At 39.3% G+C, this 138,183-nt stretch overlaps 7 protein-coding genes across 12 annotated transcripts; 3 read left to right on the plus strand and 4 right to left on the minus strand.

Moving 5' to 3' along the window:
* Positions 1–4,402: 4,402 nt before the first annotated feature.
* LOC137098626 (fizzy-related protein homolog) lies at positions 4,403–12,428 on the minus strand. Of its 2 annotated transcripts, none has more exons than XM_067475065.1 (14): positions 12,253–12,428; positions 11,223–11,296; positions 10,681–10,809; positions 10,439–10,502; positions 8,980–9,110; positions 8,806–8,891; positions 8,518–8,701; positions 8,259–8,324; positions 7,852–7,954; positions 7,535–7,719; positions 7,181–7,414; positions 6,695–6,799; positions 6,281–6,373; positions 4,403–6,178 (listed from the first exon to the last, which is right to left on the minus strand). In XM_067475065.1, exons 2-14 carry the CDS (start codon positions 11,289–11,291, stop codon positions 6,137–6,139), a joined length of 1,491 nt encoding a protein of 496 aa, XP_067331166.1. In that variant the 5' UTR covers positions 11,292–11,296; positions 12,253–12,428; the 3' UTR covers positions 4,403–6,136. The 2 variants fall into 2 exon arrangements, with proteins under 2 accessions (XP_067331166.1, XP_067331167.1); XM_067475066.1 differs by lacking the exon at positions 12,253–12,428 and adding an exon at positions 12,035–12,175.
* Positions 12,429–12,716: 288 nt separating this feature from the next.
* Positions 12,717–17,359, minus strand: plekhj1 (pleckstrin homology domain containing, family J member 1). Its single transcript, XM_067475267.1, has 6 exons — positions 16,995–17,359; positions 16,755–16,822; positions 16,540–16,606; positions 16,201–16,291; positions 14,330–14,393; positions 12,717–13,751 (listed from the first exon to the last, which is right to left on the minus strand). The coding sequence occupies exons 1-6, from the start codon at positions 17,086–17,088 to the stop codon at positions 13,659–13,661; spliced, it is 477 nt and encodes a 158-aa protein (XP_067331368.1). The 5' UTR covers positions 17,089–17,359; the 3' UTR covers positions 12,717–13,658.
* Positions 17,360–19,333: 1,974 nt separating this feature from the next.
* sf3a2 (splicing factor 3a, subunit 2) lies at positions 19,334–25,533 on the plus strand. The gene is made up of 9 exons (XM_067475211.1): positions 19,334–19,455; positions 20,098–20,382; positions 20,469–20,515; positions 20,886–20,995; positions 21,100–21,149; positions 21,473–21,613; positions 21,964–22,032; positions 22,120–22,387; positions 24,972–25,533. Exons 2-9 carry the CDS (start codon positions 20,185–20,187, stop codon positions 24,983–24,985), a joined length of 897 nt encoding a protein of 298 aa, XP_067331312.1. The 5' UTR covers positions 19,334–19,455; positions 20,098–20,184; the 3' UTR covers positions 24,986–25,533.
* LOC137098699 (junctional sarcoplasmic reticulum protein 1) lies at positions 22,725–26,082 on the minus strand. 3 transcript variants are annotated; one of them, XM_067475213.1, is made up of 7 exons: positions 25,859–26,082; positions 25,202–25,302; positions 24,449–24,477; positions 24,286–24,361; positions 23,707–23,841; positions 23,534–23,628; positions 22,725–23,430 (listed from the first exon to the last, which is right to left on the minus strand). In XM_067475213.1, the coding sequence occupies exons 1-7, from the start codon at positions 25,864–25,866 to the stop codon at positions 23,122–23,124; spliced, it is 753 nt and encodes a 250-aa protein (XP_067331314.1). In that variant the 5' UTR covers positions 25,867–26,082; the 3' UTR covers positions 22,725–23,121. The 3 variants fall into 3 exon arrangements, with proteins under 3 accessions (XP_067331314.1, XP_067331313.1, XP_067331315.1); XM_067475212.1 differs by lacking the exon at positions 25,859–26,082 and adding an exon at positions 25,524–25,603; XM_067475214.1 differs by lacking the exons at positions 23,707–23,841; positions 25,859–26,082 and adding an exon at positions 25,524–25,612.
* Positions 26,083–58,317: 32,235 nt separating this feature from the next.
* On the plus strand, positions 58,318–98,552 carry LOC137098368 (leucine-rich repeat and immunoglobulin-like domain-containing nogo receptor-interacting protein 3). Of its 2 annotated transcripts, XM_067474564.1 has the most exons (5): positions 58,318–58,913; positions 75,159–75,229; positions 88,731–89,340; positions 90,180–90,923; positions 91,056–98,552. In XM_067474564.1, the coding sequence occupies exons 3-5, from the start codon at positions 88,786–88,788 to the stop codon at positions 91,623–91,625; spliced, it is 1,869 nt and encodes a 622-aa protein (XP_067330665.1). In that variant the 5' UTR covers positions 58,318–58,913; positions 75,159–75,229; positions 88,731–88,785; the 3' UTR covers positions 91,626–98,552. The 2 variants fall into 2 exon arrangements, with proteins under 2 accessions (XP_067330665.1, XP_067330664.1); XM_067474563.1 differs by lacking the exon at positions 75,159–75,229 and having other exon boundaries at positions 58,319–58,913.
* A 3,197-nt stretch (positions 98,553–101,749) lies between these two features.
* Positions 101,750–116,236, minus strand: onecut3b (one cut homeobox 3b). Its single transcript, XM_067474565.1, has 2 exons — positions 115,156–116,236; positions 101,750–106,691 (listed from the first exon to the last, which is right to left on the minus strand). The coding sequence occupies exons 1-2, from the start codon at positions 116,234–116,236 to the stop codon at positions 106,360–106,362; spliced, it is 1,413 nt and encodes a 470-aa protein (XP_067330666.1). The 3' UTR covers positions 101,750–106,359.
* Positions 116,237–129,584: 13,348 nt separating this feature from the next.
* On the plus strand, positions 129,585–135,298 carry map2k2b (mitogen-activated protein kinase kinase 2b). Of its 2 annotated transcripts, none has more exons than XM_067528718.1 (11): positions 129,585–130,541; positions 130,648–130,858; positions 130,996–131,142; positions 131,376–131,453; positions 131,581–131,632; positions 131,921–132,045; positions 132,346–132,559; positions 132,671–132,723; positions 133,177–133,238; positions 133,652–133,697; positions 133,923–135,298. In XM_067528718.1, exons 1-11 carry the CDS (start codon positions 130,453–130,455, stop codon positions 134,031–134,033), a joined length of 1,188 nt encoding a protein of 395 aa, XP_067384819.1. In that variant the 5' UTR covers positions 129,585–130,452; the 3' UTR covers positions 134,034–135,298. The 2 variants fall into 2 exon arrangements, with proteins under 2 accessions (XP_067384819.1, XP_067384821.1); XM_067528720.1 differs by having other exon boundaries at positions 132,346–132,544.
* Positions 135,299–138,183: the final 2,885 nt, after the last annotated feature.

Raw genomic sequence — 138,183 nt, forward strand, 5'->3', positions numbered from 1 at the left:
TAAGAAATTGACTGTAGAATTTACAGTAATAACCTGGCAGAAAATTTGCCAATAAAGTCTTGCAATGTTTTCATTTAATTACTGTAAAAAGAATTACAGTATACAACTTGATACATTTTAGAGGGTTTTGCTGTATTTAAAATTACAGCAATGTGTTGTTTTTTGACACAAAGACAATTTTAATCTAAAATTAAGATTAATTAAAATGACAGAATTTACCTGGCCAGTAAAAACCTGTTAATAGTTTACAAAACAATATGTTGTTGAAAAATGTTTTTACAGGTAAATTTTGCTTTTTACTTTAGCAGCTTTTACAATACATATTCAGAAGTTTTTTAAATGACACCCTAATGCAAACTAGTCCAAACATCAACATCGCATTAGTTTCTCTTCACCTGTTAAATAAAACAGGAGTCATAAATGGAACAAAAAACTTTTATTAAAAGTCAATAGTTTTACATTGATTTGAGAAGCTAAGATGAAAGAGTCATCATCTTTGTTACAGTATATGATATGCTCAAAGCCATTCAAATCCACTTGCCTAAAAGAGAAAAGAGAGAGAAAAGAGACAAAAAGATTGACTTTTGTTTTCTTCGTTTTGCAATTTCCTACTTCCTGTGCTGTCCCACTTTGCCATCTTGGAGCCACTGGTGGCATTGGTTCCAATGAAATATCTGAAAATCACACGTTACAAATAAAGAGCGGTAATGACAAAACTGCACAAAGCTATTCTACATGAGAGAAAAATCAATATTGTTATACAAGACAAACTAATAATTTGCCCTTACAAAATGAAAATTGTCAAGGCTAAAGCAGGAAGTAGCGCATTGACGAATATAACAGAAATGTGGGGTTCTTAACAGTTAAAAGGATCATTTGAAATTCTTTTCACAAGATTATAGGAGTTACTAACCAATAGTGATGTAGTTTTATCAACCTAAACACTGGTTGGATATTTCTCAACCAGCCCCAGCTTGGAAGGAAAACACCAGCATCAAACATCTGCACCAACATGCCATTTTTAGTACTCATTGCTAAAAATATTGTTGTCATGGTTGAAATGTTGTTCAGCAGTTGACCTAGTTTGCTGCTGCTGATGTCCATATGATGGGAATTCTCTAACAAAATGACTTCTTTAAAACTGGTCTAAGTCTCCTTAATATGCTGATGAACACCCCCACCCATATACAGTGCATACGGAAAGTATTCACAACACTTAACTTTTTTCCGCAATTTGTTATGTTACAGCCACATTCAAACACACTACAAACAATATCCCATAATGAAATGTGAAAGAAGTTTGTTTAAACTTTGCAAATTTTTAAAAAAATAAATCACATGTACATGAGTACTCATCGCATTTGCTTAATACTTTGTTGAAGCATCTTTAGCCCTAATTACAGCCTCAGGTCTTTTTGAGTATGATGTTACAAACTTGCCACACCTATTTTGGGCAGTTTCTCCCAGTTTTCTTTATCTCTCAAGCTCCATCTGGATGGATGAGAAGTGTCAGTGTACAGCCATTTTCTGATCTCTGCAGAGATGTACAATCAGCTTCAAGTCTGGACTCTGGCTGAGCCACATAAGGACATTCACAGAGTTGTCCTGTAGCCAGTCCTTTGGTATCTTGGCTGTGTACTTATGGTCGTCATCCTGTTGAAAGATGAACAGTCGCCCCAGTCTGAGGTCTACAGCGCTCTTGAACAGGTTTTCATCAAGGATGTCTCTGACCATTGCTGCATTCATTTGTCCCTCAATCCTCACTAGTCTCCCAGTTCCTGCCGCTGAAAAACATCCCCACAGCATGATGCTGCCACCACCATGCTTTACTGTAGGGACGGTATTGACCAGGTGGGGAGTGGTGCCTGGTTTCCTCCAGACATGACACTTGGCATTCAGACCAGAGACTTCAATCTTTGTTTCATCAGACCAGAGAATTTAGTTTCTCGTGTTCTGAGAGTGCTTCAGGTGGGCTGTGATGTACCTTTTACTGAGGAGTGGTTTCTGTCTGGCCACTCTACCAAACAGGCCTGATTAGTGGAGTGCTACAAAGAAGGTTGTTATTCTGGAAACTTCTTTTCTCTCCACAGAGAAATACTGGAACTCTTTCAGAGTGACCATCGGGTTCTTGGTCACCTCCCTGACTAAGGCCCTTCTCTCTTGATTGCTCAGTTTGGTCGACTGGTCCAATCTAGAAAGATTCCTGGTGAGAGATTCCAAACTTCTTCCACTTACAGATGATGGAGGCCACTGTGCTCATTGGGACCTTCAATGCTGCAGAAATGTTTCTGTAACCTTCCCCAGATCTGTGCCTCAATACAATCCTGTCTCAGAGGACTACAGACAACTACTTGGACTTCATGGCTTGGTTTGTGCTCTGACATGCACTGTTAACTGTGGGACCTTATATAGACAGGTGTATGCTTTTCCAAATCTTGTCCAATCAAGGTGTAGAAACATCTCAAGGATGATCAGTGGAAACAGGATGCACCAGAGCTCAATTTTGAGTGTCATGGTAAAGGCTGTGAATATTTTAGTATGTGTGATTTTGTTTTTAATTATTTTAATAAATTTGCCAAGATTTAAAAACAAACTTCTTTCCCATTGTCATTATGGGGTATTGTTTGTAAAATTTTAAGGGAAAATAGAGAATTTGATCCATTTTGGAATAAGACTGTAACTTCCAGATGCACTGTATAAATGTTAGTGCAAACCTTATACAAATGTTAAAACAAGTCATGGCCATTGTAAAACATGGAAGTAGCTCTGCAGTGGGATGAACGGAGCATTTTGGGTGAATAGCTGCTGACGAACCCTTTTCCCTCTAAAACTCACAGTAAAGCTATTTTGACTCCATAAATGAGCAGCGTTTAAATACATTTTCAAAATAACTGTCACTTATTTTGTAGCTGGTTCCAATTTAGATATGGATTCAGTTTTTTTTTTAATGAGACAATTTGACCTGAACTTCGTTATCTATCACGGAGTTGGTTTGTAGTCCCCGGTCCATGGAGCACAGCCCAGACAGAGAGCGGTGGAGGCTGTGGTGGACTCGGATCACTGGCTGGAGTCTGCACGTCAGGCTGTAGCTGTAGCAGCCTGGAGGCCTGTAGTGCTCCCATGGCCCAGGCTGTTACCTGCTTCTCTCTGTCTAATAAATCCAAATGTCCCTCTCCTCGGTTACTTTTGTCAACTAAACGCTCACTGACTGTATCACACCAAGCTGGTTTCAGACGTTAGCTAACACCCAAATACACCAAAGATATGCTAATGTTGCTCGCATGCTAATCCCCTAATTAGCATAACCCACCAAAAACTGCACGGAAGTAGTATATTACAAACGTACACATGTAGTTAGATTTTGAAAATTGCAATAAGACCTAAATTAGGTAGCATTACTTTGAAATGCAAAGGTAACTATTCTTTCCCAATGAGGTCTTTGCCGTTTTTGACAAACCTGCAGTGCTGCTGGGGTCATAACACAGCTCATTTAACACAATGGGAAATTACAGTCACTCTTACAAACAAGACAAACTTGTTGTCATCAAAGAAATGACGGTTGCTCCTCTGGTTTTGTCATCAAATCCTCTTGTTCCTCGTTCAAATTCAACCGCCTAAATCAAGTTTGTCGTAATGCGCATCATCTACAGTCAAGAGACAACCTGCCTGTAATAGTACAATGTGTTATTGTGGAAAAATAATCCTTTTAGCTGCAGCAATTTTTTTGTTTTTACCCATGATCATTGCAAAATACAATTAAACTTTGTAAAATGACAAAACAAGGAGTTACTGTAAAATATTACTGTAGAAATTACACCTCTGAGCAGCAAGAAAGCAGGAAGTCATGATGTTTACTCAAATATTAACAGCTTTTAGCCGGCGTCTTCAGGGGCCACATGTGATGGGGTGGGATTCAAACACGTGGCCATCTACATCCAAACCCAACAAGCCCCTGCAGCGCTGGAAAATGCAATTTTCCCTGTGGAAGTTTGTTTTATCAAGCTAAATAAGCTGTAAAATGTGAGTGTAACACAAGATACACTTGTGATCAATGTTAGTGGCTAATATTGTTCTTTTTAGAGGATGGTCCTTGAGAAGTACATGGGGCGTCCTGCTGCAAGTCATCTCCGATTGGATGGATGCACTGAAGTCAGTATATTGGTCAAATTTCTGCATTTATTGCACCATTCATTTTACACAAAAACCTGTGAAGGTAGGATTGCTGGGCTAAGTATGTGTGCTCTTTGTACTTGTGTTATTTTTGCACTCTTTTGTATTTATCATTTTTAGACTAGCAACTGCAGTTTTGAGTCATTTTGTACAAGTAGTTAATGCTCAACTGCAAAGTTGGGGAAGTGGTGATATAGTCTGAATCAGATCCGAGCCATTTGTCACACCTTGGTGCTTTACCATTTTATTTTATTGAACTCCAATTTTTCCGTTCAGAATAAAAAAACAAAAAGACACTGTGTACTGGGCTGATTCTCCTTCACCAGGTCACAATTATACAAATTAAGCCAAAGTATCAACAGATTGTCTAACATTTAGATTTTCTGACAATAGGAAAAATACACACCAACCACTAGAAAGTAACACTGTTATGTCCCCTTTTATTTAACAGCCGCTGATTTTCTGGATGCCAACTTTCTATTTACTGGACAATAAAAGAGCAATGGCATTAGGTATGACATATGTTCATTTACTTGTTGCTTATCAGTCAGTACAGAAACACTTGTTTTTTTAACATTCTTGTGTAATTCAACAGCAAAGTTCAGATTTTGAAACTTCCACACAGCTGAGCAGTAACTGCCCATCAGCATCCTGAAGACAATAATAAACAAACATGCCTCTGTACAAGAACGTCTCACAGCACAAATAAATAGCATTCATATAAATGTGGCACGCTAGCTGACTCGAGCACTCAAATGGGAAGAAAATAAAAAAAACACAATTAGGGAAAATGTAGATTATTTGAAATGTTTTCAGAAAAATTTACAAAAGCACAGAAAGGCTCTGAAGTAGCAAAAGACAAGTGCCCCAAGCTTGAATATATTAGCAGGCATAGCAGAAAGCAAGAAGCTCTGCAGAGAAGCCTTGCACTGGTCTGGTTTAATCCCAAATGTTTTTACTGTACACTCTAGTTGCCATTATAAACTGCACTGATTAGTATTTTTGTTTTAATTTTTGTTGCATGACTGTGGGCAAAGTGAGGAAACATGAGTGAAAAGCTTCCACACAAGCCACATTTAATTCTTCTTTTTATTTGAACTACTTATGTAAAAAATAAAATAAGAATTAAAAAAAAAAAAAGAAGAAGAAAATCATTCTAATTCCTAGATAGTTATTTTGGTTAAAGATCAAGCTTTATGCTATTTCAGATTTTTTTTCCTTATGATGAAAATGTTTTTCCAACAGTGCTTAATATCATTAGACTAAAACGAACTTCAACTTTTTTAAAAAAGGAGATCGACCCATGTGCCCAATCCTCGTTAACTATTAACAGTTTTTGAAATTGCCCAAGCTTGTATAATCTATTATGGGTGTACATGAGACATTATTGCTCCTCAGTTTAATCCAAATAGAGAAGCTTGGCTTTTTTTTTTTTCTCTCCACAGATCAGACCAAAAACCACGCTTACATAAAAGGAAACCTACCCCCGTTTGAACCAAATAAACTAGTAAGAACATATGTTAAAATATGTAGAAAACAAGACAAAAGCAAAAACAACAAAACACTAAAACTAAAATAAAATAAATAGACAGTCAAAAGGACAAACTCAATATTTGGCTGATATGCACATCAGTGTGTGTAAACAAAGTATAATCACATGGGGAAAAAACATCGCAGTACTCCTTAGATCCCCTCAGATCTCTGGTCTGTTGGAGGCAGTGGCTTCATCATTTAGGAGGAAGTGGAATACTGTTCATACTGGATGCATGTCCTGTCCTCGACACTCAAGCTGTGCAGGTCTCCACCTGCAGCTACAATTTGGCTAAATAAACTAAGGGCAATTGGGGTTTGGCCCTCTGTAGACTACTGAGGTGAAGCCTTAAATAAGGGGCAGATCACAGGTTGAGATATGGAAAAATAAATTCCTTTCCTGTCTTTATTACCTTGTAGTACAGAGGTGTGCTTGCTACCGGATCCTGGTGAAGAGGTTTAGCACAGACACTGATTCCTAAAAGAAGAAGAGTAAAATAAGATGAAGAAAAGATGGAGACCAGAGGGAGTACAATTTGATCTTAAACCTAAATGCACTGGAGAAAGAGAGAATAAATACCTTAGTGGACCTCATCTTGCTAAAGACATTCCAGAACCGAAGTGTTTCGTCGCCAGCCCCCGTCACAATAGCCTCTCCATCAGGGGACATAGCCTGCACATACACTCATCATTATACACTACATATATAGTATTGGTATATAATCAGGGTTAGTTTAGGGCTACGCAAGTGTACAATTCTGTTCATATCATTTCCTTGTTCTCCACAAAAACATAACAAGTTGAGATGTTAACATTAGAATGAAAACACACTCCTAATACTACTTGTTATGGTGATCATGTGTATTTGGGGGTTTCTAATTTGTCTTTTGTTCTCCTGTGATGCTTTCAACAACTCATTTTTCACTTCAGTTGTAATATGCCGTTTGGCAGACAGATACATACAGCATGTACAAACAGTAAACTCTGTACTCACCAGGTAGAGTACTCTGTAGGAATGTCCTGTAAGTTTGGCCACTTGAGTTAGAGAGGGATACTTCCACACCAGGATCTGGTTCTGGGAATAACCGTGTGTGCTGACCTACAGGAAAATAAATTAACCTTATTCATACATTTACCATAGGGAATGTGCTTATTTAAGTTGAGTTCTTTCTCTATTCACTACAGAAGCATGTCTAGCACAGGTCAGGTAAAAAACAGATAGCAGGGGTAATAAAAATGAATGAATATATAAAAATAAATAAAGCTGACATTTCACATAAATTCAAAATATCTAAGAGTTACATCATTTTATTGACAGTTATACCAGGTACAACACTGGCATCTTTACTGTGAGAAAAGGACACCTAAAATACTGCATGCAGGGTGTAAGAAAGAAAATTTTTATCTTGTCATTCCATTAGCGGTAAGGAGTAATTCCCCCAAAACACAGTCTAGATTAAAAGGAAATCAGATAACTTACCAGTTCATTAGTGTGCTTGGACCAGGCCAGGTTGCAGACCTGAGAGCCTGTGTCAGTGCACTGCAGAGGTTGGCCGGTCAGAGTGTTCCAGAAACGGATGCAGCGATCAGCGGTGCCGCCTCCTGATGCCAACAGGCCATGTTGGTGGGGGGACCAGGCAATCGCCTTTACCGCAGCCAAGTGCTCTGTATACTGCTGCACTGGAAGGACGCTGGAGTGATTCCACACAAGCAACTACAGACCACAGTTTAAAACAATGGGAGAAGGAAGAGAAAAATATATATTTCAGATATATTTTGAAAAGTTTCCAAGTTTCCAATACAGAGACACAGGTGAGAATATCTGTCTGCATACCTTGTTATCATTTCCACCTGAAGCTAGCAGCTGGTGGTCTGTGCTCCACTTCAGCCCGCAGACTTCTTGCCTGTGTCCTTGGAGACGGCGTTCCGACTGGAGAGGCGGGGCTCTAATGTCCCGCTGCAGAATCATGCGATCACGACTCCCAGAAGACAGCTGGTCTGCATTCCATGCCAATGCACCTGGCAGCAAAGAATAAAAGGCAGGATGAAGAGAAGATAATTTTCTGTTGCTAAACAACTGTGCAAAAACAAATGAAGGTAGTGATATTTCAACTACTGCCACTGTCGCTTCGTCCTTCTCTTGAGCCTTACCCACTCTGGCTGTGTGTCCTTCTAATACAGAAAGTTTCTTCCCTGCTGCTGCATCCCAGATCTGTACATAGCCTTTATGAGTGCCCACTGCTACCAGGTTACCCTAAAAGTAGACAGATTGTGAGCATTAGGCTGATGTATGAAGAGTCAGTAATTACCTCAAACAACATTTCTACCAAATAAGAGTTTTTAAAGGTTGACACAGACCATGCACTCCAAAGCTCTATTTGAATCTTTACTAAATGTCAAGTGCCTGCTGAATCTCTGTCAGTTATTTCATGCATTATCAGTAGAAATGTGAAGAGGGTTTTGGTATGCAGGCTCTCATTGAACATTACTTAAGATACTGGATGTTTTTTTGTTAATGGAGGTTTATACAGATCATAAGGTGATATAAAACAACTCACCCTCTCTGACCAGCCAACTGAGGTTACTGAATCTCCTTCAACAGAAAGGTCACAAAGACGTGTCACCTGAAGAAGTGACAAGATAAAACACAGATTATCATTAGAGTTAGAGTTCAATTACGTCCTCAGGCTCTTTGGTTTACATGCATGTTGCAGTGTGGGTGTAACCTTAAACTGACACATACAAAGTGAACAGAAAAATTTGTATAGAGAGAAATGTTTTTACTCTTAGATATGTGAGCTAATAAATTACACACACCTGGCTGGTGCAGGCACTCCACAGGTAGACACAAGTTCCCAGCCCAACACTGAGAACATTCAGAGAAGACCAGTCCACTAGGTTGAGGTAGAAGTCGTCCTGAAGCTCAGGTGCATCCAGAACTTTAAATGGAATTTTTGATATTTTGCGTGTGGGTTTTCTTGGCGATCGCAATAGTTTCTGGCTGCAATGCACAGTAAAATTTAGTTAGCACTATTACACTAATACTTTATACATTTCTTCTATTAAAAATTTATCATTTAAGGAAAAGAGACAAAAATGCATTACCTGTTGCTACTGACAGGTGATAGGGAATACGGAGAGACCACGTTTCCATCCTCTTCTGGCAGAGCTCTCTTAGTGCTTACAGAATACTAGGAAATAAACACATTATGACAAATGCAAGAAAAATAACCTGCAAAACAATGCACTGGAAGTTACAACTATGTTGACCGTATTTACACTAAAAAGGCTCCTCTTTGCCGGAGTAGAGGGCTGCAGGCGTCGGTCTTCTGACTGAGGGTCCTGAACTTTCTCGATGCCCGCTCCTAGCAACTCGTTCTTTAGTAAAGCAGAATAAGCCAGACCATCCGCTAAAGGCAGTGGAAAAGACATGAGGGAAAATCAAACCAGGCTTCTAAAGATTAAATTCAAACACCATGCTCCCTCTGTGATTTTAGCTTCCCTCTAACAGCTCTGAAGATCAGGGAGAATTTTTCACTAGGCTTTGTTTAGTCCTTATCTCCAGGTTCCACTAGCCTGCCCAGGCTTAGTAAACAAGCGAAGGTCAAATGATATAGTTTGACTGGAGCTCGCATCAGAAGCCATTTTCAGACATGAATTGAGACCCTGAACTTATCTAGACATGACCTAAAGTAGCTGCATGTGAGAACACAAATGTCCAGACCAGTTGGACTGGAGATTATACAGACTTTCTTCTGCCAGCACTCTAGTGTAAAGACTCTGTACTGAGCTATTGATCTCATGTGGTAATAGAGCAGGTAACTGGCTGAAGAATTCACAATTTTTGTTACTGTCAAGAAATTCCCTAAAAATATTAAAACAAACAATGAATTATGTTTACTCACTGTAGGTCTATAAATTCAAAACTTGACTTTAGTGTCTGTCCCAGGGTTTACTCCACCATAAAAGGTGCTTTGCAGAGGGAGCCTATGGACCTGCTATATCACCTAAAGGTACTTAGGTGATATAGCAGAATGAATGTAAAAACAAATCCTGAAATTTTTATGCTGTGGCCAAATAAATAAATAAATAAAAAACAACTCCTCAGGATGGTGAATGGGATGAATTTCTCTCTAATTGTGAGAAGTAGTATTATCATTAACCTTAATGTGCAGGTTTTACTTTAAACATCATTATCTAGCATCTGCCTCTGTCAAACTTTGCAGTGTGCTGCATCTTATAGGCAATTGGGATCGGGGATAAAGGAAAAACTGATTTTTCTAGATGTCGCCTAGAGAACACAGATTTCTCTAACTTGTAAATGCATAACCAGGTTTCTAATCAGCTTTCTCCAACAGAGCTTGTTCATGTCAAAAAGATGTGAACAGGCCACAGAGTGAAAAGCTATTTAAAAGAAGATATTGTTACACTGAGCTATGTTGTCTTGTTTTTATGATATGTCAACTAAACACTAACTAACACAAAGTAGCTGATAGAAGTCTATACAGTTACTATACAGTTAAAGCCTGTGACATATTTCCAAAATAAGACAGATGTCAAGGACAAATCTGATTACGTGCACCTAAACGTATTTCCTGATTAGCAGGGTAACCTGGCATTTACATACATTTGAGTGCATGTAAATGCAGTCAAAAATGTATCAAAAGTCACTGTTTATACTGATACTATTTGTTTGCCTAAACTCAATTTTCTTCGTAACAAAACGTAGATTGACTACCTTTGTTGCTGTCTGTTGTGCCATCTTTTGTTTTCCTGTTTTGATTGTGTGACTTTTCAATTTCCTGTGGGCAGAAAAATAAAATTCTCACTCTGTGATCTTGTTTTAGAAGCAACTACATAAAAAGTAAAGATAAAATTCAAAGAACTTTTTCCTTATAAACTATTATCACTACTTTCATCTTGTGAACATTGTTATCTTATTAGAAAGGAAAAGTGCTGGGTGCATTGCAGCAGACTCACGTTGATGCGGTGGAAGTTGACACTCCAGTTGGCTCCAGCCCGGGAGGGAATGAAGCGATCACCATGCTTACTAGGGGAGGACAGGGGGGAGCTGGTGGGTGTTAGAGCTTTCACCACTCCTACAGCTTTCTACATGGGGAGATGAGAGGAGAAAACATTTTTTGACTGGACGCCAAACAAAAACAGGCTTTGTGAAACGTGAAAACTTGATACAACAGGAAGATAATTTAGGTGGCAGATGGTGCATTTGTTTGACGTGTTAATAATATTCACAAAACACAGTCATTTGGCCAGTAAGGTCTTGTTTTCATTCAACACTACTGACACAGTCAAAAGAAAGAAAAAGCATTTATTCTTCCAAAACAGAGTGTAACACCTTCTCTGACCATATTAGGTTGTTTTTAGTTAAAATGCTGTTAAGGGTTATCATCATACTATAGTCATGATAATGACCTAAACATACCACTCATACAAGGAAATGGGTTATATAAGGACGTGCACATAACTGACAAAACATTCAAGCATTTGTATTATACACTTACTATAGGGCTTGCATTTTCATTTTGGTAGTTGATCTGCCTGAGCAACCTGCATTCATAGTTCTGATCCATGATACCTGAAAACCAATAAGCACAATCATAAAATCATACTGCAGCTGTATAAAAAAAAAAAACAAGTCAGCAAGAGACTGCCTCTTCAAAATTACTCGCCAACTTCTTGTAATTTTGTTGACCTACTAGTAAACTGTCTGAAAATTAATAAGGCAAACATAAAATCAAAATAAGCCGTGAGAGCACTTTGTAGGACTACACATTGCTGTTTTTATTGTCAATTATGCAGAGTTGTTTGTCCTAAAACGCCTACTACAGTCCGTGCCTTTGATGATCTCTTTACTGCGTATTACTGTTTATTTTGCGTCATTTAAAATGCTGCTTTCATGACGACGTAAAACAGAACAAAAGCTTATTTTGAGCCCATTAATAGTTCATATTTTTTAAAAGACAAAATAAAGAGTGATCCATTTGACCAAACTAAAAATAATTTTAAAAACGTAGGAAAATAAGCACCAGAGTCTTTAGTTATATGACAACATTGAACGCTTATTGGAGTTTAACGTTACATTATTTGTAATTAGCTTAACAAAGTAACAATTATTCCGTACTCAACTTTATCTTAAAAACAGCATACACTAACGTTAGCTGATGTGGAAAAAATATGATAGTAGTTAAAGGAAAAGAACAGCTATAGTCACACAACCAGGTACGGGTAGGCTCAGTCTACTGCTAACAGCACTAGCTAATTGATATTTGTGTAAACTACAGATTTTGACACCATTTGAACAGCAGGGACTTACTTGTTTGTACAACGCAATGCAAATGCTGTATTGCCTATCGCTAATGTGTAATCTTAACATTAAAATGACACATTGAACGATTTAATCGACAATGATACAGCTCTATGCTACTACTAGCTCCGCTGGGCTGGCATACTTAATAAAAGATACGCTAGCTCCTCCGGCTAATGGGTTAGCAACATTGTTGGCTCGCAAGCTGCACTTTTATTAACACCTACCGTGCCCCGATAAGATCTTCCTGTTACGCTCGAGTGAGGTCCTAACAACACAAATTCTAGTTGAAATAATCTGTTTAGTGGGGTTTACTCTTGATAAGAGAGCATACAAAATACAAATGTTTTCTTTTGCCGATCGTTCAGTTTATGTTCGCAAAGCACCACGGGAAGGATGTGACGTCGCTGTTTTTGAATCGCACATTTTGCGTTGCTAAGGAAACATGCCTCACACAGACACATTGGCCAGCGGCCCACGGTTACCACAGGCCTGGGAAATCACACTAAACATGAGAGATGTGAGGAAGAACGATGTGAGGTGAACAGTATTCATACGCGTAATAAGTTTACACATCTATGTTAATAATCTCTTGATTGTTGGAGATGAATAGTGCACTATAAAACATCATGTAAGGCTACCATTTTGAGGTTAGATGTTATGGCTAACAGACGACAATCTGCATGTGCAGTATCTTTAAATTTGTTTTATTAGTTACAAAATGACAGTGACAAATATAATAATCTAACATGAAGTAAAAACAGATTGTGTTTAAAAAAAATGAAGACATTCATATCCTCTTTGTGAGTTAAATCCTGACTGCTGAAATAAATATTTTTATCCTCTAATTTGGGGGATACAGCATTGCCATATAGTTAAAATATGGTTAAGAGCAAAATAAATTTGACTTCACACTTAGTTGCAGCTATGTTGTAGTTACACTTGAAAAAATGGTGTAGTTTCCCAAATTGGTCCGTCAACCTTTAAGAATAATTCAAAGTGCAACAGAAAATGTACAGTAGATTCAAGTAAAGAACTAAAAAACAAAACAAACAAACAATCAACTCCCAGTTAATATGTGCAAAAGTATAGTTTATAAAACTAAATATTCTAAATGTTTTAAAAGCCTAATACATTTTAGAGAAGCAAAAAATCCTTTCATGTAAGCAAAAATGGAGTATAATGTGTGGCTCAATAGAGCAGTATATCTAATAAGAAGAGGAGCCTTCCAACATTGATTCACATCAAATGTCCTACAGTCATATTCATTTTAGTCCTGATAGTCACAGCCTCAGCTCTACAGTATATGCACAATCAAATACTCCCAAATGTACAGCATGTCGAGTAGAAAGGAACAGTATCTAAAGTGTTTTAGAGACACTTGATTACCCACACAAATTATACATAAAATGACATCTAAAATCCCCTTAACATCCCCTTTCCTCACACTATACAGGTTACCTGTAAAGACTGACGATGAAATGAGAAAGAGTAATTACTTTCCATGGTCTCACATTTATAAAGCTTTATAATTTGCATAAGCAATGGGCCAGAATATATACATTGAACATTGAAAATGTTAATATCTTGAGTGTGAAGGGTAAAGCCATGGCTTTTAAATCAGTGCCGAGTGCTACAGGGAGGATGTATCTCTAGGCATAAGTTGCAGTCCGTTGCTGACCTGGAAGCGAGTTTCCTCAGATATACCATACTGCTCCAAGGGGTCCTACAAAAAAAAACAAAAAAAAAAAAACAAGATAATGAGTATTCTGGTTGAGAGAAAAAAAGTTTAGTGTTTACAGAATCTAAATTGGAGTAAACTTTATATTAAATTGATTAGTTCACTTAAGTCATGAACTCATAATTCATAACATATAATATAAAAATTTATTTCAGCATTTATCTCAATGAATGCAGCACTGTGTTGCTGGCAGCAAACAATATTTCTTAAAATACTTTTTGTAACAATGCCTCACAAAGTTTGACCACAGTCATTCATCAATGAAAAATGTTACACTGAGGTCTGCGGATCATTCTGACTGACCAGAAACACCACAAATAAAATTAATTGTTTTCATTTTAATTACATTGCTATAACTCTCAGCATGACAACCTTACTAAACAAAGCTATAGTTACTCAGTACTGCCTCTGCTATCTACCTGTCTATTTCTCCTAAAATTGAAGGGTCAAGCATGGCACTAATGCTGCATGTGTAATTCACACTATAACCGTCTAATGGTATGACAGTGCTGGGGAGAAACAGCATCTGTGTGACATTTAGTGCACTGACATGCGGCTCTCACCTTTCCAGTGAGCCTGTGGATTTCAGTTCGATAGAATATCAGGTTCTTTCTCATGAACTCGTAACTGTAAGAAATAAAATAAATTGATGCAGGGGAACAGTTTTTAAAATAATACAGTAAGAAATAGGGCTGCAAGTAGGTTTGTAGTTCTTTTTTTTTTTTGGATGGACCATTCTTGCATTTTTTATATTTTTTCCTCTGCATACATAATTTACTCCTTATAATTAAAAAAAAAATAACATAATAAAAGCCCTAAAATGTATTGTGTAACAGGTAGCTACAAAACTAAGAGTGTTTATTTTATAATGACTAGCTACAACCCCAATTTCAAAAAAAGTTTCAGATATGTAAAATGTAAATAAAAACAGAATGCAATGATTTGTAAATCTCATCAACCCATATTTATTCACAATAGAACACAAACACCATATCAGATATTGAAACTAAGACATTTTACAATTTCAAAAAAAATATGAGCTCATTTTGAATTTGATGGCAGCAACACTTCAAAAACAAGTTGGAACAGGGTGATGTTTACCATTTCGTAGCATCCCCTCTTCGTTTAGCAACTTTCTGTAAATGTCTGGGAAGTGAGGAGATCAGTTGCTGGAGTTTAATAGAGCAATGTTGTCCCAATTCTTGTCTGATGCAGGATTCCAGCTGCTCAACAGTCCCGGGCCTTGGTTGCCAGATTTTTTCCTTTTATGAAATGTTTTCTATTGGTGAAATGTCTGGACTGCAGGCAGTCCAGTTCAGCACCTGGACCCTTCTGCTGTGAACCCATGCTGCTGTGATAGATGCATTATGTGGTTTAACATTGTCTATGCAAGGTCTTCCCTGAAAGAGCCGTTGTCTGGATGGGAGCATATTTTGCTCTAAAACCTCCATGTACTTTTCAGCATTGATGGAACCTTTCCAGATGTGTAAGCTACCCAAACCATAGGCACTAATGCACCCACATACCATCAGAGATACAGGCGTTTTAACTCTCCGCTGATAACAAGCTGGATGGTCCCACTCTTCTTTAGTCCATAGGACACGACGTCTGGTTTCCAAAAAGAATTTAAAATTTTGTTTCATCTGACCACAGAAGTTTTCGATTTTGCCTCAGACCATTTTAAATGACCTTTGGCCCAGAGAACACGGTAGAGTTTCTGGATTGTGTCCACATATGGCTTGTTTGATAGATACAGCTTTAACTTACATTTGTGGATTGAACGGTGAACCTTGTCTACATACAGTGATTTCTGGATTTCTGGAAGCCCACGCAGGGATATCAAGAAGAGATTTGTGCCCGTTTTTAAATTCGGTGCCACCTGATGGTCCGAAGATCACATGCATCCAGTTTTGACCTTCGGCCTTGCGCACAGAGATTCCTCCTGATTCTGAATCTTTTGATGATATTATATACTGTAGATAGTGGGATCTTCAAAATCTTGGCAATTTTACCCTAAGGAACAGTATTTTTGTTTTTGATTTGCAGCAATTACTTTTCCAGCCTTTTGTTACCACTCTTGGAACCATTTTCAGATGTGTTGCTGCCATGAAATTCAAAATGAGCTAATATTTTCCATGAAATGGTACAGTGTCTCATTCCCAACATCAGATACGTTGTTTGCGTTCTATTGTGAATAACATTTGGGCTAATGAGATTTGTTTTTACTTACTTTTTCACATCTTCCCAACTGTTTTGGAATTGGGGTTGTAAATTAATAAAAGAACAAAAGATTGGTAATTTTAGAAAAAAAATGAGATTCATAACCACTAGTCAGAATCAATTAAATTTCTCTCAAGGTAAAAGGTGAGTGTAACAAGGAGATCTGGATGTGTGTCTTATTAAGTAAGGAAAGTAAGGAAAGAGTAAGTCCTACCTGGCCTTCATAATGGAGTCTATCCATTCCCGACACTGCTCCTCAGAATCACACTCAAAAAAATACTTTCTCTCTGCTTCATCCAGAAATACTACAATCAGTAAAAATTTTAAAAAGTTAATTTGAAACTTACTGGAAGTTAAATTGACATACAGTGTAAATGCACAAACAAAACAAATTCACATGTAATAGAGTTTGATACATTTTACTGTATTAATTATGCAGTTTACAGTTTGAATAATGCCAACATCACAAACATGACTTCTCGGACTTTGACAACTTAAGTATGTAAGTGTGAATGTAAAATGAGGGCGTAAGCCTGAGGATGCTGTAGCTCACCAATGGAGAAGCTTTGACAGTCCTCTCTATCCACTCGGCACTGCTCCAACAACAAAGCTCCAATTGGCTGACAAAATAAATTCAGATTTTATTTGACAACATTTTGACTATTAACAGCGAAATAATTCGCTTTACCACGAGGTACATGTAAGACAATAATTACACGTGACAATAAACAGCCTACAATATGGACATGTGTTTAAATATTGACTGACCTCCTCCTCATCAGTCCGGAAATAAAATAGGAAGTTAACAATGAGTTTCACCAGCCTCTTCTTTACAACTAAAACAAAAAGGGAACTGAGATGCAATTTTTAACTTTACAACATACACATATACGCTGACAAGTTACAAGAACATGTTCTGTCTTCTGGTTGCTGAACATTAGCACGATTTCCATAAAACGGAAGTGGGTCTATCAAGTGCTGATCGGTATAGAATATAAGGCGAGTTACCATCTCCTTTTTTTGGTCCTCGCATCCACATTTCAGCTGCCATCTCTGAGGGCTGGCGGCTAAGAAAAACCAGCTCCTTCTCGTTGAAACGCATCGCGGTCACAGGCGGAGGTAGAACGGCTGCAGACTGACGGACACAGGGACACTGTCGTTAAGGCGGAGAAATTTCCCGGACCGAAAACATAACAACAGAGTCACCTAACAGCTACAAAGATAATGCAATTGCGTCGGCTATGTTTCAGATTTAAACTGCGGCTTCGTTTGCTAATTTTCTCCAGTTGTAACAGAGTATCGTACTTCTCCTTCAAGCTACGCTAAACACACTTCACAGACACTCCCCTGTGGTGGCTGCAGTAATTCTTCTTCTGTTCCTTTTTGGCGGTTTTCAAGGAACGTAGAACGCGTTAGCGCCACCTTCAGATCGTCAGTCAAGACAACATGCCTACTACATTAAATTCATTTTACTGCCCTCCTTAAATTAACATTAAATACATTTTGAATTAAAAATTTAAATTACTAATTGAAGTAATTTTGGACTTTAACCTCCTAATGGTATATTGACCAATTCTGAAATACATGTTCTTGTTTCTCACATGCCACAATAATCACATCTACCACTGTTTCTTGATCCATATCTTGATCTTAAAATTACATCTTCCTCTAGATTTAACCTACAATTACTTTTCCAGCTCACCTTCCCATGAATTCCATACAAGTTGAAGTTGAAGCTTGTGCATTATTTGATCCATAGTCCGACTTACTATTATCTCCATAAATATATTGTACCTGTCTGCTTCCTACCCTTAGGTTTAGCTATAATGTGCTGGTATCCACACAAGTAAGACTAATATTAGATTATTTGGTATCAAAACTATATCCTATACTATTTCGTGTCTCGTTTCTTAGTGACTATGCTTTAAATTTACTAAAGCTGCACAAGAACCACAACATATCTCATTATTGGTGTAGATTCGATAAGAACGATTTATAGACCTGTTGGCACATAATGTTAGCACATGATAGTCTTCCTTTTTCTTTGAGCAAATAGATACTGCAGTGGCATATTGGTATAATATAGTCCAATCTTTGCTGTATATCCAATCTTTGACCCAATCATATTGGGTCATACCTAAGGTATTGAGCAGTTGTTGGAGTACAAAACCTGTTTTGTGATTCTTAACATTTAAAACATTTCATATTGGAAATCTCAATTATCCATCCAGAGGCCCCATCCAGGGGCCATCCCTGCTGGCAAGAGGGCAAGAGCCGGGGTCCACCCTTGACAGGTAGCCAGACTATCTCAGGGCCAACACAGAGAGATGTACACAGACAGACAACAATTCACACTCACCATTCACACTCACATTCATACGTACAAGCAATTTAACCACTGCCCAAGCTCAATCATAAAACTACGAATATGGTTTGACAGCTCAACAATTATTGATGTGTGCATTTTTGTATAATCAAATTAGGAAAACTGATTTTAACAAAACAATTTTATGTGGAATAATTGAGTCAGTATTTGAGTAATAGATGAATTGGTTGCATGCTAAAACTTGAAGATGTACAGAAATAAGTTACCCATTTAAATATTTAGTGCATTTTAACAAAACAAACAATATACATCAATCGCCTGTTTAAATAAAATATTCTATACTTCAAGTACAGATATTGTTGGTGTTGGTGGTGACACACAGCTGGAAAAGGTGGACTTGATTTGAACCACTGTATTCCAATACGGTATTATTAATTTATTAGTTGAGTATACTTTTAATAAGAATCCAAATCTGAAAAAACTAACTAATGCTGTCAAATAAATGTATTGAGTAGACTAAACAGTACATTATTTTTCACAGATTTTTAGTGAAATAGAAGGAAAGGTTTTCGTGCTTGCATGGGTTTCCTCCCACAGTCCAAAGACATGCATGTTAGGTTAATTGGTGACTCTAAAATTGCCCGTAGGTGTGAGTGTGAATGGTTGTCTGTCTGTGTATGTGTTGGCCCTGAGATAGTCTGGCAACCTCTCCAGGGTGTACCCCTCATCTCACCCTATGACAGCTGGATAGGCTCCAGCCTCCTGCGACCCTGAACAGAATGAGCAATTACAGATAATGGATGGATGGACGGCATCTCAGTAGGGTTACTTGAATTAATCTACTTACTTACCACCCTTAAAGCGGAGACCTACAGTATCCCACATATTTTTATAATGCAGAGTAACATCTGCGAATTGCTCTGTAGATGTAATTCAAAGGAACAGAAAAGGCTACTTTTCACAAAATTCTGCGAATAACGAGAAAGATGAGAAAAACGTATGGTTGCCAATATCCTTAAACAAGGCCCAAACCATCTCCAGTCCAACAGGTGGCGCTAATGAATCAGGGGCTGTGTGAAAACCAAGGAAGAAGCCACTTGCGCACGCTAGTTCCGTTGGTGTGATCTTTACGTTGTGGAGTTGGTGAGTATTTTGATGAAAACGTTTTTGTAATGTTATGTAGATTTAGTAATCTTTAGTTATTGTTTTGGAATGCACTTAATCGGTCTTTTATTACAGCTTTGGAGCCCACAGCGTTTAAGTTTTTGAGTGAGCCATTCATTACTAGCTGGAAACGCATAAGCATTATCTTAGCACTAGCATAATTACAGTTGTAGCTAGCGTTACGTTAGGCTGACTTTCTTTAGTAACATTGGTCTTGTTGACCTGTAGTAGCATGGCAAATATATCTGCTAATAATAAATAGCATAATTTAAAAATATATAGATAAAGATGCCATGTTACATTTTCAACTTAACCTTCTATTACTTAAACCGGTTAACTGCTCGTTAGCATTAAGAATAAGCTTTCGTTGTCTCCTCATAATATAAGACCGTAACGTTAACGATATATTTCTCATGCGTTCAAGCCAGACTGTTATTTCAATAATACAATACAACATTAACACAACTAATGCACACTTAGGCTAGGGTTTTTCTACATATAAGTGGTAGTGAAATTGTACACATGCTACACCACTGTCCAGGAATAACTAATATATTTGTAATAGCAGTGAATGTCATTGTTTATTTTCATCCTTGCAATGGTGTTTGTGCGTTTTTCCAGATAATCAAAAAGGATCTATTTTGAGTACATCTCCAGGTTGGACTGGTCTTGGAGTGTCTGTGTGTTTGAGTCTTTTACCTTGCAAAGATGGATTTCCAGCATCGAGCTGGAGGGAAAACGGGGAGCGGTGGGGTGGCCTCTGCCTCTGAGAGCAATCGTGACCGGCGGGAGCGGTTACGTCAGCTGGCTCTGGAGACCATTGACATCAACAAAGATCCCTATTTTATGAAGAATCATTTAGGGTCATACGAATGCAAGCTTTGTCTAACACTTCATAACAATGAGGTGAGGAGAAACTAGATACAACTCGATATGTTTTTAAAATCTTGTTGAAGTGGAAAAGTGACAAGCTGCTCTCTTCCGGTTTGCAGGGCAGCTATTTAGCTCACACACAAGGAAAGAAGCATCAGACCAACTTGTAAGTCTACATTTTGTCTTTAAACAAATATGTCAAAAACAGAGATGCAGAAGCAGTTTCTTTATCTCAGATTTTGGTTTTAGTGAAAGTGATGTTTTAAAATGTTCATCACAAAACTGCATGCAGAGGTCAAAGGTACTGCTCTGTAAAAATGTGCATTGGTTCAGCTAAGAAGCAGCTTAATAAGAAAACTAGATCCAAAGTTACACATTACCTTCATCAGAAATCAGCTTCATTGAGTTATTTTAATGTTTCTCTGTTATATTGTTTGATTTGTGACTCACTTATATCAGCTTACAGAATCCACAACTGGAAAACCCAAAAGACACGATGTGCCCAGTTGGTTGACAAACTGCTTTGTTTATTTCAGAGCCCGGAGAGCAGCCAAAGAGGCAAAAGAAGCTCCTGCTCAGCCAGCTCCAGCAAAAGTAAAGGTTGAAGTCAAGAAGTTTGTCAAAATTGGTCGACCAGGATACAAAGGTAGGCTGCGTGACTGTGCAGTCTTGATGTGCTTTATGCTGGTTTATTTCTCTGCAAAAGAAACGTATTATAATATATTGTCCATGTCTTCCTTTTCTTTATAGTAACCAAACAGAGGGACCCAGAAACAGGACAGCAATCTTTACTTTTCCAGGTTAGTGTGCTTGCTTGGAATCCCTATGTAAAATCTGTTCATTTAAAAGTGTTTGTTGTTTTGGAATATTTGTCAAACCAAGCGAATTTAAACATTAAAGCTCAGCATTAAACAGTTTTTTTATTTTGTTGATTTAGTGTATATTTGACAGGAGAGAATTTAAATGGCAGCTAAAACAGCTTTTAAACAGATATTAATACTAACCTCTCTATTAACAGTCTTGCAATATCCTCTAATAATAATGAGTTCAATTTTGTCTGCTGTGCAATTAGGTACAAAAACAAATTTATAAACTACACATTTTTCACTTCTCTGTGCTTCAGATTGACTACCCAGAGATTGCTGAGGGAATTGGACCCAGGCATCGTTTCATGTCTGCTTATGAACAGCGCATTGAGCCTCCTGATCGGCGCTGGCAGTACTTGCTTTTGGCTGCAGAGCCATACGAGACTATTGCCTTCAAGGTGAGTGAATACTGCGCTTGTGTTTCTTACATTAAGGATTCCCCACCCTGGTCCTCTGATAACATGTCCTTGCTTGTTTTCCAACCTACTCAATGTTGATTACTTGGATCACTTGTGTTCAGTCACTCAGAAATTAAAAAATAGTAGTGGGTATTGTTTTTCTCCCACCAAATGAGATGGTATCTTCCAGGTTCTGATTGAACACCCTTCATCCAGGTAACGAGCAGCAGGTAATGCAGAGATTGCTAGAAAACTTGCAGGGCAGTGTTCCCTGCAGACCTGGGTTGGGAATTTCTGCCTTATATGATATTTATCTTTACGCTTTTACATCAACATTTTTGCTCTTTTAGGTCCCCAGTAGAGAAATTGATAAAGCAGAGAATCGTTTCTGGACCCACTGGAACAAAGAAACAAAACAGGTAATCACAAGTTCATTGCCTTTCAAAACCCCAAAGCCAAAAAAGAATAAGTGATGTTAATCATCTTTCCTATTGTTTTTCTCCCAGTTTTTTCTGCAGTTTCACTTCAAAATGGAGAAAGCTCTCCCCCAGTCCAGTGGCCCAGCACCTCCTGCAGGTGTTAAGCGACCCCCTCCTCTTATGAGTGGAGTTGGTCCTCATCACTCAAATGAGACTATGCCCCCTCCTCCACCAGGAGGGATGCCTGTTCCCCCTCTCCCTCCTGGTGCACCAGGTGCCCCCCAGATGCCCCCTCAGATGCCTATGCCCCCCGTGCCAATGAGGCCACCCCCTCCAGAGGGTCTTACAATGTCTGGTAATTGATCCCATGGTGGTGGATATTGAATGATTTATTTCTTTGTTTGCAGTCACACTGAGCGGCTAGTTTCAGTGTCTACCTTAAGATAATGTAGGTGCGTTCAGTTTTAAAATTTCTTTCAGATTATGATGACATTTAGTAGATTTTGTACATTGTTTTGATTTCATGCAGAACAGTCTGTTTTTTGCAGCAGGGTGAAAAGGAACCCACTGTTTTATATAAATGCTTAATTCAGGAAATATAGCTAAGATAGAAAATGGCTCATCTTTTATGACTCTGTTTTTGTAATTAAATACTCTGGAGAAAAACTTTTCCAATCCAAAATCTGTGTTTTTATTAAAGCATCATACACACACACACACACACACACTATTGAAGTATCCTGCGATTGTGTGAGTGGGTCATAGCAGATACAGCATTTTGTAAATTGTAGATCAACAGTGCATTAATTCCTAAAATATGTTCTCAGGTGAAGCAAGGACAGGTAAAACAAAGGTCAAACATTGGTCAAAATTTGATTAGGATAGTTTCAAATGAGATAAATTTAATTAAAGCTCTATTGTACAAAGCAAAAAAGGTTTAACGCGCGTTTTGCAGTTTAATAAGATAAACTAATATCTGTTAGCATGTTTTGAAGTTGAATATCTACTATTCTGCATTGCTAGGTAAAAACAAAAAACAGATTGGTTTTGGAGTCTTATTTTTCTCCATCTTTTCTTGGGTAGCTCCTTCTAATTCTCATCTTCATTATCTCCTTCAATCTCATCATTTGGTGTTTCTTTGAGTTCCTCATTTCTCTCTCTCTCTCTTTTGTCTTTGGCCTTTTTATCTTTTACCTTCTTGGCTCTCCTATCCTTTAATTTCCCACGTGTTTGCTTCATGAGGTTTTTTTCTGGCAGTGGTTTGTTTCTCAAACCTCTTGATGCACGCGCTTTTTTTGTTGACCACTCTCTGTCTCTGTCATTTTCTTCCTCCATTTCATCATCCTCATCATCAAAATTTGGCAACCAAAACATGACATCCCATAAAGAAGTTTCAGGCTAGAGGGTGAAACACATGAAAGAGGCATATTAATAATAATTGACTGTAAATGTTCATTGGTTGATTGTGAAATAGGTTAATCATAAACCAATGCTTATTTACTTCTGGTTGTTGCAATCTGTGTCTTAATGTGCCTGGTTGTCTCACTCTTAGTCCAACTTCCTCCTCTTCTGCATTCCTATGGCCACGCAAGGTTGCTGTTTTTCAAGAGAGACAACTCGGTTACAGTATGCAGGCAGTTTTCCAACTCTGGTGCTAGTTGCATGTTTACTTGCCATGAAGCCTTTGAAAGCCTGAGGTGAGTGCTAGGATGGTAATAGCCACAAACAGACAGCGGTTAAGCGTTACATTCTTCCATGGTGTTTCAGTCTGGGTCTGGGTTTGGATTGGCAGGTGTGTGTGTAAAGATGCTGAAGGAAGATGAGATATAAGCAGAGCAGGTTCATGATTATCAGGTCATGTAAAAGTCTGGGAAATGCACAGCTGTCTTGCTAAGTGGTTAGAAGACCTCTGTGTGTATAATATAAAACTAACTTAGCTCATCTTAGCAAAAATACTGAGCGTATGGGAAACACTTGGCCATCAGGATTTCAGGACTAAAACACACTAACAACCATGATAGATCTCTTTTGTTTAATCCATACTTGAACCAAAGCATGAAGCACCAATTCATAATTTTGTGTAAAGTGTAATGTGCTTCACTAGGTAGGGCTATAACTCAGATGGTCTTTCTGCTTTGGTAAGCTAATCTGTTGCTGGCTCCTTCTGGCAATGAAAGCAAATATGTATATCTCCAAAAATGTCAAGCTGTCAAACACTTATCAGGGCTGACGATAAAGATACGAAAAACTTACGTGCACTGGGAAGGTTTGGTTGTTTGGGTGAAGTCTTGGTTTCTCCTCCAGGCAGCTGGGGAACTGAGGCCACTTCCTATTGAAGAACAACATGTATCTTGTAAGGGGAAGATAAAGATGTAAACAGTATAACATTAATCATGTTGGTTGTTTTCCAACTAACCTCTCTGATTTTCCTTGTAGCATACATTTCTGAAACAGACAGATTGAGATTTACTGTAAACAACAACTAAACCCCCAAACAACCAAATCTGGAATGGATTTATCCACATTGCTGTTATGCATATTTAGTCATTATTGTTGCCTGACATATGTTTCATTTGAACAAGATTTAAACAAAACAATGAGTTTGGTCTGTGAAGCTGTGCTCAGAGCTACCAAATGTGACCTTATTAACATACACACACAATGTTAGAGTTAATTTGCAGCATTCACCAACCTGGTTTAGCATGCAAACACCATTTTATAGCCACTGATCAGCTGAGGTTGTTTTATTGTGCAGGTTTTGGTCATAAAGTAAAATGTTAACCTCATAATATCCCCAAAGTTATTGCAACTCCCCCCACTGAGTACATTATTGTTTGTACCAGATGATGTAATCCATCTAATAGTTAGATGGATTACCATCTAACTATTTATAAATCTACATTTTCTAATAGAAATGTTTTTATTTGTTTGTGTTTCAGGGAGTAAGGCTTAATTGTCCCACAATGCCTCATGAAATTATCTTTACCACCACCATCCAGCACAGCTGAGGTGCATTATCGCTGTACTTCCTTTGACCAGGAGTCATATTTCTGTGACTCCCTGTGTTCCTGCTCCCTAGTGTTTACAGAGTTTTATAATATGCATTATGCACATTGGATAGAGGCTTTTAGGCACAAATATTACAGATTGTGTGTGCGTGCTTTGCCACCTGGTCTGCAGATCTGTCGAACATGATTCTGTGGAGGAGGATCTGCTCCTGATGGCCCTAACTCCTCCTCGAATGTCTCATAGCTTTTGTCCATCCCTTGCCTGAGACAGAGAGGGGAAGTTGGACAGTGGAAGTTCAAAGTAGCTCAACGCTGTTTATTTTGAAAGGATTTAGCAGATTATGATATACACATAATACAAAAATAATTGCAAATGAACTGGTGTTTACATTTTTGATTTGTTCAGATATGCTTTTTTGCAGTGTCACTACTGTTGTTTTGATTAGTATTTTTCACGTTGTACTATAGAAATAAAGTTATTACCATTGTCTCATCAGTGTTCCATTTTGGCTAAAGAAAATGACAAGTAAAAGGTCAGCGTCTCCAATTTATGAATAAAACTGAAGCTGTTTCTTGACCTTCACATTTACAGATGAATGCTACGAGGCCCTTATCTTACATGACATTTCTGAACGGACACTGAGCTAATGTCCTAGCAGGCCTATAAATAGATGAAGTAATGCCACGGGAGAGACAGATAGATACATGCTGCATAAATTCACAAAAAGAAAAAAGCATGTTACCATTACATCCATGGGTAGTCTCTTTCTTGACCTAAGCTTAACCTTTGGTCCCGATGAAAATAAAGACCTACTTGCCTGAACATTTTGGTTCCCTTGGGCAGCGTTGGGAATCCTTTGTCACAAGTCCGTTGTTCCTCTGCAGTGATGGCAGCAGAGTCATGTTCTGTAGTGTCTGACAGTCAAGCACAGGTGCTGAAGAATAAAAAAAACAAAAAGCATTGAGTGTTAACTGAGGCAGGGTTGACGTTATTTGGTTGTGATGTTATACAGTTGTCACATCCCAGTTGAGCACTGACAAGGGAAGAAAAAGACTACAGGATATGACACATTTTAGTAAAATGTTAGTCATGTTGGAGAAATCTTCCTAAGGTTCAATCTCATTTGGTAACAAATGCGCTAAAAAAAGGCATCACAGATTTAAAGTAATAAAAGCAACACCTATATAAAAACAAACAACAAATAAATAGTAAAATAATAACAAACAGACAAAACTTATATTAGGCGATGATTTTATTTGAGATGCTTTAAATACTTTTGAAAATCTATTTGGAGATAGTTTAAACATGTTTTACTCACCAGCAGAGGGCGCCATTGTATTTGGGAGACTGCTCAGCCCTACAGATGAAGTCTGTGGTTGGTCATGCACACAGATTAAGAGGCTGACACATTTTCTTTTCATGAAGTGATCAACAGCTGTACCCTTCATATCAAACACTTCAGCTTGTACGACTGTACATTAAATGGTCCAATTTTAAATGAGTTCAGCTTTATGCATCTGCCTATTTTGTGTTTCAATTAAATTAGAGGAAAACATGTCAGCATATTATGTGTGTGTTAACTGTGAAGCTTTGAGTCAAACTAACCATTTTATATGATATGTAGCCCACTAATGAGGCACTGTGTGAACAGATGTAAAGATGATTGCTTTATATCAGGGTGAGGTGGTTGCAGGCCACCTCTGTGTAGGCGCAGAGAGGAAGTGTTGGTAAACAGACTTGTGGCAATGCCGATGATTCATACCTTTGCTGGAACTCTGCCCAATTCCAGCTGAATCATGCATTGCTATACCCATCAGTAATCCCTTTGAATCTGACATAAGCTCTGTAACTTTAACCAGGGGTAGAGTGTCAAAAAAAAGTCAGAGTCTCAGATGGTACTCTGAGCTTTCATATATTAGGGAACATTAAAACTCACATGCTCTTTTCAACAGACATTTTTAGATTTATCAGATTCTGATGCAGTATCTGGTTTCTATTGTAAATCAGACGTATGACTTACAGATCACAATACATATCAACACACAAGACTTTACCATCATCGTATAATTGCTTTTAGCTGTCATATGGCTCTATGGATGCTAATGACAGCTGTTGCACTGTTTTGCTCAAGGAATATCTCAAAAACCATTAGATAGATTGCTATCCAACATGGCTCAGATATTTATGTTTCCCTGTGGATGATTTGTAACAACTGCTGATTTTTCAATTAGTGTGCTTCTCAGGTGAAAAGCTCAAATTGCTATTTGGAAGCTAGGTATAGCAATTGTTAGCATGCTTATTCACTATAAGATGGTGAACAACCTCCCACAGATGATTGGCTAAAGAAGTGTACATGATAAATGAAAATGAATTATCATAGATACAAAAAACATTACAACCCTCCATCCATCCATTATCTTACAGAATTGTGGCGGTGCATGAGCTCAGCTGTCATTTTCACGGTTTATGGACTTGTCTGGGCCCAAATGCAGAGGCAGAAGTCCAGAGCAGAATTTGGGTCACGCAGGTTAGACAGTCAGGTAGTTACAGGCAGGTAGATGTTAAGAAGCAGGTCAGTAAGAGTGCAACTCGGTTTATTAACTAAAATCACAGCTGTTCGCAAAACTCTAAACAAAGAAACCAATATGAGTGCTTCTTGACCACGGTGCGATTGGGCAACAAGTAATGCTATATTCTAACTGCAGCCAACACAACAGAGAAGTCAAGTAAATGTACAATGTAGGTTTTAACAGAGTGAATGAGTGAAGAGTGAAGCATAGCTAGAAAACTCCTCAAAATAAAGTCACGACAGGTACTAACCTGTTCTCTACAGCACTAAACAATAGTAAGAGTGTCATATACAGTCATATACAGCTTCCCTTCCAAAAAGAGGTGAGTGCTATAACTCACCTGTACTGGAAAGTAGGTAAGTATTTACAATTGCAGGTGACATGGGGACTGCTGGGCTCCTTTAAAAAATAAAATTACAATATTTCATCTTTACCTATTAGATAATAAGGTTACATTTTTCAGATTTTATTAAAACACTTTAGAATTAATTATTTTCTATGTCATTACCAAGAATAATTTATCAGACAATCCAGAACAATATACACTGTTTTGTGCAGCTACGTGTGGTTGTGCTGTGGACTGTAATACGTTGTCCTGTAAACTAAACACACACAGAACATTACCGTGGCATCGTGTACTTTTAGTGTTATTCTCACTTATAATGAGCTCATCTGCAGACTTAATTAACCAAACGCACACTCTCATCCCACTAACTTGTCAGTTCTTATTAGTTCCAAGGATACAGCCTAGTTATGCATCATTTGTGATAAAAGACCTTTCAATTAACACTAAATAAAAGACATTTCAGTTGGATAAATAAATTCATTCAAATAAACTGAGACTGCAGATTGACAGATTTGTACCTAAATGCTAATAGGTAATCAAGCTCCCTCTTATTTCCAGCACATGAGGTAAAAAAATAACATAAAATAAAAATAAGTCAAAGTTTGCGCTCAAGTCTTAAAGAATGTTTCAAGGGCAAGAGAAGCCCCCTGTGGCCAGAACGTGCCCAATAAAGTGAGCAAACAGCACCCGCGGACATTAACATTCTAAATTCAAGCAGTGGATGAGGTTTTCTGTCCCCTTTTGTCCTTACATAATGGGGACTGTGCTCAGAGGACAGACTGGCCGCCAGGACCCAGTGGGAGCTGCTCTATGCCCTACCTCATAGAGGAGTATGGTAGACTACATTAACTGTAGTCTGTCTAGGACATAGTGGTTTGAATTACCTACCATATCGCTGTTAAAACGTAGATTTGATGATGTTTCCAGAGCTGTAGATTCAAGATTAGGGATTAAATTAGCTGTAAAACCTAGTCTGCCGAAGTCTCCAAACTCCAAAATGTCTTTTTAGGTCTTATTACAGTGTCAAAATCTTCTCCCCGTAACGTCAGCATCATCAAAAGTAGAGATACGTTTCACACGTACATCCAACTCAATGCCATGAAAGCTTTTGAGAAGAAAAGGTGCACTATTTTAATCCCTGGTGAATCGTTCATTGTATCTGGCATCACCTCTTACAAAGACAATGAGTTTTCCATCCCACCTTGAATATGGCTGCGTGGAGCAATCATTAACATGTGTTTTAATAGGAACAACTTAGGATAAGGATACATTATGGGCAGTTGTGTGCAAAAGCTTGCATGCCCAATATTTTAAATTGGCAAAAAGAGTAAAACAAAGATTTAGTTAATCAACATATTTATTGCACATTCAGCTATTACAAAAGTTATCTCATCATCAGAAGTAACAAAAATAAAGTTATCGTAAAATAATGAAATCTAAATCAAAAGTTTGCATCCCCCCTGATAAATTAATTGAAAATATTGTTATTGTCTTTTAATTTCTGATAAAGGAACAATTTGCTAGCTAAATATGCATTAAGTAATTTGGTGATGAAATAAAATCTTTGGTTTGCTCTTTTTTAAGAGACAAGTTTAAGTTTAAACAATCTCGGAAGCATTTGGCTGGTGAATAACTAGACCCCTGTTAAGATGGAGATGAGTAGAAAATGATTTATCTCCTCTGGATTTTTCTGCATTTTGGAAATATTGTGTCTGTCATGGTGCAGCAAAACTGCTCCATTCAGCTCTTTCTGGAGCCCTGTGCTTGATTAAATCAACCCTACAGAGCAGCATCAGCACTTTAGATTCAAATTATTCACATATGGAAGATGGGTGTTGGTTGTTGAATGTTTAAATGAAGAATATAAATTGTAGTTTATTTACATGATAGTGTTGGTGGAAAAAATGGGAAAAGCAACTCTTACAAATGTTTTGTACTCTCGGACCAAGCAGTACAACTGTCCTTAGAGACATAGATTAAATTGTTTATTTGCATTTTAAATTATTTTAGTATTTGTTATTCCCCAATAAATGTGTTTCTATACTGTGTGTCATATAATGTAAATGGCTTTATAAAAGAGTAATATTGTGCACAAAGCAAGCAGCTGCAATCCTGCGAGCAAGTCAGGGAGACTGAACCAGCCAAGACCTGCTTCACAGGACAAGAGATCCAGCCTTCAGCACAGAGATCTGCCTGAGCGTTAAACATCCTCCTTCTTCAATGTGCTGACAGTGTAAAATCTGTGTTTAAAGAGGAATTATACTAGATCCACAAGGATTCAGTCATACATCTCAGCGCTGCTCGCCTTTCACTTTGAATCTCATAGTAAAGCCCTCATGTTCTCTTGAAGCCACTGTGGGACTTGTGTGATTCTTTGCCGGTCTGTATCTCTTCAGGCAGCTTGTGTAGCCTTTGAACTTCTGGAGACCACAACAGTGAAAAAGTGAATGTGAGTCCTGCTGGGTTCATAAGGGAGGGCACTCTGCTGTGATCCAGACCGTGCCCTTAGGCTGATAAATGTTCAAATGTCCAAACAGTGTGATAATCTGTCCCTCATTTTCCCTTTGCAAGAGGAGGGCGCAGAAGTATAACATCCAGACAGATTCATCTGAGGAAGGAGATGGAGTATAATGTTGACCCCTGGGGGAGTCTGGGATGTGCTGGTGGATGACTCTGGCAGGAGGAATGCTGTGATTTTAGGCAAAGATTAGGATTTTCATGCAGGCTGCATTTCCTCCCACTGATGTTTTTGCAGCAAGTATCTTTAAAGCCTCATTTTATCACAATGTGATGAGTGCACAGGATATCGAATTAAGGTGAGACAACTGAGAAGCAAAGGAGACAGAGGAGTAATTGTGAGAGATGTTCAATAGCTTCTATTATTGTCTGCACTTCCCTGTGGTTTTTCATTTTCCCTCATAACTTTTCCTTCTAATTTTCACCTTTTAAAATAGATTTAACACTTGTTCTCCTGTTTATTTTAGGAGGCATGACTGATTTTTTTTCCAGAAACAAACTGATTCACTTTTACAGTCAAACACCTGAGACTTGCTTGGTCCTAATACATGCTCACACTCCCTCTCTCCCTCTCTGTCTCTCACTGTCTGTAACCCACTGTATTGACCGAGTAATTTGCCCTGAAATTGTACTGCAGTCTCCCGGGTGCTATGTGTATTAATTACCATCTATTCATCTGAGGCTATTCAGCCTTTCATCGTTCTCCAGAGTAGTGGTTCCAGGCCAATGCTTCACAGCTTCTGACACAGCCCTAATGCTGCGGCAGAAGCGCCTGTGGCAGACGAGTAATGTGAGACCTCCGCACAGAGTAGTGTGTGATTTATTACTGCTGCTCGGTGTTAACCACGGTGTTGACACATGCATGAGTATGGACATGCAAGAGTTTGAGCTTTGATCACATGATGAGTCCATTAAAAATGCTTTTTGTTGTTCTTCTTTATACATGTTAGTGATAAACATGCAGTTGTGTAATATAATGTCTGAAACACATTAAGAATATATTAAATTGTTTAAGATAAAGTCTGAAAGTGAGACAGAATGCTGGTGAGGAATGAGAAAAGAGTAGTGAAGAGGTCTGGGATTTTAAAGTGGTTGGTGTTAATTATGTTATCAGTAAGACTTTTGATGTTAGTGCTGATAAATATTTGCAGGCCTCTGTCAGTTATGTGCACACAAGGAGCTAGAAAACAGAGACACACGTTGTTGTGTGGACAGCCAGTTCTGTCTCTGAGGATGCAAACTCAGTTTAATTTAATGCACTTGCTTTCCAAATAATGTTGCCTTTAATCCTTCATTGGTTTCTCACTGTTATACAGCATTACAGCGGATAAGAAGAATGACTGCATGACAGCATCCTAAACCCTCCTCTTGCTCATCAATGATCCTTCTTCTCATCTTAATCAAAGAGCCTAAGACGCACACACACGCACACACACGCACACATACACGCACACGCATGCACGCACGCACATGCACGCAAGCACACACGCACACACACATACTTAGTTTCTTTCTTTTTTGTGTTCATCCTGTGCTATCAGGAAAATAATCCTCTGGGTCAAGACGTGGTAATTTAGTGGAGGGCAGGATGTGACTTATTATCCTGCACAAGTGGAAAACTTGTTACTCAGACATTTTACTAAAGTAGCAGTAAAATACTGTAAAAAATTGAATAATGCAAATGTAGGTTGTTGAAATTTAGTTGAACTTGAACAAATCCAATAAATGCAACGCACACTTTTTAAAGGAAATCTGTCTTTTCATATGTGTAAGGACTTCTAGAACTTGAAAAAACAAAATAGTCTAACCACAAGTTTTGTTTAGTGGCTGTTCTAGAGCTTTTAGTCACATACAACAGCAAATGAAGTTTTCGCAGTTGTACTTGCTCAGAATGGAAAATGGAGCATTTACAATTCAATGAAAACTGCAAATTCTCAAAGCTCCAAACATTTATTTATACATCATTCTTTGTCTACAGAGGTTTAGCTGAGCAATGGGCTCTTTTTATGTGGCATTTATTTACAAACTTCTTAAAAGTTAATGTTAAAAATTTAGTAGATAACCAAAGGCTTTAGAGACACATATTATCCTCTTGTTATTCTCCTGCAGCTCACTAGTGATCACAGTTATAATGTGCTTTTACAAACTTGCTGCCTGATTTTAAAACTAACATCTACATTTTCTGATATTTTACCTTTCATGCCCCTCGATGCCGCTCTCCCTCCGCCATGTTTGTGTGCTTGCAGCCTTTCAGCCGGCCCCTAGTTGTCAACTGATTGTAGATAATTACAGCTATTTGACTGCAGCTTTCACAGCCAGTCTTTTCTGGAGGCACTTACAGAGAGAACCTGCCAAGCAGAGGTCCTTAACTGCCTCTGCAGACAGCTACAGACACAATGGCACAATGCGTTTGATAGAATATTAATCATATGTCTGAAAGAAGCTGGTGCTATGCACACAGAAAGCTGTTCTATATGGATAAATGTCAATATCTAGACGGTGAAGGTTTATACTGATCTGAGCAACTACAACTCAAGGAAAAGTAGCAAAAATGCATTATTTTCACACCCTTAAACCTTTAGTGCAGCAACTCAGCACTGCAGCAAATTATAAAACATTTAGTCATGTGGCAAATGCTTTCATCCATAGCAACTTACAAGTCAAACTCATTCCCATTTTTCAACAGCCAACCATTTTTCAAGCAGAAGACACACAAACTGTTTGAAATATGTAAAAACAATAACAACACTTAGTATTAATAGCTTGTTATTGTGAGAAGTAAGAAAGTACTGTGGACATAATTTACTGGCAGCCTCAGCTGGAAATGAGATTCATCTTAGTCTAGTTTTTAGAGACCAGCCTGCTGTCGCACATACTATGAGCCTAATCTTGGTTTGAAGGAATGTAATTGTTCTGGAGCTGTCATACATTAGCTACATGCCTCTCAGCTCAATGCAATATCCAGAACAGTAGGAATGAGTCAGATTCTTTATGATGACAGCTTTGCCCGTCTTTTTCTGGCTCCCTCACTTTCTCTCACTGCCTGCCTGACATTTTCGTCTCTACCCCTTCTTTTTTGTCCCTTGTCTTCTGTGTCCTCCCGCCCTCCTTTGTTTGTCTGCTGCTTGCATAAGCGCTGCTGTATGCAGTTACAGCAGAGACTTGAGGACTCGTCACAGCCCTCACTCAAGAGGATCCCCCCCTCATGTGTGCCTTCTTGTTTCATAGCGAGCAATGACAGCTGCGCACTTGACTACAAGCAAAAGTGGATGATAGCAAGAGAGATCAAAGCAGAATAAAATAACAAACATGCACTTTCTTGCTCCATCCTTCTCCATCTTCCACATATCCCTCGTGTCTCTGACTCACATATGTGAGGTATATAACTTTCAAAGAGGGACAAAAGTTCAAAGCAATAACTTATTTTTAATGAATGATCTATTAGATTCAGACTGTCAGAAATGGTCCCAATGATGAGAGGGTAGGTAGATGCTGGAAGAAAAAGAGGGAGGAGGACATGTCTGCAACAGGATTCCCAAGTTTTCTGCAAATTTAAAAGTAAAACTTAAAAGAAAAGAAAAGTGGAAGTAAAGTATTACGTACATTAGTGTTGAATTGTAACAAAAAAGAAAACACATTTGCTTGAGTTTTGCTAAGCTTCGCCAGCAATCAAACAACATTAATGCAGGATTATTGTGAACATCTTGCCAATAGCTTCTAAGTGCTGAGTTGTCAGCATAAGCTGGTAATAGTGGTTTTGTGCTTGAACTGTGAGTTTTCTCTCATGACTCTCCTGCATTACAAACAAATTCCCAGTGGTTAACGGATATAATCATGGACAAATCAATTCCAAACACACAAAGCACACACTGTAAACTTTATCTTAAAAAATTTTTGATGCACGGCTCAGTTGGTAGAATGGCCGCCTACTGACCATGGGGTTGGAGGTTCGCGCCGCGCTCCTCCCGGCCACATGTTGAAGTGTCTCAGGGGAAGACACTGAAACCCCAACATCCCCAGCTGTACAGAAGCTGGTCCCAAGCCCGGCAGAAAGTGGGGAGGGTTGCATCAGGCCTTGGGATAAAAACTGTGCAAAATCAACATGTGGACAAATGCTCCGCTGTGGCGAGAGCATAAGCCAAAAGGACAAAAAAAAAAATATCCAACTTTATCCAGCCTTAGACAAAACAAACGTGTTAAACAACAACCAGATTGTTTCTGTGGTGATCTCAGTTGACCTTTACTGTATTAGACATTTTTATGACAGACTTTGATAATGTAGCATGCACCACCATCAGTTTGCATACCTTATAGAATATAGTGCTAAATACTATACATCTGGTAACTGTCATTGCCTTGAAGCTGTGCGTGTGCTGCTTTGCCTGTTGTTACAGATTGTTCCCACAAACATTTAAAACTTTTACTGGGCATGCTTTGATAAATTTGGCCACACGTTTCTTATGTTAACTTTCCATGTCATTTTTTTATACCGGATTAAATACTAGTCCCCACATACTCTAGTCATGTTGGTAAATGGTGGCATATATAGGTCGCTTTACAATGTAGCTTCTCATCCACCCATTCACACACATTCTCACACAGTGATGTTGGCACCTGCCATGCAAGGTGCTTACATGGAGGACTGCTTTACCAACTGAGCTACAGCCATGTACCGTGTTAGGACGTCATGTTATGTTGTTTCCAGAACAAGAAGTATTGGTCATTGTCTTATGTTCCAAGTCTAAACCAGTTACAAAGGCCCACCCTGTAGGTCTGACTTATTTAAATAAACTTTCTTCTGTTCATAAAACTGTTTGATATGGTTGTGCCCTTGGATTCTAAGTCTAAAGTTTGTCTGAGTTTTTTATATACGGTGGAATATGAACATGTTGAACAGCTTCCTGTCTTTACATGTGTCTACTGTTTGCTGCTGAGCAGGCAGTGCATGGGGTTTTTGGAACATTTTGTTCGAAACCACTGCACGCTCTGCTAGAAAATGAAGACATGAGCTCAGAGAGAATGACGTTCATTAGCTAAAAATTCAAATTAGAGCTGCAGTAGGTTCATATGAGCAAACCCTCTCACAGTTCTCACATGCATGTTCAGTGAATGAGATATTACTCATTTCTCAGTCTATTTTTGCAGTGGAGAGATCCCATCCTGATCCCATCGATCCTGACTCCAATATAACTTGTGTTGGAGTAGAATTCTTTTTCATGGACACTAGTATATTATATTGGTGATCTGGTAGATCAATGGGTAGAGCATCAGGTTGGAATACTGATGTCTGCAGGACCATAGCCTAGCCTTTACACCAGGTACTTCCTTGGGTGAGACACCCAGTGCTAGCTCTCCGGCTACCCCCTGTGACTGCCCCAATTCTGAGACAGTCAGGAGAAAAGCAAGAGATAGAAGACCTGAAAGAAAAGATTTCACTAAGTATGCAAAGCTTCCTCCTGGTCATCTTTATGCACATACTGACAAATGGACAAGCTTTACTCTTGTTTATCTCAACATTGCAGGCACTCAGACAAACCCCTTTGAGTTCCCATGCAGGCTCACATATGTGATTGTTAATGCCCACTGTGTGTTTGCTGGCACCTGATGACAGATATCTCACTGCCGGTTAGCTGAGTATATGTGCACATGGTAGATGCATTGATGAGATCTCTCTCTGTAACACGGGAACCTGCAGTACTTCTTGAACATTTAGGCAACAATGAACCTTTCAGTCACATTTTATCCCCTGTTGAGTTGAATAAATGCATTTGCATGTGTGAATGGTTACAAAAATGAGAAGGGTTTGTTGCTGCCTCCTTTGATTCATTTCACTTGGGTTATTTGCATGATTGTGACCCTGTAATGTCATTGCACATCAAGGTCTTAATTTTAGTTATATATGTATTTAGCATTAACAGTAACCCAGGGAACCAGCTATCCAACCCATTTCAATGTGAAACAGCAGGGAAAAATGACAATACAAGATCAATGCAGGGTTAGATGTGTACTGTGCAGGAACATCTGCCAGATTGTATTTAGTTTTTTCTGTTTGTAAATCTACACCCATTGATCAGAGGGTGATCAATGTATGCCTTGTAATAATAGCCCAAGACTGTTTCCATTTCAGCTCCCACACCAGTTGCCAAAATAAATAGGATTACCATTTATTTTCTCAATGCAGTAAGAGTGTGATAATTAATGCAAACCTGAGCCTCATTTATCAATGTTTTCTGTATGCATAAATAACATGACGTTTGAACAACTGCTTGTTAATTTGTTAATATACCACAAGATAATGGGTACCCGCTGTAAATGTAAACGAAACTATTCCACCTTTCTGCAGGTCTGATGCTTTATAAAATATTTTTTCCCCCATTGCTTGAACTGAGGTAATAATTCACTGTGTTTTGTCTTTATAACATTGAGGCCTGAATCAGCTGTGGCTTGCTGCGCTGACATGGCCCTGGTCTCAGGTGTTAGGTGGCCATGCCAGGCAAAAAGCAGCCCAGCCTGCATCAGGAATCATCATCTATCCCCCTTCACTCACATTCTCCGCTGGGAGATAAAGCTCTCATCACTCACCCCTCTCCATGAGCTCTAGTGATTGGCTTATTATCAGATGTCCTGCACAGAGGAAGAATGGGCCATGCATCACTGCACACATTGCTGCTTTCACACATACACCCTTGTGAGCCACCACACATACACACACACACATACACACACTTACAAAGAGGAATCTGAAGAGATAACATCTTTTTGTCTTTGCTAGCTGTAATAGGCTGGTGGTACCTTATCCACATTTTAATATGAATAGACACTGGTGCACACACATTGCAGAAGAAGATATGAGCATCTCAGACTGCCCATTCTTTTACTATGAAAACCTGCCTGTTGTCATAGCTACGGAAGTTACCTTGATGGTAAATATCATGTTCATAGGAGACTTAACCAAGTTTAAATGTAAAAGTCAGTTTATAAGTCAGTGTTAGTGCTAAATAGCCGTGAAAACAGGCTGTTGGCTCTGAAGTAGCTTTGTCAAGTTTGGGAATAATAACTCCTAATATGCTTTATGGGAACTGTAGGATGTTTTTGGAACTTGACACGTTTGGTACTAAGAGTCATTGTATGTCAACAAATGCTGCTTTTGCTGCTGCTTTTAGCGATTTTTCTATTAATCTATCAAGACCCCAGGTGTTGCGGAAGTGCAATAACAAATCCCTGGAGTCGCACATTTATAGCTTCAATCTCTGCATACATACCATCATGGAACTCAAACAATACATAGCATAGTTATATAATACATGGCTGCATCAGGGTATTTAAAGTACAGAAAATAAAATGCTGTATTACATCACATCAATGATTTCATAGTGAAGTGAGATGCACGCTGTGCCAGCTGTGACTACTGGTTGCTGTTTATGGGAAGGTATGTTGGTCATAGGCTTGTTGACTGTAGGTCTTGGCCATGTATCATTAGTCTTCTATTTCAAAATCTTTAATTGAAACCATTACCAAAGTGAAAGCGACAATGAGATAGTTTGGAAGGGCCTGTGCAGTAAATAGGCTGTGTGTAATAAACTGCAGTTTGCTGGGATAATTTATACATGTTTCCATCCTGATTTCGCTTCAGCTATAGAGCGAGGGCAGAGATAAACAAGAACAGGAGGAAACAGTGTGGTGGCACAGGCACCATGTTGGTGAAGTCAAGTGACCAGTGTCCTACCTCATATAGAAAAAAATAGTAGAAGGTCTTTTGTTTTGCCTATAGCACAGGATATATTTTTCAGTCTGAGGTGACCAGAGGTAACCACCAAAAGCTTCAGCAGTCTCCCAGCTTCTTTCCCTTTTATCCTCTTTACACAATCCTTTGATTTTTTTGGCCTCTTTGCCAATCGAGTCTCCAATGCACTCTAATTCTGCAACCAATTTCATACTATATTTCTGTCAAAGCCTCCGTTTTCCCTTCACTTCTACCCACTCCTTGTCAATCCTTCTCTACTTCATGCGTTGCATATTCTCATTTAGACCTCCCTCTTCCTGGCCAGTTTAATCTTTCCCTCTGATGCTCCATTCCCCACATCCCTTTTTCTTCTTTTCCAGGATATTTCACTCTTTCTCTACTCTATCCCTCTGTGCCCTTCTCTCTGCCCTCCTCCATATTTGCTCTAAGCCCTTCTCCTTCAAGCCCAGTGTCCCAAGTTTTGAACAGCACGGAGCTGCTCTGCTTTTCTGAGAGCTCAAGGGTGTGTGACGCATGGTATCTTCAATATTTGTGAACTTCACAGACTGTCAGGGGAGTTGTAAGTGGTACCAGTGGTGATTAATGTGCCGTCTTTCCTCCTCTCATGCAGATCAGACATCCTGGGAGGTGAAAGGCAGTACAAGGACAGGAAGTGGGGCAGCAGAAAAGAGGAAGTCAGCTGATGGAAGAAACGTGCTTCTACTTATTTTACAGGAAAAATTTGTTGATATATATTGGATAGAGCACAACCCATTTCCATTCAGTACATGTTTTGTGTAGCAGAAAGGGTTCACTGTATGTTATTAACATTAATGCATGGCAGCAGTGGAGGTGGGTGGCAGAATTAAATAAAGAAAACTCATTTTTTAAGCAATTTCTGCTGGACTGCCTATAAACAAAATTCTTGGAGTTAAAAATCAGTGGTTTAAAGCATTTGTAGCCAACAGATATGTGCTTGATGGCAAAAAACGTGACACTTGCAATATAGGTGGAAATACGTACATAGTATGTTTATTCAAATTCATGATTGATGTCTGTATTTGACAACAATGTAGCATATGTTTTAATGTCTTCTGGCCTTAAATATTATTTTGGAACCTCAGTGCAAGAAGACTAAAAATACATTAAAATATTGAGACAGCCATGAGATCTCACCTCTGACTTTGGCCTTCTCTGATTAGTTATGGAGTGTTCACATAAAGAGTTACAAAAGCCTGTGGCCAGTGACGGCTGCTTATTTATTGTCAGTGGAAACCAGCTATGCCTCCTTGCGAAAAGCTTAACTTTACGCAAATATGCTCTGATCCTGTTTAGCTACAGTTGGACAGGAGCCAATTAGGAGAGTTTTGATTCCTGTGGAAACCAAAGAGAGTCAGTTTACTACCCAACATAAACAAATGTTAATCACATGGAGAAAAAGCTGACTGTGCTCTCCTGACTAAGATGTGTCTTTAACATGTTATGTAAAGTAACCTGAACAGAGAAAATGTAACTTTATAAAAAACTTTCCGATGAGGCAGAGCATGTGGATAAATGTGCTTAGTACAACATTGTATCTAGATTTGTTAATGCCCAAAAAGAGCTAACAAAGAAAGGATGATGAAAAAAGCTTTTATCCCAGCATCCCAACACCATCGCCTCTTTACATTTAGACTGACTACAATGCCCTACTGTATCCATTCCATATTGACAGTATATCTAACAAACCAGTCAAACCTTCTGTTAATAACTTGTTAGCAGCATGCTACCTGAGCCATCAAACCTAGCCAACCTCCTTCTGCTACCTTTTGTAAGCACCCATTATCCAACCTGATGGTCACTGAAACAAAACAGTCAACCTTCTTCTATAACCTCATAGCAGCAATTTAATGCCATCCCACGAGCAAGTAGGCCTAGATCCATCATACATTTTGTTCAAGTGAATTATCCTGTGCTTCTCCACAGCTTTTAACTGGAGCTAATAGCACTATTGGTCGCGTTGTCCATTATTTCGGACTACTAAGCCCAACTCACAAAACAGATAAATGACTTACTAACCCTATGTTCCTATGGCTAAACTCACCTAGGAAAACATTAGACTTCTAGCCGCGGCCCTCCCTCAGCTGCCCCTTCTGTACAGTATATCTAACCATTTTTTTTCCTCATAGGCAATTTATCTACCATTGACCTGGGGATATAGAGATTCCACTAAATATAATATCAGCTTTGAAATTGGAGCAGGTTTCCCACATGTTCTCCCAACTGCCAGTGTCTCCCTGCCCCTGTCCTGTATCTTGCCTTTTAAAAGTTACTTGCTTTCTTCCTTTTTTGCCCTCACAAGCAAACAAAAGCTTCTCTTATATCTTTTTTCATCCATTGACGTTTCTGTCTAGGTACTTAGTCAGGATTGTTTTGCATTTAGATAAGATAACATAAGATAAAACTTTATTGATCTCACAGGGGTGAAATTAACTCGTTAAGTTAAGCTCCAGAGGGAAGTTGTACAGTGCAAAAAGCAGGTGTTCACATATTTACAAAAGTTGAATAGTGAAATATATTGTGTGTATGCAAAAGCATTTACAAATAAAACAAAGAAACAAAAACCCAAAACAAAAAGAGAATTTACAGTAAGCAAGGATGACCAGATATGCAGCTGAACTGTTGAGTTGTATAGCATACAACAGTGGGATTGAAAGATCTCCTTCCTACACTGAGGATGTATCAGTCTGCCACTGAATGAGCTGCACACAGCCTCCACTGTCAGATGCATTGGGTGAGAGGTATTTTCCATAATGGATGTCAGCTTGGCTAACATCCTCCTCTCACCCACCTCCTCCACAGAGTCCAGCAGGCAGCCCAGGACACAGCTGACCCTCCTTACCAGCTTGTTGAGTCCCTTCCTGTCCCGGTCAGTGCTGTGCACACCCCAGCAGACAACAGCGTAGTGGATAGCTGAAGCTACCACAGAGTCATAGAATGTCCTTAGCAGAGGCCTGCAAACTCCAACTTCAGTATTCTTGTTCTGAGACCAGTCCAGTTTATGGTTGAGGTGTACACCTAGGTACATAAAACTGTCCACTATCTCAATGTCCAAGTTCTGGATGGTCTGCTGGTCTTGTATGTAAAGTCCGAAGTGTAAAGGGTGAAGAGGAACGGTGAGAGCATCGTACCCCTGAGGGACCCCAGTGCTGCAGACTAACACCTCAAACACACAGTTACACAGCCTGACATACTGTGTTCTGTTGGTGAGGTAATCAATTATCCATGCCGCCAGTTGGCTGTCCACTCCCACCCGCCCCAGTTTCCCTTGTAGCAGTGCTGCTGAATTGTGTTGAAAGTGCTTGAGTCAAAGAACAAGTCAAAGAACAAGACTCTTACAGCAGATTCAGCAGTCTCTAGGTAAGTCGGGCCTGGTGCAGCAGTCATCCACCCCAATTTTTGGCCTGTAAGGAAACTGCAGCGGGTCCATCACTGTGCTTACCACAGATGAGCCTCTCCAAGGTCTGTAGCTTTCCTGATTTTCCTAATGTTAGGGAGAGGGGGCTGGAAGCGGCAGGTTACAGGGTGGTGAAGGTGGAAGGCGGATGGTGGTGGAGTCCACTAGATTGGAGATGTGTGAAGAGGGGGTAGGGAGGGTGGCAGGGGGAGCGGGGTTGGAATCAAATCTGTTGAAAAACAGATTTAATTCATTGGCCAAGCTCTGGTCTCTTTAATCTGTCCCTCCGACTCCACTCTATCCATGACCAGAGATGGTCTTCAGGCCTCACCAAATGTCCCGTGTTCTATTCCAACCTCTCCTCCAGCTTCTTCCTGTAGATGTCCTTGGCCTCCCTGATCTTATACTTGAGTTCATGTTGAATTCTCCTCTTTTCCCTCTTCTTTGTGTTCAATAGGGCTCTAAGCTCAGGGGTCTCCCAGGGTTTGTTATTGGAGAAACACCGTACCCTCCATGTTGGCACAGTGTTGTCCACACAGAAGTTAATATAGTCCGTGATGCAGTGGGTCAAGTGGTTTATGTCATCACCATGAGACCTGCACAGTCTGTGGTCTGGAAACAGTCTCTAAGTCTCTGACTGGCCTCATCAGTCCACACTTTCACAGAATTATTCAGTGCAGGCTCTCTTCTCACCCTTTGACTTTGTCTGTAGGTCTAGTGTCCTTAAGACAGGGTTGAATTATATCCCCAAAAGCATATGTTTAACAAGAACACATTGCATGTGCACAAACTAAGTTTCATTCTTTATAAACTTTGCCGTCTCATCCATCGGTCATACTGTTACTCACATACTGTGTTTGTACATCTAGCAGCCTCTTCTAGCCTCTTAATTTCTTTTTTTACAATTTTTTTCTGTCAGCTGCTGTTGTTGCTTTGCTCCAAATAGGCTGTAAAGACCAAAGACACCATGTCCACTCTGTACCTGCCCTACAGTGTCCCTGTGTCTAAGTGCTGCCTGAGACTGCAAAACTATCTCCTTCAGACTTCCCTTTCTCCCTGCTGAGACTCTTGGTGCTATGCTCTGCTGTGCTATATCCCTGGATTCTTACAACATCTCCAATCTAGTACATTTAAAGTCCTCTATTAGACTGGTCACTGGGAGCTCCAAAATCTATACAAGGCAGCAGTGTGGGGCTCCCCAGTCACTTTGTAATGCAGGTGCAAACATTCTCTCTAGCTTCTCTGCCTGAGGATAGCTACATCATACACTGTCAGGAACCATAGCAATTGTGGCAGAAGACCAAGCTGCAGTCACCACAGTTTGAGTTTGCCTGGAAGGCTTGACACCTATGCTGTTAATACCTTCAGCTGCCTGCTGTCTCAGGCCCTGGATATGTTCTTTATCACTAAAAGCTGCGTCATATTGTACCTTACAAACATATTTGGATGTCCTAAAAAATAGTCTCGCACTAGCCCTTTGACTATGTACTTTAAAATATTCTAATGCCTCCCACAGTAGGTGATATGTTTCAGAGCCGATAGCATTTGATAATCTAAAAATACTGAGCACATTCTTTTTTTCACAGTTTGAAGCTGGATCATGCTCTTGTGCTCCAAGCATCCATCAAAATATGATATTCTGTATTTCTGCATTGAGGTGTCAATGACTTACTTCTTTTGAGGTAGCTTGGCAACCTTTGTGCCACCACACTGAAAAAAAATTCTTTCTGCATTCAGAAGGCAAATAGGTCTAAACTACCCTATATAACCAAATCTTACTTCTTACAAATAAACATCACTCCGGCTCTTCTCCCTTACATAGGTATAAGCTGCCTCCTCAATAATACTTTGATAAACTGCAACATGACTGGAGCATTTTTACAATCCTATAGGGCACATTATTAGGCACAGGGACTGACCTTGTGTGCCTTACTACTAGCTCCACCTCTCTTAATGGTGGCGCTTTGATTTTTATTGGGTCAGTGGGGATACACCTACTGGCAAACCTAACTTGTGGCCCCTGCGTGTACAGTATCTGCATGCATCTCTTTTAAGATTACATCTATACAAGGTTTGGTTTCTAAAATGTTCTTTTCATGCCTAAACAACACGCGTCTACACAAGGTGGTATTAAAAAAAAAAGGCAGCAGAAATGAAAACTAGTATTTCTCCTCTTACTGGACATTCCAGCATCAGAAAACAAGCAAAGAATAGATGGTATGATATTTGTAGTTCTTCTAATTGCTCCACATTAGAAAAACACTGGTTAAGGTTAGGGCTACATTTTTGATTGGATGAGAACTCTCAAGCATTCAAGTCAGATATGCTACACACCATCTCACCACCCTGACCTCCATGATCTTACACATAAGGCAAACTACTGTTTGCACTAAAATGCCCTATTGTACGGTGTGGAATCAATATGGGTGTCCAACAAACATTAGACTAATGCTTTTATCCAAAGCCAATATGAGTCCTACACAAGAACACTTCAACAAGATACGAGTGGAGGAGCCATGGGTCACCCCTCTATTAAAGCAACTGAACCATTAATCCAGCAATTAACAGAAAACCCACCCTCGTACTTGAGCTATACCTGAGCCCTAATCAGCAACTAGCTTAAGCAACAACTTAATTATTCTAGTTGTCACAACATCAATGTTTGTTTATATCAGCCAAAATCACCTACTAAACATTAATCTGATAATCAGATAATAAAGCAGGACATGTGTTTATCAAATCACATATATTTAATGATGGACACACTCAAAGTTTTCTAAATTTGTTGTTAAATTTAATGCCAAATCTGTATGGTCCCCAGCTAGTTCAGCCAACAGAGGTGTGCAGTACAAAGGAACATTTTGGTACACATTTTTGGTGACTGTGGAAGGTAGAGCGGTTGTCCACAAATCTCGCAGTTGTTGGTTTGATCCCCGGCTCCTCTTGTCACATGTCGAAGTGTCCTTGAGCAGGGCACTAATTGTGAATGCGAATGGGTGAATAAGTAGCAGTGTAAAGCGCTTTGAGTGCCAATAGGTAGAAAAAAGCTATTTAAGTGCATACCATTTACAATTTAGACTAAAAAATACTGAGGTCTGAATATGACTTTTTTCGAAATTTAAGCTTAGGGGTTGATATCTTTGCTCAGTTCTGCATTCCTGGACAAAGGCATTAGAAGTGGTTATGATGTGGGGTCATAAGACTGTTGAAGAAATAATTGCAGTTCTCCCACCATGGCTTGACTCCAGGTCACATTCTGCCTGCTAGGACAATAGAACAGGTGGATGGAGGGAGATATAGACATTTAAAAAATTAATTACAATTCTCCCTTTCCACCCCTTCTCTTTTTATGCATATATAACCACTCTCTGCTCATGCCCACAGGGGTGACAGCCCCAAAACTGGGAGGAGTGCAGAAAATGACAGGTTACACTGAGAGGTCTGTAAAGAAACATTGACAGACACCAGAGTGATGAAGGTGAAAGATTAATAACTGCCTAGACCTTCCCTAACAAGCTACTAGATGTAGTTATATCCACGCCTTTATTCATCCAGGGAAGGCTTACTGAACTGGAGTATGACATCTGCTTAATCTTTACACCTGGAAACTCTCCAATACATTCACTCTTACCCACCAACATCCAACATCCAACATCACCTGCCGTTTTTTTGAAGCAAGTCTGTCATTCTCTAGCAATTTCCACAAAAAATTTCTAGTCAAATAATTTAATTTAATTAATACCAGGGCCTGAAATACCACTGGTTTACTGGGCCTTAGCTGGAGGAATTTCATAGTAATTGGAGGCTGTTTGAATATGCTGCCCGTGAGATACCAGTAAAAATCTAATCTGATCCAACTCCACAACATTGCAGTGATGAGGCTGAACTTAGTTTTAGACCATTAGATATAAATAAAATGAATGATTATTGTTATTATTATATATAAAAAAACGTTTGTGTATTTTGTTGTTTAACGACTGAAGTGTGCATTATCACTGCACCGTGCTCACCCCACAATTGTTGATTAATGATGTGTTTGTATGTAGGTTAAGGTTAAGTTTACAGTAAGGATTCGTGTTAAGTTGGTTACAGTTAATGAAAGTCTCCTGGAAATGAACCAACGGTTATACCCCACAAAACTTGCGTGTGTGTGTGTGTATGCACTTTTATTGGATTTTTAATCAAAGCCTTGCACTCTCAGTTTTGGTTAGGGGCAGCAGGCAGGGCTCTCTAGCCAGTTGCCTCTGAACAACAACCCTCCAAATAACAGATAATGCTTCATCATTCACAGACTCAAAGAAAATTAACAAGTCTCCCTGTCTCTCCCTTTCTCTTTCTTTCTCCTCCACATCTGTAGTCCACATCAGATCGATGCTGAGAGAAAACTCCACAATAACAGAAAGGTGACGGGAGCCAAAGGTAGGTGATGTATGTTTCCTGTCATGTGAAAAAAAAAGAATTTAATATGAGGAGCAAACATTATGATGCAGTGTTGTGTCCTCTGGCTTTCTACATGTCACAAACCATTTTCAAAGAACAATGCACAAACACAAACACAGACTGTAGGGTAACACTAAGAGAGATGCACGGTCACAATATTTGTGTTTTTGTGTTAACACTTCTGCTGTGACAAAACTGTATGATCCTCACGCTTCATTCCACTGTCAAAATACATTATTGTTTTTGCTTCTTATTACTGACTCATCTCCATTCATTTTATTTGTAGCTGGCATGTACTGTACAAGGACTCTGTGGGTTCCGCTCCCATCTATTGTGGACATGATAAAGATTAGAACTAGGAAAGTAATCAACATGAATATGTGCGTGAAGGCTTCTGCCTTACATGTGTTTTTTTATCAATGGATAATTAAGTTTAAACTTTGTGAAAAAAGCTCACATTATTACCAAGTAAGTAAGCAGGCAGGATGGATGTTCAACCATCGTTCCATGTGTCTTCCTCTGATGATGATATTCAGAAACACAATTCAGCACCAGACACAATAGATGCAATAGATGAACACCTGGGCAACCACACAGTAACTGATAACACAGTGTTTTCCGTAAAACTGAAAAGCAAAAAGTAGAAAATAGAGACTGACAATGAATTGTAAGAAAATTAAAACATTCTAAGTTCTCACAGTGACAATGCTGACTCCCTGGAAATAAGCAAATTCAATATATGTTCACAGTCTTGTTAACATGCTAACATTTGCTAATTAGCAATAAGCACATTTGAGGCTAATAGGAATGTTATTAGTTTTGATGGTATTTGTTTACAAAGTAAAAGATTTTTTACCTGATTATGGTTCTTGGTGGAAAGTTGTTGTTGTGATAGCAAATTATTCCTCAATCATAAACATACAATAAACATAGAAAATGGTATCACATGCTGTGATACATCCTCAGCACAATTAATTTTGTTGCAGCCCAATCACAAAAAGAGAACATACCATAATAAAATGCTTGGTTAAATACCCAGAACTTGTCTATAACCCATGTGGTCTGAAGCAACTGTGTGATGGAATATTGCATGAGTAACAGTGACAGGTGCAGAGTTATTGGCTCTGAATGGAAATTGTTGCTTCACAGGGAGGATGCCTTCTGTCTTCTGTTTATTCCCACCACATTTTTGAAAACAATATTATATCAGCAGGTGATAGTGAGAGGTAGGCAATCAGCCACAACCATGCCATGGATTCGCTAGTGCTCTCAGGTCTGTGCACGCCGATGTTTTTGAAATCAGTGAGGTATTACATATATTAAGCTGGTGAATTTAAATGTGAAAGGTAAGACACACACTAGATTTATTCTCTCTCTGTTCCACATGTGTCATATTGATGCAGTCTATTTTTATGCTTCAAGTCAGACAGGTCAGTGCTGATCTCTCTGCAGTGCCCTCAAGTGATATTTAGATTTCATAGCAAAGTTTTAATTATCACATAAAAGGTCTCAGTGGGTTTTCTATCTGACTTCATTTTCAAGCTGCTGTTTCCTTATGTCAGGGCCCTGAGGTTCCTGCAGGACTCTTGACCATTAGAGCCGACGTGAAAATTAAGAAGCGGCCAAGCCTTTCATTTTCAATCTGAAACTAACAGAGCTTTAAAATCTCTTGCAGTGCTGAAGGCAGAATGACCTCATAAAAACAGAAAGTAATCTCAGGCGCAGCATATTGTATTCATTAGTTCATCTTTTCTTTAATGGCTGTTTGGATGATAAGGTTGAGACACAGCAGCAAAAGCAAATATTACATCAAATATTTGATGACATACTATATGCATATGTTGATGATGATGTCCAACAACACATCATCATCAACACAGAAAAAAGTACGTTAATAGACAAAGACAAATGTTTATTGATCTTTGCAAACGAGTTTAGGAAACGTACCCTTTTACAGCAATACAGCCTGAAAAGACAAAAAAGCAAAAAAAGCCCAGCAAAATATGGAATGTTAAAGAAAGTTTGCAAATGATCAGCAATCAGGATTGATGGCCTGAGAGACCAGTGGTTTTTGGATTGAAGAGTAAAGACAGGTGGGGTACCTGGTATTTAGGCCATGCAAGCCTGTTTTAGCCCCGTGTGATTGTGAAACAGATGTAAATGAGCTTTTAAGCTATATCTAGTGAAACAGCATTCTCTGGAGCTACCTAATTTATCCCCCTCATCTTTTCCTAAGCTGGGGATTCAGACAGTCGCTGGAGGATGGTGTGTGAGTTTTTGAAAGTGGGGGAATAATTTTGGGATGGTGACCCAGGTGCCCGTAATTTCAGTCCATCATCGCACGCTTTCAAGGCCTTAAATACTCTCATATCCAAAAAGCTATGCCTGTCACTGTCACTGTTCCTTCAGGAATTTTCTGACTAACAACCCTGTGGTCAGCAGTGGCACAATAACAAGTCTTCTCTCCTGTGTTGGTAAAAAATAACACCGGGCATGGATTGTTAATTTCTGAAAAGACATGTAGCAATTGTAATTGCACTGTCACACCTGATATTGTGGGCTCTCTCTATGTGAAGTTTGTGGCTGTTGGATTACAGTTGCCATGGTTTCTTCTGTTTTGATCATTCTTATATAATGTTATTGGTGGCTGGTTGCTGTGAGAAAGGAACACACACACACACACACACACACACACACACACACACACACACACAGAGTTTGTGTCAGTAAATGTTGCTAACCACCCCCACATCCTTGTCCTTCCTCGAAGAGAGCAGCCTGAGGACAAACAACAGCTCCTCTCACATCATTTTCTCTCCCTTGTATTCATTGCACTCTCTCTCTTTATCACTCCCTCGTTGCCTCTCTTGCCCCTTTCCCTCTGCTTCTTCTTCCTATCTTTCAGCCTTATTGTTACTGTTCTTTCTCCTCTTGTGCCCCAGTTCTCCCTCAATCCACTTTAACTGTAGCTCTATTGATTTTTGCAAGCCTCTCCTGTCATATCTCCATATCACTTAATTTGCACAGTCACTACATCTTTCTCCACCTTGCAGGGTTGCTTCCATCCACACACACACACACACAGACACACACACACACACACACAAATACCCTCCTTCACTCTATAATTTTTATATCTCTAGCTACCTCTGTCAGGCACACACTCTATCTGCCTTTCCCTTCTGGATATGATTATTATATGATTAATCTTGTTTCCCACTTTTCTATCAATTTTGTCTAAAAGACACAGTAATATGCTACCCCTTAGCTGCATCCCACTCACTTTTAAACATTATTTGACACTCCCCTTTTATCTCCCCACTCCTCACCTTTCTTTTTATGTCCAAGCTTTTGTTGTGACTTTCTGTAGGACTTCACACACACTGGCTCTGGCTGCCTGCTGTGGCTTTTGAATGAGGCAATGTGTGTGTAGTACCTTCAGGGCATTTCATTGCTGCAGAATGTTTGTAAGGTGAAATACTGATAATGGCCCCTGCTCTCTGATGGCATCACTGAGACACACACAATGTGTGTCAGTGCCATGCTGAAGAACTATGTTCATTTCAGAGTTTTCACTGCTCGTGGCTGCTGGTGGTGCAAGAGCTGTTGTAGTGGAAGCAAGGGAAAGACACTTTACAGAAGTTGCATGTGAATCTACAATCCTGCCTGTACTGATCATCTGTGTAATAGCTGACATGGATGAAGACAGAGACATGCCTCTGCAAAGATACAGTCGTGCACAGGAACACAAGAAACAGGCTTTTTGAATAGCCATGGATTATATATGCTGGCAGAAGACCTAAATCTTATTGCATGACTTAAAAATCTTAACTTGTTAGAGGTTTGGTGTATCAAACAAGTTTTGGCTGACAAGGCAACGATAGCAGGAAGCACATAGGAAGAGGACCAACACGTAAACAAAATAAATAATCAAACTGCAAAAGCTTGTTGTTAGTTTTTAAAGTAACACATTGCGCTGTGTTACTAATTTTTTGTACTAGTACTACAATAATAAACCTAACCAGGGATGTGAGAGCACTATGTGGGTTAGTTGAAAGCTGAATAAAGTGAAAGTGAGTGTGTGGACCTTGAATGGAGACTGTTTTCTTAAATGTCATGTGCATTGTGTGGTAAATGTGGCATTGAGCTGTAATGCACGTGGTAGCACATTAGCGGACGTGTGATGGTTTTTATTTTGAACATAGATGTGTCCAATTTTAGGGTTAATTAAATCTGTTTCCCAACACGCATTTGAAGCTAATTTGTTTTCAAAACACTGCTGTTTTTAACAAAATAGAAAATCCATTTAATTGTGACCAGATGCTGTTTGCTAGTCCTGTGGGAGCTATAAATCACACCAGCAACTTTTTTGGACAAGATACATGTGCATGTGTTTTCACACTGTTTGGATCAGAACATTTTCTGCCCACAGCACAGAAGAAAAAGAGGCATATAGGTTTTTAGACTGTTTAGACCATTTATAACCAGATTCGTGAGGTTTTTCAGGGGCACAGAACTATGGAGGGGCTGAGGTAGTGTTTTTGGTAAACACTGTCACTGTTAATGGTGTCTTCCTGCACCAGAGAGACACTTGCTATCACTATCATAAGCTTAGTTTACTTAAAACTGCTATAGATAAAAATGAATATATATAATTTGGTATAATAGGGATTTTAATGATGACCCTACAGATAATTCTTACTCTGGCCCCTACAGAGCTGTGTCCTTCAGCTTTTATTTTTTTTTTTTTTTGGGTATTGCCAACAATGGCAATAAACTTGTGGAAATAATTAAGGGCTAAAGAGCTAGATATTGCCCTTAGGGGTTGGTACAACACCAAAAATCAAGATACATGCAAAAAGAGAGCATCCATCAGGTGGCTAGAAACAGTTCTCCAAATAAAAGTCAACATTGGTTTGTGCCAGATGGATATTTAAATAGGGGACGCTTAACATGCCAAGCCACACTGGACATACGATTATCCCTCAGGCCAATCAGAAGCCAAATGGCAAGAGCCAAAAGTATAAGATGGGTCCATCTGTCCACCCTCGAGGGTCCTGCATGGAAGATCACTTCATTAAAACCTTCATTTCTGAAACTTGTCTCCCCTCACCTGGCCAGGCTTCCTTATCACCTTTTAGGCATCTTCTCTCTCAACCAACTTTTGTTCAGTTCTTCCAGCAGTCACCTGCTCCCTCTCTCCAACCGGATAATGTCCCATTTGCTCCTTGTTTCCATCCCACTCTCCTCCTTTCTTCCCTTTTATCTTTTCTGCTCTTCTTGCAGAATGCGTTATTCCTTTTTGATATCCGACATTTGTCTTTCGTCCATCTCCTCATCTCTGCCTGCTTCCACTCGCCCTATTTCTTTTCTTATCCTTAAATTTCACTGTTGCTTTTCAACCCCCTCCCCCCCCCCCCCCCCTTCCTCATCCTCCTGCTCACCACCCTGCTCACGTCCAGGTCTGTTTCCACTGATAAGACTCTCAGTAACACCCACACATTGAAACACACACATACACACACGCGCACACACACATAACAATGTTCCATTGCCAACATAGTTAGCAACACAGCTAAGTGCTATTTTTCTCTTTCATAATATCATTGCTAATGAATGTGTCATCAGAGATTTTTCCCTCTGAGCCAAAAAGGTGACTACACAGGAAAGAAAAAAGATGAAAAAAGGGAGAAGATGAACAACATAGCATAAACTGCTCGTTCTTCTTCGTTTTCTTTTCTTTTTTTTTTTTTCCCATTTTGTTTGGGGCTCCACTGAAAACAAAGTTATTACCTGACATGTCATGGTCGGCATAAGTGGAGAGAGAGGTGAATAAGGTGCTCTCTCTGAGATCAAAGGCTGAGGTACAGTCCAGATGTTTTGTTATTGTCAGACACAGATAAGGTGTTTCTGTCTGATCCACAAAAACAGACTTTTCTCATGCAGATTCAAGCACCGATAAACATAACTCTCAATTACTATTTAATCTAAATTAGTCTGACCGTGGTGCAGGAGTTCTTGATAAGAATACATTCATGAACACATATTCAGGTATTCCACTCAGCTGCTGAAGGTTTTATATTCATTTAAAGCTAAGAAAATTCAGTGGACATTACAACAGGCCATCATCATTATTGCATGAAAAGACCTGTCACATTACTTGAGACTGGAAAAAGCCACGATTCCAGGCGTAGTATAATAAAATTTGAAGTGAGGCAATATGGCAGCAATAATTGCAATATCCCAAAGTGACATGATTTTCTGGTGTACAAAAATGTTTTTTTAACGAACCTTTTATCACCTAAGGATTTGTAGAAAAACAAATATATTTTTCTAATTATTAAACTAATATGAGGAGCTTACACATCATACGTAAGTATGAATTCTTTATGATATGAAATGAATTTCCACATGTAAAAAAACAGAGAATACAATTTTTATGATAATCCTGATCAGGTTTTTGTTCCCAAATCTACTGTATTTTAATATAATAGGGTTTTAAGATTTAATAAATGATAGGCTGAGACTTTGTTGCTGGCTCACACTTAAATTTAACTTGCATCTCCAGGCAGCTCTGTTTAAATAATCAGCAAATCTTAATCATATGATACATAATAATTAGATACTCAATTGTTATTTAGCACCATACAGATTTTGGTTAAGTGACATAAATTATTATGGGGCTCAGCTTGACTTGTGTAGACTGTTTTAGTCCATCCATCCATCCATTATCTGTAACTGCTTATCCTATTTGTGATCAGGCAGAGTACATGCTGGATAGGTCGACAGTCTATCTCAGGACCACAGAGAAAAATACACAGACAGACAACCATTTGCAATCACATTCACACCTATGGGCAATTTTAGATTCACCTAACATGAATGTTTTTGGACTGTGGGGGGAAAGTGGAGTACCCAGACCAAACCCACGCAAATCCCTAGTGAGGCTGCTAAACTGTTTTCATAATTAGTGACATTGTCTAACAGTGATCAAAATAAAGTACTCATGTAATCATGAGTATCGATACATTATACTAATAGGGGCAGCTGTAGCTCAGTTAGTAAGGCCACAGGGTTCAGTGGTTCGATCCCCGGTCCCGGCTATGTATCAAAGTGTCTCTGGGCAGGACACTGAACCCCTAACAGCCCATTGCCATCCCCAGCTGTGCAGTGCTGGTCCAAGCCTGGTAAAAACTGGGGAGGGTTGCGTCAGGAAGGGCATGCGGCGTAAAAACTGTGCCAAATCAACATGCGGACAATGATCCGCTGTGGTGACCCTGAACTCATGGGATAAGATACATTATACTAATGATATGCCTTCCATAAATCCAACAAATCTATTATCCATTCCCCAAAGGGTCTAATGTCTCTAAGGCAGGTACATAGCCAGAATTAAATTTTAAGGAGGTCAGCAAAGTCATTCACATGGTCTTTTGTGTAAAGTGGCACCGCTCTGTAGTATTTTGTAATGATGTTATTTATTTTTACATATTTTTTATTTTATTATTTGGCAATACCAGATTGTGCACATTATTTAATATTTTTGTCTATCTGATTACATCATTTCTAAATAATAAATCCGACATTACAATCATGAGTTACTCAGTACTAGAATAGTCTTTCCAGTCTTTTTTGGATGACTTTTTACTTCTACTTGAGTAATATTATTTTGAAGTAATGCAACTGTTAATCGTACAGTTTGGCTACTCTACTGACCACTGCTTAGGTCATGTGAGAAGTGTGATGTATTTCAGAGTGTGACCACAATCATTCCACTTGGCTCTCGACTGTCTGCCTTTTGAAATGGCTGAAATGCAGAGAAGTTGCCAAACATAGCAGTAATCAACAAGGGTGTGATTAGTTTTATTACTCAGCTGCATACTGGGAGTATGTCGTCTAAAACAGACAATGATTACAGTATGCGTGTGTTTTCAAATGTCCTATTTCTTTAATATGAGGTTGGTGTTATTACTTAATACATTAGCATGTCTTGGGGTAATTACATATAAAGGTGACATAGAAAGCTAAGTGTGATCATGAATCACACAGTCAAAATAAGCCGTTAGGTTTAAAGATAATACACAATAAATTTAGTACCTCTGTTGATCACCGTACTACTGTATCTGTAATAAACAAGATTGAATTTTTATGCATTTCTTTCAGTCACAGCTCTCCTAAATATGTATAATTTGTACCAGTTAGCTGTTGGTATATTTAATTCAAGCCAGGCCGGATAAATTTTGATCTGACCCGTGTCCCACATGCAGTCACAACTGAAATGTCACTGTATTCTGTCCTAAATGTCAGTGTAAATGAAAATCCTCCCAAAACTGGGGCTTTGACAAGTCTAATTTCACTTTTCGGCCGCATGCAACCCACACCAGTATCAACTTCTTCTATTTGTGTTTGTAATTATTGTATTTCTATCCTATATATTTACATTTGTATGCACTAATGGTACACACCCAAGGACAAATTTGCCTGCATTTTTAAAGACAAATAAACACCTGAATTGTCAGTGGTGCTGAATGCCAAAATTATTTCATGACCTTGAAACAGAAGGTGTGGTTACAGAAATATGGGATCAGCTTCCTGCCTGATACAAAATTTGTGAGAATAAACAAATGTAGCAGTATGATAAAAGTCATGTTAGCTGAGACAAATGTAGAGTTTTAAATTAACGTGTCTAGGTTGCATTTGCAAGATATGGTAATTTAAAAAACAAAGGATTTACTTATGTATAAAATAAAGGATTGAGTTATGTATAAAACAAAGGATTTACCATTTAATAAGTTGTACAGTAGAAGAGCTGTTTTGTAAGAACAAATCAGTGGAAAAACACCTGCTCATCTGCTGTTTCAGTCATGTGGGTTAGAATCAATATTGTCTTGATATATTGTAGAAAAACATAGTTCATAAAACAAATCATGCATTAATTTGTGTGCAGTGTAATGCACTCTTCAGTAGCACATCAAAACTTGTTGACTAGTTGACATTAGTTGTTTCAATGTTTATCAGTGAGGCAAATCTGAACCTCCTGGTTTGTTGCGTTTAACACTAAGTCTTTGTTGCTCATGAATCAAAATAAACACACCAGCATAAGCACAAGTATAAACTATCCTGTCATTATGGAAAAACATCTCATGCTGTCATTGAAAAGTCTTTTTTGACTGTAAGGAATAACAATTTCCAATTCACTAATTACATCACAGTTAATGTTCCCTGACTTCAACAAACTGGCCCACTTTTGGAGGTTGGTGTCTTGTACTGTACCACTGTGCTGGAGACATGGACAAAACGTTCACTTCTGACAGAAGACTGTGAATACACGTTGTCCTGTTTATCAATTGTTGTAGCTAATTTGCTCACATGTACTCCTGGTTTGCACTCAGAACTCAGCTGGGTTTTGTTCAGGATGTATGAGTCTGCCTCTTTACTGTGAGGAAGGGACCACTAAAGTATTGCACACAGTTGCTAAGTGTTAAAGTACAATAATTGTTTTTTGCTGCTTGTCAAACGACAGCCTCTCGTTTTGTTTTTTATTTGTATTGTACTAAATTATGATGTATCATTTCGCTGTGTACCTTTGACACTTTTAAAGTAAGTTGGTCAGTACATCTGTCCGAGCTCACTCATTAACTCCTAAGCAGGCAGGTGCATTGTGGGATTAAGCCCATGCACTTTCCAATTAAAAGTGCCCCTCTCAATAATAATTACATCTTTGTGTTTTTTTCGTGTTAATGATGTCTAAACATAAGGTATTCAGATATGTTTTATAACTTAAAAACAGATGAGTAAAAAACATTTTATCAGTTAGCAAACACTGTACTGCAATATGTCAGTGTAGACTCTTTGACGTCCAGATGAATTTATTTGCAAGTTAAGTTGTACCAAATACAGTTTTTGTTCAATCTGAGACTAAGCTTAGGTTTAGGCGAAAGCTCTTTTTTTGCTACAAGAACATGGATCCACACCAGGCGGTTTAGGGTAGATAAAACTTAATCGACCCCAAAACACTGACTGACAGATAAACAGGTACATTTCCTCCCACTGACCATGCAGGGAGGACCGACAACCAATCTACCCTCAAAAATAAGCGAAGAAACAATGTCCTCCATTCAGACAACAAAGTCTTGACTGCTTTTAAGACTTGCACTATAACAGCATTTCTACCAGAGCCTTGTTTTTCCTGTACACACTACATTGTTTCACGTTTACACACTCCGGATGATGGTTTGGAAACACTCCAGTTAAGAGGTGAAAACTGGATGAACAGCTACAACAGAGGGAGCTGCAGTTACAGATTTTCCTGACTAGGGTCGTGGATGTGCAAAAGTTCAGTTATATCCTTAAGGGTGGTTTCAATTCTCACCTTCACTGAATAAGTTTGTTAACTGGACAATAGAAAATGTCAGTAGAGCAGTTTGGAGTTGAACTTGAAAAGGTGTGAGTCGGACAGAGTCGTTAAGATCTAAAGTTCAGAGCCCTTCCAACACACTGTACCCTTAAAATGGGCAGTTAAATGTGGCTTTCTTGGTGGATGTGTGAAGGAGGATATTTTGGGGGTTCCATTTATCTCAGGCGGAAGAGGCTACCTGGAATAATATTCAAACATTAAAAAAACAGTCATTACTCTACTTTAAGACTACATGCAAATATTTATTGTATGTATGTATGTACATATATGAATTATTAGAAACGGTTAGTATCCTAGTAAATATTGGAAAAAAGTTCAAATTAGCTCCATACACATAGATGAAGCTTTGTAAATTTGAAGACCCTGCCCCCTGAGAAACTCACAATTCTGAATATTAATGATGCCAAATAAGGAAATACAGGTTTATAATCTCCTAAATAAAAATCACTGTATTGACACTGTATGCAGGCCATACTGTTTCTTGCACTTGTTTTTAATACAAGAGTTAAGAAAATGCTGCACTTAGACTATGATTGGCAATAACATACTGAACATACAGTAGAGATGTAAGTAAAGCTGCCTCAATGGATACAGAGTGTTTTAAATAGCATTTGTGACAGAGGACAACATTTTAACAGGTGGAAATTTCAAAACCTGAAAAAGAATTTTAAGTCTTCATGAGTTAATACCACTAGAGGCAAGTCAGGAGATTGGCTCATAGGTAGGAGTGGTAGGTGTTTGCTGAACTAGGTCTCCACAGGGCTTCATGACATACCTGACCCCTGGCCTTAGGGTCACAGGCCAGATCTTTCATTCTCTGCAATGAGCTGTTAACTGACCACAGGGCCAGTCAGTCAGGCTAGAAGAGTGTGGTTCTCTGTGGGTGTGTGTTTGAACCTTAGTACCCTGTGATCTGATTTACCCTGACAAGGCAACAGGACCAAACAATAAAAATGTCTATTTTCTCTCCATCTCATTCGCTCTCTTTCCCTGCTTGCTTCAAGCAAAATGGGGGAGGTGATTAAACAGAACAAACCCACTGGAAGAATGACATTCCCAAAGAGTAATTTTAGAAACCTAAATCCCTCCTTTGTATGTTATAATGCTACAGGGCTATATCAGGAACACGTTGGTACCATTTGGTTCAGAATACTGCTGAAAGATTACTCAAATCCAACACATGAATGCATAATGTTAGTGTCCATATAATGGTTGCCTCTACTTTACAGTGAATTTAGCAAATTTATCAACCATCTTTAAATCTCCTGTGATATTAGCTTTGATATTTGATGTTCTGGATTGTAGTGGTTCTGAGGTTAGCAAAGGTTTTTCCTAAATTATATGCTGTGTCTCTTTAGCCAAGCATAGCTAAGCACATGTCTCCCTGGCAGTCTGTAAAAAACCTAGACGATGTTTAACACTCCCTGCTATTCTCAAAGTATCTATCCTTGATAAACTGAAATATATAAATGTCTTAGCGTGAAATAATGGAATCTAACATTTATTTGGACATTATTCATTCACCACTGAAGGGCCAGGACAAAGAGACAACTTGGAAAACATTTAAATATATATTTTTATTTGGTAATGGACATAATGTGTAATTTACATTCATATGGTTAGAATGTACTTTTTGAGGATTCTGAAAAACCAAAACTGATGTAAATATTGTCCTTGACAGGGAGCATTGAGAGACTGAATTGATTTTATCATTTAGATCCTTTTAGCTCTGCTCCCAGTCTCTTCGTTTTCCCCCTGCCTGGCTGTTTAGAGAGACTCCCTAAGCCACACACCCAGCAGCACACCGAACTGTGAATCCAAACAGCCGGAGCAGCAGCAGATAGGCAGTGACTGAGAACAGGGAGGGAGGGGAGGCAGTGAGAGATAAAGAGTGAGAGAGAGAGCGAGAGAAAGAGAGAGAGAGATGAAAAGCATGCTAAGTGAGAGAGAGGCGCCCTTACTGAAGGAGGCAGAGGCAACAGCTACAGCAACAGCACACTCCTTTCCTCTCCTCTCTCATAATCCAACTTGCATGCCGGGGAGAGATGGAGGGTGCCCTGACTAGCTGAGGAGGACTATCTGAAGAGGAAGAAAAAATCACATGAGCCCCCCTCCTGTGAATGCCTGGATCATTTATTTAGGGGACAATAACCAACAAAGAGTGAACGGAAGTGTAAATGCACAAGCCTGCCAGAGGGAGGGAGGGTGAAGGAGAGAAAAGAGGGGGGTAAGTGGAAGGTCTGGTACAGCTGCTGATGCCAGAGTCTGAGAGTGAGACAGACTGAGGGGGACCCGAGTCGTGTAGGGCTGGCACGTGTGAAGCGCCGTCGGCAACTTGTGGGTCAAGAGGAGAGGAAAAAAGATTCACATACGCACACAGCTGGACAGATGAGGAGGCATCGAGGACCGTGCTTCAGTCCTGGGTACGTCCACTTCTACTACACACACTTGTACACACAGGCATGCTCATCTTATCTTCAATGGCTGCTATGTTTTTATTCATGCAGCATAGACGCACTTGAAATGCAACAGTACATGTTTGCAGATCCTAAGGGTTGATGACTACCCTCACTGACAAGTCTCCCTACTTGCCCTCAGATACTTGCAGCAAAAGAAGAAGGACGAAAGATAATGTGTGTCTCGGTGTGAGTGCATGGTCATGATTTCCTGCCATCTACTAATGCTGTTACATTATTATATACTACTGGAAGCATTTCATAATGGGTTTCGTAAGCTGTCAGTGTGATGCATGTAAATAAATCTCCACTGGTAGAATGTTGTCATGCTGCACCTCATCAGACACGTTAGACAGACGTTTAGGTCAACTTGATTGTAACATTGCTTACATTACATTCACATGACAACTTATTAACTTATAAGTTTATGGTTCTGCACATGGTGATCAGTCACAGATTGTGTATAGTGAACACATTTTGAAGTGTCCCTGGGTAAGACACTGAACCCCCAACCACAGCCGTGCAGTCCCAAGCCCAGTAGAAATTGGTGAGGGTTGCGTCAGGAAGGGCATAAAACTGTACTAAACTGTGCCAAATCAACATGTGGACAAAATGATCAGCTATGGTGACCCTGAACTCACGGCATAAGCCAAAAGGACAAAAAATAAATGAATAACTACAAATAAAAAATCTGACTTAACTGTAACTTGAGTGGCTGCATAAACAAAGCTGAAGTCAGGACATTTTCCTGCTCTGATCTGAGACAAGTATAGCTCAGTTTACCAAATATGCCATGTGTGGCATTGTGTTATGTGACATTATGGCAGAGCACACATGCCATATGACAGCAGGTTTGCATAAGGTGCATCAGTCAGCTGCCCCTCTTTCTCCACATTTGACCCCCACCCCTCTCTCCTTGCCTCTTTATCCATCGTCTTCCTTCGTTCTCAGTTTCCAATTATAGCCTGTCACCTCTCTCAGTTTCCTCCTGATCCTATCTCCTGTTTCATTCTCCTGCTAAGCAATTACCTTTACCTGACTGTGCCCCTCCGGACAGCATGGCTGGCTAGTCTTCTGTCTGTCTTCTTGACAATCAAAGTGAGGGATGGATGGTAATGTCATGGCCATTTATTATCATGTTCTGCACTGGGAAAAGAAAAAACTGACCCCAGTGAAGCAGCAGCTACTTGATTTTATTAGTGCTCTCACAGATCAAAAAAGATATGTAAATATGAAATAGCTGCAGGGGGAGTTCAGTGTACAGCAGAATTATGCCTCTAATCATGCAATCAGCTCATTATTTCCTGCTCCTCATTAACTTGTTTGGGTTTCTAACTTTATCACTGTATGCAGTCTTGTCTTCCTGAAAACAAAACAAATAAAAAAAAAAAAAAACGCAGACAGAGCCGGTGGGTAGATCACTCCCAGCATATGGGCAACTTGCTGTTGGCATCAGAGGGTGCAAAGCCAGAGAGCTGAAACAAAAACCTTTCTTATCTGCTGACTCCTCAAACCCAAGTCCTCGTCTTTTTATTTTTTTTATTACCTTTTTTCTACCTTACCATATTTTCTCTATATTCTTTCCTTGAGCATCTTGAGCAATGATCCCACCTATATAACCTTTACTGCAACAGTGGAGCTTCCACAGAAACACGCACACATTTTTTGCAACAGCTACTTGAGGTGTAGCTGCCCTTTCTGCTGCCAAGTCTGTAAAATAGTGTGAAAGGACAGGACAAAGGATGGACCTTCTGGTACTGGAAATAAAGCACTGTAGGATCAGTGAGTAAAAAAAGGTGATAATGATTACAAAGAGGAAGTCTGGACAAGTGAAATGAAATTTGATGAAAGAATATTTACATAATTGTGGGAAAAGGTGCAGAATAAAAGGGGAAGACAGAAACAGTTCAGAGGGAGACAGAAAAATTAGAGACTATAGGTGAGAGTGTTTGGCCTCAGCGCTGACAGGTGCTGATTGCTGATGTCTTTCTCCAGTGAATGGACATGACAAGAAAGTGAAAGGTTTCAACCACCCCTGAGGAAAACAGGTGACGAAAGGGACAGAGCATCGGTCACATAAAGCAGAGGATGTTTAAGTTATAAAATCCTTGTACTGCATCCCCTTAAAGGAAAATTTGTTTATTACACGTCACATTTTCCAATAAGTCACGATATCATTGTACCAGGAGACAACAACACATATTGCAAACGAGCCAAAAGTTAGAGATAAAAGCAATGATGTAAATGGAGCCATAATTTTATATTGGTGTCAGTGTTGTACTTTGTTTTACTATCAAAACAGAGCTGGAAACAAAGTGAATTTTGGGCCTACAGTTATCAGGTGGACAGAAAAAAACAGACTACTACTACTACAAATAATGAATCATGTCAGTTAAATGTGACAACGGTCTACTCTACTGTTTGTCACAAAACCATAAGGTAATAATGTGCTAATGTGGTGTTGACAGCTTATTGTGGTGCTTTCTCTTATAAATCTATGAATTCAGGTGAAATTAAATATTAAATGTACTACTCTCATACAGATAAATGCTAAAACATTTACAGCCGCAAGAATGCATTGCTGTAATGTTTATATGGACCACTTAGTGTTAGCAATAGGTTCCAACATACATAAAGGATGGGTTGTTATATGAATAGTGAAGGCAATGGCTTGAAAACGCTTATGGGCATTTACTACAATGGACAATGGCGTAATAATTTTATTGTTTACCTTTATTTTATTTTATTTATTTATTTATTTTTATTATTTTTGTTAAAACCTGAATGATCATCTGACAGTTACGGTTTTCTTAACTGTGTTATTTATTTGTATCATTTGACCAATTTAGACATTTCAGACAATAGCAATGAGTACAGTGTTATTATAACTAATAGGAATGATGGGTAAATGTACACTAATAAGACGTGTTATTTAAAATCAGAATTTCCTTTTACGGCTTTACAATATTCAGTGGAGATGTTAAGCATAATGTTTCTGCTGGAATAGGCCAGTGAAAGGAGAAAATAGGCTATTATCGACTGTGTAGTGAGAGAGTCTGATTATGAAGGGGACCAGTGTACACGGTGTCATCTCATCTCAGGCCTAAATGTGTGTGTGTGTGTGTGTGTGTGTGTGTGTGGGTGTGATGCTTGACCTTGAGAAATGCCATGAGAAAAGGGTCCTAAGGAATTCCTCCGTGGAGGGTTTTTGCTAATACATTGCTGGTGGGGATTTCACTGCATCCATGGACAAGGTCAAAGACAAACATCCACAGCACCTACAGCTACACTCACACAAAACATACAAGTGGGCCTGTGTTTTATGGCAAATACCCTGCAGGTGGAAGCTACAACTCTAAAGTTTCGGGATCTTTCACCGCTCTATTACAACCTCTTGACCTTTCTCCAACACTTCTTCTTCCTCTAACACCATCTTTCTTTCACTGTCTCCCTCACAATAAATTATTCTCTCTCACACTTACCCTGTTTTCCTCATTCTGCCCTTTCACTTTCCATTTCGTCTACTTTAATTTACTTTCCCAGCTGCATATTCTCAGACGTGACCTCAGGTCTTCAGATTCTGTTGTTCATTTTCCGCTCTGGTTTCTGTCTGTCTGTCTGTCTGTCTCTTTCATTTTCCCTCTGTGTTTCTCACTCTCTCAACTGTTTGGGCCTGATACGAAAGTGTAAAGGTCACTTGGAATCTCTTGCCTAATACTCATAATGAATTACTATTTAGCTTTGCTTCATTATTCAGACAGACTCAGCCATCTCTCGAGTCATTCCTAATCTCTTTAAAATGAACTCTCAAATTTAATATAGTGATGATCGAATCTTTCCTTTCAAAGTACAAAACTCTTACCCTGTGAGGGATGCAAAGTCGTTAAAGGTTTCTCCATCCCATTTTTTTCTGAAAGAATTCAACACCACTGTAATCAACGAGAACTCAGCCAGGAAGTCATTTTAAAAAAGTGAACAAAGGGATTTTATTCTATTGACTGTGTGTCAAACACAAATACATGTGTATTTTTAGGAACCTTAATTGACTGTTTGTTGCAAAACACTATGGTTTTGCTTTATTCAGAAGAAAACCTCTTGCTTGTTTGACACCCCGCTCACAGACTTCCTAATAAGATTTTTTTGTTCAGAGGGAGAAAGTGAAAAAAATAAGATGCTGAAGACAAACAGCCTTTTTCCCATAACATCACATAACTACAGTTAATGTTGCACTCTGCCAACAACCATTCATATCACACTGCTTTTACACAGCAAAGTTAAAGTAGTCATGAAAAAGGGCGGCTTATTGACCTTCAAGCTAATCACTGCTATGTTGTTGCTAGCTGGGATTCTCTATTCAATCAGCAAATGTAATTACACTGGTAATCAAACAGCAAATGACTTTGCAAAAATAACTCCATCACTACTATTTACAATCTTGACGTAAAAAAATGAGAGGAGACACAATCTTACTTTTGAGAAATTAATCTCAACCTTAAGTTTCAGGTATCTTTTGGGGGTTTCAATTAAATTTTATAGTCTGGTGTCATGGTACCTCTCAAATATTTAGAACTTTGGTCAAGTGAAGGTAAATACAGAAGAAATCATAACTCCAATTGTTGTTCAAGCATGGTTTTTGGTGTCAGACATGAATGGCTTCTTTGATCCATCTCTGCCAGTCGATGATCTACTCAAGTGGCCATAAAGACTGACTGATGTAGTGGAAGTTTCTTCAGAAAATTTTATTGGGTAAATGTCAATTCTTACCTGAAAATGTGACCTAAATAGGAAGCTTAGTTTGACTTTTAATAATATCTGTTTATTCCTAATATTATCTAGAATTAGAAGTGTTAGCCCAATAGGCTGCATGAAAGTGTCAATAGAGGAGGTGATAATGTACTAATGAGCTCTTCCTCTCATCAGATGATGCAGTAAGAGGAGTCAGATCTGGCATGTGTGTAAGTGTGTGTGTGTGTGTGTGTGTGTGTGTGTGTGTGTGTGTGTGTGTGTGTGTGTTTGTGTGCGTACAGTATACTCTCATTACCTGCCCCTCCTGAATGAAGAACTCACGTTTCTCAGACTTCATTAAATGTTCATGTGGGTCATAAAGTTTGTGGATCTGCTCAACTGTTCTTACCCCCAACACATGTTAATGCGACACTACCATTTAACCATGTGTGTGTTTTGTTGGTGGGGGGTGGGTATGTTGTGGGTGAAAGTTCCTGATGTCGGCTATTTTTAACTGAATGTTAATGCAGGTTAAACAGTATCAGCTTACGTTTTAATAATGCAGCTCCTTCAATGACCACACACAAGATGCAGGAGCTCCACATTCTTCAGCTTACTCTGTGTGTGTTTATGTGTAAGTAAAAGGTATTTCATGTATCTCATTGCGTCTTTAGGTTAAATTGTTTTGATAAACTATTGTAGATTGAAATTTAGTTGAATAGTTTTCTCCGCATTGCTTTCCTAATGACTATCTTAATACCCTTGTGTGTTTATGTAAATGTGTGTGTATGTGCGCGTGTGTGTGTGTGTTTATTAATATGTAATGCCATCTGTAGAACAGACCTTTGGGGCAGGGGGGACATTATTCATTAACTCTAACCGCGTGTCTTCTAGGCTAGAACTCGAGCATTGAAGTATGTGCATGTTTTTGTGTGTGTGTGTCTAGAGCATGCTCGTTATACACATAAGGTCAATCAGTTTTATTTGTGCTTCACATTTCTCCTTTCTCCTCTTTTCTTTCTCTCTATCTCTTTTATGCATTCTTTCTTCTGCCAGTCTCAGCTTACTGCTCCATAAACACTTCGGTAATTAAGGTTGTATTGGTCTTGATTAATGTGCGTAAAGAGCGACTGTGGATCAGGAAGTAGACCAGTTGCCACAAATCCTGGGGTTTCTGGTTCAATTCCTGGCTTCTCCTGCGAAATGTCCTTGAACCCCAATTTAGTTGCTGGTAGTGCTTGCAGCCCAGCTTTATGGCAGCTCCCTCATCAGTGTGTAAAGGTGTATGTGATTGTGAGTGTAAATGGGTGAAAGAGAAGCAATGTAAAGTGCTCTGGATACCGTTAAGGCAGAAAAGTACTATGTAAGTGCAGACCATTTACCATTTCTCCTCTGATCCCTCAGTTTGTTCAGGCACAATACAAATCACATTTTCCTGCAATGTGGAGAGCAGGGCTCGGCTGATGGCTGTGATGGAGTATCGCGCTTCACCCCTGCAAACGGGACTTAAATGATTCAAGTGTTATTTCTTGAACACTGCTCACTCCTCCCTGTGGAAATTAAACTGTGATATCTTCAATGAAATACTGAAAGAGAAATGGTCGGGAAAGAAAAGTTTTGGGGTTTGAGTTGAAATGTGGCTTCAAACACATTTTTCATCAGTGTGAAAATATGTGTTTATTTTGTCACAGAGTTTTGCTCTAATTTAATTTGTTTTTGCCAAGAAATCAATCAATAGAAGAAAATGACTTTTCAATTTAAGCATTTTCTCCAGAGAGAGTAGGTAGTTTTGGTTTACAATGACAATGCAGTTACAAGGAACTTATTTAAATAGATTGGGGCGGGAGGACACGAGCCTGGATGTTTCTTTTCCATACCACATATGTTTAAAACGTCTTCTATGAATGCCTGCTCTCACATTTCAGCTGACTGCTGACATGGGAAAATGCCTCTACATGAATGCTTTTCAGAAGTATGATTTATGAAAGTGGAAAGACGTGCACAGCTGAAGTATCATAACAGTTTGTATTTCCTTCCACAAATAAATTTATAGATTTATAGATCCTCAAATACATGCTCAATTGATTCAGTTAGAATTTTAGTATTTCATGTTGAACATTTACTTTATTTATTATATTTATTTTTGGGGGGATGAATTTAGATAGACAGATTCTCTGTAATGTCCTCTGTAATGACCAGCCTAGACCTATTTTCCACAAACTCATACATACACACACACACACACACACACACACATTTCGCTCTGAGGGAGCACAGATTCAGACATTACTTCTGCCTCACCGCTACACAAACAGGCTTGCAGAAGCCTGAGGACTGTTCACCAATGGTATGCATATATCCACACACACACACACACAAACGCACACACACACACACACACACACACACACACACACACACACACACACACACACACACACACACACACACACACACACACACACACACACACACACACACACACACACATACACATTCACACAGGGATACATGTGCGTCACCCTTCCTGCAGGACTGGAGGCATGGAAGTCACTTGGGGATGCCGGCTCATATGTGTCACTTTGTTCTTTATATGTGTCACATGCAATAAAGAGGCCAATAATTGAGTTACTGTGTAAATGCATACAGTATTGTTTCAGGCGCTTGTAGTGCTAAAGGTCAGCCACCTCTTTCTTTTAAATGCAGTAACTGCGTGCTTGGCGTCTCTTCTTGTTTATACAACCAAACTGTTGCGAGTTAAAATGCTTCATCATTGCATTTTAACCTCTCTCTCTCTCTCTCTCTCTCTCTCTCTCTCTCTCTCTCTCTCTCTCTCTCTCTCTCTATATATATATATATATATATATATATATATATATATATATATATATATATTAAAAATTAATTACGGACAAAAGAGTGTGCATCCACGGAGAGGTTCCTGTTTTGCTCCAGATGTTAAATGTGCAGCCTGTGTTCATGGATGTACACATTTACATATACAGACTTACATAGAGCATTGAACTGATAGAAGTTGTTCATTAGCTCAATGTCTTGCGTGACTGACTGCTTGTGTGTCCCCTGACTCAGTTTGTTTCAGCAACTTGTAAAATGACTGTTGTTTGTTTAGAGAACAAAAGCCTGTGGCAAGTTGCTTCTCTTCTTCTTAGCTGTCTTGTTTCTTCCTCTGTAGACTTTCTGGTACTTTGTTTTCGGCAAACTACAGTATCGGCCCAATTATAAAATGACCCAGCTTTTTCAAGAAGCTGTTTTTGGGGAAAAACTTTTTGAAGATAAGAAACACTTTATCAGACAAGTCTTGTTAGGAAGGTTACCCTGAGATACTGTTACACCAGGGTAAAAGATAGTCCTAAAAGCTTTTCTCACATAAAATGCAAGACTTCCAATAGTAGCAAACTGTCCTGTCAGGCTCTTAAAGCAATTGAATTAAGTTTCTCCAGTTGTTTGACGGATTTCTGTTTATCCAGATATATGCATAAACGACGGAGGGAATTCTTTCCTAATTGACAGATTATTCAGACTCATCTGCAAATTATTTTCTTTCTGGCAAAACATGTTGCAGATTTTGTTTGGATGTTATCAGACCACTGAATGGTCGTAATCTGCTTTCAGCACAATACATCAGTGATGGGGACTCGAGTCTGTGACTTGGACTTGAGTCGCACACATTGAGACTTAATACTTGACTTGAGACTTGTCCTTAAAATATTTTAGACTCGACTTGACCTTGCACTCCATGACTTATGAACAATCTCAATTTTATCACACAATAAGATATGTCTGATGAGCTGAATGGTTGTTATTTGTGTCAGAAAGAATGCCCCCAAACAGAGAATGTTACTGGTGTTTGCCTGTCAGACTGGAGCTGCATACACATTTGATGTTGAGGAAATGAAAGAGAAACAAGGATGATCTCACTAATCTCCATCTCCTGAAAGAGAACTAATCATCACCAGCATAAGATTATTTTAGATTTTCCCAAAACAAACCAACAGTTGTTCTCAAGGATAGATATCAAGTTTGTGGAGGCAAAGCAGCTGCAAAAGGAAGAACACATACATAAGTTGAGCCATCTTCAAGAACACTATCACGCTTTGATGATCAAAGTAAGTGTCCCATTTAAAAATATAATATCTATACCGACTCTGGGGCCAACATAAGAGAGTGTATTGTGTGAGTCAAAGGTCCAAGTATCTGTGTATTTTTATATTACAGAATTTAACTTTAAAGCAGCTAATGGATGCTTATACTGTATACTTTAAATAAATACGTAATGATAATGCAGTATATGCTTTGAGCTTCTGAGCAGTTTGGATGGCAGCAAATGATGGCAGCAACACTCATAACAACATAAAAGACTTGAGATTTGACTTGGACTTGCAAAAAGTGTGTGATATTTTGTGTCACAAAGGTTTTACGACAAAAGATCAGAAGGATCGACGGCTTTCGGTTTGTTCCTTCCGCACGTTGATTTGGCATTAGTTTTTATGCCAGATGCCCCTTCTGCCACAACCCTCCCATTTTCTCTGGGCTCAGGATTGGCACCAAGGTGGTGATTGGTGGCTGCGCGGGGCCACACGTGGTTGGGCGGAAAAGAAGGTTAGAGAGCGAACAGTAGGCTGTTTAAAATACAGAAGCAACACTGACAAAACAATGATTAATAAAAACAAACCGAACACAATAGGATAGAAATTGACATATGTTGTCCTGCGTTGTCCTATGTTTTGTCACCAAACCATTCGCCTCAACATCCCCCCTAGAGAGACTTGATCAAATTTAAATTACATTAGCTAATGGAACTATTATATATACCACTAAATGTCACGATTTTCACGTCTTTTTTACATAATAATTATGCCAGTAAGTAGTAGGTAACTATACCAAGGACTGATAACGGATTATATAAACATTTTATAACCTTGAAAAAAATAATAACTTATGTTACTAATGTTTTTCATTCAAAAATATTCTTAATATTTGGGTATTTGGTATTTGGGCATTTCAGTATTTGATTCACTCTCCCCTTTTCGGATTTCTTTCACTTCATGTTCCTCTCAGCTGATCGTAGCTGGATTAATGTGCAGTGTCAGCTGTGCGTGGATTATTTTTTATAACGCAGAATGTACTAAACTCTGTACATCCTTTTTCATTCGGAGGTCTTTACTCCTCAATCTCAGTTTTTTTCCGATTCATCCTTGTTTCACACTTTCTGGCCTTCACAACCTGACCAGAGTCTCCCCTCTTCCTCTTCCTTCTTCGTTATCTTTTTTTTAAACATCAAGTCATGATTTTATGTGAATCAAAATAATGACTCGTTGTCTCCTTCTCCGCATGGCATTGGTCTAGAATGAATAATTCAGCCACTGTGGTTGAAATTAGGATCAGGGAGAAAAAGGGAATTATTTTGGAGACTATTCAGGCTATTTTTGAATGGCGAGCTGTCAGCCCCTTTCCTGTGGCGCTTACCCTTTCTTCTCTCTCTCTTCTCTCATGCCTCCCACCTGTTCAATTGCTACAATGTGAAGATAAAACAGATTCTTCTCCGTCCTTTGGAAAGACTGCATACTAAGCAGAAAGGAATGGAGCAGCATTTGATTAAGTCAGCCTCGTTTGTGTGTGTGTGTGTGTGTGTGTGTGTGTGTGTGTGTGTGTGTGTGTGTGTGTGTGTGTGTGTGTGTGTGTGTGTGTGTGTGTGTGTGTGTGTGTGTGTGTTTTCCTTTGTATCTACACATTACTGTATGGTTGTGGTGTGTATCCATGTCTGTGTGTTTGCTGTCCTCATGTGTGTGTACATTTGTTGCATATTTCACAGTATTGATGGGGTTGTGCATCTGTGCATCAAGTTGCGATTACTGGTGCTGCTTTGCAGATTTTTCATGAATAATTTTTATCACAACATGCAACAGATAATTCAGTGTTTCCCCAGCTTTCTCCCTTAGTCAGTGATCACAAAGAACTTGATATCTCACTGTGTTCAATGTTTGGCATTTAAGATGTGGAATTATTGAATGCCCTTAGATCCGTCCCACAAGCTCTCAGTTTGAATTTTATGACACTTTACAGAGAGGAAATCACAGAGGAGAAAATGTTTATCGCTTGACATCACAGATCCTGTTTGCGATGCAACATAGGTGCCGCAACTTAGCAGCAGGCAATCTCATAACCCTGTGAGGTGGTGCCGGAGGCTGCCGATCGGTCAGCCACCTACATGTCTACGCAGGATCTCCACAGGGACAAAAACAAGGACACACAAGCTTTGTGTGCACATAAGGTTAGTCATGCGCTCGAATACACACACACAGTTGCGGATGCACACTTGGATGATTATTCTCGGCCTCCTGGGGCATCACTGAAACTTTTCAGCCGTGACCTCGCTGGGAGGGAGTGGAGGAGCGGCATGTGCATTAGCAAAAATTTGAGATGGAGAGAGTCCTTGAATTTAAACCGTATGCTCCCATCATCTCTGTGTGTCTTCAATGCCAGAGTTCCACAGCTTTCTTAGGAGCCCAAGGACCTAACTGACTCTAGCATTCTCTCAGGGAAGCTCATTTGGCATCATTCACTTTATAGCTGCTTATTGGAAGAAAAAATATTAAATGAAACAGTAGAAAGGAGTTTCTCTTATCCTGTTTTAAAGCTGGATAATGACATTCCTCCAGCAGTCACCAATTCCAGAACAGAGTAGGACAAATGGCCCTATCAGTTGTTAGTTATGTGATCAGGTGTCTAACAACATCACCCGTATGACAGTGTGTGTTTTAAATCAAAATTCCTTCAACATGGGTCGTACTTTTGTAGTTTTTTCTGTCAGTGTAATCACCATTGTTGAGATATGAGTATACTATGACCACTATGATGGAAGGAAGGGCAGCATACATAATACTAAACAGATTATTTCATGTCGAATAAAATCAAGACTAAGGCTTGGGTTATACCCTCATCTTTAACATGCAAAACATATACAGCACCATCAGTTGCGGATATCAAAGAAAGAATGTGGAAATTGTCTGAACCTTAGTGACTTGAACTAATTTCTGACTGTGGCACATGTCGGCAGATAGGTCTCCAGTCCATCTCAGGGCCAATACAGAGAGACAGGACCATTCACACTCACATTCACACCTACAGGCTACTTTATATTCACCAATTAACTTAACTTTGGGCTGTAGAAAGAAACCAGCGCACCCAGAGAAAACCCACACACGCACAGGAAGAACATGAAAACTCTGCACAGAAAGGCTTCAGCCAACCAGTGGATCAGACCAGGGACCTTCTAACTGTAAGGCAGCAGCCTCAAATCCTCACAGCCCAAAAATGTAATAATTCTTTCAAATTGTGATCAAGATTTATTATTTAATACTAACAATACAGAAAGTATACGTTACTAAAAATCATGTGCACTGCAGCAGAAATTCTTATTTGTAAATAAGTTATACAAAAATACATAGAGAGCATATATCTGGATCTCTCACTCATTACCTGGTAGTTGGTTTAAAATCTGTCTAACTGTGGGTGGCTTGAGGGCCTAGAAGTTAAGACTTGACTGTTTCTGTAGTTGGAGTTCTTTGTTTCCTGTCATTTTCCATCCCTCTCCACATTAATTTTCTGTCATGCCTCCCCCGTTGACTCACATCCAACCCCCTCATCTCCCAATGTTCCTTGTGTCATCAACTGCTTTTATAACCTTTATAGAAACTTCCTCCCTTGTGATCCCTTTCTTCTTCCTCCTCCACCTCCTCCTCCTCCTGACAGCAATCTGCTTCTTTTTCATCACCTTGTTCCGCAGTGTTTACAAAGCCTTCACAACCATATTTGTGTATAGATATATGTGTACATGAGTGTGTGTGTGTGTGTTTGTATCTCCTTTGGGACCTCTGGTGTGAAAAGGATCTGGGAAGTGTGATGATCACTTAATGTCCTATCATCGTATTTTTACAAACACTCACACACACACACACTCACACACACACACACACACACACACACACACCTACACACACAGGTACACTTATACATCTGCTCGTCTGCTTGTGGTACAGCTGAAAGGTTTTATCAGTGCTCACGGATTGGTGTCTTTGTTTCCTCAGTAGAAATGACTGAGCGTTCTCTTCCACACCCTTTTCCACATCCCCATCCTTGTCCATCCTTGTCACCCTCCATTTCACTCCCCTCCCCATGTTATCCATCCCCTTTTCTCTGCTTTCACCTCTATTTAGCCCCCACCCCCCACGCCCGCTTCTGAAACGGCTGCTACAGCTCCCATTGGTTGCGCTGGCAGAATCAGAGGTACAGCAACCAATGAGCTCTCAGGCTAACAGGGTCACTATTATCCATGAGGCAGTGCAATTACTCTGCCGTCTACATGGCTGCCATGAATGCATATGAAATGTCCTTGTACCTACAGTGCACATTTTCACTCACATTGATCCTTGGTTTTTTTAAAAGATTGACTGAGAGAAGGTCAATTTGAATCCTGGGGACTGATTAGATTTTTTGCATTTTTCACATTCCTTTTGTGCAATTTTAGACAAGATGCAATAAAAAAATAAATTCATAAATTCACAATGTTTTATGCCCTCAGGCCAAAGCTATGTACATATTCATTATAAATTCTCCCCATGTGAATGTGGCACCATGCTGTTCTTGAAAAACAGGGAAAGGAAAGCTGTCAGCCTCCCTCCCCCTTCTATCTCACTCTAACTTCCTTTTCTCGTTGTTTACGTGCCACACATAGTTATTTATTTGTACCATACCAGTCAAGCTGTGTTTAGCTGTGTAAATTACAAGTTTTCCTTTTTTTTTCCTTTGGACAAATACCACTAAAAAAGAGTTATACAATAAGGATGTTTAAAATACTAATTTCAGCCTTCAGATAATCTTGCCATGTGTTGTAAGCTACATCAGGATTCCTGGGCCTCTCTTGTGGCATCTGCTTGAGCATCAGGCCTTATTTGCATCATTAGATTCTCTCAACTGTGGAATAGCTTTGACCTTCCTCCATCATTAGTGACGGAGTGAGACTGAGTTGCTCTCTTACCCCCTCTCCACCCACTCTTTTACTCCTCCTTCATCCATCACACTCACTTCCTTTCTGCCCTTCATGTCCATCATCTCTTCACTGATACTCAAATGTAACTCTAAACGTGTTTGTTCTAATTCTAACCCCTTAGTTTCTCATTCGTTTCATTTCTTGCACCTGCCTTATTCACAATGGTGTGTCTAGGTGGTGTTGGCTGTCTTGATTATAAATACATGTTTATCTTTCACTTATCTAATATGCTAGACAATTGAATAAATTTAAATTATTTTCTTTTGATACCAATAGAGTATAAAAATACACACCTCACACAAACACATGCCGAGCCTTACTGGGTGAAAAAGGGGCTGTTGCCTTTCAGGTGAGATGTCTCCAGGGAAATATTTTTCTGTGTGGGAATCACATGCCTATCATCACAGTCTGCTGTTGCTCTGTTGACGCAGAGAAGAGGTGATCGCACATTTTAACAACTAACCCTGGGGATCACCTTACTATTATTATTTTTTTTATCTTGAAAGTCATTAGCCTTTAGAAAGGAAATTACACCAGAAAGGAACTGTCTTCATATCCTGTCTAGAGGCTGGTAATCAGAGCTGTGATGACAGATTCTGCTGTTTGCATAAAGGCTGCTTTTTTACAGTAATTACACAGTACTACACTGACAGGTAACAACAACTTGACTAAAACCTTTGTGTTTAGCAAATGTGGAGAAATACTGTCAAATAATGGTTATTGGTTCACTGCACTGACCAACCTATTTTGGACACATATTTCAGATAATTAATGAGTCACTTCAATCCACGCCAGTAATAAGGCCACACATCCCCAAAGGGCGAGACTAATACAAGGCTTTTCAGTCACTTGTCATTGTGTGTCGCTCAAAATGATTGGAGTCTGCATGTGTGAAAGTTTTTTTCTGTAAGACAGTTCTAATTTGAATAAATTATTTTATCTCCCTGCCATTCTTAACTTTGTCTCTTCAACTTGCAATGTTGCTAACTGTGTAATAATTTCAGTGTTCAGCTGATTAATCACACTCCTGGATAAACAATTGCCACACTAACTTCTTTTCCTCAAAACACTTATGAACAGCTAAGTAAACATAGGCTTATCCGCGTGTGTAAACATGCACAAATTGTGCAGCTTTGTGTTGCTTCAGCAGTGCATGTACTAGACTTAATGACTTGTAAGTCCTCTATCTGCCTACCAGCTGGCATGTGTCCAAGCCTTGCATCTGCGAGATCTCCTCATTACTGAAAAAACATTATGGTGCATATCAGGTTCTGTATCATGCAGACCAGTTCACAGTCCATTTTCAAACATCAGAGTGACTCTGCTCAGATCTGATCAAAAGGAAAAGGGTGCTGAGGAGCACAAGGAAACGGGCTCTGTAGCAGCTCCAACCAGTTTGCTAATAAGGAAAAGTCCCATTGTGGATAACAGGACCACACTTGTAGTGACACTGAAAAACATGAAAACACACATTAAAAACATTCAAATATGTAGAGAAAGTCTCTAAGTTTAGGAAACCTACATGTGCTTAATTTACTTGTCAGATGACAGACAGCCAGGCTGCAATTAAGGCAGCAATTCTTAACAAGCAAAGAACAAATGTAGAAAACGTTGCAGGGAAAGAATTTGACTGTATGTGCAATATGTATATGTGCTCAATTACAATAAAGGTTGTTCTTTGGTTCCTCTTCAAAGCAAAGGGAAAACAGCATTGGAAAGAGACAGAATTGTGACAGTGTCAAAGGTAAATTTCATGTGGCTAATGAATCTAATAGGTTGATCATGTGGCATTGTCTAAGGTATATACAGCAGGCTTTGGTGATGTCAGCCAGATCTGCCTGGGATATAGGTGAACATACTGTATGTTAGGAGTTTAAAAAGATCTAAGTGATAATGTGTGGGTGAGTTTTGTTGGAATGTAAACCTATCTGTTCCCATTTTAGCCCTAGCATCTAAACATTGCCTGCTGACTAAGCTGAAGTGGCACTACTCTCGAGATTTATGATGCTGTAACCCCTGAACCTCCTGATCACATCACAATTTTTAGCTTTCCCTTAGAGGGGAAAGTGTAATGTTGCATTTTATAAATAGAGTGCATGAGTTTACTATGAGTGACTCTGGGAGAGTCAGGTGAAAACCTAAAGAAGTAACACCTGAGCAGACACCATATGGTTGCAGGCCAGGATACCAATCTGTCTATCTGTGTGTGTGTATTTGTGTTTTTTCATATATCTATGCTCTCAGTATGTGTAGCCATGTGCTCAGGTTTTAGCCAGAGAAAAGCAGGTCAAAACACTGCAGGGTATGAGAATTATCAGAATAGCTGCAGCTAATTAAACCTGCCAGGCCTTCGAGTAAAACAAAAGGATCCATGTTCACTAATAGTGATGACTGAATAAGGTCCTCTTTGTTTTCAGAATACTACATTTTGGACGAGTTTGAAAAGCCAGAATGCAGAAGACCTACATGGCAGAAACACAAATACAAAGTTTGTATATTATATTTACATTTGTATATCGTATTCGCACAAGAGAAAAAAAGGAAAACAATTAAATACAAAGATATTGGTAAAAATCCTTAAAAACAATGGCTAACATTGGATGGCAGTATAGCAATTTCAAGTCCGTAGTATCCTTAGCTTGCTAAAATGAGTCAAAACAATTTGGCTTATGTTTGGAGTAAAAAAAAAAAGAAACATCCAATATACATCCACATAGGTATGCCCAAAAGAAGGTTTGCAGAATATAATTATAATTACAGGTAACTGCTGACCAGACACCTGACCTGATAAGGGGATGTATGAGGGCCTGGCCAAATTAAATAGCATACAAGGGATAGAGAAAATGGGCACAAACTTCAATAAATAAAAAGTAAATTAAATAACTGGGGCGGCTGTAGATCAGTGGGCAGTTGGCCATGGACCACAAGATCAGTTGTTCGATCCTCTGTCCCAGCTATATGTCATAGTGTCTCTGGGAAAGACACTGAACCCCCAACAGTCCTTTCCCCTCCCCAGCTGTGCAGTGCTGGTCCAAGCTCGTTAGAGATTGGAGAGGGTTGCGTCAGGAAGGGCATCCGGCGTAAAAAAAAACACTCTGCCAAATCAGAGTGCGGATGATAATACAGAACTCACAGAATAAGCCGAAAGGACAAAACATCTTAAATAACTAACCTCAAACCATTTTAATAACGTTTTTGTTCCAGCGGACACCAGGTCTGGAATAAGAGAGATACGTGATAATGGCAATATTACTTTAATACGTTAAAACGTACATTACGTTTATGTAATGTAGCTTTTTTTCTTTTCTTTTCTAGAACAAATAGACATTGGTTTAATTAATTAATTAATTCAGGGGGCATCCGAAAATCTGAAATTACATATTTGTTGTTTGACTGATTTAAAATGACTTACAATTTCGAAAAAGAGGCCCAAAATTACAAATAACAGATACAAAATACCCTAAAACAAATGTCAGGTTACTCTGTGCTTCAACCACGGATGAGGTGTAGCATAAAAAAATTCTATTCCAGGCGTTCTGCAGGACAGCAAAATGTTAAAAGTCTTCAGTGAACATGGGTCAACATGTCAAAAATATATATACATTATATATATATATATATATATATATATATATATAAACACACCTTCCTCAGTGACACCAATGACACTTTCTTTACACCTGTACTAAGTGAAACTAGAACCATATGCCACTGCCACTTGACATGTCATTTACATAGACGTTAGAAGGTTGTTGATCGCCGATTTTTGAATTTGAGGGATTGTCAATTCTGCAACTCTGGGATCTTACATCATTTACATCAAGGGTCAGTTGCAAAAGATTGGCACACCAAGGCAGCAATGGATGAATGAGATGTTTGTTCTACTTTTGATGAACAAACAGTGTTTGAAGTCATTCATTGGATGCTGCCGTGTTTTGTTTTGGTTTTTCTCTTTAATCCCACATCCCTCCTTGTATATTTTTCATGACTGTCAAACACAGGACCCTTTTCAGCTGTCAGATTACACCCAGAGAGAAAAAGAGTAAACAAAGACGGAGGGAGAATAGCGGGAGAGCGAGAGATGCAAAGTGAGCGTGTGTGTGTGTGTCTGTAAAGGCTTACACGGAGGATTCCAGCTTAATCTATTTTAGGTGCCCATGCGATCTGATATAGAGGTTTAAATGCCAATGCTGTGATATGTAGTGCACTATGAACTATGTAGTGCTTAGTTTTGTGATTGGGATAACTTTCAGGTATTCTTTTACAATGGCTAGTTATTACGTTAATCTCTCTCGGGTTGAACTGCGACACAATACACTACCCTTGTTGCGACAGGTAGGTGGTTTAGCATAGTATTCACACTGTTTCCCTTTCTGGTCGCGTTTGCAGTGAGCACAGTGAAAATAATTACAGCAGAAACATTGATGCACAGATACAATCACTTCAGAGGACTGAAACATGCCCACACACTGTGCCTCTCTCCTGCTTTCTCGCTCTCTCTCTCTCTCTCTCTCAAACACACACACACACACACACACACATTTCATTGATGTTTGTCATGGATTTGATGATTTGGCCTGCACAGTACTGTTACTCATTATAAAAGAGAGTAAAATAACAAAGCCACTATCAAGTGGGAGAAAAATCAAGCAAGCTAAAAAGTAGCACAAGACATCAAAGAAGTGAAGACACATTTGATACAAAAGTAAAGTGGGATAGGGACAACACGAGCAGCAAAGAGCCATTATAAAATCAGTGGGAAAGTTCCCTCCACTTTCCTCCTAACTGGTTGCTTAAGATTCTCTGTCCTTAATGGGGGGATTCAGTAGGGCAATGATTAGCACTGTCATCTCACAGTGCGGAGTCAGTGAGAGTTTGCATGCCTGTGTGGGTTCTATCTTCAGGTATTCCACTTTCATGCCACCATCCAAAGACATGCATGTGAGGTTAATTGGTGAGGTTAAATTGTTCATAGGTGTGAAGGTGAGTGTGAATGGCTGTCTGTCTCCCAATAACGGCTGGGATTGGCTGCCCCTTAACAGGATAAGTGTGGATGGATGGATGCTTTTTCACTTTATGAACACAAGCATCAACTTTGCATTTGTGGATTTCATTTCATCAACTACTGTGAATGCAGTAATAGTATTCTAATCTTTCTTGTTATTGTTCTTCCGTACGTTTCTTATAACTACTTCAGCAAACTTTCAGCTAATAACACAGTTCGAACTTAAAAACGGTTAGCTTCTTATAGGGCATTATTGTATCCAAGTAGTTTTTTGATATATTTTTGCTTTTTATAATATTCAGGTTTTTTTCTGCAATTGTTTTCCTCATTCACATGAACTGAAAAAATCGTTTGAGCCTTTTAAGCTTTGTCTTCTTTCAGCTTCAATTAGTCAGGCATACTTCATCCTAGAGAAACCATTTAAACTTTCGGCATGTCACAAGAAGACCTTCAGCCATCAGTCTTCCATTCAGCTTTTTGATATCTTTTACATTTTTCTGATTAATCGACATTTATCCATTAGTGTGTATTGTGGAATGTATGCCCAGCTAGAGAAGCTGACATCACACACACTTTAATTTATCAGCTTCACCTTTTGTCAACTTTTTCTCCTTTTTATTCTTTTCTTCAGTCAAGTTTCATCTTTCTTAAATTAATTATCTATTAAAACGTGGGTATTTTTGTGTTCTTTTAGGACATGTAACTCTCATAGTGACAGGATTTACGGTTCTTTCAGTATCTCCAGAAGCAGAGAGAGAGTTCCATCTGAAGCTTCCATTGGACCCACTGAAGATCCAGAAATTCTCCTCAAATCACTAACGGGGGCTGTTTTAAAATTGCCAACCTGCCTACATTTTATTGAGTATATAAAGTATATCACCGTGTTCAGTGAAGCTTTCTGCAGCTCACAGTTTTTTTTATTTTAATAGAATTAAAATAGTATTCTAATACTTTTTCAGATTTTGCTCAATTTACACTTTTTGTACATTTTGCGAGGCAAAGTCTGAGCAGCTTATCATGCATCTTCAGCAAATGTGAATGACTCTGCAGATTGGAAGTTGTCATTGCCATGGTAACAAATATAGCTGGATCAGGTCATGTGATCAGCCTTAGAGCCAAACATTTTTCCTGACAGTTTTTTCTCCCTTGATACATAGTGGAGATACACACAAACACACACACACACACACACACACAGTAGTAATAGGTCCAGGTTCGATGATTGGACAATTGTTAGAATCTTTTCAACTTTCTCCACATTGAGATGTAAATCATTCTGCACACTTTGACCTGCTGAGATTTCAACTTTAACATGACGTTTTGAAAGATAAATGGCCACGTATATGGCGCTTTTATACAAAGAGCTTTACAATGTTGATTCCCATTCACCCATTCACAAACATACTCACACACCAGTGGCAGTGGCTGCCATGCAAGATGCTCACCTAACCCACCGGGAGCAACTTGGGGTTCAGTGTCTTGCCCATGGACACTTTGACATGTAGCCGGGAGCAGGGATCGAACCACTGTCCCTGTGTTCAGTGGATGACTGTTGTAATTAGTTGGGTCATAAAGGGTCATAATTCTAAAATAATTCTACTTTCTTCAGGTGTTTGACTTAAACTTTGCACTTTACATTTCTGCAGTTTTTACAGATTGTAATGCTACTATTTCATGTTACATATACTCAAGGCAAAACACTTTTTTAATTATTTATTTTTTACATTTTTAGAGTGAAAGTTTCAGCTATTTTAGCAAAAGTTAAACTTTCATCTATTTTTAGGTAGTTCAGCTTCAATTCAGCTTCCAGCAAAAGCAACATTTCAGCTATTTCAGGAAAAAACATTCAGCTTTTTTCAGCTTTGCTTGTAAAATCCTTTCAGTGCAGAAGCATTGACACAGCATTATCTTTTTGGAAATGCTTTTTTAGTTTATTTAAGTATTTTAATCTTTCTTAGCACATGTGTGAGGTGTCAGATGCTTAGCTGGCATCAGGTAAACAGATCAATGGTGACTTCCCATTTTGAAAGAAATGATAATTTTTCAATCAAATGTTGTAAGCCATACCCTAAAAGGTTGATTTTATGGTTATTACTGTAAATTGTGAAATATATCCTGACTATACAGTTGTTAGTCAGACTATACAGATGTTAGTCATAAACTAACATCCACTAGTACTACTTGAATTACTGTCCCTCTGTTTATACCACAGTTTTAGCCAGGCCTTACAGCTGAACACCCACCAGTACAGTATCCTTTTGACCTGCTCACATTTTTTGTCCTCTAAAAACATTTGGAGTGTGTTTACATTCACAGAGTGATCTCACTGAGAAAACAGACTTACTTACTTATGCAGCACTCATATTAATATTTACTTGTTTATAAATGAACCGAATGCCCCAAATACTTTGCTGCAATAAAAACGCAGTTAAAACAAAACAACATAAATAATACAGTCCTCAGTTATTGATTTTGCTTACTTGAGGTTTTCAATATTACTCTTTTAATTACACAATCTGGTTTTGCCTTCTTCTGCACTGATTTAGTGTCATCTTACTGTATCACTGTTTCATTTACACTTAAACAACCCCAAATACTGGAAATGCATATTAATAAGCATTTTCTTTTCATGTCTTTTTATTTTTTAAATTTTAGCTAGATTTTATCACTAACCAGTACATAGTAATCTTTAGAAAGTGCTCAGTAAAGACTAAATGATTTATTGCCACTATTCTATCTGGAGTAGCTGCTTCTGACAAATTAGGTAACGTCTGCAGAATGGACTGAAACTGAAACAGACTAAAACTATCAGTGCAATGGGATTTGTCAGTCAGATTTCCTGTAGAGCCTGGCACCTCTCACTGAATTCTCAATGATGGTAAAGTTCAACACACACTCAGAAGAAATGACCTTTTGGGCTGATGTCCCTTCTAATTCACTTAAGGTTGTCTACCTCCTGCGCACACACCAGGCCAGTCTGCTCCTGTCTGAAATCAGGGACATCTACTGTGTGTGTGTGTGTGTGTGTGTGTGTGTGTGTGTGTGTGTGTGTGTGTGTGTGTGTGTGTTTCATGAAAAGTCATTACAACATTAAAAATGGTGAAAGGAAGTTGTTGTGGGGGATGTGATGTTTGTTAGAGAAGTCATCTGAGGACTTAAAGACATTCTCTCACCTGTAACGTACAAGCAGCACATATATTTTTAATTTTCTATTGTTTGTCTTGTGGGGGTTTATCTTAGCTTGTTTTAGCTTTTGTTTGTTTTGTTGCTGTTCCTCTGTGGCTGTCAGGCATTGTTCCTGATGCATCCTCCACTGATGTTAAGTTTCAGAGTGATTTTGGCAGTCTTTGTAGTTAGACAACTGAGGCTGGAGATTGGCTCCTTTAACTTGTTCCACTTCTAGCTAACTAGTGTGTCATACCGATGGCACTTGAATGTGGTTATCTGGAAAGATGCAGACATGTATCAGCTCAGAGAAATCACAGAGATCTGTGAAGTATTTTAGCAATCACCCACTTGGAGCAGAAGCTATACAGTAGGTAGATTCTGCATGAGTCAGAAAGAATCTCTCATTTCATGAAACATCACCCCCTGTCAGAGGAGACACTCGTCTGCAGATGCTTCTCCGAAGGATGATGAAGCATAATGGTGTGTGTTTGGTTAGGTAGGTGTGTGTGCGTGTTGTAAGTCTCTTGCTGTGCTGCAGTGTCATGTTGTTGTGATGAAATGAGAGGATTGTTACTGACAGTGTGGATATGTTATCTTACATCCTCAGCTCAACAGCCCGTCTACTTAGTGTACATGAATGCAATTAGGAATCAGGAAAACGGATTAACCCTCATCTGCACAATTATTCCACAATTACTATGTGAGATTTTGTGAAAACATATATTTATGACATATAAATGTAGGTTAGTAAATAGGAAATTAATGACAGGAAAAAGTTTAATGATAATACATTACAATTGATTGGATACAAAGAAAATTTTAGCTCTGATCTTATTGTTTGCACAACTGCTGAATTCTTGAAATAAAAAGTACTGTATCATCTTGTAAAATGTCTGAATGAAATGCAAACAATAAGTGAAAATTACAATTACTGAGCTACATGTGCTGTCTCAGAAGGGATGTGTTCTCCACTGCTTCACTCCAGTATCAAGTATGTACCTCAATCAGCATTAAGAATCTCGGGCTGTCTCTAATGTAAAAGTCATATTAGTAGTAGCTAAAAAACTTAATGGTAGCCAAAATACCTCTTACGTATATTGATGTAGAAACGTTGTTAGGAAACAGCTGCTTTTTGCAGATCTAGCAGTTATGGTGCAATATTATGATTTATAGAGTCACGTTTTTTCCATCTAAAGGATATTTAGTCCACCGGCCACTCCTCCAACTCCTGAGGAAAAGCTTGGACTATTTTGCTGCTACATGATCCATTATAATCATGTCTGTCTGCTGTTTACTTCTAAGCAGGTCATGCACAGTTAGTTTTTTAGCTTTTTCCATGATAACAACTGCCTGCTCTTGCCCAGAGAGAGGTGATAGTCAAAAATAACAGTAATGTTGCAGACTTGATGGCTAAACAGTCACAGGAAACTCACTATAAAGCTCAGTAAAGCTGCAGATTAAGCTAATAAATCTCTTTAGGTGCATCACCACAAGCAACACTAAAAGTAACAGATGTTTATTTTTGACAGTTTGATAAATATAGTCATTCATCAGGTCTTATAAAGTGAAGTGTTCATGAAAAGATAATTTTACAAGCAGACACCTGCTGACAGCTCGATCAAAGTTCTGAAAAAGAGGAAACGACCTATTTAGTAACAATTTAAATTATATTAGAACTTGTTGATGGCTTTACTTGTTCCAGTGAGCGCTAGGTTTCTTGTTTGAATTAAGTGCTGTCCAATGAAACACTACTATCATTCTGTTGATTCAGGTCTGTTTCATAGTTTTAAATATTTAAAACTACACCTTTTTACTCTAACCTACAGGACTGAACTTGGCTCAGGTCCAAACATGATTACTACATTTCTGTCCCAACCCTGCGACAGGTCCCATCAGGCTCAGTTTGGGTATCCACCCTCTACTGCAGTCAAGTCGAATGTTTGTACTTTGGGCTCTAATCAGCTAAAGGTCAAACCAGGCAGGGTGTCAGTCTCAATCAGTTCACACTCGCTGCCTCAGTGACTCAGAGGTCTTAGAGGAGGAAGAGGATGCGGCAACAGTAGGTTGCATGGCACCAAGCGCAATCATAAGTGTTGACTGTGTTTGCAAACTCAAAATAACTGCAGTGTCCTTCCCATTGCACACTGCAGCTTGTGAACACCAGGAGCTGTGGTTTATCGCCACATGGTCATTGTTGTTTATTCACTCTCGCTGTCATTATGATCGTGATGTAGACGAATGGTGGTCCAGTGTTCATACAACAATCTGTTTATTGTCTTTATGGTCTTTCAATTGTTCCAGTTTTTCATTTGTTATTCATATTTTATGTATATTGTATGTGTGTTCCCACTCTAGGGGTTGGACTCCTCATCTGTGTAGGCATCCTGCTCTTTGATGCTCCATGTTTTTCCTCCTAATTATGTGATAATGAGAACTTTTCTTTGAAATTATTGGTAATTTCTTTTTTCACTTCTTAGAATAAAATACTATAAATCTTTGTTGAGACTTGAACTTTGAATACAAAAGAAATCTTTACAGAATGGCTAGTGGGTATTTTCTGAAGCTTAATGTGATCAAAACTAAAAGAGTACAGACTTTAATGTAGTTATACATTTCTGATTTTAACATATTTACCCCCAACTGTTCCCAGCTGAATATTCATGTCATTGCAGTTGTACCAAAGAGCTGCTAAGCTGTGTTCCACAGTTGACTTGGGCCTAAAAAGGAGTGACTAAGCACAGATTTAATATTAGAGTTATAGCTACATAGCATTGGAAAGTACAAACTGTCAGCTTTCCTCTGAAAGTGAAGACTCGTCGAGTTTGCTCCTCTGTTTGTTTGCAACAATAAAATGTAAAAGCTTTCTTTAATATCTTGCTGACTGCTGGACTGCTCCCACATTACTGAAGCTAAATTGTGTCACACTGAGGGGTTTTTACTGTGTGTGTGTGTGTGTGTGTGTGTGTGTGTGTGTGTGTGTGTGTGTGTGTGTGTGTGTGTGTGTGTGTGTGTGTGTGTTTGTGTATGACAACTGCTGACCAAATACCAAGGACTGTAAAGGCAATCAGTCAACATAGATGACCTGCTTAAAATCAGACATCAGACACATGCCTTAAAAACACATAAATCTACAATCTTATTTCGTAGATTTGTGCAAAACCTTGCAAAGTACCACATCTGCTTGGTTGTAAGTGTCTTTGCTGCCTTTAATTTGACCAACAAAACTGCAAATATGAGGTGAAATAACAGGTCTTTGAGACATCTGTCTATAGTCAGCAGTGTTCGGCCTGTGCATGAAGTACGTATGTTGCTGCACAACATCTGTTCATTAGGTCAGCTATCTAAGTGTTATTTTTGGCTTTTGGGCTGATTTATCTTCTTTACTTCTACCTCTTTCTCTCATGATAGCTGGCTTGTGGCAGACTCTGCCTTCCTCACTGTCTGGATAGTTGGGGAATTTGCCTAACATCTGTCCAATGTTAATTTACAGTTTGTGGTTAGGACCTGGTTATTTTATGTTTGTTGGCTGGCTATGCTACGGTATAAGACTGACCCCGAGCTCTTTCATTTTGGAGGATAGTGTGGAAGGAGTCAGATACACAGAAGGACAAAGAGTGCAGGTAAAACCACCTGCTGCAGCGACAGTAGAAAAAAATATTGTTACACAAAGGAGTAAAAGTAAAGTAGTAAAATTTATTTGCCTGCTCACTGAATGTAATGGAGAATCCTCTGGGTCCATGTGTTTGATGAGGTGTGTGTGGGTGTGGGTGTGTGTGTGTTTTAAGGATCCCTGCCTGTCCTTGAGTTAAGCAGGGAGGACCTTGTCTGCCTCAACGATGTCAGCTCACTGATTCATGTTGCGACTCTGCCACTGACCCATAGGATGACTCTCAGGGGGTTGTGGAGACAGGTTGCATCCATCACACGGCCTAAGAGCTGAGCAGATATGAACTGACACGCACATACACACAGACACTATATACACTCAGAAGAAAAGTTTTAAACATTACTAACGGGCCAAACAGTGCTGCTTTTATCTAAATGTTAATGTCAACATAGTAAATGGCACATAACAACTTATATCATCAAGATAGCACACTTACATTTTTGAGTTAGCAATAAACAGAAAATTATTATTATTATAGTAATTTGTTCATTAACAAAATTATTTATAAATATAAACAAAGGATTATTTTATGGGAGTCTATCCAATAGATAGAAATAGTTAATAAAAAAAATGTATTATTTCAGATTCTTCGTGTGGGCCTGTGATTGTCTGCAGTGTCTGGAAATTTCAATTTGGCTGGAAAAAAATTAAAGAACCACCAAATCCATACATTGAATATGGGGGGCCTAGGAGAGGAAATATCATCTTGTCACTCACACATACTGTAAATTAACAGATTTATAAAGAACGTGTTAATTTTAAAACATCTGTATACATTTGTTTGTTTTCCAGATCTCTCTGTTCCTCTCCTGAGCTCGGTTCTGGAGAAACACTGAGGTTTGCTGCACTGTTGTTGTGGTCATAGTGAGTTGTTGCTGGTTGACAGTATGAAGCTAAGTTGCTGCTGAGAACTGGGTCAGTTTGTGCAGCAGTCTGCACAACAGCCTCTCTATGCCTGCGTTTTGTCTCCCAGCCCAAGGAAAAAACGTGCTGGATTTCAACCAGATCCTTCAGATCCAGGACCTGTAAACAGGGTGTTTTCTAGCCCTGTCGAAACATGTGGGACTTATCCACCCTTAGGCTTAGTACATGAGACACAATCTCCAGGGGGTTGTTGCAGTTAGTGTGTTATCATGTGTGAAGTTATGTGAGCGCATGTGGGCATAGAATGTATGAGCCATCATTTAAATTATCCAAAATCTTATTTTGTCTTATTTGATCCCATTGATATCAATTGAAAGAGTCAGAAATGATAATGGATTCAAGAGGCTGTTCTCTAAATCCACTTTGCTAGAAAGAGACTTGAGGCGAACTGGTGACTTTTGGCTCCTTTAACTGTGTGACTCGCCCTCTGAACACTGCCCATTAAGCACAACCAACTCATATATTATTCATCATTTTGGCTCTGCATCCCTCCACTGCCAGCATCAGTGTGCATTTTATCATGATAGTCCCTGGTGATGATGATATATTCTTTCTAATTTGCACCTCATGTGAAAAATTGGCAACTAAGCTAATTGTCAGGAGTTTAGCATTTGGAGTTTCTGCTAAGCACTTTGTGTTTTAAGGCACTTTGTCTTTCTTATGTCTTGTTAAGCAACATTTCCTTCAAGTATGAAAATATTCCTGCATTTTTCTACTAACTGGATGGACACTGAGTTGCGTTCCAGACCCAATGCCAGGTGCTCTTTGACTGTCTCTAAGTTAAAAACAGTGTGTGGGAGAGATGACAGGTTGCCTGAAGGAATGTTATAGTCCGAGTGATTCATCTCATCTTCATGCGAGGATGACCAAAACGATTTCTTAATTCATACCAAGCAAAATGTCACATCCTACACGTACATGCATCCACACACACCTTATCAAATAACTAAGTACACTGTTATTCAAAGACCTATTTCTCCTTGCAAATCTTAGACATGGCATGCGTGGCTTCCAGGCATTACATGATTTTTGAGGAGCACGGTCTGTGTTTTTTTATGTGGTGATAATAAATTCATTGTGTTTGTCAAAATAGAGCAGACGGTTTCAGTGCTGCGAGGGGAGCAGAGGAGATGCAACATGCATGAATTCGGCTGAAGCAAGAGGCTCTCAGTGTCCCAGTTCTTAAACTGAAACCATGGATGAATTAGTGAATAGACAAATCATCCTAAATATCTTAAACAGGTCCATGTTTATGTAATGGGGTCTTGTCTTTTGTATTTTTATGCCGTGTAATGATATGTCTCCAATCTCCACAGCTTTCAGTACAATAATACTTAAACTGTCGGAAGCAGCCATTTTGGTGCCGTAGGCGAGATTATGGTTTGGCAAACCATACTCTCTTTGAGGTATGATTTGAGAATATAGTTTCTCTTGCCTCCTCTGCCCCCTGATCTACTCGTTCTCGGAGCCTGTCCTATATCCTTCTTACACCTGTTCCCTCTCTTGCTCTTGTTCTTACTCTAGGTTTTCTCTCACTCTGTCTCTACAGTTTTACTTCCTCTTTCCTGACTCTTATTTTGTAATTCCTGTTACCACTTCCTGTCCTTTACTCATTTCAGCCATTTCACACACTTCTATTCTAATTGGTTTCACCAGTGCGCCGGTCTCTTTAAACCCCCAGCTATAGATTCACTCACTGTCAGATCGTCGCTGTTTTCTGAGATGGAACATCCAGCCTTCTGGTCATGACTACGGTCCGTCGCAAACTAGAAGGGCTAGTCATAAGCAGGAATATATGAATAGAGGAAAAAATCTTAACAAGCTCCTTACATGAGCTGGGGGACAAACAAGAGCTGTGGTAATGAGCAGAAATCTAATCCAAGTAAACAAAAGCAGGAAAATTAGAATTAAGCAGGGACAAGATAGGGAAGCTAAAAATGGTAAATGGTAAATGGTCTGAACTTATATAGCGCTTTTCTACCTATTGGCACTCAAAGCGTTTTACACTGCTTCTCATTCACCCATTCGCACTCACAATCAAACACACTCATACATCGATGGGGGAGCTGCTATGCAGCTGGCCAAAGCTCATCGGGAGCAACTAAGTTGGGGTTCAGTGTCTTGCTCAAGGACACTTCAACATGTGACCAGAGGAGCCGGGGATTGAACCAACAACTGCGAGATTGGTGGACACCCGCTCTACCTTCCTGCGCCACAGTCGCAAAATGGGTGTATCGCAGGGAAAGCTATAGTAAAAGATGTGCGATCAAACTCTACTGTAATCAGGAAACCAAAATGTGTACAGAGAGACTCAGAACAGGTCCAAAAACAACCAAACTAAGCCTGTGCATAGACAGTCGGGAACAGATCTCAACAAATAACCCGAACATACAGAACAGATCACGAATGGGTGCAATCAATAAAATTACATTTCATACAACAGAGCATAGAGAACACAATATACTAACCCTCAGACCAAAAATAGATAGAGTCCAAATAAGGGAAGTCAGACAGTTTTTTTTTTCTGTTCATAATAGTTGTGTTCTCCCTCTTGGAGTGAATTAGTTGATCTTTCCTGATAACTTGTGCTTTTGAATAAACTCCTTTAACTACCAGACTCCCTCCTGTCTGTGTCACTTGGGTTTTTCTATTCACCAAACGTGACAAAAAACTGCAGTGCGGGTTTAACTCAAAATGGAAGGATGCTCTGTATTTGGTAACAATGGGCAGGATGTGCAAACAAGAGAACACTATACTGTAGCACTAAAATCATCTTCGTCTTTCATTTAAAATTGGACTTTCTTTCAGCAAAGCCATCTATGGTGTCATCAAATCATACCAGAGGGCTTGGACAGCCTTTTCATGATGCCAATATCAACATCTACCTGAGATGCGCACCGATAATTAATCTTCTACAGTGCGAGGTGCACGACAGGTTCAGTGCCAGGTCAATCCAATAATGAGAAACGACACGGTTGTTGTTTATTTTTTCTGTATTTGTTCATTTGTTTTCAAGACAGAGCACAAGGAAAGTGTGGCAGTTGGGCCTGCAAATTTGTATTTTCTTTTTAAAAAATACATTTTTATGAGGCTGGCAGATGATAAGTGATAGGCTCCATCTTTTTCACATCCTCTTTAAGTCATTATTCACTTTTCTCTTTTTTTCTATTTTTCACTACTCTGGTTCCACTCATGTGCCCCACCTTTCACCTTCTTCTCTTGCAGGTGTATGGTGCACTGACCCTGCCTGTGACAGGCGAGGAGTCAGAGGACCAGGGCCATGGCAGGCTCTCCTGGCCCTGGTGGGCGTGCCTTAGTGCCATGGCCGCGGGTGTGGCGATGGCTCCTGGCTGCTTCCCTGGTTGCTGTGATCACTTTGACGCTCCCAGGAAGTAGCCAGGCTTGTCCGCCACGGTGTGAGTGCTCGGCTCAGCTGAGGTCGGTGTCGTGCCAGCGGCGCCGGCTCACCAACATCCCAGAGGGTATTCCCACGGAGACACAACTCCTGGACCTCAGCAAGAACCGGCTCCGCTGGGTGCAGGCGGGTGACCTGGCACCATACCCACGGCTGGAGGAAGTGGACCTTAGTGAGAACCTCATTGCCACGTTAGAGCCCAATGCCTTCGCCACCCTACAGAGTCTTAAAGTGCTGAAGTTAAGGGGAAATCAGCTGAAGTTGGTGCCCATGGGGGCCTTTGCCAAGCTGGGCAATCTGACCAGCCTGGACCTGAGTGAAAACAAGATGGTGATTTTACTAGACTACACCTTCCAAGATCTAAGGAGTCTGAAACATCTGGAGGTGGGAGACAACGACCTGGTTTACATATCTCACAAGGTTAGCCCTCAAGCATCTTGTCAGCACTGTGACTATGCTACTAATAAAATACTGGGTAGAAGAACGTTTACTTTTTTATAGTTGTCCTTGGAATTTACATCCTAGAGGGTCACAATTTGACACGATGCATGACAAATATATTCTGTAGTTTTAAATACGCAGTAATGCCAAGTAGCTGTTTGCCAGCTGTGGCATCTGCACAAATGGATGGTTTGGCCTGGTGTACGTTGTTCAATATATGGGAAATATTTGCTTTCATGCCTTGAAGTAGGTGAGAAAATCAAAGCCACTCTCATTTAAATATGAAGTTATAACCAGGTAGTTAGGCTGCCTGGGAACTGGTAACAGGTAAAAATCCGGCTCTGTCTTTAGGGAATGGAATCCTTAAATGTTTGCTCATTTCTATGGTAGAACACATGCCAATCATGTTAAATAAGGCATGTTATGGGTTCATGGGCTATTGTGTGTTGGATTACTTTTGGTGAAGGGACTTTGTAGAGTCTGCTGATTGCCTAGTCACCTCAGACTGTCTCCTGTTATCCGGTTACAGAGCCAGGTGAGCTGCCACCTGGTTCTGCTAAAAACATGTGTAACATGAGCAGAGGAATCTGAAACTCAAAAATCCACCTTTACTGAATATCAACATTTAGAAGATCTGTATTTTGGCATTTTTCAGAAATCAGATGTACATTCAGGTTACTTGTGTCTTATAAAGGACAATTTCTGTCACTAGTTTATTTTAAAAACACATCTTTTTTATGGTCCTTAAATATTCACTGCACATGTTAAATAAATGTATCTTGTTTTAAGTTGCAAAAATCTCCTTTTGTGATTCCTAGGCATTCTCAGGGCTGGTGGGGCTGGAAGATCTCACGATAGAGCGATGCAACCTAACATCCATCTCTGGCCAGACGCTGTCTTATCTCCGCAGCCTGGTCACTCTTCGCCTCCGTCACCTCAGCATCACTGCCCTGGAGGACCAGAACTTCCGTAAGCTCTCCAACCTGCGAGGTCTGGAAATCAATCACTGGCCCTACCTGGAGTACATCTCTTCTCTTAGTTTCCAAAGTCTGGACCTCCACTGGCTATCTATCACTAACACCAACATCACTTCTGTCCCTTCTGCTTCCTTCAAGAATCTGGTGCACCTAACCCACCTTAACCTGTCCTACAATCCCATCACCACACTTGAGCCCTGGGCCTTCAAGGATCTGCTGAGGCTGAAAGAGCTCATCATGGTAAGCACTGGATTGATCACAGTGGAGCCCCATGCCCTTGGTGGCCTCAGACAGATCCGGGTCCTCAACTTCTCCTCCAATGACCTACAGACTCTGGAAGAGGGCTCCTTCCACTCTGTCAACAGTCTGGAGACCCTCAGAGTGGACGGTAACCCCTTGATGTGTGACTGCCGTCTGTTGTGGATCCTGCAAAGACGCAAGACCCTCAACTTTGACGGCAGAGTACCGGTGTGTGCAGGGCCAGTTGAGGTGCAAGGGGTCAGCCTTAGCAGCTTCACTGATTCTGCACTCTTCGATCACTTTACATGCCAGAAACCTAAGATACGCAACCGTAAGCTGCAGCAGGTAATAAAGATGATTACAGTTTGGTTTAAAAAAATGAATAGTTCCTAATAAACAAAAGGTCAGCCTGTAAAGCTACTACACTTCACTGTATAAATAAATTGGTCCACTGAATCGTTTCTCCTACTCTTGCAGGTGATTGCTCGTGAAGGCCAATCAGTGAGTTTTCTGTGTCGAGCTGAAGGAGAACCCACACCCGTTATTATCTGGATTTCCCCACAGCGCAGACGGATCACAACTAAGAGTTCAGGGCGCATTACTGTTCTCCCTAGTGGCTCTCTGGAGATTCGCTACACCCAGCTTACTGACAGTGGAACATACATCTGCATTGCTAGTAATGCCGGAGGCAATGATACCTACTTCGCCACACTTACAGTACGTGGTCAGCCACTGGACTCTGCCTCAGCCTTCTTTCTCAACCGCTCGATGTACAGCGGCGAGTTCTTCAATGACACAAATCTGAACAGCACACGTGTTTTCCTCAAGTTTACCTTGGACCTGACCACCATCTTGGTCTCCACAGCAATGGGTTGCATCACCTTCCTGGGGGTGGTTCTCTTCTGTTTCCTGCTGTTGTTCGTGTGGAGCCGGGGACGCGGCCAACGCAAGAACAACTTCACAGTGGAGTACTCTTTCCGGAAATCTGAACCCACAACTGGAGGCTCCTCGGGAGGGACCAGGAAGTTCAATATGAAGATGATATGAAACAACGCAGCCAGGGGTCCCTCGGGGGAGGCATGAGCACGTCCCAAAAACGTGTTTGACACACACAAACGCACACAGCCACTGACTCACAAAGAAGCTTATTAACACAATGTAAATTCCTGGCTATGGCTCCATTCAAAATTAAACTCCCACATCAAAAAAGGGGCCATGGCTGTATTTGATTTTTGAATGAAAACAAAATGACCCTCTGCCTCGCTGTGGTTTTATTCAGCCTGTGGTGAAAAACATGTTTGAGTGATACTGTAAGAGCTACTTGTCATCCTTGCTTGATAAGAATACCAGAGTTAAAAATTGTAGGAGATAAGTTGTAAATCAGCCTGATTACTGAGCTGTGGACCACTGGTAGCCCTGTCTCTTGGTTATAATAATGAGAAAATGAAAAAGATTTTCTTTTTCATTATAATTTCCATGAATGTACTGTGTGCAGTCAGGGAATCTAAGAGAAATGTAATTCAAGGTAACCTGGCTACTATCCATTTATAGAACTTGTAGCGATGCTATTTTTAGGTTTTATACATGTAGAGCTGCAGCTGAACGTTAACTTGTAAATTAAGATTAACACATAAAACACATGGTTTTGAAAGATTTATAAATGTTTTCTGTAGTCTGTAGAGCTTCTGAAGCAATCTTTATCTGTTCTGACCACAGCTGAACAATGAGGATTTTAAAGGGTCAAATGCTTCACTGACATTATCGCATTTAATTTGTTTGTAATGAACAAAACCTTAATGGATATTAATTGAGATCATGTAATAAGAATCTTATTTTGATCAACATAATTTGGACTTTTCTTCTTTGTGAGATTTTGTGACAACATTAGCTGTGTGAGTTTGGGACGAGCACACCGACCGTAAGCTGCCATGACTGCATGTGGCCTGGAGGGTTTGGTTAGGAAGTCAAGTCCACCAGACATGGGCTGCCATGGTAACCATAGCAACCAACACAACAGCAGGCAATGGGGAGGAGGCTGGTGGCCACAGGCGGGTTGGTGGTTAGGAGGGAAAGGAAGAAAGTCAGTTTGACCTCTACGTTCCTCCCCGACATCAGTACGTTATTGCTCTTTCATCAACTGAAGAGAGTCAACCTGCTGGCCTCTGCCCACCATCCCCACCCTCTGCTGTGTTGGTGGATACCTGACCTTCCCAATGCTGCCAGGGGGGAGCAGCCTGGAGAGTTGGGCAATACTCAGAGGCAGACAGAGGACACAATGTAGCACTATGAGAGTGGTCACACAAACATATCCACACTCACCTTGCAGTAGAAAATACACATAGCTACATATGTATAGCATCTTTTCTCAGGAAAAGTGAAATAACTAGCCTACAGTGTAAACACATTTTTACTATGACAAAATATAACATTCCAGCAATACTGTAAGTTGAGCCATAAAGCTAAACTTCATTCTCAGAGAGACAAATAATGTCAATTTGTGAGTGATGAAACAAAGCCATAGTTTGTGTAGGTTGTTTTTATATAGTACTGTGTGCATGATTCAGTTATATAATGATAATCACTGCCACTGCCATCTTACAAGCTGTCGTGATGATCACAACACCATCTGCTGTTACCGAGCTCGCAAAAAGTTGCAACCCGTGTAACACACACACAAAACCAACATCAAGGTTATTTAAATAGATAGGAACAGCATTCACCGTTCAACATGCAAGTCGATAACACACAACAGCCATCACAAGTGACACTGGCTGTTCTCTCTCCGTCTCTGAGATGGTCGGTGTTCGAATGTCTCTGCCCCCCTAGCCCAGTGCATCCCCCCGTCTCGCTCCCGACCCCCACCCCCCACACACATCCCCACTGGGTCCTCCTTGGGAGGGGTCCCTGGCTGGAGACCAGGATTTAAATGTAAATGAAGTCGTGTTAACCCTACCCACACCATGTGCATTGTATAGTGGAGAGTAGTACTGTGGTTTAAAAACAAAAAAAGACAAAAAACCTGATTTGAAGTGTTCTATTGCTTCTTGTTTGTCCTCCATTTTAATTTTCTCAGTTTTTGTTCTCTGTGACCTTTTGGCTGTTTACCATTTTAAAGCCCTTTTTGTCCTCCGTGTGGAACTGTCCTGACCTCAACACCCAATACACTTAATGAATGTAACAGTAGACACTGTCCAGTAGATACACGACTAGCAAACCATTTAGAGTCATAGTTTGATAAACATAGCAGACATATTCTTGGAGTGGTTCACAACCTGGTATCGCCAGTTAAATCAGAAATCCTATAAAATGGTTAAGAATTTACCTTTTCTTAGTCTTTCCCTTGCTGGAGTCTTCAGGAACACTCACAACACTAACATAAGACCTAATTAAAATGTAGAAGTAGAGATTTGTGGTCATTGAATTATAACTGCACAGCACAAGTTGTTACAAATTTTCAGCTGAACCAAATGTTAAAAACTAACATTATCTTACTAATATTTAACCAATAGTGAACATAATTATTAGAATATGGCCAACGCACATGACCAGAAAAAATGTCAACTGGATTGATTGACACATCTAATACAGTTACCGTAAAAAGCAGTAATATTATAAAATTCATTATCTCATTAGGACAAGTGGTGTGCTTCTGCTTATGCTTATGGGCTTGCAAGTAGAAATTGTTTCCTCTTAGGAGGTCACTGATCTAAAGCAAGCTCACCACACTAGATAAAGACCTGGTTTATAAAGACTTTGCCCCAGGTTAGAGAGAACCTCAAACTCTCAGAACTTTTGCAAAATAAATCCTGCAAACTCCATCTATGTCCCTTGTGTTGGGTGATGAAACTTCTGTGTCAGGATGAATAACTCAACAGTTGTTAAAGATTCATGAGGCCGAATGAGAACTGTGAACAAATTGGCCTGGTTTTTACGATGTTGGTGGCCATCTTGGCTCATGCGGTGTTGAGGACAGGACATTACCTTTATGAATGTTGCTCTCCTTAAGCTGACCCTTTTGTGTTTCCAACCCTGTATTTCTCAGTGGAAACTAGGTTTAGAAGACAGTGAGAATGTCTGTAGTGACTGTCAATGGTGTTATTGTGTAAACATCAATCAGAAATGTAAGCGTTCATGGCGGTGTGTTTAATTTTCTTTATCTTCTCCTTCTCCTTCTCTTTGCCGTCCTTTTACCCTCTTCTTGTTCCTTGTCTTCTAAACATTTCTAAACCTTTTTGTCCCTGTTCACAGTATTAGGCTGGAATATGGTTGTGTGGTAGTAGACACGTGTCTCGTGCGGTCGGTGAGTTGGTGTCGTCGTGTTATGAGTTGTTGCTCCTCTTGATGCCATCAAACGCGGAGCAGTGTTTGGATCGGTGGAGACAAAAGATAAAAGGGGTGACCCAGGTTCCCAAAAAAAAAAAAACATCAGCTCCCCTTTCATGCCCCATTCCTAAGGAAACATTTCTGGAACTTTCCCACTCTGCGCAGTGCTGCTCTGGGAACCTTCTCTTGATATGAAAACCCACAGACTGTTCTGTATGTACTTTCTCTGCTGACATATTGACACATAACTTACAAATGTAGAAAGGGGGACTTAGGGGTTGTTGTAAAACCGAGACTATGAGCCTACACTTACTTCATGCCTACTGGGCTACACTGAGTCATTTTGGCAAGAAGTCTATTAATCAAAAAAAATTTATCCCTGAAAACTGGTCAGGGTTAGAAAGAAGATGTTGTATTTGGTCAAGCTCCACAATGCCTTGAAAATTGAAGCAACTCATTTTGCTTGAAGCTTAATGCTAACCATTCTCCCAGAGGTTCATTATCAAAGGTGTTCTGAAGTGCGTTAACATTTTTCCGTAATATGTCTTTGCCAAATACCACTTTGCCAAACAATTCTTCCGTAGCTCTCTTCAAAGAAAAAAGTACCAGGGCACATGGCTTTGCAGCCATCACCTTATCTGTCTGCCTGACAGACTCTCAGTGTTTGTTGATGCCAAACAGAAAAGACCCTGATTCATCTTCTGTCGTGATTCTTCAGAAAGTAGGCTGAGCGATCCCCTGTACCCTTCTTCAGTTCGCCCTTGCCTAGGGTTGGTGTACCAAAGTCTAGACGCCCCATTTACAGCAGCAGCACCGGCAAACTCACTATTAAAATACCTTCCACAAGGGAACCCTTAGACACTGATAATCATGACACCAGTAGCAGCCAAGCTTGAATTATTCATTTTTTGGTCTGTTTCTCAGTTGAATGAGTCTTCTCTTTTAAGTCAGTAAGTAAGTATGTAAAATTTATTTATATAGCACCTTTCACAGATCACAAAGTGCTTTACAAAATCTAAAAAAGAGAAAATAATACAAACAATAAAACTTCAAATCTAAATGAAAACACAACTACAACAAAGATGTAAACATAAGAGCCCAGTCAGCTAAAAGCACGTCTGAAGAAGAGAGTCTTCGGAGTGTCTAGCCTCCATACAGTAGCCGTCGTCTGATCATTTTGGCTAAAAGAGAACAATAGGAGTCTCACCTTTAAGACTGCATTTCTACAGCCTTGGTCTCCTGTCATTTCTGACTAAATATTAGCTCTAAATGAGACTGTCTCTCAGTTCAGATTCTACAGCTGCTGTTTTGATTGGATTAGACTTGAGCTGAATTTTCAGAGCTGAGAGGAGCAGTAATGGGATGACGGAGAAGTGAGCTTGGCTGATTGAGTGATTACTTGGCTTATTAGTGCCATTTTCATAGCGTACTTCTCAGAACATTGTGTAATAAATACTGGATGCTGAATTCATTGAGTCATTTTACCTTTACGCAGATCCATCAGATAGAAACCTACTGTAGGTCTCTCTAATTGGACAAATAGGTGGTAATGCACCTTGGGGGATGTCATTATCTTTCATTAACTAAAAGTCCTCCATGATTGCACATGTAGTTGACAGTTGCTGAAGGATTGTTGAAAGCACTACAAATAAACATCAGCTTCATTTTAACCTTGACAAGACATTTATAAGTGCCCTTCCCTTTCTATGTGGCAATACCAACCCCCAATGGTCATTGTGAGTAACTGCAACAAATGGGACCATTCTGCTGATACTGATGGTAAAGCTGATGCTGGTAATAGTGGTGTACTGTATGCCACAGGAAAATAATTCAGCAGTTCTGGTTCTCATAAACTGAAACAGTAAAGAGAGATCGAATTGACTGTTATCTTCATAAGTCAGTTCTTGACTGATTTTCTTATAGCCATAGCATGACACCCCCTCCTGGGGTGTTGTTTGGCTCTCAGACACACCTCTGAGGGAAGCAGTGCTATCAGGACAGGCCTCATTTTAAACTTAAAGCAACAGCTTTGATCTGGTTTGCTGGGACTCAGTCTGTCCATTAGAAAATGCCCCCACCAGTCAATCCACCAACATTGCAAACAATAACCAACCACAAACAATATGACAATATAATTTTTAGTCTGTACATGACCGAGAGCTGATCAGAAAAGACTTCTCTCTAGAGAAATAATTTTCTTTCTTGTGGTCTTAGCAGGTTTATTCTATGCATGCCTTTTGTATACAGTGATTGGTCTTGCCAAACTCTCACCCACACTTTTACGGTTGCCATTGTCGCTGGCCATGGGACTGGTTGAAACAAACTTCTGTAAGTGTAAGTGAGACCCTTCTGTGTTTTAAACCTGGTAAAAAAATCAACTGGGGGAAAAGAATTACCAAGACCTGGACTGACAAATATTCAAAGTGTGCATCTTACAGAAAAAGCATTTGTTTACTTGGGATGATTGTACTTTTACACATATGCATACACACACAGAGGATCTGCTTTATAAGCTGTAGATAAAGAAATTGATATTCCAAGCAGGGTGGTGGGACTGATCAATGCTGTATGGGGATAGGATTATTAATGGCATACTTTTATTGATCTATCTTGAACCTTGTCACTCTCCCAGAATCCCTCTGGAGTAGGAGGAGGCGTACAGAGCTCTTACAGACCTGGTTGGCACTCATTCCTAGGTTTCCACATTTGCCTTTTAAGATGGTTTTTACTTTTCCTCTTTTAAAAACGAGATGGTGCCAGATTTCAACATTTGTCTCCAGGTCTGAGCCAAAGTATCGCTCTCTCACTCCTCCCACTCTGTAGAGGAAGCTGTCACTGGTATAGCTTTGCATTTGTTGAAGCACTCTAAAGCAAAAAAATGAAGAAATATCAAGTGTATTTCTCCAATTTAGCTGGCATAAACATACCCTGTCATCTCTCTGTCTGTCTTTCTTATGTTCTCTCTGTCTCTGTCTCTCTTCATCAACCTGGCACCAACCTCGTTAAACATTTCAGAACATTTGTTATCAATCACACTTCACCCAAGTGTTGAGTGTTAATATTTGTTCGTCTTTGACACAGTTGTTACTGACCTCTGAAACCTAGGAATGGGTGCTGAGTGCTACAATTAAATGCAGAGCTAACATGAAGACAAGATGTTCAGCTTGTCAGATTTAGTGGTCTCAGATGATAATTATAGCATATAATCACTGTTATACAGTAAAAAGTAAACATGGATTCTTATCCTGTCTGGCTGCACAAACAATTGACTGTACCTGAATTCTAATTTGCACAGTAATGTCTGGATCCTTGGATGTAAAGAACACGAAATGTACATATTAGATTTATTAGCCATATCATGTCATCTAATCTGTAGACCTCCTTGCCATGTCTGACAGAGGAAAATGACTGTTCAACTGTAAATAGTGTAGGTATAGGCACATAGGATTTAATTGCTGCTTCTTTTATCCAGGGATCACCCATGTTTTGCTCAGTCCCGTGGCTGACTGGTCTCAAAGTAAAGGATAAGACAATAATGTACTTGTCTATAAAACACATATGGATTCTTTTTTATTTCAATATATGTTTTATATATTGTCTGTCTTGTAAATTAACTCCTTTTTCGTCATAAAAGCATGATGTGACTGTCAACTGTGTCCTCTGTCTCTTCTTACATTTAGAAAACAACAAAACACCCACACAAGCTACCACCACATGGCCAATATAATTATTAAACATGTTATTCAAAAACCATGGCAATAATATGCCGCTGTGACAACCCTCACTTTTACTAATATAACTTTGTTATGAACATTTTCAGGGATTTGCTCCCATTCAGAAGTGAGAGGGGACACTGACACCAGGATTGTTCGATAATGAATTAAGAATACGTTATCATTGAAATAATGATAGAAAGAAATTCATGCAATATTTAAAGTTGGAACTATTTTTAAAAAGCAATAGGTCACTTGACATGTTTGAGAAAAAAGGGCTGCTCTTGGTGAAGAATTCATAGGTCATTCACAGTTGTGCACAGCTTACAGAGCTTTATAATGTCATTTTAGCTCAACTGAAAATGTGATAAGGCCCTATTTTCAGTTGAGCATAACTTTGCATCACCTGGTGGAAAGAGTAAATATAATCATCAACATAATATTTAATGCACATTCACCTAGTATAAATATACTCCTTTATCATCAGAATTAACAAAATATTCCGCAAGTGTATAAAAAGAAAGTCATAGTAAAATAATGAAAATTCTATCATTGCAAACGTTTGCATCCGCTGTCATGAAATGTTCTCTAATACTTTATATGTCCTCCCTTTGCCTTTATAACCTTCTATAACCTCTTAGGGTAACTTTTGAAAAACGTTGGCATCCATTCAGGTGTAAGTTTAGCCCAATCTAGTAGACTTGTTCCAACACCTCTTGTCTGCATTATACAGTCTTCTTCAAATCTATTCACAGGTTAAAATTTAAAATTAAATGTTTAAGTCTGCCACCATTCGAGAGTTTACTTTGCTTTGTGCCTAAGATCACCGACTTGTTGATCTGCTGACTTATGGTAGGAGGCTTTGCTTTAAAATCTTCTGATATTGATCTGCATTCATTCTTCCTTCCATTTTTTCTAACTGAGGGAATGGTTTTACTTTCATCATGGGCAGGTTTTGTTTTTGTTTGTTTTTTTGGCTGTGCCTATGACCACATAATTCCACTTTGGTCTCATAAGAGCACATAATCTTCCAAAACTCATTTGATTTGTTTACATGCTGCTCTACAAATTTCGTATTGTCTTGTGTCTAGAAGTAAGCAGGGTTTTTCTGCATGCTTTTCTCCTAAAGAATCTAGACTAGTGCAGACTGTGGAAATGTGAACTTGTATTTCTTTAACTATAACTTTTATTCATAACTTTGTCAGGTCCCCTGCTGTCTGTTTTGGATTCCTATGTAGCTCAGAGCGCCTCTTTTAGTTATTTTGTTTTTATTCTTGGGTCTTTATTTTTATTCCTGGGTTATAAGTCTTCCAGATTATGGTACTCACAGTGTGTACTGGTATCTCCTAAGCACATTTGAATAATTTTATATCTCTATTCTTTATTAATGTTTGCCTATTTCATTTTACGCCCCCCCAAATGCAGTTTTTCTGATCCAATTGTTTCTGTTGCTATCAGCAAACTGCCTGAGACTGCCCCTGAAAATCTACCCACTTAATAATTTAATTTGTGAGCTCAGTTTAACACACCTGGTTGTTAAGAGTCTTTTTATTTAAATCAGGCACCTAATTTTACCTATTTCATCAGGGTGGATGCAAACTTTTACGTTGATGTAATTTTATTTTATTTTACTATAACTTTCTTTTTATACACTCCTTGAACATTTTTGTTACTTATGATGATAAGGAAAATTTGTATTATCTGAATGCGCATTAAATATTATGTTGGTGAAAAAACTTTTCTTTTGTTGTTTTTGCCATTTTAATATATTGCAAACTTTTTTACATTTAACTGTATTTATCAACTTGCTGGTGATCACATTGGAGCATTATCAGGTAAACAGTCTGAAAGTTTCCCTACAGGTTGGTGGAGCCCAAACACTGAGCTAAAAAAAAATAGCCTTAGATTCATCTGATGGCCCCTTGCACAGCTGCCAATGTACTCCCTCTATATATCATCCCTCTAAAATCTTGCTGCCTGTCTAAATGGACATCATACATAAGTGTAAAGATTCTGACAATGACCAATGTCTTTGCTACTGCACCATCTTTGCCAGTCACAAAAATGACTGACAAAGTAGTTTTTCACAGAGACATTTTCACTTATTACAACAGGAAAAGCACAGGTATTGACAAATAACATGAGCAATGGCTCATTTCCATTCCAGTGCCCCAGAAAGTTTTGACAGTGTGACAGCATGAACAATACCAGGACCCTGAAACTGGTGCAACAGCCATTACTCATTTTATTATTTACTTCTTCTCAACTATGTGAGTACTATTCCAGAAAATCATGGTAAGCAATACAAGTCTCCCTTTGTTTACTATTATTTTTTTAGTAGCACATTTGGTGTCTATAGTTTACCATCAGTGTTTCCCTTTATCCCAAGAAGATGTAGTTGAGGGATCTGTCCTCTACTCTCAGTTTTTTTCTAGGCTAGTTTCATTATGTACATTGCTATATGCAGTGCAAAGGGCCATCCCAAACTGTTGAAAAATACCATGTCTAACTCATGGACAGTTGGCAGATTTATATGTTTTTAGACTTTAAATAAATAAAGACTTTCATATTTCCCACATTTTTTTATTTTTGGCAGCACATAGAGTGGTTTGAAACATGTTCTAGGGAATAATCTTGCAGAAAAAATAAAATGAAGCATTAAGTTGGTAGACTTGTGACAACTCCAAATAGTCTAAATATTTTAGAGGTTTGAGTGCCTCAATCATATTTTTCTAAATGTGTGGGTCAAGCTTACTCTGTTCAACTAAAAACATTGATTTGGTTGATAATGGTGGAACTGAGTTTGACTATCTTTAACCCAACAAAATATAAAAAAATAAACTAAATGCTTGAGTATTTTATTTAATTGGATATTTTTGTAGCTGAAAGAAGTCTTTAATTTCTTTATGAACTTTATAATTCTTAAACATAGAATACAATTTATTCTTTTGGTCAACATCTTGTTTAAGCGGTGCCTGTGTTTCTAAAGGTTTCCATGGTCCTTTGCACGCTCTACCTTCATTTAATGTAAAAAGAAGTTTGACTAAACCGTTAAACAGACATTGAGCAAAAACTTACCCACGTCCACATTTTTGTGCCATTTTTAAACCACCAGATGGCAACAGAGCTCCACAGTAAGAAACCATATCACACAGAAAATGAAAAACTGGTCAGCCAATTTCTTGTTTATTTGTTTTAGTCAAAACACATTATTTACCCATACTGACTTTCACTGGTGTATGATTTGTTCCAGATTCTCCCTCCAAAGGCTGAAGGCAGAGCAGTGTGACTGACAGATTCACTGTATCACTGGGAGATGAAGATCAGAAGAAAGGCTCTCTGCATGACAGCTGTGTGTGTGTGTGTGTGTGTGTGTGTGTGTGTGTGTGTGTGTGTGTGTGTGTGTGTGTGTGTGTGTGTGTGTGTGTGTGTGTGTGTGTGTGTGTGTGCTTTTGTGCATATGCTATGTGCCAGCATTTGATCAACATCTTCGATTAGATGTTAACTTACAAGTCAGATTCCCCCTCGCCACCTCCCTAATAATGTGGAGAGGGTCCAGGGTGCCTGTGCCTTCACCTTAAAGGTCACTCTACAGAGGTTAAAGGTGACCACACACACACATTGATCTCTGTGAGAGCCATCCTTCTGTCTTTCCCTCCCATTTCTCCTGTCCAGTCAGTTTCTCTGCCCTCTTCCATCACTCACTTCCTCTCTCTCTCCTTCTTTTTGTATTTGCTCTATTTGAAATTGATTGTCTTCTACCATCACAAAGACACTTGGTTCTGATTGATTGATTGATTGGTAAGGGAAGAGGGAGAGAACATTGACACTGGGGCTTCCACAGCTCTGAGGTCTGTCTGAAGGTAAAAGCAAATGACGCCATTTTGGTGCACTGGAATAAACCATATTTGAGCTGCCTGGCTGTCTGTTTGTTTAGTCTTAGGCTCCTAAAACTGACAAACACCCAGGCTGATAGAATATAGATAAGATGAGCTGAAATATACAACAAAAACAGAGAAACTCACTCATGAAGTCATACTCACACCTATGTGATAAAACAAAGCGATAGATACAGATACATACATGAAGTGTGGAGGCTATTTCCACACAAAGGAGGTGCATGTGAGGGGCTTAAAACAGGGGAAGAGACAAAATAATGAAGCTGATACACATACAAATACACATTTTATACAAATATACAAACAGCACATAAAAGACACAGAGCCTAATGAATGTAAAGATTACTTGGAAACCGAAAACCAGTGGTTTCTCCCCCTCTCCTCCACCTGTAGAGGTACAGTTCATCCTGCAGTTTATATACATTTATATAGTATCCATGCATGAAAAAATCCCCCACCCCACCCCTAACGACAGAGGTGCTTTGGTTGGATCTTTGTTTTTTAATATGGAAATCACTTTAGGACACAGGAGACAATATTTAAACATAAAATAAGTCAAAAAAGAGATGCAAATCAGAAATGATCATACTTGGCATTACTAAATGGTTTCAGAAACTACAATGTCTTTCTTCTTCTTCCTCATTCTTCATTAGACAGTATGTGTTTTTATACCTGTTAATTTATTCCCCTGTTCCCCAAGCACAAACAGGATAACGTGCAAATCGAAAATCAATAATTGAAAAGACATAAATTATGACACCTTATACTTCACACACACTCCTTTGAAGAAATATAAAACAGAACAATCATTTTGCTGTGACTTTAATTTAACTCTCATTGCTAAACACTTTCATTATTGTTTCACTACATAACCTTCACAATAAAGATTTGAGGTATATCAAGATGAATTGTCTACACATGCCTGCCTCATTGTGATGCTACCCTGGATGGAGGGACCAGCTAAGAGGGTTTGGATGGACGTGGGTCACTGGCCGAGCATCATGTGTCTTTAAAGATATAAAAAGGTCTAATAAGTTCTGTATAGACTGGTCATTGGTTGATTGTTAATTTAAGATCTAGGCTGATGAGAGGGCATTTTCTGAGGGCTTCTGAGTGTCAGATGCACACATACACACACATATACACTTACACTCAAATTACAAATTACACAAAAATATCTCTGGTGGGAGTGTGTGTGCATGTGTGTATCACATATATGATCATGATTTAAACAAAGCTAAAAGAAACAAAATGGTGGAGGTAAACAATTTTTGTTTTTCCTTAGTTGTATTAAAAAGTGTTCTTTGAATCTGGAAAAAAGTGGCTTTTGAATTTCATGAGAAACCCTCCAGTGTTGCCCCCTTCACCCAGTGTGTCGGGGGGCCTACCTTTTTGCATGTTCATGTGTGTGTCTGTGTGTCTGTGTGTGTGTGTGTGTGTGTGTGTATGTGTGTGTTAAGAGCAGCCCAACCTCTGGTTGAAGGAAAAAGGCACTCAACTCTTCCCACATGACAAATACCACCGTGTGTTTGTCATGCAGCACAACTGCTCCGTGGAAGTGTGTATGTACACTCAAAAGCACATGTCATAGCAGTTGTATGCGCATGTCTGTGTGTGTGTGTGTGTGTGTGTGTGTGTGTGTGTGTGTGTATGTGCACATGTCCCAGGTACACTGTGAATGCAACAGGCTTGACGTATCTTTGGTATTGGCGATCACAGTCCAATCTATTCTGTGAGGTAGCCAAATGCCCAGCTGTTTCCATCACAAACTCTTTCCTTTGGGTCTGAACCTCATGAATCAGCACAGAAATCCTACAAAATCTTTTCCCCTCTGAACTCTATTGGACATCCTAAATGACAGCTCCAACAGGGAATCGGTTTTAGTGCACTATATAACAACCAGAACCCTAACTATGGAGGAATGTCACTTGAATGTTTCCTACCAGTCTGATGATGGGCCTCCGATATTCCCTGCCTCCCTTGCAGCACCCTGCTTCCTCCTGCCTGCATATCCTCTCTAATGTGATTATCTCCCGCTAGAAGATGCTACACAACAAGTGGCTTTTCCCACACACACACACACACACACACACACACACACACACACAAAGAAATGAGGCGGTTCTCATGGTAACCAAAATACACCATCAGCAGAGGAGTGCAGTGACAGTCAAGTTCAAGGGGGTCAAAGTTCAGAGATCAAGGAAGAGGTCCTACACATCCAGGTAGTCCATCAGTTCCAGTGCACAGGTATCAACAAATATGCACAGTTGTCGCTCGTGGTATACCTTCCTTGTCTGTGCATAGGATCAGTCTACATGTTGATTCTTTTTTTTGTCTCTACATTTTTACATTTTGTAGACAAGGTGCTTCTTTACATATGGTTTCAGCACAACATAGCACAATAGTCACAAGAGGTAAAACCATGTGTCTATGGTACCATTATTACCCGCATCAATAGTAAGGAAGGGAAAAATAGGAAAAATAAAGAAAAGACACAACAGGGGGAGTAGCAAGAGAGTAGATAAATCGAGAATAAGACAGAGAGAGAAAGAGAGAGAAAATCAAAGATTATTTACAATCATTTTCATTGTGTTTCATGTGGATCGCATCAATGTTTTTCTGAGGTATGGAATAGGCAATGTGCCTGTTTAGTGCTCGCAGTTTGAAATTTGTAATGACATAGGCCAGACACGGTGGGGCGCATGGCGACGGAGCAGGCTGCATCTGTTCTCTGATTATCATGAAGAGGCAAACATCATTGGCACTCAGGATCCTATATTGTGATATTTGACCTCTGGGTTTGGCCACTAGAACAGAGCAGACCGCACTCCCCCTCCCTCACTCCGTGCGCTTGGGAACGACGCTTCTGAATGTGGAAAGCGTTGTCCTCCATTTGATTGTTCTCCTTTTGTAACCTGAAAAAAACCTCTCACCAGCAAGTCTCAAGAAACAAATATTCAAATGTGTATCAAGGGATGTATGATAATCATTTTGGATCAGTGAGTTTTGGGTTGCAGGGCTACACTCTCAGCTTATGGTGAGTGGCTATTGAAAATCGTTACTACAGGCTACATTATGTGGCTGTAGGCCTGCTTCAGATATGAGCTCTGACTACATCAACATGCTACAAACATGTTTAGATGTGGTTTAGATGGACAGCAGGTGGCGCTGTTACCCCGAGCGCTGCAAAGAAATGAACACGCAGCATGTGAACATGCACACGCACAACACACACGCATGCAGAGACCCGAGGTGGTATGTGATTACCGGGTCAAAGGACCCGCTGAGAGCATTTCACAGACACTTGAAACACGCACCTCTCAGTCTGCCTCATTGACCGGGGCAGTGACATGAGGAGTGCTGTCTGATTTCTAGCTGATTTGTTCAGACAAACACAGAGTTGCTCAACGTGTCTTGTCTTAAAGCTTTTCCTGTTCCCCTGATGAGTGATTCTTTGGTGTGTTTACATCCTGACAACAGGCAAAACAGCGGAGATTCTTATAGCAAAACCCCCCTTTTCAGGGAGTTGACACCAACCCAAAGTATCGCCCATGGATTTTCTTTGGTTTTCAGGTGGATTTACTAAGAGCCACATGTGGTTTTTTTGAGGGCAACGCTTCTAAAGCTACTGGATCTTTGGTTTGAAATGTAAGTTGGGCACTAAAAGTGACATTCAGATTAAATGAAAGCACGTGGAGCACTAAGACGATCTGATTCACCAGCACAAGAATTCAGCACTTTGAGCAGATGAATTAGATTTGTAGCTACACACACTGCAGCTCTGCAGGACCAGAGTTAATAGAGCCCATCCCCTCCTCCACCCTCCATGCATATGTGCCACTGTCAGGCCTTGGAAAACGTGGTGGCAGAGGAGGTGCCGGGTTGGATCGGTGAGGTGTTGCTGTTAGTGCTGTGGCCGTGCATCCCGTGATTGTGCTCCTCTGTGTCCCAGCGGTCCGGGCAGCGGCGGCGTGAGTTCATGAAGAAGTTGGAGACGGTGGAGAGCTCCAGGCCCAGCTGCTGGGAGATGGTGAGCTGCATCTCTTTGGAGGGGCGGCGGTTCTCTCTGAAGATGGCTACCAAGGTGCGACGCTGCAGGTCGGTGAAGACCAGTCGCTGCTTCTTTGGCACCTGGCTCCGCTCTCTTCCTCGGTCCTCCTCCTTACGTTTACATGCTGGAGACAGGGGGCGAGGACAGAACAGCAGCAGAGACATTTTTATATATACATGCAGCGAATGTGCAGTAGAGCACAGGAAGGAACAAATGAGAGAAAAGAAATAAGATTGACAATTTAAATGGCTAATGTGGAAATCAGAGTGAGGGTGTGAAAGCAGGAGGTTAAAACGGACCAATGACAGGTGCTGAGTGTTCCGCGACTCTAACATCTAATTTAGTTTGTTTAGGCTAAATGCAAATTAAATAATGACCAGACGTGTAGTATGGGAAGAAAGGCATGAAAACACAACATCAGAATACAAAGATACGCAGAAAGAAAGAGTCGACACTAAGGCCTGAACAGGACAAATTAAAACATGTTTCAGACCTGCACGTGGTTTCGAAAGAGTTGTGCGTGTGCATAATAATGTTCAATTCAGTCTGACTAAAATCAGTGTTTTCTAACAGAGAATCAGACCACCCTGCGGATCCATTAATGACGGTGGCTTCGGCAGGTTGCAGCCTTTAATGTGTTGTATATGTTATTTTACAGATGTCTAGCAAAACGTACCTTTTTTTAACTGTATTATGAACATCAACTTCATATTTGTTATTGCCTACAGCACACTGTTGAGGCAAACAGGTATAGGAACCCCTTCCTGCTGGCTCATGGATCCGTATAATATATTGTATAATATATTGTATAATGTTGTATTATATAATAATATGTAGCTAATAAATACAATACCATTTAGCAGCTGAGTATCAATACCCTAATGTCAGACCGGCCTTGAATGCTCCAGATAGAGAAGATGACAGTACCATAAAAACACAATCAGTAACACTGCTCATTGGGAGATGATTTAACCTAGTTTTAAATCCCAGCTACAAACTACAGAAAGTTGTAAAATAGTTGGTTGCATATAGTTTGTGGACAATAATCCACAGCAACCAGTTTGGTCCTACGTGTAAGGATGACTTTTCTGTGTAGGTTAAGCTTTCCACTCCAGGTCTAATGATGAAGTTATCTGAAGAAAAAGAGGCTGTAGTGGACAAATTGTTTTCATTGTGGGTCTGTGTTGAAACTGGAGGAGCGGGTTGTGAAATGCTGACAAAGAAGCGGTCTGTCGTGCCTGGATGCACCGTCAGTAGGCTCGGCTCAGGCTGTGGAGACTGGAAGGAGTCTGTTCTGTTCTGCTGCCCTAAAAAGCTGCAATGATCGATTTTCCGCGGTTTTCTCCCGAACACGTGGTCCAGTAATCAGGGCTCCCTTCCCCACCCGATCGATCTCCATCGATCCGCGAGACTGAGGTGTGTGTGTGTGTGTGTGTGTGTGTGTGTGTGTGTGTGTGTGTGTGTGTGTGTGTGTGTGTGTGTGTGTGTGTGTGTGTTTGCTATGAGCGCGTGCAAACACTCGCGTTGGGGAGTAGAGCTCGGGAGTGCGCTTTGTGACAGACAGACGGAGGAGAAATTGTTTATCTGTGGGAGAACAAAGGAGATGTGGCGGAAAAGCTTAGCAGTCATCCAGTCTGATAGCTCTGGAGGAATGTCCAGAGATGATTTTCCAAATGTGTGGGTGTGCAAATGGTGCATTCTGCTGCCATATGTAAAGGAAAGAAAGAAACTAGAATGACATTTATCTGAAGTGTCTGTGCACATGTGTGGGGAAGGAAGAGAGGATAAGAGGATGAAATGAAGGGAAGGGAAGGAGAAAAAGAGAGAATAAAGCTGGCTGCAGTGTGTATGCAAATGACTGATGACTTTAGAGCAGGTTTAGACAACAGCAGTAAACAGATTTGACTGTGAGGGGGAGATCAATATGACACTGTGCACATGCATGTCTGTGTGTGAGCATGCATGTTTTAGGATTGCCATTGTTCATGCTTTGTTACTGCAAGCAAAGCATAATTACCAGATATTTTCTTCAGCAGATTGTAGCTTAAATGATTGTCCCTGCATCGGAACCTCCTCAGATGCATCATTCCACCTTTCACCTCTTCAACTGTTTTCCTCTTGTTGTTTTTCCCAATTGTTTTAATTTGCCCTCAGATTGATAGCCCCTATATTGATTGATCTGCACTTCAGAACCATTTCATGGAACGTTTATTCAATTGGTTCAGGCCCAGCCATGCCAGAATCTCCTCCCGGCTCTCTAAGTGCTGTCTCAAACCAAACTCAATACTCCCTAATGTAATGACTGAATGCTAGTGCTAATATAGTGATAATTTAATATGTAATGCCTGTTTTCAAACAACTTGTGCTACCGGCCATTTTACAATGCCAACACCACTCTGGTTCTCCTCCATCACCTCAGATGCAGCTTGAATGCCTGCAGAGCAATACAACCGCCATCATGACCAAGTGATACCAAGGAGTCAGCAAGAAAGCCAGGCATGGTCAATGTATTTTCAGATAATACGAAGGTTCATTTCAAATGAGGCTCCACTGGACCCCTGAACATTCCCTTTCCACAGCAATGACGAGGACCACGGGGATGGAAAGGCAGGAGCGGCTCATTACAGTGACCTCTCCTGAGACAAAAATCAAACCATTAGAGGTTTTCTTTAGTGGTTTCATTACCTCATGGGTTTTTCTAAAGTGACAAGTAGTGACACTCAGCAGTCTCAAGTGACACTTTCTCATGTCATCTCTCTCATATGTGCTGGTGTCAACAATGTTAAAGGTATCAGGTAACCCCCACTTTACCTAATCTCACTTCCTTGCTGATCCAAAGATTAACTCGCTGGCTGTGCAGCATGTTAAGATGTACTCAAGCCTCCTTCAAGAGCTGCACTCCTTTATGTCTGTTAAGTAGCTGCTTTTGTTTCAATGCATGAAGTAGAAGGATGATGGTTGACTTTTGTAAAGTTGCTTGGAATCAACTAGAAAGTGAGCGGACTAACAAAAAACAGCTGCTCAGTCCTCCTTCTGTCAAATATTATTTACACAAAATACTTTGCTGTGGTGTTTTATTATCCAATACCCAATTCTTACCAATGCTCTCTAATAGGAATATCAAGAATGAACGTGCCTCACATAAGTTAACACCTATGTCTCACTGGCAATTCAACATTCATGGTCAGATTTGTGCTTCCTCGTGATTGCATCATCTCAGTCCTGCTCACTACACATCTTGAAGTCATATTTAAGGTGAATGTGGAGAAACTTTCCTCCTTCGAGTGAGGAATGTGAAAACAGCTTTCAAACTTACATCATCCTGCACAGTGAAGCTCAAACATGCTCAAGTGAAATTACTATAATCACAATAAATGGTAGGGGTGAAATTTCTTCCAACACTCAAACGCTGTGATTAATAAAAACAGTTGATTAAAGCTGTATTAAAGAGTAAATTACACTAATTTCAGACTTGGAGCGATGGGATTCAGCCTGTTTTAAAATGTCAGTAGATTTCATTTAAAGCATCAGATAGAGATTAAAAAAAGATGAAAAGCCTATAAGTGGGTGTGAGTCACATACCATCTATCTATATCTTGTAATGTGATGAAATGAAAAGACAACTTAATTATGACTAATCCTCAAAAAGCAGAGAGACACATTGCAAATAAAAAGCATTTAGTTTATAGTTAGGAGAGGAGCAAGGTGTGTGTTTCTTTACTTAGCATTAATTTAGCTTCAAAATATGTGTGTGTGTGTGTGTGTGTGCGTGTGTGGATGGGGGAATGAAGGAAGGGAAGGGGAAAGGAGTGGGGAGGTGGGCAGACGGTGAACTAACCGCACCGTGCTGCTGCGAGTCGACGCCTGGACGGACGGATGAGATCGGGCTTTGTGTGCAGTGAGACGGGCCCTCTCCCGCCCTGGACGGACTACTGCAGGCGAGAAACAGTTTGGCGTCAATCACTTTCTGTCACACCTCTCAGATGTACTGTTATTGATTATATTGATCACACTGTAGGCCTATTCATTGCTGGGAAGTAAAACGCCCGATCACCCACCCCCACTCCACCCAGCCCCATCACCACCACCCACACCCGGAATAACACACAGCAGCGGTGACACCAACTCTCCCTTCATCCTAAAAACACTCTCAGTTGATTAGCATTGGATTATTTGAAAGCTTTCGTTGATTTGACAGTGTACAGGCTGTGTTACCCTGTTGAGACGAGTGATCGGTGGCTTTACAGCCTATCAGATATCGGCTTGCAGTCTATAAAACGCTTGCTCTACTTTAAATGCCTCTCCGGTTTTTCTAGGCAAACGAAGCGCTATAACACCGAATTGATAGAAAAATTAATTCAAGAGAGCATAGCCTTTCAGCAGGTATTTGTGTCAATATTTGCGAAATAAAACCAAGTTCTAATAAATGAAAGGAATGAAATGTTGGAGTGAGATAAGTATTTATGGCGTTCAGAAATAGGCTAAAAAGTTGTTATAAATATCGCTAATCTGTTTATTAGTGATCATGATCGACTTGTTTAAAATTAGGTGTGAAGTGGTTAAGTCCCTTTTTTTTTGTTTTTATAAATTGTGTTTTTGTCACGGGTCTCTTTTGCCTGTTTTTTATCTTTCATTTTCTTTTCGGGAAAATGTGTAATATCTGCCTTTAATCTGATGAGACGAACAACAACAGCGACCAATGTTCGCCTGCAATATGTGCGGCCTGTGGCAGACCTCTGCAGCGACTTCAGTGATGTTAAAGATTGTTATCCTAATGTGTGAAGTCCTAAAACCCAAACGAAAAAATAGTCTAATTCATATCTTGCAATAAAAGAAAAAAAATATCCCAACAATTAAAAATGAATTAATTATTTTTTGTTATTTGATAACGTTTAAACGTTTTAATGTGACAAAAAGGCAAAAATGAGAAATTATATGATAAGGTCTCACGAAGAGGCTCTTCTAAAATACACCTCTAAGCAAATAAACATAAACAAATGCAGAGCGATGCAGTCTGAAACGAGTTTACTTGTGATAAATATCCCTGTGGGGACATTAAGTTGAAATCGTGGCCATTTAACCCTGTTTATTGGGGTTTTCATTACTAACACCAAACTGCTGCTGTGTGAGGAAACTGTCCCTTCAGCACCACGAGGCCTTTTCTAAGCTGGCATGAAGCAATTCATGAGGATATACAAAAACCAGGACAGACTGTAACGTAAGAGAGCAATGACACCTAAAATTACTGCTGCTCTTTACATGTTTATCTTAAACAATGTCATTTGGTTAATTACATCTTAAAGCAAAATGGCAGGAAAAGTGAAGCGAGCTGACCTCATATCATCCAGTACGCATGTTTGGTTAAGTTAAATAATGAGATACGATCTGTTAGAATGGAGACTTGGCGGTCATGCCATAAATGCCCAGTTTCAAAATCATGAAAAGTCTCTTCTGTTATTTGCTTTGTAGAAAGCTACGCAGAGTTTGATCAAACATAATGTCTGTAGGTTTTCTAGGTCACAGCATATTCACTCCCATTCATATCAAGTGTTGAATATTTTTGAGCAGTGTGCTGGTATACTGGCCATGCAAAATGAGTCCAGTCTATCACAGAGGGAGATGCCCAGAGAGCAGAAATGAAGTGAGGGTGGAAGGCAAGGGATCTGCTGTGCTGATACTGGTACATAGCCAGAGCAGAGAAAGGCAAGAGAGGCAGGAGGAGGGAAGGAGTGAGAGAGAGAGAGAATGAGAGAGCCGAAGAGAGCAGAAGAGAGGAAATCAATACCGATTCAGAGCGAGTCAGATAAGCCTGAACAATGTATAGTGCAGACACACTCTATAACCTAGTCACACACATGCATGAGGAAGCACTCAGACACACTCATGCATACACACACACGGTATGTGAAATGTGCGTGCCCGCCTCCATAAAGAGGCATTACAAACCCCATAAAGCATAAAACCTTTAAAAATCAAATGACAGCACAACCTTGGATTGTTCTGAGGATTCGCTGACATGAGCAGAAAGAACTCATTACTACGACAGATAGATGCTCTTTGTATCCTGTAGCATGGTCTGCACTTATCATCTGTGTATGCTTGTATTTAAAGCTCAGCCTCGCTTTACAAACAGTCTAAAAGCTTTCTTTTGTTTGTTGTCCTGGAAGTCTACGCCACCCTTAGTGGTGTCAAATCTGAGTCTTTGATATTTCACAGGATGTTTGGGGTGTAAACAGCACTCTTAAAAACCACTTACACATCCTGTGTAGGGAGACTAGTGTGTGGTCTTCAGCTGTTAACCACAGATTTGACTTTGCTTACCTAGAAGATGCTGTTACAAGCGCTTACACCACCACACTCTCTCGTTCTCTCTTCCCCTCGCTCCTTCTTCTCCCTTATACTTATCAATTATTAAGGTCGGTATTGATCCTTTCACTACCCTGCCTCTATCTGGCTGTTCGCACAAAGCCCAAACCAGCCTGCCCTTAATAAATCAATTGCATCTCCCACCTCTTCCAGCTCTTTTTCCACATGTCAGTTTTGCTTTTCTCGCTTTTGCACTTAAGCTGGGCCGACTGAAGTTTTGTACATCCCAATCTGGTCCATTTTGATTCTTCAGAAAATATGAGAAACATCAGAGCGATATTAATCTTTCATGGCACAAGCAAGTTTGATGGGCATTAAAAGATGGATCTGGTAAGAGAGAGCTGGGAGGATGGAAAATGGCTGTGTGCATTGTTTGACTTATGAAACATGCTCTCATTCACCCGCTCCTCATCCTCCAGTCAATGTTTTTTGTTTTGTTTTGCTGCGTTTTTGTCCTGTAGCGCTGATCTCATAAAGCCAAACAACCTGCCTGCTTGTTGCCAGGTTAACCATTGAAAGATTAGTGATATTATTTACATATGCTACAGAAAACAAGAGAGAGAAAAATAAAATAGAGAAGAGAGAGCACCAGGGAGTGGGAGAGAAGGGGGTTGGGAAGGGGAAACTGCCTTATTGATCCCTTATGTGCAAAGCCAGGCAAACACTGAAAGGACAGCGCTACACTATTAATGACACTCACAGCCTCAGTTACTAATCCCTCTCCATCTATCTATCTATCTATCTATCTATCTATCTATCTATCTATCTATCTATCTATCTATCTATCTATCTATCTATCTATCTATCTATCTATCTATCTATCTATCTATCTATCTATCTATCTATCTATCTATCTATCTATCTATCTATCTATCTATCTATCTATCTATCTATCTATCTATCTATCTGTGAAGAAACTGTACTGGTGCTGCTAAATCTACTTTGTTGTCCATACTGTTAAACTGTGATAGATTGGATTATCCAGCCCGAAAACAGCAGATAGAAGCTCTGACTGTGATTTATTTAACTGTACTGCATTTACACACCAGCCTTTATTATTGAAAGCATAAGCATATAATGCAATGCTATTGTGTGTGTGCTAATTTCGGTGCAAATGGGCCAGATTTTCCATTAATTGTATCCCACGTTGTGCGTTTTAGAATCAAAGACCCTATAGGCTCAATATTTTCTTGTTTATACTGGTGCCTGTTACCAATCCCCGTCCCAGTTGAAATCAATATTTCATCACAAATGTTCATGCAGCTTAAGGCTGCCTTGAAGTAGAACCGGGGATCTGGCTGGGTAGAACTTTGATTTACAGGAGTATAGTCTTTGGTTTTAAACTTTTTAAAAATATAATTACATATACTCTATATTGGGTGATGGTACAGTGCATTTAGAGTTTTACATGTTTGTTTGTTTTTCTTCTTCTTACTTGTTATTGACAGAAGAAATTCGGATTAGATTCATGCTCCTATTTTGCTCTCCTGACTCTGCTGACAGTGGAACAAGTGTGTGTCATGCATAAAAAGCTCACACCAGTAATAAGTTTGAACGATCATACTTGTCTGTGTTCTAAATTTAAAGCTTTTACTACAGAGTACTAAATGAAAAGCCGGAGAGACCGTGCGGTTATTGCATCTTTCAGCTCGGACACGAGTATTGATCCGTGTGCCACATTTAAAAGGGAGAGTGGGAACTGGGGTATTGATCAGGCAGCCTGGGGTCACCCCGCTTCTCCCGGCAACTAGTTGGCCCAGTAGCCCCACGCCACCGCTGCTGTGTGTTTATAGTCGGATACAGAGAGAGAGAGAAAATGCATCTGGGAGGGCAACCATTCCGAGGTTTATTGTGAATCAATGGTGATTTGCTATGTGCCGATCAAAAATGTAGACCTACAAATTCAGTCTACAACCGCCCGCCTAAGCGCAAATGTACACGCCCAAAGCAATCATTCATATCTTTGGTTTCTAGAGGTCTGAATTAACAATTAGATGAGCTCTCTTTCTGTAAAGAATCTCTACTTGATTTGGGTTTGTGATGCAGTTCATTTCAGTGATGAAGCCGCTTTGCTTTAACCAGTCGAACTGTCCGTGGTGCTGAATCTTTTAGGTCAGGAGCAGTTTAGATTGTGTCTGTTTATGATCTGGAAAATAACCGTGGTAGGTGACCGAGCTGTTAATACAGACTGATTGCATTTCGTGTGAATTAATAAATCTTACCGGCCAGTCGGAGAGCAGACATCCGCTGAAACTCGGGCTCCTGCAGCCACTTCCACATCCTCCTGAAGGTTTCTCGGCCTGACTTGAGCTTACTCCAGGGTTTGGGATTCCGTAGCAGGTCCGAGAGTGTTCCCTGCGACCGGCTCAAGATCCTCTGAGCGAATATGGCCTGTGGGATGGAGTAACGCTTTAACTCGGCCGTTATCCTCTGAGCCACCTCCTTTGTGTTGATTTCCTCCGCTTGGATGCCTGACCCTGCTACTCCCTGGCCGGCTGCGTGGCTGTGCCTCTCTCGGTCCCCCAGCATCACCGTGCCGTTCGCCTGGGAGTGGAGGTGACCGTGCGGGTGGTGGTGCATGCCGTTGAGGTTGGATATCATGCCGTGACCGTGACCCCCTAAACTCCTCGCCAGGTGCTCTTGGTCACTTCGGGACAGCATGGAGGCGTGAGACTCAAACCCTGACACCGGAGAGAGCATTTTAGCGTCGGTGGAGATGTGCGCACTCGGACCATAGGCTGAGAGCGGCTGCTGGGAGTTGTGCAAAGAGCCCAGCCCGCTGGACAGTGGGGAGAGCGAGCCGTGGCCCATGCCGGACACGGACATCTCCTTGGGGTAATGACTGTACAAATTGCCCATTGAAGCGAGCCCCCGGTGGTCGTCGCGCATTAACGTGAAGCTGCCGCTGACGTTCCCGGCGGGGAGTCGTTGATGGGCTGCAGCATGGTGGTGGGAGTGCGGGTGGTGAAACTTATCCGAGACGGTGGATATCGGAGGTAGATGCTGCAGGGGGGTCAGGGTGGTGTATGTGTTGCTTAGACTCATTCCGGTCTCGCACATGCTGATGGACGGATGCAGGTGTCCGGACAGCGCAGACGGGTCTGTCCGGTAGTCCCCTCCGGAACCCTCAAGGAGCGAAGCCATGCCTGACACCATGGCTGAACGCGCGCTGGGAGCGTGCGAGACCAGGTTTCTGGGAGTGGAGCTGGGGGACGGCGACGGCCGCGCGTGCGGAGAGTTCATGAGGTCCCCCGCCTGAGAGTGCGATGAGATGCTGTGAAGGTTCTCCATGGTGAGCTCCATAGCTGAAAGCATATATCTTCCCCAGTCCCACCCTCCCCACCCTCTCCCCTGTAACTCCCTCTCGCTTCTGTCTCTCACTCAGGGACGCGCTCCCTCTCTTACCCTCTAGCCCTCCCGGAGCGATAAAATTACCAAACTGGTTGAACGCCAATCCATTGATTAAAAATTGTCCGATCAATCCAGTGTGGCAGAGATACGTTCTGTTGTTTTGAGGCAGGTACTGAACGGGGCGAGTCTTCGGAGTCGCAGCGATTTGTGCATTCGTGTAGATGGGAGCTCTGCAAGGCGATATCTCATCTCTGGTCCAACAGCGCTTCCACTAAGAGCAGGTTGAGCCGCGTGTCAGAGAGATGGAAGCGCGCCTCCGTTGATTTAAAATGTGGGGCGGGTACGAGCAGAGACTTCTTAATAATCTCCCTCACTGGGATGAAAACTAAAGTTACCAAAAGACAGTTTTCACATTGAATACCACATTTAAATCTGATCCAGCGAGGAGAACAAAGCGTTGAAAAGCTATAAATATTTTAAGTGAAGTAAAGTTTTTTTTTTAATGTGCCAAACATATCTTTTGTGGTGTGCGAACATTGTACCTGTTTGCGCGTGACAGGCAGACAGATGGCAGGTAATGATGAACTGACGTGGAATGTGAGTAAAATACAGTCACTGTCAGTTTCCGGACGCAAGAGTTTCTTACATATAAACTTTGTTTTCCCACGGACTGTATGGTTTTGCATTTCTGCGCTTAGAGATAAACCTGATCGAAGTATTGATTGACAGAGATTAATGACGTGCGCAGGCGGCTTCGGGGGGCTGGGAGGGGTGAAGGAGGTCACAAAGAAAGTTAGGATCCCAACGCTGCAGAGCGGCCTGTTTTGGTTCGTGTGAAGTTCCCGGAGGAGAGCCATGAAGTTCAGTTTTTTTATGCTCAGAGACACACGAGTAATTTTATATCAAACAACGTTGATTTAAATATATTATAAAACAATTTTAAACCGTGGTTTGCTGCCTTTACAATTCCAGAGGAAGTTAAATGTGATTCATAATATGGGGATCTATCTGTGTATTAATACATAAAGAACACACATATTTTTAACTCGTCAAGAAGTAAGGTCACTTGTGATTGTTCAGTATAGAGTGTAAAATCTTATAAAAATCGCCTAATAACAACAACAACAACGTAACAATAATAATAATGATAATAATAATGTTACTAAAATTGTATTACATCAAGCTACATTTGTTTTTATGTGTTTTACAGTGTGTTGTCTCTCTGTCATCAGACTGCGGAGCAGATCGGCACCGGGCTCGGTGCTGGTGATTGATACTCTTACCATCTCCTTCTTCAGCCTCGGCCGATAATCAGACGGTGCTCGCTTTATCTGACTCACCGCGTGTGTGTGTGTGCGCGTCTAAACTGAGGCAATCTCGGAAGCTTTAAGACAGTTGTATCAATTTGCTATGTCAATAGTCTGTCTTTTTAATTTTAATAGATACAGCTTGCTGTACAGGAAAAATAAGAAATGAGTCCAAAATTTTATTTTCCAAAATAAAAAAAAATCCAAAATTTTTTCCAGTATTTATAGTCATTTCCATCTGTATTATTAACTCTGTTCATGAAACCTTAACAATATATAGGCTACTCTGAGAGAAAGCTGGCTTTAATTTAACAGTGAAAATAATCAACCAAAGTACTAAACAAAACTGCATGGAGCTTTAAAAGTGATGTTTTACAACTTAGAGCCAATACTTTCAATTGATGTATACGATGAACGAATTAAACAATTTCTTCAGTAGGTATGGACAACTGTGCTGCAAAAGGCAAAAAAGTTATTATTCTAATTTAACGATTGTGAACGAAGTGAATAAAAACAACGAGGATATAAATTATTTCCATTAAAGAATGAGATAATGGTTATGATAGGACACGCTTAGTAAATGTATTTTGCTGTGAGCTGCAGGCCTCTGGTCCTACACGAAATATACCCACGAAATAAAAGTTGACGATTTTACTGCCTTTTGCTTTAGTTTCACAACTATAATTTAACCACAAATACGTTTTAAAAGCACCACGTGTTAAACTTATTCCAGCCAAGTGAAGCACACAAATAAAAACGGGAAAGTCTGTCTATACCATCTGGTATTTCTGGATATCATGCAGCCCTGTGGATAAACCGTTCAGGTTCAGGAATTGATCCCCGCCCTCGATATATTGATCATCAATCAGTTCACTCTCACTCTGCGAGGAATTTGTGTGAGATCGTTTCAGTGCTTCCGTGACTTTGACCTGTAGCCTATAGCATTGTTGACTGACACCAGAAAAATGTTAAAAAATAAATGTCAGTCCTGTTGAACTTATTATTTATTGAGCAAAAGGCAATTTAAAACGTAGGCTTTCTCTAACATTCAATAAGGTTAAAAACGATATCCGGGTTGGCCTGTAATTTAGCTGCTTGAATTGATGTGTTTCACAGGCAGGAGGTTATTTCGATTATGAGAAAAACAAAACATTTACTCGTTTATTTTGTCCAATAAACTGGATGGAGTATTATTTGCGGTTTTAAATCTCTCATCGAATATCTAACACATGTTACTTGATATCCTGCTATTTTACGTTTACAGTATTAACATATTTCTTATTATATTCATCTCTCATCTTTAAACGAAGGTTTGAATGAGGGATCAGACACTATACATATGAGGCATTAAACTTTTAATTCATCTGCTTTATGGCCTTTTATCAGTGTTGGTGTGGGCATCGAAATACCAACATTATAGTTGTATAGGAGACAGAGGTAGATTCAGTGCACTGCATTTCTTAAAAAAAAAAAGTTTCTACGGGATGGTGCTTGAAAATCTGAAAATTTAAAATTTGAACTGAAACGAATTCCATTGTGTTAAACACTTTGAATAATTATTTTATTTTTCTTTATGAAATTTACATTTATTTTGAACTTTCCCAAATTGAAAACGTTTGTTACTTGTTTGTTAGTTTAGTCCTTCAGAAAAAAGACAAAATTAAATATAGCAACGGAATTTCCTTCAGCAGCAAAAGCATTTAAGATGTTTCCTCTATAAAATTGACTTTGCATCGTTAAATGACGGGGCAGCCTATTTCGGCTAAAACACATTAGCTGGCATGAGGTGATGTTATTAAGGTTTGAAAAGTCTTAAGAAGTAAACAAAAATCTCCTGTCTAACCGAACCTATTACAACAGAAATATTATTGTTATTATTACAGGACTCACAGAAAACACACAGCTGATTGAGATACATTCATTCTAGAATTCATCCCAAAGACCAAAGAGATGGCTCTGACATCATCCACACTGAGCTCATCACGTAAGAAGCAACCAAACACAAAGGAATGAAAAAACTGTTTTTTACTTTAATCAGCTCTTCTACCTCACTTCCATTATGAAATTGTTACATTAGTGTGATATTTTCTTAATTCCTATTGTTTTGAAAAGTAAAAAACATTACCTAAATATTGGATATTTTCTGTCAGATTATTTTCATATATCGTAGAGATAACATAATTAATAATGTATAAAGATTTCAAGCTTGGCCGGTATATGCTGGAGGCTACATTACGTGATACATTTATACAAAAGACGTATTACAGCAAATTATTTATCTTAGGTCAAGTCCTAATACAATATTATAGATTAATTAAGCAGCATCACTTTTTTGTATTTTACATTATGTGCATATTCTGCACTGTGCATAACTTATATTATTTCATCTTTGATTGGGGGAAATCAATAGCCTATATGCTGAAAAATAAAAGTAATAAAATCAGGCTATTATTAATGGTTTTAAAAGCATATGTGAGATAAAGTGTATGTAAAATCATCAATGTAATAGCAAAGGATGTGGTATATGGATTTCTTTGTCAGTTTTAGCAACAAAAACGCAGTTTGTTGATATGAAATAATTATATTGATTAAATTCAAGTCAACAACTTAATCTACTCACTCAACAGGCAGAATACTGAAACCCTAATTAGGAGTTTTTTTTTAAATCATTGATTGTAGTGTTGTGGTGTATTTTAAATAAAGAATTTAGGTGTGCTTAAAAATGTTCAGTGTTTCACAACATATAGTACAAAGCCTGACATTTCCATTAATAATATTTTATCAGCTTTATCAGCTGAAAATGCACAAGAGTACAACTTTTCCAGCATCCATATCCTCTCAGGCACCGGTTGCTAAGTAACAGAAGGAGAGATGTATTGAGAAAGAAGAGTCAATCCATTCTCCGGTGAGGTGTGTGTGTTTGTGTGAGTCTGTTTGTGTGTGTGTGTGTTTCACACAGTCATATTGTTTCTGCAGTAGAGTACACTGTGTAGGTTTGTAAGTTCGGCCGAATTCGTGTTTTCAAAGTTTTTGAAGGGAATTAAAGTATGTTCCTATATATTTAGCGACAAGTGGATAATGATACAAATCAATCACAAATCCAAGTTTCACAGGCTTGTAATTTAAACATGCACTTAATATTTAGATCATCATCTTCAACCATTTTATATACAAAGGTCATAGGTCACTTGGATCCTCCTCCAGGGATTATCTGCTTCCTATCACATCATTTAGTGCAGTTAGAGGCTTATAAAAGGGAACTCTTATCTTTACCATACAGGGGAAAATCAACAGATTATTAGTCAGCGGTGCTACTAGAAAACCCCGAAAGGGATGCAATGGCCTTGATTCACTTGTCCCAGTTTAAAAACAGCACCAAAATTTCATGAAAACGACAGCCACTTTGTGTATTGTGGAAGCGATACTGTGAAGTTTAAAGAAGATTTGGTTTCTTAAAATTTATTTTATAGAAAGAGACTATTTCTGTGTGTTTTAGGGTGATCGAAAAATAATGTAAAATTAAAAGAATGTATTGCACACATTTCTGTTCTGGACTACTTACATGAACTTGACAGTCAGTGTTGCCCTCTATTTAACCATATGTCAGGGAATTTCATAGTAAAAAGTGAATCGGACATGCTAGATACAAAAATTCAGAAAGATCACCTGTCAGCTGTTTAATTTTATCATGAAAATAAGAGATCTTCATTCTGAAAGCTTCAGCATTTATCACAAGCTCTCCATCCTTAAATGGGACTACCCCCCCCCCCCCCCCCCCCCAACACACACACACACACACACACACACACACACACACACACGAGAAAGAAAGGATTCAAAGACCAGTAGAAAAGTGCAGATCTACTGTAACCCACCTTCTCCATGTTTGTTTCCCCCAGGTCTGCTTCAGCAGGAGGCAGAAAAATATGCTGGTTTCATATATTCCATTGATTTTGCCCTCAAACAAAGACAGACAAAGAGAGATGGAGGCAGGGGAGAAGGAGTGAGAGAGGTAGGAGAAATGAGAGACAGATAAAGAGAACTTACCACAATGGTACATTTTCTTTTTTTATCTAATGCACAGCTACAGAGGTTCTGTTTTGCAACAGAGGAAGGGGATGCGAGGAGATGAATTTTATGCTGGGCAAATTTAAAGGGTTGTGTGTTTTTACTTTAGAGGGGGAAACACAGATCAAGCTTGGTCTGAGCTCCAAATGTGGAAAAAGCAGCATTTAGTCTGCAAATGAGTGTGACACAGCAACAGAGGAAGACTGAAACAGAGAGCAACAGGGAAGAAGAAGAGAGAGAAAGAGCGAGAGTTAGGCTATGGTGTTAAGGTGATTAGTCTGGTGGGTTGGCGATAGAGAGAGTTGATCAATAACCTATTGATCTCCCATTGCGAATGTCAGGGGGGTAGTGGGAAAGAGAGGGGGGGTGAAAGAAAGGATGGGGAGGGAGTCGGTCCTGGCTTGACTTTTAAAAATCCTTTACTCTGCAGATGACAAATAACCCATTAGACTGCAGAAGAGCTGGAAAATCTGGAAATCCTTGCTGCTGCACACACACAGACACACACACACCTGTGTGTTTACTGAATATGGCAAATATTTCTTAATTTCAAGTAAGTGTGGTACAGATGCTTTTTCATCTATGCCTGCATGCAAAAGAAAAATCATTTCTGTAAGTACTGTGGAGGAACTATTGAGCTCAATGCAGTGAAGTTACTTAGCAGACCATTACTTCAAAGAATTCCTCTAGGCTGAAATATTCACTGAAGCAAGTCACACTCAATACTCTGCCTGAAGTCCTTTAAAATGTTCTGCAATAAATCTGTTAGAAATAGGTGACAAATTCGAGAGCAAACAGAAGCCGAAAAGAAACAAATTTGACTATATCTTCGCTCAATTTGTTTGTGCAGTTGTTGGTTGCAAAAAGAAACATGTTGCGTTGGCATTTGTGTCATACTGTTTAGAGCACTTTATTAGTGAAGTAATGAGATAATGATAAACACAGCCAACACCAGCAGTAATTAGAGGCTAAAAAATTAATACTTAGAGGAAATTGTCTGAGAAATCAGTCAACACAGAAATATGACAATGTGTGCACATACTTCTGTGGTACCAGAAAACAAGTCATGATATTACAAGGCTTATCGCTCCCTGGTGTAATTTGGACTATGCAGGATGGGGTCAGAGTTGATGGGTGAGGGGTGAGGGGTCACTTGGTCGTAGAAAATCCCACACAGCCTAAAGGATGGATGTCAAATTAATATCAGAGAGGAGGGTTATTGAACAAGCCATCATTTTTATTGTCAGTTCCCATATACTGGAACTCTTTTAGTTCTACAGCACGTGGGCCTGGAATCAGGACTTGGTGCAGGTGCATGATATATCAGCATCAAAATGAATTCCCTGCTTTTTTCCTGCCGTGAATCACAGCTATACTATGCTTTCCCCTTCCAGAGGCCTGGAGGTTTGATGAGGGAGAATGATGGATTCTCCTCACATTGGGCCTCAGTGCTCAAACAGCCATTATCATTACTGATGCTGCTGACTTCAGGGCTCATTTGGACAAATGGAAAAGGCTTTTGATATTTGAGAGAAACCATGTATAAGAATGCTTAATGGGAAAAACACATCCGCTTTGTCCACATCTCCCGGTCTCACCCACACGTGACCGTCCCATCCTTCATCCTGCTTCCATTTCCTCATTTTCCCATCATTTCTCTCGGCCGCCTGCATTTCTCCTTCCTACGTCCTTGTCTCCTAGGTGCCAAGGCTCCCCCTCTCACACCTCCCTCACTACCTGCTCTGCTCAGAAAGCCCTGCCCCCAGTCTTCTGCCATGCAGTCTCTCAAATTAATGTGAAGATATTGACAAGTGTTGGGAAACATAGATCATCAGGAGGATGAAGAGAAGAGCACTGAGCTTAGGCCAGGCCAAACTGCTCCTCCTTGATGGAGGGCTTTCCCCGATGTTACCCAGCAGCCTTCTTGGCTCTCTGTGGCTATAGTTTTTAGCAGAATCTCAAGAATCCTTATCAGTTGTTTTACGTGCTCTGTCATTAATTTTATGATTCAATAATCCTTAGAAGTGGCATCAAAACTGAGATGGTAAATGGTAAATGGCCACTTATATAGCACTTTTATCCAAAGCGGTTTACAAGGTTGATTCCCATTCACCCATTGACACACACTCACACACCGATCTCGGTGCCTGCCATGCAAGATGCTCACCTGACCCATCGGGAGCAGCTTGGGGTTCAGCGTCTTGCCCAAGGACACTTCGACATGTAGCCGGGAGAGGGGATCAAACCACTGACCCTGTGTTCCGTGTACGACTCCCCCAGGAGAAAATTTGCGTTTTCAGGTTTATACACACAAGCACAATAAATTACCAGGCAGATAAACGCCACAAACAGGCGCTTCCACTCTAAACTTTGCCCTATGCAAAGTAGACGAGGTGCTGCTAACATTGTGCAAAGGGGTCAGTCTGTCAATATGCCAATTACATAGATGAGGGTATGGAAAGGGCAAATGATAACCAATCAGTGAAGTGCTTTTACTGTCCTCTAGCAAAACCTGACCTCATGACCCAATTTGATGACTCTCAGGCCAAAGGTCTTCACTCTGGAGGTCAGAGGGCATTGCCATGCACTAGCCAGAGAGGCGTTGCTATAGTAACAACACTGGCTGACGAATGGCAAGGTTCAGCAATTGGGAGGAGAAAGGGCTCAGTGGATGGACTGAGAACTAATGTGGTTATACTGGACTAGTTCAAACTGCAGCCAGTGTCAGCTGGTAAAAAGTTTCTGGGAGTTTTTGTGCCAAAATCCAGACAGTTTCCGTCGCCCTCCCAATAGGATTTAATGCGATCTACAAAGCTTCATAGTAGGGTTAAGCAAAATGGGAACATTTTTATTATAATAGATTTTTCTCTTTAGTCGATATAGATAATTGTCACTATATAATAAAATAAGAAAAGTCACGAAATAAAAGTAATTCTTCTTTACTGAAATAAAAACAAATCTGTGGTGTTTTAGTGGTGGGGGAACTACTTTGCCATGTGGGTCCAGGTTTCAGAGCAACCTACAACCTTCACCATCAATACACTCGTTCTGTGCACTAAGCATGTTAACAACACACAAGCAAAAATGGAACTTAGCAACTATATAGTCAATATCACAATTTGATAAGCGTTTAATATGGTGAGAAATTATCTTTACAGTATGAGTATACAATGTGGCACAGCCCTACTTCAAGTGCAAAATAATGCATCAATTTTTAAATGATGGCACATTTACACACACTATACTGCTATGGCACAATGGCACAGTCTTTTTTTTTCATATGGATTTAGCTGTTCAGTAAAAGGCTGAATACTGAATGCACACAGTTGCATCTGTAATAACAATGTAATGTTATAAATGATAGCGATAACGGCTTTGCTATGTTGAAACTATATTTTGCTGTATCGTGGCCTCTGTAACATAATTAGGGTCAAAAAAATAGAAACACCTCTGCATGTAGTTCAACATATGCGCAAACTACAGTCTACAAAATGATCATGCAGCTGAATCCACACCTCGCTAAAACTGTTTGTGCAAAACATTTATCACCTTCACAAAGGGAGGATTTATTGCAGTTATTGATGTATGCGATTGCACTAATTTGGTGTAAATTCACTTTAACTGTGGGCAGAACTGAAACATATTACATATAATGTTGCACCATCTCCTGGTGGTTGTGCACACAGTGAATTCCTATTTTTTGTAAATTATTTGTTTTGCTGGTATAACCTAGCCCAAAAATATATTTATTAATTTATTGTCAGATCATTCTCAGATTTTTTTCTCTAAATTCCACTTTTAAAATATGCAAACATGTCTTCCATCAGTTTTATCTTCAACACACTGACTTAATTTTAATTTATTTATAAATTGTTGAATTAACTGCCAACATTTCTTCACAGTACTTTTTCTAACGCAAGCAATATGAAGAAAAAGGATTGCTTGCTTTGATTATTCAAACTTATCATAAAAGCAATTTAATTTAGTAAAAAAAATAAACACAATGGAACAAAGGAGTAAATATAAAAACAAATGAGCTGATAAAAGATATTATCTTTTAATGTTTAATTAATTGCTGTTATTGTTGAATAATCTCAGTTATGAAAAAATGAGCACACATTTTACAAACAAAAAAGCAAATTACACATAATATTTTACATTTGAATTATATAATAATTTTTAATTATATATATATATATATATATATATATATATATATACATACATATACATATACATATACATATACATATATACATATATATAGTTTGTTTTTCTGTTTCTTTTATTTATCTATTTTTAATAATACTACATTATAGGTAAATGGATGTGCAAATCATCAGCATCAGTTACTCTTGACATGTCAGAGACCTACATTGTGCCTCGTTGGAACAGAAGAGGGAGGCAGTAGTCATGGTTTTTGTTTCAGATGCACCTGAGTACCAATGTAAAGTATTAACTCTGTGTGCAACAGCACAGATGTAGAGCTTTCCTGTCATAAGTAGAGCAGCTAGATTGAACTGAACATCTGTCCACAGTATACGTAGACTGGGTAGAAACTGTATGAAAACAATTGATCTCTGCAATGACACAAATAAATGTCTGGAAAGATTTATCTATAGCACTACACATACATTTGCAGAATCGTGAATAAAAAATATAATTAAACTTTAAGATTGTCTTCTGTGTTTTCTAAATTCTGAGCTCTGAGAAATGTAATAAAGTTATGCCCGCACCTCAGGTTAATATGTATATATATTATGATTCAAATCTTTGTGTCTGCTTTGGCTTTCTGACATCTCAGGTGTCCACAGGGGCATTTTACTGCTCAGAGCTTACTCTTGTACAAGACAAACTTTGTGATTGTCATTGTGTCTTATTTTATACTTTCTTTTGTATCTTATATGTCTCTCGTAAAATTCACTAAGATGTGTGTGAGACAGGAGTCATCCTTAAGATGTAAGAGTGATACAACTGAGATGGCTCCTTTTTTCCCTCAAAAGAAAAGAAAATTTGCAACTTAACCATTAACATTATCATCCACACAAATAAAAGAATTTATTGCAGGGTGGCTGTATCATACTGCATATGATTTGTAGGTGTACCTAATAAATTAGGAAGTAATATGTTTTGTGTATAAACTGAAATAAAAGGAGCCATCTCCCTTATAGTTCCCTTATGTCTCAAGAATGACTCACATACATCTCCTAGAGCATTTCAGAAACAGAAACCCATTTGACAAAATAGAAACAAATCTAAGACTGAAGGAGACCGATAGCTTTGTCCCAGAGCAAAAGAAAAGCAATATATTTTCCACTGGATTCACATTTGAAATTGTCGCATTTAGCTCAGATCTGATTAGATTAGATTAAACTTTGTTAGATTTCTTGCAAATTTGTCTTGCAGCAACCTGAATGACAACACAGGCAGCTCCATTTTTTTCACCATCTTATACATGAAGGAATTCTGTTTTGTATCCTTTTAGTGGTCAAATTTCTGGTAAGCAATTACTAGAAAACAATGACCTGTGCATTGCAAAATGGACAACGTTAGCAGGTGGTTGTGGCCTGTCAGGATTTCAGTGGTAAACAAAAAATGTTTATCAAATCTGTAAACATAAAAAAACAAAAACATTCATGACCAAACTGATCGACAGCTTTAGGTCTATATTTGTGATAGCAATTCCTTCACCGTTTCTCTGTTTTTAAAGCTTCCACTGTCCAAAGGAAAGTCACATACAACTGGAGCCTGTAAAGAAGTGAGCAACTGCGCCCCCTGCTGAAAGGAATTCACCCAAAAAAGAGATGAGAGATCACAAGTACAACAATGGGTATCACTTAATTTTCTTTTATGTGATGGTGAGACTTTAATGTTGTTTATAAGAGAGAGCTACAGAGCAATCCTGGTCTTTTTAAACAATGTAAAACATAAACATAAACATAAATGTTTATGCCATCTTGAAAAGACTTACAGTTACAGTAACAGTAAAGGTTAAAATGTTCTTTAACCAGTGTAGTTTGTTCAAGTAAAGCATCACTTGTTATGGTTGTATTCTAGGTTTATTAGCAGGATGTATATGAAACCCTTTTTTGGTGGAAAGTTGGGCCATACTTCAGGTCTTTGTGGATCCATTGTTTTTTTTTTTAGTTTATAGATGTTCTCAGTTCCCTAGACACTTATGAAATCACATTTCATAAGTGTTAACACAGCCTGAAACATGAGATCCATCGATCCATCCATCTATATATCCAGCAACACGGTCAATAAACTGTTTAAAAAGTTGTGTAATACTTAATAAACAACTCTTAGAACATCTCATCACTAATGAGGTTCACTGGCAATATAGGCTGGTGTCATGATTATAACATTGTGTGTTCGGATAACCAAACCTGGATGACAGAGAATCTTCACCGACAATGGTCAATGTACATTTTAAAAGTATAATCAAAATGTTCAGAAAATCTGAAAAAAACCTCTCTGTTCACAAAGAACAAGATAGAGATGACAGTTACAGACACTTCAATGTGACACCATCTGTCAGGAAGAATCAGATAAATGGCTCAAATACAGCTGTCAGATGATTTGGAGCTGTAATTACTACCAAGAGGTTTATACAAAGAACAGAATTAAAGATCTGAATTCTTATTTATATAGGACCATTTGATTTTTAATTAATCTTTAATTGAACAGCAAGAGTAACCAATACACTATTTTCATTGGATTAGAATATATTGTGCAATTGTAATATAAATTAACAATGCATTACAATGTGAAAACAGTGAATGGGTCTGAATACTGTATCCTGGATATTTTTTTGAACCTGAGCTCAATAAAAATGGACTGAGTTAATGGTGATCTGAGGAGTCAAAATTTGAAATTCCTTTTGGAAATTATGGATGCTGCATTCTCCATGTTAAAGAGGAGAGGGCTCATCTTGTTTGTTGTTTAGACACAGTTTAAAAACGAGCACTGTTACCACAATGCTTTGATATTTTGTACAAAATGGTAACTGCATCACTGCATTTGTACTCGAGAATGGGCTGGGCCTCTCTGAACATACCCCAACTGAATCATTGGTATGTATTTATTTATAAAGCACTACTAAATAAATTATATAAGTTTCTGTCAGTAACTTTACCTTAATACTTTTTAAAAACAAAATTACATTCACTGGTTCATGTAACAAAAATTCATGTTTATCCTCCTAAATAAATTGTGTTTCTTGTCGTAGGATGTGTTTACCAGCTAGAAGACTAGACTAACAAAAAAAGTTGCGTGTAGCAGTGGAGGTTTCTTACAGTGTTCTTTCTTTTTCTTTTCTTATATTATTTTCTTATCAGCTCAATTGTGGACTGTGGAATTCAATAAATGGTCAGTCCTTTATCATACAACGACCTCTGTAGTAGATAATTGTCGGACCACCGGATCCCAATAAGCCTGTCCCTAAACCAAGGGGCCTCATGATGTGATTAATTCAACCACCTATGGACATATATACCTGTAAATTATATTACCAGCTAACATATTACATACAACAAACTAAAATTAATACAATAATAATTCAATAAAAGATTCCAGAAATTTGTACCTGTATGAAAGTTTATAATGTTTATAAAGTGGTCGTGATTTAATTGTCGCATGGTATTGTGGCACTAAGATGTGTTTCTAGGACTCTTACAACAAATTTTATATTGAGCTGTATAATAAACTGCCAAAGCAGCATATTTTACTATATTTCAAACAAGTTAAAGTAAAAAGAAATACTTTCAAATTCTATGATCATTACAGTTTTGTTTATAATGGTTTATTTTCATGTTTTTGTTTTATTACCGTTTTCATGTACTTGCACAGCTGATAGTCATCATTGAAAATATCGCGAGATTGTCTCCACAATGACGCCGGACAGTGTGACATCTGTCTGTGCCGCGCCCCCATCTCCTCTGCTGAGCCTGGAACAGCAGGCTCACACCTACTGGCTAAAATAAGGGACAAGGATTAACTAACCAAATCTAGCTTCATTACGCTATAATTTGTATCAGAAAACAAGTCGCTTCGGAAACGTTACTGAAAGTAGAGTAACCACTCGCCTGCCGTCAGCTAACGTTAAATGTGGTATTGTGGTATCACGCAACGGTGATAATATTACAGAACTGCTAGTAGATGGAGTTAGCTAGCTAGCTAACGCGAGGGGCTGCTAGTGATGGCTCTGTTTCTGAAAATATTTTGTTTGCCTTTACGGTGTAGCTAGTTCAGACTAAATGAATTCACAATACACTTTATTTTATTGATCACAATGCTAGTTCGCCTGCCAGCCCGTTTAAATACTGTTACGTCAAATTTAAAACAACTAAGGTTAACTTAACTAACGTTAACTTGGCATTAGCCAACCAGCTAACGTTAGCGTTTAGGTACTACATTGTTTAAGTAACTTGCAGCTTTACCCGTTGTCTTTGGATTCAGATAAGTTATTTCAACAGACGACAAGGACATATAAAGTACCCAAGCTATTAAAAGTTAGGGCCTATTTACCTAGATTAAATAATTGTCCTGCCAAGACTTAAATAATTAGGGCAGTTGTTCCAGATATCATCTCCAGATAATAAGTTGTTATTCAACCTCCAAACCATTTTACATGAAACACAAAATTAACAACGGTACATTACCTTGTCAGTGATTTTTTTTTTTTTAGTCCTTGGAGAGAGTGAAGCTTAGTAAAGTCTTTTAGGCTTTTATTTGTAGTCTTGAGTAAAGTGCCACTGAAATTGCTCATAATTCATTAATTCATAAGTGAGGATGGCTCCTAAAAAGAGACCCGTTCCCTTAAACATTGCTCCTACTAGCCATGGATTAGCCACTTCCACCAACACAGATGTTACATCTGAGTAAGTTATTCTGCTGACCAAATTAATATCACATTGTAGATTGTATAAGATAAAAAGTGCAATCTGAAAAACACTTTTTTTTTTGTACTCCGTATCTATTTGTCAGAGCCAATTTAGAAGCACTTAAGAAAATATTAGAAGAGTTGGATCTGGATGAACAGCAGAAGAAACGGTTGGAAGCCTTTCTTACCCAGAAGGCTAAGGTGGGTGAATTGAAAGATGATGACTTCCAACGTATCTGTGAGCTGGGAGCAGGCAATGGAGGAGTTGTTAATAAGGAATGCCACAAACCATCGGGAATAATCATGGCTAGAAAGGTCAGCAAACATACTCTTATCTTAATTATTTGGATGTAATTAAACTACAGAGAAGTACTTCTTAATACAGCCTGTTAATTGTAATGTATAGTCAGCTTTCTTACCAGAATAGTTTTTCAATTTGTTTTTCGGTTCAGCTCATTCATTTAGAAATTAAACCTGCAATAAGAAACCAGATCATCAGAGAGCTTCAGGTGCTGCACGAGTGTAACTCTCCTTACATTGTGGGCTTCTATGGAGCTTTTTACAACGATGGAGAGATCAGCATCTGCATGGAACACATGGTTAGTGAATGTATGGGTGTGTGTGAGTAGGTGGGTGGGTTCATTAGTATTAAACTATTATCTTATTAGCTTCTTTAACCCACTTTGTACTTTCCCTTGAAATATCCACACAATATCCTTAAAGATCAAGTACAAACGACCAAATGGCAGAAGTTCCTGTTGTTTTTTTACACTTATTTTTATTCTCTGCTAGAACATTGTTTCATGGCTTGTTGTCTCTCTTTGTTGTGCAGAATGGTGGATCTCTGGATCAGGTTTTGAAAGAAGCAAAGAGGATCCCTGAAGAGATTTTGGGAAAAGTCAGCATTGCGGTAATTATATGTATATTATATGTATAATGCTACTGACATCACTGAAACAAGGAGTTCAATAGAAGCACAATTTTAACAAATTTTTATTCTGAATATTAACTCTGCTTTTTTCCACTTTTTGAAACAGGTTTTAAGAGGCCTTGCCTACCTTAGAGAAAAGCACCAAATCATGCATAGAGGTACCAGGACCTTATTGAATTTGTTATTGATTCTTGCATTTATTTAAAATTGTAGTTTCATGTCTGTGCCATAATGTACAGTTCTACTTTGAATCCTTTGGTAAAACTAATGTGTATATGAGGTTTTTTTATACATCTGGATACAAGCTAATTGCAAATTATAAAAGCAAAATATCTTACTTTTATGTGAATACTGGGACTGCAGCTGAAGATAGTCCTTTTTGACCATTTAATGTCATAGATGTCCATGCAGGTGAGGTTGTCATGATGTTTCTTTTTTACCCCCAGATGTGAAACCCTCAAACATACTGGTGAACTCACGAGGAGAGATCAAGTTGTGTGACTTCGGTGTTAGTGGACAGCTAATAGACTCCATGGCCAATTCCTTTGTCGGAACAAGATCCTATATGTCGGTATGGTTGCGTCTGACTGGTTTGTGAAATGTTTCCATCTTTTATTTTGCTGTATAGACCAATAAACTTAATTCAGTATACTTAACAACCTAACACAGCTTCAATTTAAATAAAAAATATATGGTATGTAAACTTTTTTTTTCCTTATTCACTCACTATTGTGAACAAATGTAACACCAAATCAATATTTTTACCATTCGATTTAAGGTATTTAATGCTTTACATTAATAAATATAAGGAACTGTTAATGTTAACTGTTAACGTTTAGTTTGTTCTGTGTTATTTATTTTTGATGTGTAGCCTGAGAGACTCCAGGGAACCCACTACTCTGTGCAGTCAGATGTGTGGAGTATGGGTTTGTCCCTAGTAGAGCTGTCGATTGGACGCTACCCCATCCCTCCTCCAGATGCTAAAGAACTGGAGGCCATATTTGGACGGACCATTTTGGATGGTAGTGAGGCAGAAACACACAGCACTTCACCTAGACCCAGACCACCTGGTAGGCCTGTTAGTGGTGAGCCACAAAAATATATACCTACAGAATTTAGTAATAAACATTTTACATTCAAATATTGTTTAAATGTAAAATAATGGTTAATAATGACTCTTTTTTTTTTTTTCCCAGTTCATGGTCCTGTAATGGCCATCTTTGAACTCCTAGACTACATTGTAAATGAGGTAAGATTAAAATTTGTTTTCAGCTTTCTTGTTGCATCTACTCATTGGTGAACCACCCTGTCAGTGTTAATTTTAGGGGATATTTTCTTGGTATGGTTGGGCCCCTTAGTACAACATAAGCATTGTTTAAATGCCACAGCTTTGTAAAGTATTGTTTATGACCATGTCCATCCTTTAATGCTCGTAGTGTGCCAATGTTCTTATGGCTACTCGCAGAAAGATAGTATGCCATGTCATAAAACTTAAAGTAATCTTAAACTGATTTCTTTAAGATTACACTGTACTCAGATTGCAAGAACAGTCACCAGAATTCAGGAGCTGGTCCACTTCTTTGGTTCACTTGTATTTTGTCTAAATGCTTAATTTTACTCATAGTCATATTTGTTTTTGTGCTGCCTTGTCTGATACTCGGCAGATGATCAGATGTTAATTCAGTTTTCCTTTGGATTTCAGCCCCCTCCTAAGCTACCACATGGTGTATTCACCTCGGATTTCCAGGACTTTGTGACAAAGTGGTAAGAAAAAGCTTAAGCCTAAAACCATTGCTCAGTCCTTCCTATATCTTCTAACACACAAGTAATCATAAATGTCATTGAAAAAACAGAATTTTAGTCAAGATAGTCAGTTTTAGCAGAATGAACAAAGACCCACCTGTTATTCAGGTATTTATCAGTATTGTGTCTCACTTCTTTTCTAGCTGAAATATGCATCACTTTTTCTGTCTTTGCTATCTTCATGGTCAGGCTAAGATGCTCCTATCTGCACATTCTTACATATTGTCTCTAATCAGAGCATTATAGAATACATAGAAATGTGTGAAAGATGCATAATTTGAAGACACTATTATTGGAAAATCAATAAACATTATCCAATGTTTCTTCACTGACTTTAAGCTCTGTCTAAAGGATTATGTTCTTGTTATTTTTAGTCTTATCAAGAATCCAGCAGACAGAGCGGATTTGAAAATGTTAATGGTAAGTGTTGTCATTTGGGCTTCAACACAAGTTTGAGTTTAAGGGCAGAAACACATCAAGCTGACATCAAAGAACTAGCAGCAATGAAGACCAACTTGCCCAATTAATTTTTGATTATTATTTTTTTTGTTTCTGCTGAGAACACATGCCCAAGCTCTGTTCATATCAGTCATTAATTTGTTTTTGCCCAATATCTTATTTATATGTAATTGTGTTTTGTCGCAGAACCACATATTTATCAAGAGGTCGGAGGCAGAAGAGGTAGATTTTGCTGGCTGGCTTTGTAAAACCATGGGACTGAATCAACCAACTACTCCCACACGTGCTGCAGACTGAACACACAATCTACTTATACTCACACACAGTCTGTAAAAAACATGGAGAAGCTGTTACCTAATACTTTACACTCATATAAAACACGTCTTGTTTTTCCTCATTCTCCTTCAGGAGAGCCCCCTCAAGGTTTCAAACTTTAAAATCATCTGACATTTTAGACAGTTAATCACATGCTAGGTAAAATTCTGTTATCCGTGATAATTTGATAAATCAATTACAACATAACTCCTCGGAATGTTTGATACTAGGAAGAAGAACATTATAATGTGTGTTAAGTTCATTTCAGAATTAGGGATAACAGAAATTGCTTATTAAAAAACCAGAAAACCTATATATCATACATTCGAATTCCTTTATAAAATCTAGTCCCAATTTGACACTGTTATAACAACCATGCTTGTCGATTTATTTCCATGTGTAGATGTCAGTTGGCAAATGTTCATTTATGCCAACATCCTGCAGTCACACAGATTGTACTGTGTCATAACTTAAAAACATACCTCTTAAACGCAATGGTTCTTCTTAATTTCGGAATGGTTTCTTTTTTAATTGTGCTTTTTCAGAAGCGTTCTGAGGCTTACAGCACACACCAGTCTCCAGTTCTGCAATCATGGTTAAAAATGTGTACATGTTTACAGATAGATACATATTTGTTTTATATGTAATATGCAAACATTCATAAATGTAAGAATGTTTTATTTCACTGAATATGTTGGGTTATGTATGTCTGTGTTAGTATTGTAGAAAGCTTCCATTTGTTGATGTGAGTGATTTCTAACGATTTGAGGTGAAAAACAATGTTTTAAAAACATTTTAGCATGACCCTCAAAAATAGCCAAAAATAGAAATGCACTCTCTGAACCATCTTTGTTTTGGGGCTGTTGCAGTTAAGCAACATCTTCAGCTTGTTCTGGTACCATTAGCTACAATGGGGAAAAGACGGTATTTTAAAACACTAGAAATATGGTGCTTGCTGTAATGAGGCTGCTTTCATCTTCTGAGCAAGCTGGATCGCAACACTGAGAGTCTCACCTGAAACAAATGGTAATGGCTTTGCATGTGCTTTGTTGTAAACAACAGGAGGTGAGATGGATGAGGTGCTCCCTGTGCTTTGGCAGGATTTGGGGCATTGCACTCCTTTGTTTTGTTTGTGTACTTACTCCTCTCAGTAATGGTTTAAAACTATAGATGCTTTTAGTGATACAATCAAAAGCTTTATCTTTATAAAGTCATTGTCAATAAATGGTATGTATTGCAAGATGTAAGCATGTTCTCATTTATCAGAATATCCCCTTTGTCCTACATTGATTTCACCAGAAGGAGGCGCCATATTATATTTCATGACATTTAAAACTTCGGGTCCAATTACTGACTATACTACCCCCAGATCAAGATATGAAAATATGTTGCTTTAGTGGCATATGAAAAGTACATTGTTGAAGACTATGGAAATATATTTGTCTCCTATTTGAAGAACAATGATTTATCCCTTTGGTTTATGTCTGGAGTGTCTGTCAAATTCACTTTGTCAGTGTGAGGCCTTGAGCTCTAAGAAAGACAGTGTTGCAGTATGTGAGGTAGCGAAGTCTGAACACTGTTGATGGGAGGGGGGGCTGCTGCAGCAGAAAAACAACCAAGTCTGCAGTCATTAATATGCAAATATGCAAATGAGTGGGTAATTAAGATTGGGCGTTTGTCAGTGGCTCTTTGATTGCTAATGAATTCCAATCTGCAAGAAAGGGGGAGGGTATGATGAGAAAAACATTAGGGGAAAGAACAGGATTCCATTGTGCCTTTACTCTTTTTCTTGCTAAAACATGAAAAAGTGAATGGAGGCGCTACAGAATCTAAAGGCCTCATTGAAAGATAAATGAGTCTTTGATTGTCACAAAACGATGAACGTACTATAGACTTACATCAAATATGAACAGGATGACTTTCCATAAATAGTCATAAAAAAAGAAGGCAAAAATAATTTTTCAGCACGTAAGCTGCTACATAAAAGACAGAGACTGGGGATAAGAAATTATGCCAAGACAATAACCTGTCTACAACGTCACTGAGCATTCAGCACTGCAGGAAGGTAGATTTCTGCTCATTAAGAGTGATGTGGCTGACCCCTGTTGAGAGAAATGTTCAGGTATCTTGGTGGGGGGTTGTGCAGTGGCTGCATGTTGTGTGTCACAAACAGTGCTATTTTGATATTTTTGGCAAACGAGGGCCTTCAGTTCACACACGAGCACACACTGCTGTTATTGCTGTTGCAGTGGTCCCTTGATACTTGTATATCTTCCTCTGTGGCAGGTGAAATGAGGAGATGTATACATGAAATAAAAACAAATTAAATGGTGTGAAGAATGGGGCACAACAGCTGCTCATGTCATCGTATAGCATAATGACTTCTTCCCAATACTGCAGCTTATTATGTATTTTTCACTCAGTTGAACAAAGGACACAATTATGTGCAAACAAAATTATGCTAAAATAATGGACAGACTTCTTAGGAAGAATCAAAAAAGTGAAAGCACACAATTGCCTTCTTAATATTAACATTTAATATATCACAATCAGGATTGCACCTAATAAGCTAAAACTAGTACACAGTGTTTGGAGTAGGGTGTTGGCAGCTGATTGTAGTTTTGCTTTGTTTGGTGTGTGACAAGCAGTAAAGTATATGAGCGTATTTGTGAGCGTGAGTGTATGTGTAGCTGTATTTTTTAGAGGAAACAGGAAACCGAAAGTCATAACAGGATGCCCCAGGTTTTTATACTGTACCTGATGCGTGGGTGGCTACATGGGGTAACCCATTTACTAAGTTATAGTTCTTCTCTAGAAGAAGAGAGAGCCCAGGAAAGCGTGGGTGAAGACAAGGGTACACACTTTGGGGTTAGGAAAATGGAGTTCCACTCTAAATATAGCTTTTTTGTGTGCCTTGCAACTTCCTGTACAACCTCGATGTTGTTTTGCCTCCATGCTGTTTGTCCTACTTTTTAAAAGGCATCAAACCAAACACTTTGATGTTTTGTGTAGAGAAGCGATATGATCACTTCCATGACAAATACATGTGCCACCATTCCCCAGGTGTATTGTAGGAGCTTCACAAATGAATCTGTGACATGAGACCAGTTTTGTCATAATGAGGTTGATGTGTTCACACTAACTGAATGCTCCCTACCATTTTGCAAAAATATGTTCAACTGAGTTAAAGTATCTTTATGGTCTTATTCATTTAAGTGCATATGTCTTTAATGACTTAATAATTCAAAGCATGTGTTGAGTTTCTGTTTCTTAATATCCTGTGATACAGATTTTAGATGTATTTATTATTTAGCGTGACATAATAACTAGTATTTAGTCCCACCCTTGATGGCATACAGGTGTGAGCGGCATGTGATTAATGCATGCTGTGCATGTATATGTGCATGTTTGTGAACCACAAAGTGGATGAGGCTGAGTTTTCTCGTAAAGGCCAGCACAGATGTTATTTAGGTTGTTTCCCCTCGAACCAGTTGAGGTTTTTTTTTTTCTAGGAAGTCTCAAACTAACACTGACATTAACTACAGCCTTGTTTACATAACCACCAATGTACAACTCTTACAACTCTTCAGAGCTGTAACCAGAACCACATTTATGAGATAGTTGCTCATGTTGTAAACTTTTAGTTCAAATAAAGGAAAAAACCTTGATGTTTTTTCCAACACTTTATCATTTAACAAACTAGAATATGTTGCAGATGGCCACACTCCTCAATCACTAAATATACCACACGATATATTAAAAGACTTCAAATATTAGTATACAGCTAGAACACTGTTTTGGCAATAGTTATTTTTCAGAAATGTATTCATGCCCTTTTGTAAGTTCTGATATTTTTCTCCTCACTCAGGACGAAACAAAACTACTGGACAAAGGGTGTATTGCAAATACATGATGATACTCAAGACTACTTTGCAAGCCAGCAAACATTATTTGATGAACAACACAGGATACTGAAATGACTTGTGTTGTTTCACAGGGATATGTTTAAAACATTTTCATTCTACAGATGTAACATGAAACTAGCCTGAAACTAATGGACAAAATAGTATTAATCAGGTTTATTAGCAACAATTACAAGGAAGTCAGTGTGTTCCCAACTAAAAAAATTTAA

This window comes from Channa argus, chromosome 14 (genome assembly GCF_033026475.1).
Source record: "Channa argus isolate prfri chromosome 14, Channa argus male v1.0, whole genome shotgun sequence".
Taxonomy (NCBI): domain Eukaryota; kingdom Metazoa; phylum Chordata; class Actinopteri; order Anabantiformes; family Channidae; genus Channa; species Channa argus.

What these genes read in the sequence shown, in the direction of transcription:
- LOC137098626 (XM_067475065.1), bottom strand. Translation starts at nt 11,291, where the DNA reads ATGGATCAGAACTATGAATGCAGGTTGCTCAGGCAGATCAACTACCAA. An exon ending in CAGTTGGCTGGTCAGAGAGG is followed by an intron (nt 7,955 to 8,258) that starts GTGAGTTGTTTT and finishes GTCTACTTTTAG; the next exon opens with GGTAACCTGGTAGCAGTGGG. An exon ending in GCAAGATGAGGTCCACTAAG is followed by an intron (nt 6,179 to 6,280) that starts GTATTTATTCTC and finishes TTCTTCTTTTAG; the next exon opens with GAATCAGTGTCTGTGCTAAA.
- plekhj1 (XM_067475267.1), bottom strand. Translation starts at nt 17,088, where the DNA reads ATGCGTTTCAACGAGAAGGAGCTGGTTTTTCTTAGCCGCCAGCCCTCA. An exon ending in TCCGGACTGATGAGGAGGAG is followed by an intron (nt 16,607 to 16,754) that starts GTCAGTCAATAT and finishes TTATTTTGTCAG; the next exon opens with CCAATTGGAGCTTTGTTGTT. An exon ending in TCCACAGGCTCACTGGAAAG is followed by an intron (nt 13,752 to 14,329) that starts GTGAGAGCCGCA and finishes TTTTTTTTGTAG; the next exon opens with GACCCCTTGGAGCAGTATGG.
- sf3a2 (XM_067475211.1), top strand. Translation starts at nt 20,185, where the DNA reads ATGGATTTCCAGCATCGAGCTGGAGGGAAAACGGGGAGCGGTGGGGTG. An exon ending in TAACACTTCATAACAATGAG is followed by an intron (nt 20,383 to 20,468) that starts GTGAGGAGAAAC and finishes TCCGGTTTGCAG; the next exon opens with GGCAGCTATTTAGCTCACAC. An exon ending in TGGTCGACCAGGATACAAAG is followed by an intron (nt 20,996 to 21,099) that starts GTAGGCTGCGTG and finishes TTTTCTTTATAG; the next exon opens with TAACCAAACAGAGGGACCCA.
- LOC137098699 (XM_067475212.1), bottom strand. An exon ending in TCGACAGATCTGCAGACCAG is followed by an intron (nt 24,478 to 25,201) that starts GTGGCAAAGCAC and finishes TGTCTGTTTCAG; the next exon opens with AAATGTATGCTACAAGGAAA. An exon ending in ACCAAACCTTCCCAGTGCAC is followed by an intron (nt 23,842 to 24,285) that starts GTAAGTTTTTCG and finishes ATCTTCCTTCAG; the next exon opens with CATCTTTACACACACACCTG.
- LOC137098368 (XM_067474564.1), top strand. Translation starts at nt 88,786, where the DNA reads ATGGCAGGCTCTCCTGGCCCTGGTGGGCGTGCCTTAGTGCCATGGCCG. An exon ending in TGGTTTACATATCTCACAAG is followed by an intron (nt 89,341 to 90,179) that starts GTTAGCCCTCAA and finishes TGTGATTCCTAG; the next exon opens with GCATTCTCAGGGCTGGTGGG. An exon ending in GCAACCGTAAGCTGCAGCAG is followed by an intron (nt 90,924 to 91,055) that starts GTAATAAAGATG and finishes CTACTCTTGCAG; the next exon opens with GTGATTGCTCGTGAAGGCCA.
- onecut3b (XM_067474565.1), bottom strand. Translation starts at nt 116,236, where the DNA reads ATGGAGCTCACCATGGAGAACCTTCACAGCATCTCATCGCACTCTCAG. An exon ending in GTCTGCTCTCCGACTGGCCG is followed by an intron (nt 106,692 to 115,155) that starts GTAAGATTTATT and finishes CCCTGTCTCCAG; the next exon opens with CATGTAAACGTAAGGAGGAG.
- map2k2b (XM_067528718.1), top strand. Translation starts at nt 130,453, where the DNA reads ATGGCTCCTAAAAAGAGACCCGTTCCCTTAAACATTGCTCCTACTAGC. An exon ending in GCATCTGCATGGAACACATG is followed by an intron (nt 131,143 to 131,375) that starts GTTAGTGAATGT and finishes TTTGTTGTGCAG; the next exon opens with AATGGTGGATCTCTGGATCA. An exon ending in TAGACTACATTGTAAATGAG is followed by an intron (nt 132,724 to 133,176) that starts GTAAGATTAAAA and finishes TTTGGATTTCAG; the next exon opens with CCCCCTCCTAAGCTACCACA.